Source organism: Hippopotamus amphibius, chromosome 15 (assembly GCF_030028045.1).
Source record: "Hippopotamus amphibius kiboko isolate mHipAmp2 chromosome 15, mHipAmp2.hap2, whole genome shotgun sequence".
Classification (NCBI taxonomy): Eukaryota; Metazoa; Chordata; class Mammalia; order Artiodactyla; family Hippopotamidae; genus Hippopotamus; species Hippopotamus amphibius.
This window is the reverse complement of record NC_080200.1, coordinates 7,708,623-7,839,449: the sequence shown is the minus strand read 5'-3', so window position 1 is coordinate 7,839,449 and position 130,827 is coordinate 7,708,623. Positions and strand designations below refer to the sequence as shown.

The 130,827-nt window shown below is 50.3% G+C and overlaps 1 protein-coding gene across 1 annotated transcript; it reads left to right on the top strand.

Moving 5' to 3' along the window:
* Window positions 1-25,269: 25,269 nt before the first annotated feature.
* Window positions 25,270-112,343, top strand: SMARCA4 (SWI/SNF related, matrix associated, actin dependent regulator of chromatin, subfamily a, member 4). The gene is given in 37 exon segments (XM_057708188.1): window positions 25,270-25,479; window positions 40,629-40,878; window positions 42,752-42,884; window positions 43,793-44,203; window positions 44,514-44,612; window positions 45,529-45,787; window positions 47,922-48,048; window positions 49,307-49,480; window positions 50,783-50,956; window positions 52,159-52,326; window positions 52,421-52,471; window positions 56,847-56,977; window positions 57,158-57,215; window positions 66,139-66,260; window positions 67,488-67,638; window positions 69,057-69,220; window positions 74,721-74,787; window positions 75,747-75,857; window positions 77,571-77,813; window positions 78,172-78,237; window positions 78,240-78,287; window positions 79,122-79,235; window positions 79,928-80,035; window positions 81,123-81,209; window positions 82,012-82,058; window positions 83,102-83,268; window positions 85,802-85,965; window positions 88,535-88,762; window positions 89,014-89,112; window positions 89,368-89,445; window positions 90,149-90,367; window positions 94,521-94,774; window positions 108,618-108,723; window positions 109,003-109,104; window positions 109,777-109,909; window positions 110,101-110,243; window positions 111,843-112,343. Coding segments are annotated over 36 exon segments (5,061 nt in total). The 5' UTR covers window positions 25,270-25,479; window positions 40,629-40,656; the 3' UTR covers window positions 111,876-112,343.
* The last annotated feature ends 18,484 nt before the right edge of the window (window positions 112,344-130,827 follow it).

Below are 130,827 nucleotides of genomic sequence, written 5' to 3'. Positions count from 1 at the left end.
TCTCCACGTATTCTCCAGTATTTACTATTTGTAAACTTTTTGATGATGGCCATTCTGACTGGTGTGACGTGATACCTCATTGTAGCTTTGCTTTGCATTTCTCTAATAATTAGTGATATTGAGCATCTTTTCACGTGCCTGTTGGCCATCTGGATGTCTTCTTCGAAGGAATGTCTATTTAGGTCTTCTGCCCATTTTTTGATTGGGTTGTTTTTTTGATATTAAGCTGTATGAGCTGTTTGTATATTTTGGAAATTGATTCCTTGTCAGTAGCATCATTTGCAAATATTTTCTCCCAGTCCGTAGATTGTCTTTTGCTTTTGTTTATGGTTTCCTTTGCTGTGCAAAAGCTTTTTTTTTTTTTTTCCTGTGTATTGTGCAAAAGCTTTTAAGTTTAATTAGGTCCCATTTGTTCAGTTTTGTTTTTATTTCCAGTACTCTAGGAGATGGATCCAATATTGCTGTGATTTATGTCAGAGCGTTCTGCCCATGTTTTCCCCAGGAGTTTTATAGTATTTGCTCTTACATTTAGGTCTTTAATCCATTTTGAGTTTATTTTTGTATACGGTGTTAGACGGAACACACTTGATAGTTTATGCTAACTCAGTGACTCAGGGTGGGCCCCTGGATCGTTTATGCTAACTCGATGACTCAGGGTGGGTGCTGTCCCCGCCAGAAAGAAGAAACCACTTAATTAGATGGATAGGGCTCAAGTCACGCGATATCAGCCTGAACTCCAGGGAGGGGAGGTGGAACGGGGCCTGGAGATTGAGCCATGAGGGCAAAGCTTCGATCATGTAAGGATTCAATCAATGATTCCTACCTAATGAAGCCCCAGTGAAAACTCTGAACACTGAAAACTGGGCGGTGCTTTCCAGATTGGCAGTAATCTCTGCGTATCATCGCAGATGGATGTGTCTGGAGGATAATGCGTCCCTGGGGACAACAGAAACTTCTCGATGTTACATCTCCAGTGTCTTGCCCCGGTCAATGCTGGGGAAATATTTGCTGCCAGATGCCTTGGGCTATTTTTTTCCATATGACCTACATGTTTTTTGCTCTTAGTTCCTCCATGACTGTCTTCTTTGGTGTCTGATGGATTTTTTTCCCTAGTGTGCCGTTTTGATTCCATCCTTACTTCCTTTCCCCAGGCATTTTGGTCTGTTGCTCACCCCTTCTGCCATCTCGTGCCCTGGATGTCTTTATAGCTTTTGACAGATGCCACCCGGGAAACTGCCCCAGCCCTGGCACTGCCCTGACAGGGGTGAAACAAAAGCAGGGCTCTGTGCTAGTCCCTGAGGGGAGGCAGGACTGAGGGCAGGTCAAAATGCACAACCACATTTTGGGGTTTTTTTGGCCATGCTAGGTGGCATATGGGATCTTAGTTCCTTGACTAGGGATCAAACCCATGCCCCCCACAGTGGAAGAGCAGGGCCTTAGCCACTGGACCGCCAGGGAAGTCCCACAACCATGTTTTTTGAGAGCAAGATCCATATTGCTCCCCACTCCCCACCTGGAGATAGCATCAGACCCACCGGTTAAGGGCTCTGCCCCTGGAGACCGCCTCCTAGTCCCTTTGATGCCAGTCGAAAGTTCAGGTTGTCACCTGTGCTTCTGACCGACTGGATAAATCAGAGGTACCCATGACCTGTCCTCGGATTCCATTAATTTGCTAGAGCGGCTCACAGAACTCAGAGAAACATTTTACTTCCTAGATTACCGGTTTACTACAAAGGCTATGAAAGGACCCTAATCAACAGCCAGAGGAAAAGATACACCGGGTGGGCTCCTGAAACACAGAGGCTTCTGTCCCCGTGGAGCTTAGGGCTCAGCACATGGATCCACCTGGTGCACCAACCTGGAACTCTCTGACCCCATCCTTTCGGGTTTTTATGGAGGTTTCATCACATAGGCATGATTGAATAAGTCGTCGGTCATCGGGGACTGATTCGACCTGCAGCCCCTCTCCCCTTCCTGGAGGTTGGGATGAGGGTTGGGAACTGAACATTCTAGCCTTCTAATCACAGGGCTGGTTCTCCCGACAACCACCTCCCATCCTCAGGTGCTTTCCCAAAGTCACCTCATTAACATCAACTCAGGTGTGTTGAAAAGCACTTGTTATGACTATCAAGACATGTTTAGGGACTTCCCTGATGGTGCAGTGGATAAAACTCCAAGCTCCCAATGCAGGGGGCCTGGGTTCGATCCCTGGTCAGGGAACTAGATCCCGCGTGCGTGCTGCAACGAAGAGTTTGAATGCTGCAACTCAGGAGCCTGCCTGCCGCACCTAAGACCTGGTGCAACCAAATAAATTAAAAGGAAAAAAAAAAAGACACCTCTATTGCTCTTATCACTTAGGAAATGCCAGGGGTTTTAGCAACTCTGTGCCAGGAACGGTGATGAAGGCCAAATATATAGTCCTCATTATAAATCACAATATCACAGGACACAATTTGAATGTAGAACCAGTTAGAAATTCCAGATGAATTGGATATGAAGGGGAGAGACAATGAGACAGTGAGGATGACTCAGATTTGTGGCCTGAGCACCTGGAGGGATGGAGTTCCTGCTGTGGATGGACAAACAAGGTTGTTATTATTGTTTTTTTTTTAATTTTAATTTAATAATTTAATTTAATTTAATTTTGTTTGCTTTTGGCCACATTGTGCAGTTTGTGGGATCTTAGTTCCCCAGCCAGGGATTGAACCCATGCCCCCTGCACTGGAAGCAGAGAGTCCTAACCATTGGACCTCCAGGGAATTCCCAATTACTGCTTTTTAAATGTAAAGTACTAACTGAAAAATAATTAAAGATCATTCAGGGACTTCCCTGCTGGCACAGTGGTTAAGAATCTGCCTGCCAAGGCAGGGGACATGGGTTCCATCTCTGCTCCAGGAAGATCCCACATGCCTCGGAGCAACTAAGCCTGTGCGCCACAACTATGGAGCCCATGTGCTGCAACTACTGAAGCCCATGCACCTAGAGCCTGTTGTCTGCAACAAGAGAAGCCACAGTAATGAGAAGCCCGCACATGACAATGAAGCGTAGCCCCCACTTGCTGCAACCAGAGAAAGCCCATGTACAGCAACTAAGACCCAACACAGCCACTAAATTAATTAATTAATTAAAAAAAATTATTAAGATAAAAAAAAGAATGTGCCTGCCGATGCAGGGGACACGGGTTCAATCCCTCGTCTCGGAAGATCCCACATGTCTCAGAGAAACCAAGCCCGTGTGCCACAACTACTGAAGCCTTCGGGCCTTGAGCCCATGCTCCACAACAAGAGAAGCTACTGCAATGAGAAGCCCGTGCACCACAACGAAGAGTAGCCCCAGCTTGCTGAAACTAGAGACAGCCCCTGTGGAGCCACAAAGACCCAACACAGCCAATAAATAAATAAATAAATAAATTTATTAAAAAATAAATAAATAAAAATAAATAAATATATGAAAAGCAAAAATCATTCACAGTTTGGCCATTCTTCACACTCAGTGAACACCTTTCAAATTCGAAATCAAAGGGTCCTATCAGTGGCTCAGGTGAGTTCATTTACTTGACTAGTGTTTGCTGAGCACGTACCACACACCAGGCACTTCTACAGACGCACGGGAGACGTCGATGGACAACACGAAGACCCCAGCTCTCAAGGAGCTCAAATGCGAGCGGAGGGGGCGGGAAGGGGGCACGAAGGGCAGAGGCGATGGCTGTTGGCATAGGCAATACACTATCGACACAGTAAATAAGGAAATTAGAGAGTGCGTTGGAAAGTGGTAAGTGCTGTGGAGAAGGGGGGCTGGGAGAGCTGAGTGCTGATGGAAGGGCTGCAATACCGAATAGGATGATCAGAGATATGGAAGGTCTGAAGGCGCTGAGGGAGGGACTTCCCTGCTGGTCCAGCGGTTAAGACCCTGTGCTTCCACTGCAGGTGGCATGGGTTCGGTCCCTGGTCGGGGAACTAACATCGTGCGTGTTGGGCAGAGCGGCCAAAAATAAAAATTGAAAAATAAATAAATAAAGGAGCTGAGGAAAGAGCGATGCGGATATCTGGGGAAAGAATGCTCCAGGCAGAAAGACTGCATGTGCAAAGGCCCTGTGGCAGGACTGTGCCTGGCAGGCTGGAGGAACAGCGGGGAGGCCGATGTGGCTGAAATGAGTGAGTGGCAGGGACTGGTGGAGGCGAGGGCAGGGGGCCTTGTGGGCCATGCTAGAGACTTCAGCTGAGGTCAGTGCAGCCACTGGCCCAGTCCCTCTAGCCTCATAAGATTCCATGGGCTCTCATTACAAGAAATGCTGTCTTTACCTTGCCCCAGAAATATAATCCATGGCTTCTTCCACTTTATTTTTTAGAAAATTTTAAATATGGAGAAAAAACATCTGAATCCAGGATCTAGGGGAGTCTGGTAGAGCACAGCAGGTAACTTTGTGATGTGTGATAACAGCACATCAAAGGGACCAGCAAATGACTGTTAAAAGGAAAACCAGCCTTGGAGCCTCTGAAGGGGCAGCTTTCCTTCCTCTGGCTCTCACCAGCAAGGTCTCCCGGTAAGTACGGCGTGTGTGCCCGCTGACTCAGGGCCTGGCTGACGCTTTCGTAATTCCATCCTGTTGTGTGAGCCTCAGCAATGATCTCAGAACCGCAGACAGTGAGCATCGCTTTGGAGGCCTGCACGTCCCCTCCACAAACACAGCGGTGGTGCCCTCCATCAGATGAAAACCATCTCCTGGGTTCCCCAGGGCGCCTGCATAAGCCGGCAGAGTTGAGTCTGAATTATCCCGGGCTGAGGCTTCTCACAGTGTCTCTCAGCCAGCACCCGAGGATCTGGGCTGTGCTCAGCAGAGGTTAGCTGGGAGGCTTTGATTTATCACCGCTTACGGAGTTCTTAAAATATCGAGGTAGGACTTCCCTGGTGGTGCAGTGGTTAAGAATCCGTCTGCCAATGCTGGGGACATGGGTTCCTGAGCCCTGGTTCGGGAAGAAGCCACATGACTCGGAGCAACTAAGCCCGTGTGCCAGAGCCTGTGAGCCACAACTACTGAAGTCCATGCACCTAGAGCCTGTGCTCCGCAACAAGAGAAGCCACTGCGATGAGAAGCCCGTGCACCGCAATGAAGAGTAGCCCCCACTCGCCACAACTCGAGAAAAGCCCCCAAGCAGCAACGAAGACCCAATGCAGCCACAAAAAAATAAACTAATTAATTACTTACTGAATTAAGGTAAAGGACTTCTCTTGCGGTCCGGTGGTTGGGACTCCAAGCTTCCACTGCAGCAGGCACAGGTTCGATCCCTGGGCATGGATCTAGGATTTTGCATGCTGCACGAAGAGGACAAAAAAAAGAAAACAAATTGAGGTAAAGTATGCATAACAGAAAATTGACCATCTGAGCCATTTCTCAGGGTACAGTCTGTGGCATTAAGCACATTCATACTGCTGTGTAGCCATCTCCACCATCCATCTCCAGAACTCTCTTTGTCTTGCAAAACTGAAACTCTGTCCCCATTAAACACTCACTCCCCACCCCTCGCCCTTAACCGCTGGCCGCCACCATCCTACTTCCTCACTGCATTTGACTATACTCTAGGGACCTCATATACCATGTGAAATCATATGGTATTTGTTCTTTTGCACTTACAATGTGGTCCATGGTGTAGCAGGTGTCAGAATGTTCTTCCTTTTGAAGGCTGAATAATATTCCATTGTATGGATGGACCACAGACATCCGAGGATGGACACTGGGGTTGTTTCCATTTCTTGGCTATTATGAATAATGCTGCTTTGAACATGGGTGTACTCTGTTTGAGTCCCAGCTTTCAAATCTTTTGGATCTACACCCAGAAGTGGGATTGCTGGATCACACGGCAGTTCTATTTCTAATTTTTTAAGGGACCTCCATACTCTTTTCCACAGCATCTGCACCATTGTACATTCCCACCAACAGTGCCCCAGGGTTCCAATATCTCCACAACCTTCCCAACACTTGTTATTGTTATTTTTTTAGTTTTTTTTAAACATACAATAAACTGCATATATTTAGAGTATACAGTTTGGCATTTTTTTCTTATTAGTAATGTATATATGGCAATCCCAATCTCCCAATTCATTACCCCCCCCCAACCCTCCCCGCTTTCCCCACTTGGTGCCCATATGTTTGTTCTCTACATCTGTGTCTATATTTCTGCCTTTGCAAACCGGTTGATTTGTACCATTTTTCTATATTCCGCATATATGTGTTAATATACGGTATTTGTTTTTCTCTTTCTGACTCGCTTCACTCTGTATGACAGTCTCTAGGTCCATCCATGTCTTTACAAATGTCCCAGTTTCATTGCTTCTTACAGCTGAGTAATATTCCATTGTATATATGTACCACATCTTTTTTATCCATTCATCTGTTGATGGACATTTAGGTTGCTTCCATGTCCTGGCTATTGTAAATAGTGCTGCAATGAACATTGGAGTGCATGTGTCTTTTTGAATTATGGTGTTCTCTGGGTATATGCCCAGCAGTGGGATTGCTGGGTCATATGGTAACTCTATTTTTAGTTTTTCAAGGACCCTCCATTCTCCATAGTGGCTGTATCAATTTACATTCCCACCGACAGTGCAAGAGTGTTCCCTTTTCTCCACACCTTCTCCAGCATTTACTGTTTGTAGATTTTCTAATGATGCCCCTTCTCACTGGTGTAAGGTGATCCCTCGTTGTCGTTTTGATTTGCATTTCTCCAATAATTAGTGATGCTGAGCATCTTTTCATGTGCCTCTTGGCCATCTGTATGTCTTCTTTGGAGAAATGCCTATTTAGGTCTTCTGCCCATTTTTGGATTGGGTTGTTTGTTTTTTCGATATTGAGCTGCATGAACTGTTTATATATTTTGGAGATTAATCCTTTGTCTGTTGATTCGTTTGCAAATATTTTCTCCCATTCTGAGGGTTGTCTTTTCGTCTTGCTTATAGTTTCCTTTGCTGTGCAGAAGCTTTGAAGTTTCATTAGGTCCCACTTATTTATTTTTGTTTTTATTTCCATTACTCTAGGGGGTGGATTAAAAAAGATCTTGCTGTGATTTATGTCGAAGAGTGTTCTTCCTATGTTTTCCTCTAGGAGTTTTATAGTGTCTGGCCTTACATGTAGGTCTTTAATCCATTTGGAGTCTGTTTTTGAGTATGGTGTTAGGGAGTGTTCTAATTTCATTCTTTTACATGTAGCTGTCCAGTTTTCCCAGCACCACTTATTGAAGAGGCTGCCTTTTCTCTATTGTATATCCCTGCCTCCTTTGTCATAGATTAGTTGACCATAGTTTTTCTCTGGGCTTTCTATCCTGTTCCATTGATCTATATTTCTCTTTTTGTGCCAGTACCATACTGTCTTGACCACTGTAGCCTTGTAGTACAGTTTGAAGTCGGGAAGCCTGATTCCACCAACTCTGTCTTTCCTTCTCAAGATTGCTTTGGCTATTTGGGGTCTTTTGCATTTCCATACAAATCATAAAATTTCTTGTTCTAGTTCTGTGAAAAAAATGCCATTGGTAATTTGATAGAGATTGCATTGAATCTGTAAATTGCTTTGGATAGTATAGTCATTTTCACAATGTTGATTCTTCCAATCCAAGAACATGGTATATCTTTTCATCTGTTTGTGTCATCTTTGATTTCTCTCATTAAACAATTATTATTATTTTTTGATAGTAGCCATCCCAATAGTGCGAGGTGGTAGTTAGTCTCGAGGTTGTTTTTTTTTTTAATATTTATTTATTTATTTATTTGGCTGTGCTGGGTCTTAGTTGTAGCACAAAGGATCTTCATTGCTGCATGTGGGCTCTTCGTTGTGGCATGCGGGATCTTTTTAGTTGCAGCATGTGGGGTCTTTAGTTGTAGCATGTGGGATCTAGTTGCCTGACCAGGAATCGAACCTGCACCCCCTGCATTGGAAGCGCAGAGTCTTAGCCACTGGACCATCAGGGAAGTCCCAGTCCTGAGTCTTAAGAGGCTGCTTCTGCCTTCATGGAAGTGTGTCTTGGGTTTATAAAATCATAAAAAGACGTGGTAAGCAGCCCTGGGGAGAAGTAAGAGCTAGATGAATCCAGACAGTGAAACTCTCCCCTGGGAGAAGCAGTGCCACTGGGGCCAACCCTGCTGCGCCTATCCCTGGGTCACCAGGTGACAAGAGCTCATGCACAGGTCATGTTGGAGGAACACCGGCTTGGCCAGAGGTGGGTTTCGCTTCTCCAGTTCAGGGTTGGACAACCTGTTCTGCCACAGCTTCGTGGATGCCACTCCCAGGCTTAATTTGCACTGCAGAATGAGGTCAGTGGAAGAAAGGGAGGAGAGGCGAAGAGGAGGAGAATGGACGGGGGCTGGGCGGGACGGCCACCTGGTTCTGTCACACCCACGCCCTGCTGCAGGCTCCCCTGGGCAGGTCTGTGTGTCTACACAAACCCCAGGGCTGGGGGACACTCATTTCTGCTGTGATCCTCTTATTAACAGGAGAACATAAAAGGATACTTAGAAGCTACCCTAAATCAGTGCTCCTCACTGGGGGATGATTTTGCCTCCAAGGGATATCTGGTCACGTCTGGAGACATTTCCTTGGTGGTCAGAACCCTGAGGAAGGATTTTTTTTAATAGGAAATATTTTTATTTCAAAAAGTATTAAAGGCATCCTAAAACCTTAAACAGGATTCTGGACACTGTAAACTTACAGAACAAACATGCCAATCTGCCTTCTCTCTGGGGCTGGAACTGGATGTTGGACTGGAGGACGGGTGTCCTTTATTACACAGGAGTCTCTGAAGTTATATGAATAGAGAATACTTTATAATAGTAGATCAACATTATATACTAGCCACTGAATTTCCATAAGTGAATTTGTCTCATAGACTAAGTTCTGCACATCCACCATGCAGACAGCCCCAACCCCTGGACTGGCCCAGTCTCTGTCCTCAAATCTCTCCCTAAATCAGGGTAAAGACATCTGTCAGTGGTGGAGCTCCAAGCCTAGAACCTGTGCCCAGGGGAGGCAAGGAGGGCAGGGAAGGAGGCAGATGTTTCTGAAGGGTCCTCCTGGACCCTGGAGGCTGGAGGGATCTGCTGGTGCTGAGGTTGCTGCCTCCCCTTCCCATCCTTGGTTTTATTTTATTTTATTTTTGCTCTATTCTATTCTATGCTATTCTATATTATCTATTCTTTTTTTGTTCCCATGCCACGCAGCATGGGCAATCTTAGTTCCCTGATAGGGGATCTAACCTGCGCCCCATGCATTGGAAGCGTGGAGCCTAAACCACTGGACCACCAGGGAAGTCCCCACCCTTGGTTTTTTTAAACCAAAGACGGGGTCCTGCTGGTGGAGACCTGGGTGGTTCTAGAGAGTGAACATGGAGGAGGGTGGACCCAGAGGTGAGGGATGCAAACCCCGCCCCATCTCCCCTTCACTAGCGCACACCAAGCCAACCATCATCCAAGAGGCCTCCAGACGGTGGGATAGTCAGCTGCATGGTGCTTGGTCACGGAGAAGTACCAAAAAGAAAAGAAAGACCAGGAGCCCAGGACACTGGGCCCCTGCCATGATGGAGCTTCTGCAGGGAAGGTCAGACAAAGGCCCTAGCCCCAAGGCAGCACCCGGAAGTGAGCCTGGGCTCTGGCCCTCAGTGCTGACCAATGATGGGTGGAAGTCAGGGTCACTGCTCAACACCCTACAGTTCTTACAGTGCAGAAGATGGCCCCACAGTGATGCTGCAGTTGAGAACCCTGGCCTGACATCATCTTCTTTTTTTAAAAAAACCAAATTTCCTCCCTTCGTTGGGTCTTCATTGCTGCACACGGACTTTTTTTACTTGCAGCAAGTGGGGGCTACTCTTCATTGTGGTGTGCAGGCTCCTCATTTTGGTGGCTTCTCTTGTTGCAGAGCATGGGCTCTAGGTCTGCGGGCTTCAGTAGTTGTGGCACATGGGCTCAACAGTTGTGGCTCCTGGGCTCTAGAGCACAGGCTCAATAGTTATGCCCCACAGGCTTAGTTGATCTTAGGCATGTGAGATTCTTCCTGGAGCAGAGATCGAACCTGTGTCCCCTGCATTGGCAGGCAGATTCTTAATCACTGCGCCACCTAGGACATCCCCTGAGATCACCTTCTAACAGACACTTCAAATCCCAACACACACCTCCTTATTTTCTTCCACAGAAGCAGGTGAAATGCTACATTGTAGATGTTTTCAGTTTGCACTCCCTGTGGCCAGCTCCACCCTGGCAAAGTTCAGAAAACAGAGCTTCTCTGCCAGCCCTGGGGATGGTGATTGAATCGGTCTTTATGTCCACACCAAAGGTGTCCAGCAAACTATGTCATGGTGCCCACGTGTTTCTAGTCTATTTTGGTGATGTGATGGTTATTTTTATGTGTCAACTCGGCAGGGCTGTGGTGCCCAGACATTTGGTCAAACGCTATTCTGGATGTTCCTGTGAGGGTGTTTTTGGATGAGATTCACATTTAAATCAGTAGGTTCTGAGCAAAGCAGATTGCCCTTCATAATGCAGGTGGGTCTTGTCTAATCAGCTGAAGGGCTGAAGAGAACAAAAGACTGGCTCCCCTGATCAAGAGGGAATTCTGCTGGCAGACAGCCTCAGGACTGGAACTGCAGCATCAGCTCTTTGTGAGCCCCCGGCCCCCTGGCCCAACCTGCAGACTCTGGACTTGCCAGTCTTCTTAACTGCCTGAGCCAATTCCTTAAAATCAATCTTGTGTGCGTCTGCTCACGCTGTCATACCAACACAGCATAAACTAGGTGCCTCAAAAACAAAACAATTTTCACAGTTCTGGATGCTGGGACATCCCAAGATCAAGATGCCAGCCAATTCAGTTTCTAGTGAAGGCACTCCTCCTGGCTTACAGACAGCCAACTGCTTGCTGTGTGCTCACACGGCAGAGATGGAGATGGAGGTGGAGATGGAGATGGAGATGGAGATGGAGATGGAGATGGAGATGGAGATGGAGACCGAGATGGAGAGGGAGTGTCTGTTCTTAGAAGGACACTAATCCTATCATATCAGAGCCCCACCCTATGACCTCTTTTAACCTTAATTACCTCCTTACAGGCCCATCACCAAATACAGTCACATTAGGGGTAAGAGCTTCAGCATATGAATTTGGGGAGCCATAATTCAGTCCACAGAAAATCTCTATTCATGTATACATCCTATTGGTTCTGTTTCTCTGGGGGACCCCTGACTACAGAGGTGAGACGAGATCTTCTAAATAAACCAACCCAGGCACTGTTTGTCACAGACCACTGAGGACAGGTGACCTAGGGTTCCCCTCCCCTCTACGGCTCTGAGTATCACCTGCAGGCAGCGACTCCCACCCTATCTCTATCTCTAGCTCTGCATCTTCCTTTGCTCCCATCATTGGCAGCAGCGGTTAAGGGCAAGGCCACCAGAGTCCAGCTGCCTGGCTGTGACTAGGCTAGCTCTGCCGGGACAGTGTCGACCTTGGGTAGGTTATCAACCCTCTCTGTACCTCGGTTCCAACTATAACATGGGGGCAATGGTAGGAGATGCAGCATAGAGTGCGGTGAGGGTCATGTACATTTATGGATATGGACATACAGTTTTTTAAAAAAATAAATATTTATTTATTGGCTGCGTTGGGTCTTCGTTGCTGTGCGCGGGCTTTCTCTAGTTGCAGTGAGCAGGGGCTGCTCTTTGTTGTAGTACATGGGCTTTTCATTGCAGTGGCTTCTCTAGGCGATGCAGAGCATGGGCTCTAGGCATGTAGGCTTTAGTAGCTGTGGCATCTGGACTCAACAGTTGTGGCTAGTGGGCTCTACAGCATAGGCTCAGTGGTTGTGGCGCAAGGGCTTAGTTGCGCTGCGGCATGTGGAATCCTCCCAGGCCAGGGATCCAACCCACGTCCCCTGCATTGGCAGGCAGATTCTTAACCACTGCGCCACTAGGGAAGTCCACGGACATACAGTTTTTAAATGAACAGACTTTTATTTTTTTAGAGCAGTTTTAGATTTACAAAAAATTGATCAAAGAGTATCTCCTCTCCCCACCAGCCCTCCTCCCCATAGTTTCCAGTTTCCCTAATTATTAACATCTTGCATTAATGTGAAACATTTGCTACCACTGAAATTGTTTGCAATTGAATCAATATGGATACATTACTAGTAACTAAAATCCATGGTTTACATTAGGGTTTACTCATGTTGTTGTACATTCTATTTTTTTTTAATAGGCTTTATTTTTTAGGGCAGTTTTAGGTTCACAGCAAAACTGAGTAGAAAGCAGAGATGTCCCATATAACCCTGCCCCCCCACCACGTGCATAGCCTCTTCCACTGTCAACATCCCCCACCGGAGTGATGTATTTGTGGCAATTGCTACACCTACATGGACACATCATCGCCACCCAGAGTCTACAGTTTACATAGGGATCACCCTGTGTTGCACATTCCATGGGTTTGGGCAAATATATAATGACATGTATCCATCACTACTGTATCACAGAACGGTTTCACTACCCTAAAAGTCCTTTGTGCTCTCCTCTTCCTCCCACCCTTCCCCCCAAACCCCAGGGATGGGGGCCTCCTTTTACTGTCTCCAGTTTTGCCTTTTCCGGAATGTCATATAATGAGAATCACACAGTCTGTAGCCATTACAGATTGGCTTCCTTCCCTCAGAGATATGCACTTAAGGTTCCTCCATGTCTTTTTGTGGTTTAATCTTACTTTTCTTTAGTGCTAATATTCCATTGTCTGGATTTACCACAGTTTGTTTATCCTTTTGTTTATTGAGGGACGTCTTGGTTGCTTCTGAGTTTTGGCAATTACAAATAAAGCAGCTAGAGACACTCACGTGCAGGTTTCTGCGGGGAGCTAAGTTTTTAACGCATTTGGGTAAATGCCCAGGAGCACGATTGCTGGGTGAAGAGTATGTTTAGCTTTGTAAGAAACTGCCAAATGGTCTTCCAAAGTGGTTGTACCAGTTTGCATTTCCGCTACATGTTCATGTACATATTCACGGCTTAGAATCGCTGCTGGAGCCCAGGAAGGGCTGTGCAAGGGTTAGCTACTGTGGCTAACATTGGTCCTTTAACCGGTGCTGTCTCCAGCACACACCCTTCGGCTTGCTGAGCTCATCCTTTCAACACCTTTAAAAAAGGATTCCCTCCTAAGCGTCCCTATTCCTCCCAAAAGAGGAAGGGTGTTTAACCAGTCTGGGGCGTGAGTAGAAGTTAAATCTAGGTCCTTGTGTAGGGAGCCAAGGGGGGAGGTAGAGAAGCTGAGGAATCGTGGGCAAAGCTGGGAGACTAGAAAAGGACAAAAGGGACCTGCGGTTAGGTGTGCACAGCTGCTGTTTCCAAGCAGGTAGAGGAAGATTTGCAGGGGGCAAGGGGCGGGGCGGGGGGTGGTGGTGTGGAGGGAGGCAGGAGGGGGAAGGGCCTTGTGGGCCACTTTACAAAGTCAAGGCCTCATTCTGAGCCATTCAAGGGTTTATTTAAAGTAAACAGGTAAAACATGCACTCAGCCCCAAAGGGTGTGGGTGTCTGCCTTCCTGGATCGCAGCTCCTCCCAGAGACCAGCCCAGAGCTGCGCATAGAGAGCGCCTGCCACCTCCCACCCCCCAAAACCCCCACCCCACCTGGACGTGTGACTCACAACAACCTTTTTTTTTTTTTTTGAATTTTTATTTTCTATTGGAGTATAGCTGATTTACAACGTTGTGTTAGTTTCAGGAGTACAGCAAAGTGATTCAGTTACACATGTACTTGTAACTATTCTTTTTCAGATTCTTTTCCCATATAGGTTATTACAGTGTGTGAAGTAGAGTTCCCTGTGCTATACAGTAGATCCTTGTTGATTATTTTATATATAGTAGTGTGTATAAGTCAGTCCCAACCTCCTAATTTATCCCTTCTCCTCACCTTTTCCCTTTGGTAACCTGATGTTTGTTTTCTAAATCTGTGAATCTGTTTCTGTTTTGTCAGTCAGTTCATTTGTATTACTGCTTTTCTTTTTTAAAGAGTTTTATTGAGATATAATTGACACACAATAAACTGCATATATTTAAAGTGTACAATTGGATTTTTTTCTTATTAGTCATCTGTTTTATACATACTAATGTATAAATGGCATTCCCAATCTCCCAATTCATCCCATCCCAACCCCCCCGCTTTCCCTCCTTGGTGTCCATATGTTTGTCCTCTACATCTGTGTCTCTATTTCTGCCTTGCAAACCGGTTGATCTGTACCATTTTTCTAGATTCTGCATATATGCATTAATATACGATATCTGCTTTTCTCTTTCAGACTTACTTCACTCTGTATGACAGTCTCTAGGTCCACCCATGCCTCTACAAATGACCCAATTTCGTTCCTTCTTATGGCCGAGTAATATTCCATTGTACATATGTACCACGTCTTCTTTATCCACTCCTCTGTTGATGGACATTTAGGTTGCTTCCATGTCTTGGCTATTGTAAATAGTGCTGCAACAAGCTTCTTAACCTCTGGGCTCAGTTGTCTCACTAGTGAAAAGGGCACCGGGATGACAACTGCTTGAATTTTGCTGGATTGGCACAAGGATTTCGTTGCCAGGTCCAGCATTACCTGGGGGTGTGCTAACAGTGCAGGTTCTCAGGCCCTGACCCAGGTCTGCTGCTCAGACCCTCTGCGGGTGGGGCACAGTGGCCTGCCTGTTGATAGGGCCTCCAGGAGATTCTGACAGACACACTAAAAAGGTGTTTTCTAGCACACATGTAAGTCTAGGGTTTTAAAAAATGGTCATCTTAATCTTGTGGCCACACTAGCTGTGAATTACTCACTGGAGGTACTCTCACCTTTCCTATCGGCAAGCAGGTGGGGTAAGTAGTTGAGTCTGTGGATCGGCCCCATCGAAATCAGCGCTCCCTCAGCTGTTCACAGACTTTCCAGATGGTGAGACTCACCTTGGGCACTTTTTTATCAAAACAATTTCCAGGGCTCCACCCGATAGGGTCTCAGAACCTGCAGAAAATTCTCTAGGCTTCTGTTTTGAACGAGCCCCCTCGGTGACTCACCACCTAGGCTAACATTCTTTGCCTGTTTCTCTAGAACATAACCTCCGTCAGGGCAGAAGAGCTGCACATGACGTGCACATAAATCACGTAACAGATTAAGTCATTTTTATTGAATTGTCTTGCTACCCAATGTGATTGAGGTTCCCAGCAGGAAAGTCAGATGACGTTAAACAAGCAGATGTGATATGGAGCTCGTGGCATTAAACTGGGGGTAGACAGATCTTCAGGCTGCAGAATATTGTGCCCTGTTCCTCCAGACCTTGACAGAGGGTGACGCGATTAGAGTTGAGACTGTTCCCCTGTCCCGACCGGGCTGGGAAGGAGGGGAAGCTGCATGTACTGAGTGCACTACCCAGATCTCCCTGCTGCTCCTGCTGATTCTTCGAGGGGAAGTAACCAGAAAGGCCACAAGGACTGTGCTTACACACACACACACACACACACACACACACACACACACACACACACACACACACACACACACACACACACACACACACACACACACACACACACGAGACCAAACAGCCCAAATGAATACAGCACGCCATGGAGCCATTTTTTGCTTTTCGTTTTTTCCCATATTTCAGGCAACAACAAAATAAAATTTTTGCTCATTTCACTGCATAACAATTTCTACCCAGTCCATTACACAAGAATTGTTTTTAAATTAATTTTTATTGGAGGACAGTTGATTTACAGTGCTGTGTTAAGGTTTCTGCTGTACAGCAAAGTGACTCAGTTATACATATACACGTACCACTCTTTTTTAAATTCTTTTCCCATATAGGTCATTACAGAGTCCTGAGTAGAGTTCCCTGTGCCATACAGTAGGTCCTTGTTATTATGTATACTAGTGTGTATGTCTCAATCCTAATGCCTTTGTATAACCACACACCTCCCTCTGGCAGCTACTAATCTGTCCTCCATCTCTGGAATGTTGCCATTTCAAAACCATTATATAAATGGAATCAGACAGTATGTAACCTTTCTGAGACTGGCTTTCTCTCTCTGTTTCTCTCTCAGCATAATTGCATAATTCCCTGGACATGCCCTCATCCAGGTCACCCTATGAATCAATAGCTCATTCTGTAGGAGTCGTCCACCGTACGGATGGACCACAGTCTGTGTAACCCAGTCGTCTGTGTGAAGGATGCCTGGGCTGATCCCAGTTTTTGGCTGTTACAGATAAAGCTGCTATAAATATTCACGCACAGGTTTTGTGTGAAAGTTCGTTTTCATCTCTCTGGGATTAATACCTAAGAGTACAGTTACTGGGTCATATGATAGCTGTCTGTTTAGCTTCTTCTGAGGCTGTTTTCCAGAGTGGCTGTACCATTTTACATCCCCACCTGCCCACATCCTCACCAGCATTTGATGTTGTCACTAATTCTTATTTTAGCCGTTCTGATAGGTGTGTAGTGATTTCTCATTGTGATCTTAATTTACATTTCCTTAATGGCTAATGATACTAAACATCTTTTCGTGCGCTATTTGCCATCTGGATATTCTCCTTGGTGAAATGTCTACATATATCAAGCCTAGCCCAAATCATATGTTTGGTTTTTATATGTGTATGAAAAACATATTGTGATTATTCTTGATGGAGACCCAAGGTGTAATAATTCAGGACTAGTGCCTTTAGAAGAGCTTAAAAAATTCAAACTAAAATAAAATATACTATAGTTAGAATAAACCACCTATAAAATTATGACAAACATGGGTAGTTAGGTTTCAACCTGTAGCTGCAGGAAGTGACCTGCTTTGCTGTAAGCATAGCGTGGTATGCTGATTACTTGCTGAGCTAAAACCTGGGCTTCCAGCTGAAAGAAATCTATTGCCCTGGGTTTATAATTTGATAGGATGGCTTCTTGTTCTCTGCACAGTGCATCTCATTGCTTGCTTTGGGGAAATCGTTTTCTTGTGATGCCCATTTTTCAGGGCAGTAGGTCGTGTTTGAGGAATAAATATATATTTGGTTAATAAAAGCAATTTCATGCCTAAGGAAGCTCTGAAGAGATTACTCAAGAAGTAGTCACTTTATTGTGGCAACTGAAGGGATGCATTTCACATTTTCACCTACTGGACGTGGGTGAGCATTTGATTTCAAGCCCTTGATGTTGAGTCAAAAGAGGGAAGGCCATTTTCTCTGCAATGGCTCATTTTATATGTCAATTTGGCTGGGCCATGGTGCCCAGCTGTGTGGTCAAACACCAGCTTAGGTGTTGCTGTGGAGATTTTTTTTAGATGTGATTAATGTTTAAATCAGACTGAGGATGCTGAGTGACCCTCCATCATGTGGATGGGCCTCATCCGATCAGATATAAGAGCAAAGAATGAGGATTCCCAAAGAACTCCTCAAGACTGTAGTACAGAAACCCTGCCTGAGCTTCCAGCCTGCTGCCCTGTGGAATTCAGACTCCACACTGCAACATCCTCTCTTCCCTGAATTTCCAGCTGCTGGCCTGCCCTACAGATTAAATTTCAGACTTGCCAGCCCTGACAGTCGCGTGAGCCAATTCCTTAAAATAAACATCTTTCTCTCTTTATCTACATAAATATAAATATATATATATGTGTGTGTGTGTGTTCTCTCTGTATATGTGTATATACTGTTTCTCCAGAGAAACAGAATCAATAGGATGTATATGTATACCCTACATCCTATTGAACCTGTATCTCTAGAGAACCCTGGTATCCTCTGAGCCTTGTGAGAAACTCCTACCTAATAAGGCAGCAGATACCAGAGGATGTAGATGTGAGATCACAGACTCCGAGACTGCTAAGACTGACTGGGAATTGTATCTTCACCATGTGGGAAGTGATGCGGCAAACATCTGGACTTTTACACACCTCTTTGCATTCCCACCCTTCCCTCCACAGGTGAAGGTGAGAGGGGCAGCTACCATTGTGCCAGGCTGCAGATGGGGAGGGTGACTGGGACCTGGACACAGGAGAGGAGGGGCAGAGCCTAAAGCTGTGATCCAGGCCAGGGCCTGTGTCATCCTCCCTACTGGCATCTGAGAAGCAGGGGGTGTAATACTGAGGCCTCAAGAAGCATCTCGTAAACCCGGATTCTGAGTGAGGAGAGGCAGCATGGAGTCACCCAGGAGCACTCCTTCACCCTGTCTTCCGTGCACCAGGCACTCGGTGCTGTGCTAGGTGGTGGGGATGCAGGGGTGGTGGAGACAGACACAAAGGTTACGTTCCAGCGCAGGGAATGAGCACGGTGCAGAAAAACCAACTGGAATGCAAGAAGGGGGCATCTGTAACATTACACGGACTGCCTGGGAGACAGAGCCATGTAGGGGTCCGGAGCATATGGGCAAAGCCCCTGAGGCAGGAATGAGCCAGGTGTGAAGAATAGGGAGTGAGGAGGCCAGTGGTGGGAGAGGAGCAAGCCAGGAGAAGGGCAGCAGGAGATGCAGTCAGGGAGGAACAAAGGCCTGCAGGGCCCTGAGATGACCAACTTTGGTCTTTTAAATTTGTTTACATTTTAAAAATAAACTTTATCAGGACTTCCCTGGTAGCGCAGTGATTAAGACTGCAAGCTTATGCAGGGGGCCCAGGTTCGATCCCTGGTCAGGCAACTAGATCCCACCTGCACGCCACAATGAAGGAGCCAGCAAGCCGCAGCTAAGGAGCTCACCTGCCTCAACTAAGACCAGGCACAACCAAATAAACAAGTAAATAAATATATTTTTTTAAGTTAAAAAAGTAAAAATTAAAAAAATTAAAAACATTATTCATGTTTTAAAAAACTAAACTTTATCTTTTAGAGCAGTTTTAGGTTCACAGCAATATTGAGCAAAAAGCAGACTCCCTGGCCCCACACATGGACAGCCTCCCCCATTATCAAAGCCTCCCCCCGCCCCACAGAGCAGTGCCTCTGTTACCACTGATGAACCTGCATGGACACATCACCAGCACCCAGGGTCCACAGCTGACAAGAGGGCTCACTCTGGATGGTGTACATTCTAGGAGTCTGGACAGATGCACAGAGACAAGCACCCAGCATCGTGGTGTCACACAGCGTAGACCCACTGCCCTAAAATCCTCTGGGCTCTGCTCAGCCACCCCTCCCTCCCCTCAAGTTCCTGGAAACCACTGATCCTTTTACTCTCCACACAGTTTTGCCTTTTCCAGAATGTCATATAGTTGAAATCACACAGAACATACATAAGCCTTTTCAGATGGGCTTTTTTTACCAAGCAATATGCTTTTAAGCGTCTTGTGTGTCTTTTCATGGCGTGATAGCTCATTTCTTTTGAGTGCTAATGTTCCATTTCTGTACGTTTCACAGTGTATTGATCCACTCATCTACTGAAGGACATCTTGGTTGCTTCCAAGTTTTGGCAATTAAGAATAAATCTGCTGGAAGGACTTCCCTGGAGGTCCACTGGTTAAGATTCCACGTTTCCACTGCAGGGGGCGTGGGTTTGATCCCTGGTTGGGGAACTAAGATCCCGCATGCCATGTGACGTGGCAAAAAAAAAAAAAAAAAAAAAGCTGCTAAAAACATCCAGATGCAGGTTTTTGTGTGGACCTGTTTTCAACTCCTTGGGGTAAGTAGCAAGGAGCATGATTGCTGGGTCGTGTTTAGTTTTGTAAGAAACGGCCAAACTATCTTCCACAGTGGCTGAACCATTTTGCATGCCCATCAGCTATGAATGGGAGTTCCTGTTGCTCCACATCCTCATCAGCATTTGTTTTCAGAGTTTTGGATTTCTCTCATTCTAATAGGTGTGTAGTGCTACCTCACTGATGTTTTAATCTGCAATTTTCTGATGGCATATGACGTGGAGCATCTCTTCACATGCTTATCTGCCATCTGTGTATCCTCTTTGGTGAGGTGTTGGTTCATGTCTTCGTTTTTGATAAATTTATTTACTTTTATTTATTGGCTGCATTGCATCTTTGTTGTGGTGCATGGGCTTCTCATTGTGGTGGCTTCTCTTGTTACAGAGCATGGGCTCCAGGCGTGAGGGTTTCAGTAGTTGTGGCACGCAGGCTCAACAGTTGTGGCTCTGGGGCTGTAGAGCACAGGCTCAGTAGTTGTGGCGCATGGGCTTAACTGCTCTGCAGCATGTGGGATCTTCCCGGACCAGGGATCAAATCCGTGTCCCCTGCATTGGCATGCAGATTCTTAACCACTGTACTACCAAGGAAGCCCAGGTCTTCATTTTTTAATTGGGTTGTTCATTTTCTTATTGTGGAGTTTTAAGAGTTCTTTGTATATTTGGATAACAATCTTTTATCAGATGACTTTTCAAATATTTCCTCCCAGTCTGCGGCTTATCTTTTTATTCTCTTGATGGTCTTTGCCTTTTATTCTTGGCAAGATGGAAGCCACTGGAGGGTTTTCAGCAAATGAGGGACACAACGGAACTGAAAATTTTGACTCCTATTAAATATCTAAATGGTGGTATCTGAGAAGCAGTTTTCTGGAGCTTCAAGGTAAGGCCCAGACAGGAGGTAAACATTTGGAAATCATCAGCATGTAGATTTTTAAAGAATGAATGTGAGGGACTTCCCTGGTAGTTCAGTGGGTAAGACCTTGCGCTCCCAGTGCAGGCGGCCCGTGTTCGATTTCTGGTTGCAGAACTAGATCCTGCATGTATGCCACAACTAAGAGTCTGCATGATGCAACTAAGAAGTCTGCCTGCCACAACTAAGAGTTCGCATGCCACAATTAAGAGTCTGCATGCCGCAGCTAAGGAGTCTGCATGCCTCAAGTAAGAAGCCTTCATGCTGCAACTAAGAAGCCTGCATGCCACAACTAAGAATCCCAGATGCTGCTACTAAGGAGTTCACATGCTGCAACTAATGAGTCCACATGCTGCAAACTAAGAAGTCTGCATGCTGCAACTAAAAAAAGGTCCCGTGTGCCACACCTAAGACCCAGTACAGCCTAAATAAATAAATAAATAAAAATTTTTAAAAATTAATGACATAAAATTAAACACTTAAAAATGAATGATTTAGTCATATTTAGTACATTCACAACAGTATGTAAGCATCGTCTCTATCTAGTTCCAAAAGATTTTCATCATTCCCAAATAAAACCCTGTCCCCATTAAGCAGTTACTCCCTTCCTACCCCCAGCCCCTGGCAATCTGCTTTCTATCTCTGTGGATTTGCCTATTTCAGACACTTGAAATAAACAGACTCATACAATATGTGGCCTTCTGTGTCTGACTTCATTTGCTTAGCATGTTTTCAAGGTTCATCCAGACTGTAGCACAAATTAGCACTTCCCTTCTTTTTATGGCTAAATATTCCATTGAATGTATACAGCACAGTTTGTTTATCCATTCATCTGTTCATGGGTATTTGGACTGTTTCAACCTTTTGGGTATTATGAACAGTGCAGCAACAATTAACATTTATTTACAAGTATTTGTTCAAGTGTCCACTTTCAATGCTTTTGGATAGATACCTAAGATGTATATGATTTTTTTTTTTTTTTTTTGCCTCACCATGCAGCTTGTGGGATCTTAGTTCTCTGACCAGGGAGCGAACCCAGGCCCCGGCAGTGGAAGCGCAGAGTCCTAACCACTGGACCACCAGGAAATTCCCTAAATGATTTTTTAAAGTCACAAGACTGGAAGCCAAGGGGGTGAATGTAGATAAGGGACCAAGGTCTGAGTCCTAGGGCAGGTCAGTATAAGATCACTGTGCAGAGGAGGAAGCCACAAAGGAGCTGATGATGGGGTGGGAAGAAACCCAGGAGTATGTGGTGCCCTGGAAACCGAGGAGATCGTTCTAAGGAGGGAACGTGTCAACTGTGGCCAATGGGCCCAGGAAGGTGAAGCTGAGAACTGACCCCTGCCTTCAGCAACAGGAGTCATGTCAGTGGAGTAGGAAAGGCCTGGAAAGGGCATGTTTAGTGGACGTTAGAGAAGACCTAAATAAAAAGAGAGATACACCATGTTCATGGATTGGAAGACGGCGATTCTCCCAAATTGGTCTATAGATTGATGCAATGCAATCTCACTGGTAGAAATTGACAAGCTGATTCTAAAATTTACATGGAAATGCAAAGGATCTAGAGTAACAAAAACAATCTTAAAAAAGAACATAATTGGAGAACTACTTATTTCAAGACTTACTATAAAGCTACAGTAAACAAAACAGTGTGCTTTTAGCTTAAGGGGAGGCATACTGATCAATGAAGAGAACAGAGAGTTCGGAAACAGACTCACACTTTCTGTCTCGAAAAGTCTACTGATTTTTTTCTTTTAAGAGTTATTATTTATTTACTTATTTTTGGCTGCGTTTGGTGTTCGTTGCTGTGCACGGGCTTTCTCTAGTTGTGGCAAGTGGGGGCTACTCTTTGTTGTGGTGCACGGGCTTCTCATTGCAGTGGCTTCTCTCGTTGCAGAGCACAGGCTCTAGGTGCGCAGGCTTCAGTAGTTGCAGCATGTGGGCTCAGTAGTTGTGGCTCACGGCTTCTAGAGCACAGGCTCAGTAGTTGTGGTGCACGGGCTTAGTTGCTCTATGGGACCTTCCCTGCGTTGGCAGGCAGATTCTTAACCGCTGCGCCACCAGGGAAGTCCCAGTTAACTGATTTTTGACAAAAGCAGCAAAGCAGCTCGATAGGGAAGCAAACAGTCTGGAACAACTGCATATATCTACTGAAAACAATGAACTTCAAACCACATACGGAAATTAACTCAAAATGTATCACAGACAGAAGTATAAATGCTAAAAGCATCAGTTTTGCTTAAACTGGGATCTTACTGTACAGCCATAAACCACTGGTCTATAGGATTATTCCCCAAAGACATCTTGCCCTTAAAAAAGGACTTTTTTTTTTTGGCTTCGTTGCATGTATTGTGGGATCTTAGTTCCCCCACCAGGGATTGAACTGCAGAGAAAATGCCAAGTTCTAACCACTGAACTGCCAGGGAATTCCCCCCAAACAGGACTTTTGATCCTTCCTTTTCAGTGTCCATGTCCCCAGTGTCCCAGCTGAAGAGAAAGCTGGAGTTCACACAGGGCCCTCCTTCTTCGCCTCTCAGGTCCGCTTCCATATTTATCCGTTCTACCTCCAATTTCATCTACCTCTAGATGTGAAGACACCCTCTCCACCCTGGGCCACTGCAATGGCCTGAAGGGGCTCCCCACTTCCTCTCCTTGCTCCTTGCCCCGCCAGCCCAGTCTCCACCCTGCAGCCACAGCAGCATGGGATTCTCCTGATTAGAGTCCTTCAACTGCCTCTCGCTGTGCTCCAGAAAAAGCTCGAGATACTTACCACTGCCCTGCTCCGCCTGTCGGCTGCTGACCTCCCTCTCGCAGCCACAGGAGATGTTCTCTGTTCCCATGCTCTTTTTCCTCTTCAGGGTCTTGGCACATCCTGTTTCCTCCATCTAGTGCCCTCCTCCTTCGGGTCTTTGCGTACAGAGAGGTCCAGCTGACTCCTCAATCCCAGGAAGGCCTCATGTTATGACCCTGGCCATTTCTTCCATTGCACTTAGATTCTCCCACCATGTATTAGTGCGATCAGCGTGGCAGAAAGTCAACTGAACTCAAAGACTGTCTGCTCCAAGGGTGGGAACCCTGCCTACTTGGTTGCATCACCGCAGGCCCATAACCAGCTCAGTGTTTAGCATGTTGAGGGCGCTTAAGACATCTTACTTGAATGAATGAGAGAGACCAAAGTACAGACCCCACTTGCCCATCTCCTGTCCACTACCCAACATCACAAGATAAGGTTCTGAGAACTCCCAGGTGGTCTGCTTTCACAGATTCCTCTATAACCAACCTGTGGAGGTGAGTGTTATTATTGTTTCCATTTTACAGGCGAAGAAAGGGAAGTGTGGATGAGTCCAGTAAACTTGCCTGGCATACCCCTGCTACTAACAATGGAGTCAGGTTTTCAATTCAGGGCTTTTTGGCTTCAGCCCAAGATCTCACCGGCTGCTGTAAGAGACTCACCTTGGGCTTGGAAAGGCCCAAAGAGCTGATGATACACACTCCATAGAATCTCTATTATTCTTTCAATTAAAAAAAAATTTTTTTTAAGTATCCAGTATGTGGCAGACAGTGGCACCACAGTAGATGATGGGTATTCACTAGGGATGAAAATTGACAACATCACGCCATTTAACCTGAGAGGAGGGAGACAGACAATAAAGGGGGGACCCAGAAATGTGAAAAAAAGGAAAAGGAGACAGTGATAAAAAGGAGGCAAGGCTAGCGGAGGTGATGAGTCAGCTGAGACCTGAAAAATGAGAAAGAGCAGGCCTGAGAGAAGCAGAGGTAGGGACAGTCTGAGGCTGAGGGGCTTGACCTTGGGGAGCATTTGTCCAGTTGTGGGGCTAAAGGGAACGTGTAGAGACTCAGAGATCCTTTCAAAACAGAGAGACGAAGCCGCCTACAGGCTCTGGGCCTTCACAATCCGATCAGGGCTCTCTCCCTCACCGCTTTTGTTTCTTGGCTCAAGTGTCTTCGCAGCGAGGCCTTCCCTAGCTGCCCCACCGAAAACTTCCACGACCCCTCATGTCTCCATTTCGACATGGTGTAATTTTACTTAGTTCTCTTGCCTCGCGCCTGCCTTTCCCACTAGACAGTGAGCGCCACAGCGGCCGAGATTTTTGTTCGGTTCCGCAGCACCTGAGCGTGGGACAGGCCAGTAGATCTCTTCTAAACTAATTAATAGCTCTAGGTAGGTTTTGCAGAAAAGGTAGCCACGGTCGGTGCCCTCCAGGTTCTGCCGAAAGGGCACCGCCATCCTCCGACCAGGGATGAAAGCGGTTCCTAGGTCCGCCCTTGACCCAGGGGCCGGCTCGGCTCACCCCCGGCCCAGCCTGCCCACCTCCTGCCTTCACGCACGACCTTAGGGCCTCACTACCGAGTCTCAGGGCCCCTCTGCCATCCCTTCCCCGCAGATCTCACCCCCACCCTATCCCAACCCCCAACCTCCCCACCAACACCTTCACCTCCACCACCGCCGCAGTGCCGCCCGCTCTGCGCATGCTCGGCGGCGTGGAGACGCGCGGCGTGCGGAGGACGAAGACCAGCCCCCCGCGCAGGCGCAGGCCCCGTCCCGCACAGAGTGGGGAGGCGCATCGGGCGCGCTAGCTCTCTCTGGCCCCACCCACCTCCCCCACACGCCTCCGGGCGGACGCGCACGCGCGCTAGGAGCGGAAGGGCGGGCGGGCGGGCACGCGCACGAGGCCAGGCCGGCGGCGGAAGCGGGAGAGGCTGTTCGTGGTGGGGGGGAGGGGAGGTGACGAGTGCGCGCGCAGCGGGGGCGCGGGCAGCGTGGGGGGGCGGCTGAAGCGGGCGGGCGCGCGCGCGAGGCTTACCCTCGCTCGGCGGCGGCGGCGGCTTCTTTGTTTCTTGAGGAGAGGCGAGACGCCCATTCTGCCCCCGGCCCCGCGCGGAGGGGTGGGGGCGGCGCCGGGAAGGCGACGGCGCCGGCGACTCACGGTAAGGAACGCGGGTCGTGGGGGAAGCACGGCGCGGGGCTTGAGAGGACGGTTTGAATGGAGCCGGGGCGCCGAGGGGGGAGGGGGCCGCCGGCACCCGGAGCGGGGCCGGGGTACGGCGGCGCCCGAGGGTCAAGAAGCCTGGCCGGCACCGCGCGCGCGGGGAAGGCCACAGTGCAGCGAGGCCGCGGCGGCTACAGTGTCCGCGGGCCGGTGGGGTGGGGGCCCGGGCCGCGTGGAGGCCGCGCGCCCCCCGCGCGCGCTCTCGCCGGGGTCGCCGGACAAAGCTCGGCGCGCCGTCGGCGGGCCAGGGGCCCGGCCCCCATCGAGGTGTCCGCCGGGGCTGCAACAATAGCCAAGCGTCCCGGCTTTTCTGGCTACGTTGTAACGGGTCCGACTCGAATGTTGGCTTTTGGCGAGGCTGCGATCGGAGCTCAGTAGGAACAACCCCAGGTGTGTCCAGCGTCGCCTGGACACGAACATTAGCAGCCCCCTTGGGTTAGCTGACCTAAGATTTTGTTTTTAAAAAAATCACGTCATTTTAGATTTTCGAGGAAAGGTAAATAAGTCGCCAAGTTCCTCGCAAGTAGTGACTTCAGAATGTTTGCCCTGAAGTGGGGGGTCGGCGGCAAGTGGGGGAAGGAGCGGGGAAACTGCTGTTAAAAGCATTGTTTTAGTTTTGCATCCTTTTCCCTTCTTCCCAATTGATTTTCCAGATTAAGGCTTTTATTTAAAACGTGGATCTTTCAGGAGAGGCTGTTTTGTGCCGGTCTTGAAGACACTAGTCCTGATTCCCCCCCCACACCCAGTGAATCCTTGGGGGAAGTAGGGAATAAGCGTGAGAGCCACTTCCTAGGAATTTGAAAGTTTTCACTTTTAATTGAGAGACGGAATTCGAGTTTGATTCCTGCCGTTGCTGGTCACTTAGCTGTGTGACGTGAGGCAAATAGCTTAATCTCTCTGAACCTTTTAGTGTTGTCATATGTGAAATGGAAATAATGCCACAAATGGAGTTGGTGAAAGCCTGTAAAACGGTTTCTGGCTGGAGGGAAGCACTATTGTTGTTGTTCAGTCCAATCCCTTCCTTTATGGTTCAATAAATATTTGTTGAGCCCCTACTGGGGCTGGAGTTTGGATGCCCTGAGGTGCCTCGCCAGTTTTGTAGGGGAACAGGTGGTACATGATAGGCCAACTCCCCTTGGCCTGTCATGTGTGAGGAACACAGTGGATGGATGCGCAGGGAAGTGAGTGGTGGGAGCCAGCAATCAGGGAGGCTGCATGAAAGAGGGGGCCTTCACCCAGGATCAGGGAGGATGTCCAGGTTGTATTTGACCACTGGGGACCGGTCACTGTTCCCCTGTGCTACACTCCTGCATCACCTTGATCCTTTCTTGTGTAGCAGTTACCTCAGTTTGTAATTACACATTTATTCTTCTCCAAGAGCCATCAGAGCCCTTGGCTCTGTCTGCCTAATCTCCTGCACATAGTAGGCCCTTAGTGAACATTTGTGGATGAATGAGGAGAGAACTCGAGAGGATTGAGTGACCATGTGTGTGAAGTGCTTGGCCCAGGACTGAGGGTGAGTTGTAGGCAATAAATGTTAGTGGCTGTTGCTGTTTTTGTTGCTTTTTTTTAAACTTTCTAAGCCATTGTTTCCCAAACCTCATTCCCCCCACAATGAGGGTGTGAGGTGGTGGTTCATGTGAGGTGGTGGTGTGGAGTGTTAGTTCTGGAATTAGACCTCCTGGATTCACAGCCAGCTCTAAATCCTAGTTTGACCTCAAGCAAGACACTTACCAGTAGGTCCCCCCACTTGTGAAACAGGTATGACAGCAGTGCCACCGCAAAGAATTGTTGTGCAGATGGAAAGGATAGTGTGGGAAGTGCAGAGCCTGGCGTGTAATGAGCCCTCAATTTACTGAAGTTAATATTGCTTGTATATGTATGTATTTGTAGATTAACTGATTAAGAAACTGAAAACATAAGTTAGAGTCATTCTGTATCCCAGAAACTGTAGGTCTGATGTGCTGGTTATATATATATTTTTCTAATTTTCTTTAAAATCAGTGCATACACAATTATGAAAATAATCAATGTTCCTCCACATGCCACTTAAAATCACTTTGTGTCCAACCCTTCAAGAGATGTTGATGTTGCTGGTTTTTGAGCCAGAGCGGGTGGTGGGGTGACCTCATCAGAGCTTCGGTGTAGGACAGTGCAGTGGTCTCCAAACTTTCTGTCAGTGAAAAGCACTCCAACATAAACACGTTTATTTCTATACCTTTGCTACTCCTTGTGGATCCTCAAAACATTGGGAGGTACCCCTAGAGCAGCTTCAGGTCCTAGCTGTTTAGCAGATGTGGGAGAGTGGGAGGGACTAGATGTGTTGGCGTGAATATCCTGTGAGAAAGTTCTGCCAGTGAAGACTGAGGTCCAGGGATGTTTCACCAGGAGCTCTCGCGTCAAATGTCTGACTCCTGGCCTGCCCTCTTTCCCTCTTGGTGCCTCAAAAAAATGGGGGCCTCAGTGCTTGGCACCTTGTAAGTCATCAGACATGACGGTCGATTTGACCTGGGCCGTCAGGGCTGCCATGGCACAGAGGGCATTCATATGCACCGTAGACAGAGCACCATGTGAATGGCGCCCCCTGGAGTTGTGTGGGAAGTAGCCCGTGCATTCCCCATTCATATAGCGAACAAGCGGGTATGGAGTACCTGCCACGAGCCAGGCACTACTGCGGGCTGGGAGTTCAGCCAGGAACAGGCAGAAGAGGACCCTGTTCTCATTCACTCTTGTCGGTCTCCTTTGCAAAGGGGGACAGTAATAGTATCCAACTTGTAGGATTGTTGCAAGGACTAAACAGCAACAAAATGACAGATAACAATGTTAAGTGCTTAGGGCAATACCTGACACACAAGACTAAACAATTTGTAGCCATTGTCATTTATTAAGATGTCTACAACATGCTAATGGGTTGAGATACAGAATAGTTTTTTGCCCCATTGTAATATTCTGTATGTTTTCAAAGTGGTAGCAAAGGAATCAGCTCCTTCATTTTGTCCTTAATTCGAAAATTGTGTGCTTTACAACTTCACCATACAGCATTGGAAAGAGGGAAGTGTGTTTGGTGGCATGGGTTTTGAAAAATATGAAGTGTTTGTTTTCCATTTCACATATCTCCTCATAACTTGTCACGTTGATTGGAACACTGAAGAGAGAAAGTTTTTGTTTTTTAAGTAGAATCAAAAGAATGTGCAAAACCTGCTATAAAGTGGAAGTCACAGCGGCAGGAATATTGGGGGGAGATGTCTGAGGGTGAATGTATCAGAATTGAGTTGAGGCCAGGTGAGCTACCGTTGCTGTCGCCTTCCACATGTCACCCCTAAGCAGTGTGAAGCTCAATGATATGATGGGTGATGGCCTGGAGTTTTCTGTTAGCTGCATGCAGATTTTTCAGGATATGGATTTGATGGGCATGAGAAATTCAGCCTGCACTCACCTTCCTGTGTGTGAAAGAGCCTTGAGGGAGGCACCAGGTGTAGCCCGGTTTCTTGAGAGATGGGATTTCACAGGGCAGAGGGAAGGGACCGTTTGCATCCACTTCCCTCCAGTTCCCTCAGGGCAGGGGCTTTCTTGAGAAAACGGGTAGCAGGCCCCTTTCTAGAAACCCAGGCTGGTTTCCAGAGCTTTGTTTTGGGATTCTGTTACTTTGCTAAAGAGCCATGTCTTCATTTTTGTGTGTGGACCCTGTAACTGGGAACAGTCTGAGTTTCGCTCAGTGTGACGTTTACCAGCCACGAGAGTGTGATGAAGAGGATGGACTTTGCCAGCAAGAACCTACTGTATAGCACAGAGCACTGTATTCAGTATTTTGTTATAACCTATAAGGGAAAAGAATCTGAAAAAATATGTACGCATATTACTGTGCTGTACACCTGAAACTAACATGACGTTGTAAATCAACTATACTTCAGTAAAACTTAAAAAAAAAAAAAAAAGAGGCTGGGCCTTAAAATGGCTCCTTGGGGTGGTTTAAGTTCTCCTTTCACTGGCAGGTCGCGCCCCAGTGGTTCCGGAAGCAGGTGGCCGCATGGCAGTTGCTGCCTCACCTGTTACAGTGAGAGACTTGAGGGGGCAGGGTTTGATGTGTACCACCCCCGAATTGCCCCGAGAATCCCAGTAAACTGGCACGGAGGGTGTCTCCTTGTCCTGATGGCAACGCTGAAGCACAGGGGGCCCCTCGATGTGCCCTGGGAGCTGCTTCTGGCCCTGATGGGAGCGCCGAGTGCACATCTGACCAACAGCCTGGACTGCTGGTGCGCTGAGCACCCTTACCCGCCTCCTCAGAACACCCCCTGGAGGCTCCTGCCTTTGGGGTGCTCTCTTTGCTGCACTTCGTGCTCTTCCAGACTCTCCTCCTCCTATATCTTCTTTTTTTTTGGCACACGGGCTTAGTTGCTCTGTGGCATGTGGGATCTTCCTGGAGCTGGGATCGAACCCGTGACCTCTGCATTGGCAGGCGGATTCTTAACCACTGCGCCACCTAGGAAGCCCCTTCTATATCTTCTGATCCTCAGCCTGAATCAGTTACCAGGCATTACAGTCGGGCAGACTTGAGGCAGGCAGGACTCTATTGCTACATGATTTGGGGCAAACAACTTAACCTCTCTGAGCATAACCCCCTGTTTCTCCCACAGTCCCCAGTTGGCACCTCTGGCTGCCAGTAGTGAACCAGGGGGATGCGAGGTGGGGCTGAAATCCAGCCTGGCTGGGCTTTGCTAAGCCTGGTTTCAGGGCTGATCGCCCCCAAGGAAGGGACACCTTTTATATTTCAAATGGTATGTGCTAGCTGAGGCCCTGCTGGTCACGTTGGTCATCTTTGTCTCCTCTCATTTTCTCAACATCCATTCTATCTGCCTGTACAGAAAAATCTTCTAAAACCATCATCAGACCGTGTCACTGCCTTGCCTAGTACATTCCAGTGGTTTCCTTTTGCACCTAGAGTTGACTCCTGCTTCCTCACCAGTGCCCTCAAGGCCTGTGATCTGCCCTCTCCACCCATCTCTGACCTCAGCTGCTGCCACACCCTTCTCGCTTGCTCTGCTCCTTCAGGGTCCCACTCCAGGGCCTTTGCACTTGCTGGTCCCTCTGCCTGTTGTAACCACTGGCTCCCATTTCACTTCAGGTCTCTGCTCAGATGTGTCCCCATCACTGAGACCTTCCCTGGCCACCATGATTGGAAGCGCATCTCTTAGCAGCTTGACTGTTAACCCTGCTACATTATTCATAGCACTTCCACCCACTGTGACATTGTGTTCTATTTGTGTGCTTGTTTCTTTCACTCAGTGTCCCCCCATCAGGCAGGGACTGTGTTCTCTGCTGCATGGTCAGTGCCTGGAACCCCATTCAGAGTTTGTTCTCCCTAAGTACTTGGGGGTGGCTGGAGGGCCTGTCACTTAGCAGTTGTAGGTGCCATGCCTCCCCGCCTCTTCTTGGCCACCCTTGCACTGTGTGTGTCCCTATCATGGGGGACTTCTCTCCCGCCCTCTCCACGCATCACGAATCACACTCAGTGTTGAGTACAGAGCAGGCCCCACAGCGGACCCAGTGGTGTATCATGACATCCATTCCATGGGGCCTGGTCAGCCTTAACAGAGAAGAGGAGAGTCTGCCCAGGCTTCCCAGGGGTGGGGGGGCAGGACAGAACTGTACAGCTGGTCATGGTTGCTTGATGCATGTTTCTGCTGGGTCATATTGGACTCTGGGTCATGGTAAAAAGAGTTTGAAAAACAGCTGTGTAGATAGGCTAGTGTTTGTTTTCTCGATGTGTAGACACTTTATCTCCCTGCTGGGTTAGAGCTTGAACTGCCCGAGGGCAGAGGACTGGCCTGGTTGTCTTCCTGTCTCTGGCCGTGTTATAGTTGGGGAGGTGCTCTTCAGTGGTTTTCAAATGAATGAAAACCTTAAAGGGGGGGGGATTCCGATGAATAAAAGAATAAAATGATGTATAATTCCCAGGGCTAAAAACAATACTTGGTAACAATTTGGCATGTCTACCTCTTTAGGTAGAACTGAGAAGACTTAATTTATCATCGCAACATAGTTTTTTAGTTTCCGAAATGTATTCCCTTTTAAATGTAGAACGAGGGTCTGCTGCTTAATTATATTGCAAGGAAAATGCCACAGAACAGCCAGCCTTGGGGAAGCGGGATCTCGGGAACCGCAGGTACCCTGACCTAGTGCATCCCACACCGTCAGGTCAGGTGTGGAGGGTTTTCTTAGTCGTGGAGTGTCAGGGGGCGGGATCTCATTTCTTGGTTTAAATGTGACAAATGGGGCTGGCTTTGCTGAAGCCATCCCACCTGGCCGCCTTGAACCGTCTGAGCGCTGGGTCATGACTTGACCACAGTGTAGCTGCTGCTGAAATCTGTCTTCAGACAAATTTCTCCACGCCCGGAAAACAAAATAGCAGCTATCCTGGGGCCAAACTTAAATATAAAGCTGGTTTTAAGGCAAGATGGAAAAAAAAAAAAAAAGCCAACCTGTAATCTCAGCAGGCAGATTTCAGAGGGTCCCAGTCACCTGTTAGCAGCCTGTCCTGCCTCAGTGGCCGGCCACCGCGGCCCTTTTTTATTTGAAAGAGAATCGCTAAGGGTGGTGCGAAAGAAGAAACTAGACCTTTGCTCCTCAAGCAGTCTGGTTCCGCATTTGAATGTCGACATGGTGATTTTGGTGAAGTTGAAAGTAGGTGGAAAATAACACAGTCCCCAAATCCTTTCATCTTCCTCCTTTATTGCCACAAAGGCACTTCTTGGGGCATCTTTTCTGGGTATTTACTTCCCAGGTATTTTTTCTGATCCAGGGTTTTGGGTTTTTTTTTCCCTTAAAAAGTGTTTTTAAAAAAAATCTGTTTACAGAAGTAATAGATGGTTAAAACCAACACACAAAGAAAAAACTCCAGAAATCTGTGATGTGGAAAGTGTAAGTTCCCCAACACACGCCTCCAGAGAGAGCTGCTGGCAGTTTGGTGCATGTTTTCTTTGGGCTGGCTTCTGTGCTCAAATTAACATGCAGAAATTGTTATTCTTATCAAAGTGGGGCTCAGGCCAAGCACCCCTAACTTTGATGATACCTCCTTCCCCTGCTTCATTTTGGACCATCCTCCCATGTTCATGTGTACGGTGCGACCTGATTCATTTTTATAAATTTATTTTATTTATTTACTTTATTGGCTGTGTTGGGTCTTTCTTGCTGTGCGCGGGCTTTCTTTTAGTTGTGGTGAATGGGGGCTACTCTTTGTTGTGGTGCGTGGGCTCCTCATTGCCGTGGCTTGTCTTGTTGCAGAGCATGGGCTCTAGGCACATGGGCTTCAATAGTTGCAGCACATGGGCTCAATAGTTGTGGCTCATGGGCTCTAAAGCGCAGGTGGCCCACAGGCTTAGTTGCTCCCCGGCATGTGGGATCTTCCTGGAGCAGGGCTCGAACCCGTGTCCCCTGCATTGGCAGGCGGATTCTTAACCACTGTGCCACGTAGGAAGCCCATGACCTCATTCATTTTTAACGGTGCTTTGACTTCTGGAGCATGGATTGCGGGCAGTTCTGGTTGTTCAGCAGTTGGGGGTTTCTCAGAGAAGTTGAGGCGAAATGGCTGAGTCCCTTCCAGACCCTTTGGCTCCAGGAACCTGGGAGTCTGTTTTCATCTCACAGCCTCCTGAACTGTCTCAGCGTTTTGGTCCTGGCCCTGGAGTACTTTTACTTTCTGTCACATTTATTCAGGCCGCCTGCCCAGAATCCCAGATTCCAGTCCCTCCTCATGGAGACCCCCAGTACACCTGCCCTTGGGCTACACACATCTCTGTTAGGCACTGCGGGTCGGTAGCACTAATGGCTGGTTTCACCAGCAGCATGGTAGCACTTGCTGCCCATATGTGCCTGGCCTGTGTTAGCTTGTTGGACACAGCCAGTGACCCCTGAGGGAGGGACTGGTCACAGCTCCAGCCTGCAAGAGGAAACGGGCTCAGGGAGTCCAGCATTGTGCCACTGGCAGGTGGCAGAGTCTATGCTCAGAGTCCGAGCTCTACTCTGGCCTTGGCCTTGTGACCCCAGCTCCTACACTGACCCACTGAGTGGCCTGTAAGCCTCAGGGACCCCTCTGTCTGGTAGTCCTTCTTCATAGGGTGGTGGTACCGGCTCAGTGAGGAAATAAATTCCTGTCCCTCCTTTCCCTCCCCTCTCTGACTGGATCTTCCCTCCTTCAATCTCTTTGTGACTAAGGTGTTCTCAGTAATTGAGATCACTAGGAGGTGGGAACAAGTCACAGTCCCCCTGGATTCTAAAATATTCCTTCCTTTCTCTGTCTCCATGACTGTGAGGTAGCGAAGGAAAACCTGTTTCCTCTTTTCACAACATTTCTGACACCAAGCGTGTGAGTTTTCCACACCAAGCGGTTCTCTTAAGTTTCTGTGGACACAAATGGGGTGTCCTACAGTTCAATTCAATTCTGACACTAACTACCCAGAGTTAGGGCAGACCTCACGGGTTCGGGGCTCAGTCCCACAAGACTGCCCCCACTTCAGATGCCAGTCAGAAGTAGTGGGTCCCCAGATCATCCATACTTCTGTCCAACTTGGTTACAAACGTGGATTCCCATGACCACCTCATCAGGTTTGATAATTTGCTGTAATAACTCACAAAACTCAAAGAGACAGTTACTTATGTTTATAAGTTTATAAAGGATGCAGATGAACAGTCAGAGAAGAGATGCTGAGGGTGAGGTCTGGAAAGGTCCGGGGTGCAGAAGTGTCTGTCCCCATGAAGTTGGGGTACACCACCCTCTTGGCACGTGAATGTGTTCACCAGCCCAGAAGTTCTGTGAACCCCATAGTTCAGGGGGTTTTTGGTGCTTCATCATGTAGCCATGATCGATTAACTGAATCTCCAGCTCCTCTCCCGTCCCTGGAGGATGGGGTGGGGTGGGGCAGAAGGCTCTAAGCTTCTAATCACGGTTTGGTCTTTCTGACGACCAGCTCCCATCCTGAAGCCATCCAGGAGCACTGCTAGAGTAGCCTCATTAGAACAAAAGACGCTCACTCCTGTGGCTGAGAAAATTCTAAGGGATTTTGGAGCTCTGTGTAAGATGCTCTTAGTCACTTAGGAAATTACACAGGTTTTAGGAACTCTGTCAGGAACTGAAGGCAGAGACCAAATATATTATTTCTCATTGTCACAGGTAGACAGAGATTTCTTAAACAGCACCCCAAAACCATTAACCATAAAAGAACAGACTTGATATGCTGGACATCATTAAAATTAGGAACTTCCTTTTCATCACTGGGAGACAGTAATTACAGCCATGTATCCCCAATAAAATGTTAGTGAAAACTTAGAGCCTGTATAGAAGTGGATCTCTCGGTGGCCAGTAAGCGCATGGAAAGGCGCAACACTGTTAGTCACAAGGGCAACAAATTAAAACCATAATGAGATACAAGTATCCACTCCCCAGAACAGTTACACGTTAAAGAGACTGACAGTGCTGAGTGTTGATTTAGAGGAACTGGAACACGCATCCAGCTGCTGCAGGGAGGGCGGTGTATGCCATTGTGCTAATTTGGAAAACTGGCAGTATCTGCCAAGCTAAAGTTACAGCTCCCTTATGACCAGCAGTTCCCCTCCTGGACACACAAGGAAAATGAGTGCCCACATCTACCAAGTGACATTGTTCACAGCAGCTTTGTGTGTGCTGGCCAAACCTGGGGGCACAGTGTCTGGGAGCAGGAGAACAATTGACAGCTATCCCAACAGCATGGGTGCCCGTCCCAGACCTGCTGATGCGATGAGCAGAAGTAAACTGCATGGCCCTCTTTTTCTTTTCTTTTTTTTTTCTTCTTTCCTTCCTTTCTTCCTTTCTTTCCCGTGCTGCACGGCGTGGAGGATCTTAGTTCCCCAACCAGAGATCAGACCCGCTCCCCCTGCAGTGGAGGCACAGAGTCCTAACCACTGGACCACCAGGGAAGTCCCTGACCCTCTTTTCAGATTGAGTTCAGTAACAGATGAAATAACCTATAATGAGAGAGTCAGAACAGGAGTTCTGCTGGGAGGGTGGTCCTGGCTGGGAAGGGGCCGAGGGCTCTTTCTGGAATGTTGGAAGTGCTGTGTCTGATCTAGGATTCATGCAGCTGTACATCTAGGATCAGGGCACTTTAGGTATGCCAGAACTCAAGATGCCCTCCTCAGTACTACACCGAGGACCTGAGAGCTGCTCCCTGCTTCCATTTTTCTGTTCTCCCCACTGCTGCGCTGTAGGTGTGCCCGCCTGTCCACGCCTGTGTCCACAGGCAGCACCAGCCCCAGGTGGGGCTTTTGATGGAACCCTGCCTGCTCTGCTGCTCCGGACAGCTTTGCATGGTGTCTGCACTTTTTAGATCTCCTTTAGTCATTGCCAAGTGTGTCTGAGCTTTGAAGTCCAGAAACCAGTTTGCTGATGGTGGCTCTAGCAGTTACCTCTTTCTTTGCAACCTGACCCTTCAGAGATGGCAGCTTCCAAAGCAAATGCCGTTTAAATAGGGTTTTGTGAAAGCCCATGCTTCTCAAAGGTGAATGTTGCCATGCTCGGGCACACAGGTCTTTTTCGATGCCCTCAGTGTCTTTGGTGAGCTGTTGCGTGTCGCTGATGATGTTAGCCCTGCTGTGAGAGGAGGCAGTTAATTCCTGGAGGGACCACACACTGTGATGGGAAGAAGAGTGAGGGCTAAAGCTAAATGTAAGCTAGCCTAAGAAGAGCTGTCATTCCAGAGGCACGTCCGCCTTTATTTTTACTTACTTATTTATTTTGGCCGCCTGCTCAGCATGTGGGATCTTAGTTCCCCGACCAGGATCAAATCCGCGCCTTCTTGGAAGCACAGAGTCTTAACCACTCAACCACCAGGGAAGCCCTTTTTTTTTTTTTTAACCACACCACTCGGCTTGTGGGATCTTAGTTACCCTACCAGGGATTGAATCCAGGCCCTCGGCAGTGGGAGCGCAGAGTCCTAACCACTGGACCAAGATTAGAACCCACGCCTGCCTTTAGATAGCAAGGTGGTATGGATTTTATGTTGCTGTCAGTTTCAGTTGGCTTGACTTGGAGTGGAGACCTCCAGGTGAAAAAGAAACCGTGAGCTACTGGATGCCACAGGTTCCTTAAGGAGGTTTGGGACTATTGTTCCTCTTCCCATCTCTCAAGAGAGGGCCTGCGGACACAGAGGGCTCAGAGGGGAGCCCTGATGAGTTGTTGTCCTTGACCCAGCCACGGCCATGTCTGTATCATTTGGCTTCCCACCTGGGAAGTGTGACTGCTGGTACATCCTCCTGCTGGTACAAACCGCTGGACCAGAGGTTTCTGATTCTAGAATCAGCCTTCTAGCAAAGGAGATACAGGGCACAGACCGCTGTCACATGGCAGAGCAAACAGCATCCTGTTGTGTGGCAGAACGTGTGAATATTCACACGGAGCCAGATCAGGTCAGAAATTTTTTTTTTAATTGGGTATAGTTGATTTACATATTATATTAGTTTCGCTTGTACAACATTGTGATTCAAACATTTTTATACATTATATTCCATTTAAAGTTATAAGATATTGGCTCTATTCCCTGTGCTGTACAATCTATCCTTGTAGTTCATTCATTTTATACTTAGTAGTTTGTGCCTCCTCATCCTCTACTCCCATCTTGCACCTCACCCCTCCTCTCTCCCCACTGGTAACCACTAGTTTGTTCTCTGTATCTGCGAGTCTCTTTCTGTTTTGTTGTATTCACTTGCTTTACTTTTAGATTCCATATATAAGTGATAACATAGAGTATTTGTGTTTCTCTGACTTACTCGACTAAGCATAATACCCTCCAGGTCCATCCATGTTGCAAATGGCAAAATTTCACTCTTTTTTATGGCTGAGTAATGTTACATTGTGTGTGTGTGTGTGTGTGTGTGTGTGTGTGTGTGTGCGCACGCGTGCGTATCACTTTTTTATCCATTCATCTGTTTTGTTTTGTTTTTTTAAATATTTATTTATTTTTGACTGCTTTGGGTCTTTGTTGCTGCGCTGGCTTTCTCTAGTTGCGGTGAGTGAGGGTTACTCTTCATTGTGGTGCTTGGGCTTCTCATTGTGGTGGCTTCTCTTATTGTGGAGCATGGGCTTTAGGCGCTCGGGCTTCAGTAGTTGTGGCTCGTGGGCTCTAGAGTGCAGGCTCAGTAGTTGTGGCACATGGGCTTAGTAGCTCTGCGGTATGTGGGATTTTCTTGGACCAGGGATTGAACTCACGTCCCCTGCACTGGCAGGCAGATTCTTAACCACTGGGCCACCAGGGACGTCCCATTCATCTGTTGATGGACACTTGGGTTGCAGCCATGTCTTGGCTACTGTAAGTAATACTGCTATGAACATTTGGGTGTATGTATCTTTTCTGCATATATTCTTGCCCCCTTTGTTGTAGATTAGTTGACCATAAATGCGTTTATTTCTGAGCTCTCTATTCTGTTCTATTCTGTTCCGTTGATCTACATGTCTGTTTCTGTGCCAGTACCATACTTTTGATTACATTGGCTTTGTAGTATAGTCTGAAGTCAGGGAGCATGATACCTGCAGCCCTGTTCTTTCTCAGGGTTGCTTTGGTAATTTGGGGTCTTTTGTGTTTCCATACAAATTTTATTTTATTTTATTTTTTAAATTTTTCCATACAAATTTTAGAATTATTTGTTCCAGTTCTGTAAAAAATGCCATGGGTATTTTGATAGCGATTGCATTGAATCTGTGGATTTCCTTGGGTAGTTTTGGTTATTTTAACAATATTAATTCTTCCAATCCATGAACACTATATCTTTCCATCTGTTTGTGTTTCTTCAGTTTCTTTCATCAGGGTCTCAGAATTTTCCGAGTATAGGTCTTTTTGAATCAGGTCAGATTTTGCTTCGAAATGAATTTGTCTCTAATTTATTTTTTTTAAAAGTTTGATTTTTTTTGCCTGAGCTTATTGGGTTTTGGATTTGTGGGGAAGGGATTGTGAGCACATGCCAGTTCTCCAGCACTCCTGTCAGGTGTATTTAAGGTCTAGCACTGAGGCTTCTTGAGCTTTGGAGGAAATTGGGGGTGCCAGGAGGATGGAGGAGTGTTTTCTCACATAGTCGGGTGTGTTCACAGGCAGGCGTGAGAGCCACTGTTCCCGACCCTGCCCAGATTTCTGATCCTCTAAGTTCCAGTTGTTTAGTGAAACTGGATTGAAGAAGTTTGGGTTGTTGATCAATTATTCAGGAAGATATACCCCCACCTTTCAGATGAGGGCCTTTTTTTTTTTTTTTAAATCAACAGAATTAAAAATGTTACTGTAATGATTGGGATACCAAATTGTACACTCTAAATATATGCAGTTTACTGTATGTTAACTGTATCTCAATAAAAGTTCTTTAAAAAAAAAGGAAAAAAAGTGTTTTAAAGAAATCAAAACCAATAAAACATTGATAACTTAAAAAATGTTACTGTACTTTTTCAAGATTTATCCTTAGAATCAGGAGAGCCCAGTAAAGCTTGGGGGCAAAGAGATTCATTCCCCAAACCAAAATGTCCCCAGAAACCACAGCAAATTTGTGAGATGCCAACAAGAGAGGGGCTTTTGATAGCTAATAAGGACCTACTGTACAGCACAAGGAACTCTACTCAATACTCCATTAATGGCCTATATGAGGAAGAATCTGAAAAAGAGTGGGTATATGTATATGTATAACTGATTTACCTTGCTATACAGCAGAAAGTAACACAACATTGTAAATCAGTTATACTCCAATTAAAAAAAAAACAGGTCTTTTAAATAACTTGGGATGCATCAAGACCAAGGAACTCAGTGGAACCGCTAGAATTTACTTCTTGAAGACTATTAAATGATGAAAGGGTCGTAGGTGTTATTCTTTGAAGAGAAAGCTTTCCTAGAACATGCTGAGTAATTCCGTAGAGCGAGCGTTTGTCTGTGTGTGGAGTAGCCTTGAAGGAGAAGCATTGGGGTGTGACGGGGTCCCAGCGGGAGGACCAGTCAGCTCTCTGTCCTGAGAGGGCTCCATGGTCACAGCTCTGGGGGTCTCTGAGGAACTGCAGCCCTCTCTCCCCACAGATACCCCCTCACCCCACCCTGCTGGGAGGGTAAGGAGGACAGGGTTGTTTCTTGCTCTCTGCAGGGCCAGCAGGCACTTAACCTCTGTGTCTGGTAGGATGGTGGGTGATTTTAAGTTTCTGTATTCTTTCTGTGTTTTCCAGATTTCAGCACTGAGAATGTATTACTCCATCATCAGGAAAGGGGTTGTTAAAAGAGAATTTTACTCACGGTCATGTAACCACATAACAGATTGAGGGCTCCCTGAAAATTGAACCCTTACTGTAGAAAGCACTTATAAAATTTATCAGCTCACAGGCCAACCATAGCAATCATAACTTACCAACATTATTGGATTTTTCTTACGTGATTTTTGGATCTTGTGGTGGTTCTGGGTCATAGTTCTGGGCATCAATTTTTAGTTTACAGCACTTGAATATCACTTTTGAAGTATTTGAGGTGTCAGAGTGCCCTTACTTCTGTAATACTTCTCTTTAAAGGAGCCTACTTAAAACTTAAATTCATATATTTTAAAGGAAACCTGGTCTCACTGCCTTAAGCGGAAACCAGCGTTACTTGCCATGAGTATTTGTTTGAGTTGAATTTATGAAAGTCCAGTCAGTTGCTATTGACGGCAGAGGCTTTGAGCCTTAGTCACGCTCTTCTTTTTTCTTAAATAGGAAGATGAGCAAGCTTTCAAGTGGTGTGAAGGGCGTGTCAGCACTGCCCTGAGAAGTGCCCTTGATTGTGATCAGAAAGATACCAGGGGAAGCTGGTGCCAAGTCTGTGTGCCCCCACATCCTGAGTGCCACCCCTTCCTTGGGGGACTTTGATCTGATTTTGGGTGCCTGATGTACCACCTCCTCGGAGAGGAATGGAGGAGAAAGGACTGGGTGGCTGGGGGTGCCCGTTAAAGGCGCCAACTCCCTGTCAAATGGGTGCTCTGACATGACTGTGTGTGATCATCCTTGACCTGGCCTGACCCGCCCAGCCAATGGTCGTGACCCCCACACTGACCGGGACTTTCTTCCAGCAGGAGACCACTGTCTGCAGCTCCCGTGAAGATGTCCACTCCAGACCCACCCCTGGGCGGAACTCCTCGGCCAGGCCCTTCCCCAGGCCCGGGCCCCTCCCCCGGAGCCATGTTGGGCCCCAGCCCGGGTCCCTCACCTGGCTCTGCCCACAGCATGATGGGGCCCAGCCCAGGGCCTCCCTCAGCAGGACACCCCATCCAGACCCAGGGGCCTGGAGGGTACCCTCAGGACAACATGCACCAGATGCACAAGGTAGGGAGCCCTGGGCCTGCTGTGAGCCGGCAGCCACCTCACCCTGAGTCTCTCACGCCCGTTGTTTTGTGAATGAATTAAAAATGTCCAAATCCTAAAAGATGGCTCGTGGCCCATAGTTTCCTCCACTCGGGCTGCTCGGTTCATCCAGGAAACACAGCACAGCAGCAGGTGCCCTCTGTCCCCGCTCCATCCTGTACTCGGATACTGCTGTCTTAACCATTAACCTGAGCCAATCAGGGATGCTTTTGCCAGGGAGATGAGAAAAACCTCTTTTAACAGAAATAGTTATCCTCTATCGTTGTGTTCCTGGGAGGTGGCGGAAGGAAGTGAGGAAATATCTTCTTTTGGATAGCATCTAAAAGAAAAGATGACATTTCCAAGCATCGGGGCCACAGGAGGCCATCATGGTAGAAGATGCAAGTGGTGTGGCTTGGGGATGAAGGATCTCTGCTAACCCCTCTGGCCTCCCTACCAGGGCTGTCCATGTGTTTGTACCCCATTTCACTTACTCTCTTCCCCCCAGTTCATCGGGTGTAGATGGGTATTGTGCCCATTTTGCAGATGAGGAAGTAGAGTCTCAGAGAGATGGTCACTCAGTGAGTTAGTGGCAGAGCCATCTCATCCCTCCAGCCCTCCCTGCACCTCAGGCCTGTGCCACCTCACTGACCTCCAGCACAGTGAGGTGACCCCCTCCCCTCCCTGCCCTCCCCATCTCCCATATATTTCTGTCAACTTTGGTACAGTATCTGTCTTGTCACTTCCCTCTTGGGAAGCTGTTGGTAACCCCCCCTTCCGATCTGGACCCACTTCTCCAGCACCGTCTCCTTTTTCCTCTGTCCATTTTGTTTCTTCCTCCTGGACAATTGCCACACATCTGTGAGATGCCTGCCATGTTTCTGGCCTGGGAGCTGAGGTTGGGTGGTTTGTCGTGTCCCCCCCGCCCCGGCCTGCACAGAGCTCCTGCTCTGGGGGAGGTGAGCCCAGGGAAGCAGGAGCAGAGGGCGGGCCCCACCCAAGTCCGCTCCGCATCCTGAGGGCCCCAGCTGCTCCCGCTTGCGACGCTGGCCCTCGTGCTCCCAGCCCGGCACCCTCTCGTCCTCCTCTCACGTCGCATGTTGGGCTGTAGCTGACTTTGCTGGGCCACCTTTTTGACCCGAGAGCTGGATGCTTGCATAACTGGGCCTACACAGGGCCTGGAAGGGTCTCGGAAAAGTCCCCCTTCCCAGCCATTCCATAGGGGGAGTGCTTAGTGCCGAGCATCAGGAGGGAAAATGTGTGTTCCCATCCCACTAGGATCTGACCCTGCCTCCTCGGAGGGACAGTCTCCCTGCCAGCTAGCAGGCGGGAGGCTGATCTCAGATCCGTGAGGACATTTGACGTATTATACCATGCTTCCTGGGCAGGAGTTACTGCCTGTCTCTCTGATTTACATTCTCCCAGGCAAGAGGGTCCCTCATCTGAAGACTTGTCACCAGGTGTTCTTGTGACGATGAACAGGGAGCCTGGTATCCCGGCTAAAACTGCTCCTGACCAGGAGCTGTATGTATCTTTTCCTTGTGAGATTTTGGACATCTGAAGCTGTCCCTTCACCCTCTCTCCGGTGTCCTAGTCCAGCTGTCCCCTTGCCTCTAGACCACCAGTCTGCAGGTCCCGTGAGTGGTATGATTTCATGGACCTGCCTTGACACCTAAGTAGATGTCAGGACCACGTCTTGGGCCTGAGCCACTTGGTCACGTTGGCGGTTCAGTAAATGCCGTGGTGAATTTGGATGGACGTTTTCAGTGACATGGAATTTCTCTCACCTGGCGCTTTTCTGTGCCGCCTCTTCCCGTCCCCCTTGCTGATCCTGCTGTGTTGTCCACTCTCATAGCCAATGGAGTCCATGCACGAGAAGGGCATGTCGGACGACCCCCGCTACAACCAGATGAAGGGGATGGGGATGCGGTCGGGGGGCCACGCAGGGATGGGGCCCCCGCCAAGCCCCATGGACCAGCACTCCCAAGGTATGGTTTCCTTTCTCTTCTTTCCTTGTGTTTGTTGCCCTCGGGAAGTCCTGCGGTCATTTTGCTAATTGGGTCACCCATAGATGGGTTCAGAGGACCCAGGACAATTGAGCCCTGTGGGAGACCCTGCCACGGAGGGCTGTGTAGCTTGGGCTTGGCTGGTGCCCTGTTCCGGGGGTCTTGTCTTGGAGCAGCCCTAGGAGAGCAGATATTAGTGGAACGGAACCGTGTTCAGTGCTGGGTGTTAGACAGGCCCCGGGCAGGGCGGGGTCCTCGGGAGAGCAGCTCTGGTGCCACCCAGTGCAAAGTCCTGGGAGTTCCCTGGTGGTCCAGTGGTGTGGACTCAGCACTTCCACTGCTGGGCCCTGGGTTTGTTCCCTGGTCGGGGAACTAAGATCCTGAAAGCCTTGTGGAACAGCTGGGGGAGAAAAAAAGAAAAGAAATGCGGATTCCTGGGTCCCGCTTCAGACCTACTAAGTCAGAGTCTCAGGAGGGGGCCGGGGCTTGGCTTTAACAAGCCCTCCGGGTGGCTTTGCTAAATGGGGAGGTTTGAGAAGCGATGGGGTACGTGGCTTGGGAAGTGATGGGGCCACAAGTAATGCAGGTGAGGGGAGTGGGCCTGGCCAAGCTGAGGGGCCGGGGGGTGGGCCCAGAGAAAGCCCAGATCTCCGTGACAGTCAGCTTTAATCATTGGCAAGTTACTGAGAGGTGGGCCGAACCACACCAGTTGTGCAGGGCTGCCGACCAGGCTGCGAGTGTCTGTCCTCTGGTGCCTCTTGTTTGAATCATGAGAACAAAATCTCAGGGTAGGGGCCGGTGTAATCAGGGCGGAAAGGTTCCCGTTTCTGCCTTAAAAATTACTGGACATGTGCTGCCGAGCAACCGCTCAAGTCCACGTTTCGCCGCAGGTTACCCCTCGCCCCTGGGCGGCTCCGAGCACGCCTCCAGTCCGGTTCCAGCCAGCGGCCCGTCCTCAGGCCCACAGATGTCATCCGGGCCAGGAGGGGCCCCGCTGGATGGTGCTGACCCCCAGGCTTTGGGACAGCAGAACCGGGGCCCAACCCCCTTTAACCAGAACCAGCTGCACCAGCTCAGAGCTCAGATCATGGCCTACAAGATGCTGGCCCGGGGGCAGCCCCTCCCCGACCACCTGCAGATGGCAGTGCAGGGAAAGCGGCCGATGCCCGGGATGCAGCAGCAGATGCCAACACTACCTCCACCCTCTGTGTCCGCAACAGGACCCGGCCCCGGCCCCGGCCCTGGCCCCGGCCCCGGCCCCGGTCCTGGACCAGCACCTCCAAATTACAGCAGGCCTCACGGTAAAGCCCAGCGCCCATGGTCCTTGGGGTGGGCAGGGGTCTCTGAGCAGACTGACAGGAGCATGGGCGTCAGTGTTGGGCAGATCTGGGCTCTGCTGCCCATCGGCTTCCCTGACAGCAGGGCTGCTGTCGTGATAAATGCTGTTTCTCCAGCTCCCCCCCCCCCCCACTCTCCTGGTGCCCACGATGAGGGGCTTGTTGTTGGGCATGTCCCCTGGAGCCAGGGCTGCCAGGGCTGGGTGGAGGGGGCAGGTGCAGGTAGAAGCACAGGACGCGTTTTATCCTCTTGTTTCTTTGTCCCTGCGTGTAGGTATGGGAGGGCCCAACATGCCCCCTCCAGGACCCTCAGGCGTGCCCCCCGGGATGCCCGGCCAGCCCCCCGGAGGGCCTCCCAAGCCCTGGCCTGAAGGTAAGTTCCCTCTGTCCTGGTGACACATCTGTGCCCGGACTCCCATGTCATACGTGCACCGTGCAGACCCTGAGATGAGCCCGGGCCGAGGACACGTCCTCGCTGCCTCTGCTGTCTTCTTCAGGTCTCACCTGGCCCTGCTCGGCTCCCAATGGCTTGGGTTTGGTTCCATTCCTGTGTACCTACCCACCCTTGTCTTGTGGCTCACGGTGACCCTGGGTCTCTGAATTGGTATCAGGAAGAGAAGGGTGCTAGTGAGCGAGTCCACCACGTGGCTCAAATGAGAGGCCGCGGAGAGGCCCGACTGTAGCCCCCAGCACCATCCTTCAGGATGCAGCGTCCCAAGCCTGCAGGTCTTGGCTGACTCTCTTCCCGCCTGAGAATGCTTCCCAGCGCCGTGGGAGGCAGGCAGGATGGCAGGGCGGCTTGGGATTCTGTCTCCCGTGTGTTCTGTGTAAAATGTAGTCTGATTATTTGAGGGCCACATCTGTGAGGTCAAAGGAGTGGATGATATGGACTCATTCCCCTTCTTCAGGGCCTGAGGTTCAGTGATGGGCATTGAAGGGCTGATCGCTTAAATAGGATTCTTTTGGAGCTGGGCTGGATGGAAGGCAGGCAACCGTTGCTCCCATGAGGCCACAGCACGGCAAGGCCACACCCAGGCTTGACACTTGGACCGGTGGGGGCTTCGGGGATGGGGCGTGTAGGCTGAGATCTGGAGGAGGAAGAGGGAGCGAGACCCCTGAGTGAGGAGCGGTGAGGCAGTGGAGGGGGGCGGGGCACGGGGAGCCGCTCAGGCCTTGTCAGCCTCGGGGACGAGTCTGTCCCCAGGGCAGTGAGCACCCAGCAGGCTTCTCATCTCCACCTGGAACGGACCTGGAACCTAACTCTGCGTCCTCCTTCTTGACTCCCCCAGGACCCATGGCGAATGCTGCTGCCCCCACGAGCACACCTCAGAAGCTGATCCCCCCACAGCCGACCGGTCGCCCCTCGCCCGCGCCCCCCGCCGTCCCGCCCGCTGCCTCCCCTGTGATGCCGCCCCAGACACAGTCGCCGGGGCAGCCGGCCCAGCCCGCCCCCATGGTGCCGCTCCACCAGAAGCAGAGCCGCATCACCCCCATCCAGAAGCCACGGGGGCTGGACCCCGTGGAGATCCTGCAGGAGCGGGAGTACAGGTAAGGATGCCGCTGCCTGCAGCCATCGGAGGGTGCTGCGCCCCACCCCCTGGTCACAATTCTTAAGGCCTACGGGGTGTGCAGCCAGAGATCACCCTCCTGCCTCTGTCCCCAGCCTCCCAGTTCCCTGAGTTGGTGTGTATCCTTCCAGAGACATCGAGTGTGTACACAGGCAGACGGGTGCCGATGGCTGCATGGTCCCCAGATGGTACCTGATGTGCACAGTGTTCCCTCCCACGGCAGCATATCTTAGAGATCACCCCCTATTTGTACAAAATGAACTCCTTTTTTCTGGATGCATTCTGCTGGTGGCTATACTGTAACTTATTTAGCCAGTCTCTTACCTGAAGGCATGTTAGGTAGTTTCTAATTTTTCGTTAAGACGATGCTGTAGTAGATACACTTGCATACCTCTCATTTCACACGTATGTACTTATGGCAGGATAAGTTTGTAAATGTGGGGTAGTTTGCGTACAGGGGATTTATGTGCATGTGGAAATTTCGTAGATTTTGTAAAAGCGCCCTCCACGGAGATTGTACAGACGTGTTGGAATGAACGTGCTGTTGCTCCTCTCCAGCATAGTGTGTTCTCCAACTTTTGGCTCATCCACACTCAAAAGGCCACCTGGCAAGTTTGGTGGTGGATCTTTCTCAAACATCACTAGCTGTTGGTGGCTTTGCCAAAGGCCTCCTGGGCGCTGTGTGAGATGCCATGCACCCAGTACAGCTGTATCACCCTGTCCCACACTTGGGGACGCCTGAGATTCACTCCCTGAGCACTGAGCACTCGCCCCGTTTCTCCATTGCATTTATAACCTGTTCAGGGCTGGCCTCTCCCGGTAAATGTCCGCTCCATCAGGGGAGGGGGCTGTGCCTCGTTCACGTTAAATCCCCACGTGCATCAGTAAAATCTGGGCTAATGAGTGTCTCCGGAGCGCATCTCCAGCTGTGATGTGCCCTGGAGCTCCAGCCCCTCTACCCAGGCGCCTCTCCACCTGCTCCTTCTGAACAGCTTAAAGGTGGCCTTACGCCCCCCACTTTTCCCTTCTGTCTCTGGTGCCATGCAGCAGCTGAATGGACTGTGGCCCCTGCGGTCCCTTGACCCTTGCTTGTGCTCCCTCATCCTCGGTGTCCCCTTGGTGAAACCTCTCAGCTCCCTTCCCCCCAGCACTGTTCACCCTGCCATCTGGTGTACATGTCCTCCCTGCCTTCCTGCTCTCTTCCTGGCCTGTGCAGTCTGTTTCCCACATGACAATGTCAAATCTCTTTTTACGGTTAGCTTACATTAGATCTGTTCCCTGGGTTAAAACCGGCTTCTGGTTATCCATTGAGTAACCCTTTTCTCTTTACCTCCTGCAGAGTTCTCTGTCCTCACCTACCTGACTCTCCTGGTTTCTCTTTCTCTTCAGCAAGTTAGACTTGTTCCTGCCCCAGGGCCTTTGCACATGCTATGCTTGACTGCTTGTGGTTATTTAAGCTTTATTGCCAAGGTCCCCACCATATAGAGGCCCTGCCCCCACCTTTCCAGCCCCCTCCTCAAAGTCCTTCTTTGGAATAGATACTTTTTTAACTCCTTTGTGGCCTGTTGTCTTGATAATGCTGTGAGCTTGAGCGCAACAAACAGCCCTGTTTGTCTTGTTTAGTGCTGAATCCCTGCACCTGGAATGGTCCCTGGCACACAGTGGGTTCTCAATAAGTGTGTGAGAGACCGAGTGAGGAGATTATCCCATTTGAACTTCAGACCAAGCCTGTAGTGTTGCTCTGAGGATTCTCCCCACTTCATAGCTGAGTACACTGAGGCTCACGGGCTAAGCAGATTCCCAGGGCTGGAACACAGACCCTGGCCTGCCTGACTCCAGAGGCCGGCTCCTGCTGCTGAAATGCCAGAAGCCAGCCGCGCTGTCAGTTTTCCTGTTTGTTGTGGCTCCCGAGACCCCTGTGGCTGCCCTCCTGTGTGTAGTCTGTGTTATGTGGCATCCTCTTCTCAGCTGTCTCCTGTCTCATGACTAGTATCAGCCTCCCTCAAGGGGTGGATTCTTCCGAGGCTCCAGCTTCAAAGAAAGGGAACAGGGGGGTTCCTTGTAAACAGGTGAACTCCTCATCACCCCTCCTTTTTTCTGTCTTCGTGCCCTAGGCTGCAGGCTCGCATCGCACACCGAATTCAGGAACTTGAAAACCTCCCCGGGTCCCTGGCTGGGGATTTGCGAACCAAAGCGACCATCGAGCTCAAGGCCCTCAGGCTGCTGAACTTCCAGAGGCAGGTGGGCGCAGACGAGGGCCATTGCTTTCAGAAGGGACCCTTTCTGCCAGCCTTGATGCTTAGATTCAGAGAGCTGCTCACCAGGCAGTTATTAAATGTACCCTGACTGTTAAAGCCCCTGTGCTGGGACTTCCCTGTTGGTCCAGTGGTTAAGACTTCGCCTTACAATGCAGGGGGAGTGTGGGTTCGATCTCTGGTCAGGAAGCTAAGATCCCACATGCCTCACAGCCATAAAACCAAAACATTAAAACAGAAGCAATGTTGTAACAAATTCAATAAAGACTTTAAAAATGGTCCACATCAAAAAAATCTTAAAAGGTCGCAGTGTCAACCCACACTTGCTAGTGCACGGTACTCCTTCCTCTCCACGTCCTGCCCAGTGGAGGGACACTGGGATGACTAAGTGTGGTCCTTCCCTAAGGTGGCAGTGACCAGCTTGAAGCAGGGACTTTGATGGGTCTCTTTCCTCCTTCCTTCCTTCCTTCCTTTTTTTTTTAAATTTTCTTTTATTTGGTCGAGCTGCACAGCATGAGGGATCTTACTTAGTTCCCTGATCAGGGATCGAACCCATGCCCCCTGCATTGGAAGCGCAGGGTCCTAACCCCTGGACTGCCAGGGAAGTCCCTAGATGGGTCTATTTCTAAGGGTCCTTTAGTTTTTTTTTTTTTAATATTTATTTTTATTATTTATTTATTAATTTATTTTATTTTTGGCTGTGCTGGGTCTTTGTTGCTGTACACAGGCTTTCTCTAGTTGTGGCGAGCGGGAGCTACTCTTTATTGCGGTGTTTGGGCTTCTCTTGTTGCGAAGCATGGGCTCTAGGCACGTGGGCTTCTGTAGTTGTGGCAAGTGGGCTCAGTAGTTGTGGCTCACAAGCTCAGTTGCTCTGTGGCATGTGGGATCTTCCTGGCCCAGGGCTCAAACCCATGTTCCCTGCATTGGCAGGTGGATTATTAACCACTGTGCCACCAGTCCTCTTGGAAGCCCAAGAGTCCTTCACTTTTGAACGACCAGTAAGAAATTTTGTTTGTGGTTGAGGGAGGGCAAAGCTGGAGACCTGCAGGCCTGAGCAGAGGGCTCTCTGCTGGGTGTCCAGAAGCAGCCGTCTCCTACCCTGGGCGTGCTCCACCCACGGGCACGCACCACGGGCCCTCCTGGGAGCAGCAGCCTGCTGCCTGGCCTGTGACGTGGAGGCACGCATGTCACATGGATGTCACCGAGTCGTGCCCGTCACCACTTTCTCCTCTTCCTTCCCGAAGCTGCGACAGGAGGTGGTGGTGTGCATGAGGAGGGACACGGCCCTCGAGACGGCCCTCAACGCCAAGGCCTACAAGCGCAGCAAGCGGCAGTCCCTGCGCGAGGCCCGCATCACTGAGAAGCTGGAGAAGCAGCAGAAGATCGAGCAGGAGCGTAAGCGCCGGCAGAAGCACCAGGTGCGCCCCGGCCGCGCTTGCCCCGAGCCTGGGTCAGCAGCGCCGCGCAGTCGCGTCCCGGTTTTCCTCTCAACACGCTGTCTGCGTCTCTTTGTCTCTTTTCTGTCCATTATAAAAGAGTATCCTAGGCACTAAGAATACTCCAGTGGAATCAAACACACATATAACACGTAGGGAGTTAACAGGGTGCAAAGAGACATGCCTCGGGGATAGAGTGATGGAGGAGCCCTTTACACGGGACGGTCAGTCGGGGAGGGTCTCCCTGAGGAGGTGAGGTCTGAGCAGAGCCCCGAAGGAGGAGCTACACAGATGTGTGGACGAGGCTCTTTGCAGACAGAGGGGAAGGTGCAAAGGCCTCGGGGCTGGAATGTGCCCCAGTGTGGTCAGAGTGGGGTGGGAGGGGAAGGGTGGGAGGAGGTGAGAATAGGGAGGTGATGGGCAGAGCATGCAGGGCCTGCGGGCCGAGGGGATAACTTGAACTCATGCTCTGAGTGAGGTGGGAGCCACGGAGGGTCCTGAGCAGAGGAGGGAGTGATCTGACTGAGGTTGTTACAAGATCCGTCAAGGAGACCAGAATCTCTGCTCAAGCAGGATTTGGGATGATTCTGTTTGTTTCCTCATTTATGTTTTCTAAAGTTTTTCTGTAAATAGTGTCTGTTACTGGGGTCGTTTAAAATAACAGAGACTCAACATTCGGCGTTAACCACTGTTAACATTTTGGTATATGTCATTCCAACATTTTTTGTCTGTATATGTACAGTGATCAGAAGTTAAACAGCTGCCTTTAAAACTATATACACCGACACTGAGCTGTCTGAAGCATGATTTTAACGTCTGCGTTGTTTTCCGTCCCTGCGTGCCCAGCATCCAGTGATTTATGAAACCAATTCCCTGTTTGGGAACATGCAGCGTATTCTCAACTTTCTGGTGTTAAAGTGACACTGGGATGGATAGGCATTTTTGCACTTGAATTTGGAGGCCAATCTCTGCTATTTTCCTTAAAACAAATCCCTAGCAGTGCTCTGGTTGGAGGGCGGGCGCATTTTGCAGCAGTTGGCAGACGCTGCCAGGTTGTCCCAGTCAGGGCGACTGCCCCATCTGCTGTGCACAAGGCGGGGCCCTTCCCACCACACAGTCCACACAGAGGATGCTGGGCCTTGTAGGCAGGCGGTGTTGCCATAGCGTTTTGATTGCATCCCCTTGGTTTTGACCAAGCCCTTTTTGAAGTTCCGTCTCAGTTGGGACAGCACCGCAGCGACTCCTGTCCTGTGGTCAGCCTGCTCTTCTGTGTGCGTCCTGCAGGAATACCTCAACAGCATTCTTCAGCACGCCAAGGATTTCAAAGAATATCACAGATCCGTCACGGGCAAAATCCAGAAACTCACGAAGGCAGTGGCCACGTACCATGCCAACACTGAGCGGGAACAGAAGAAGGAGAACGAAAGAATCGAGAAGGAGCGCATGCGGAGGCTCATGGTACGTCTGGCCATGGTGACCCAGGTCCCTTTGTGCGGGCACTGGGTGTCTCGGGCGCAGGGAGTGACCGCCCAGGGTTACGCCCAGGCATTTTGCTGCTCAGAGTTAGAGGCAGGACAGAGAAGGAAAGGGCTTGGGTTTGGGAGTCCGCAAGACCTGGCCCCAGATCTTTGCCTGGTCACTCCGACCATCGGTGACCACGTGACCTCAGCCCGTCAGCTGGCTGCTCTGTGCTCTCCGGAAAGTAAAGGTGGCACCCCCTCCTGGTGGGAGAGCCACTGATGTGAGCCCGGGCTCCCACCCCACCCATCGCATCTGACCGTGTATTATTCACGGAGGGTCCTCGGATCGGGCCGATACTGACAGGCACTGCTGTGTGAACGGGGACACGGTAGTAAGAAGGACACAGTCCCTGCCCTGGTGGGGCTCGTGCTGGCCCTAGAGAGATAGATGCCCAAGCAAGACAGACGAGATAGTTTTGGGTGGTGAAAGCACACTGAGGCGAATGAAGCAGGACAAGAGAGGAGGGACTCACCAGGTGTCACGGGCAGGGTGGGTGTGACCGACGAATGTGGAGATCCAGGGGAAGCACCTCCCACCAAACAGGAGCTGAGGGCAAAGGCCCAAGGGGGGAAAAAGCTGTGTCTGAGGCCCAGTCGGTGGCACCTAGAACAGCGTGGTGCGGGGCAGAGTGAGGTCGGAGTCCCAGGGGCAGTTACGTGGAGGCTTGCAGGCCATGGGGAGGGCTCTGGATTTAATTCTGACCATGACGGGGAGCCTCGGGCAGCTGCAAGCTGGGGTGGAGAGTGGGGGCAACATGATCCGATGTATTCAGAAAGCGACGCTGGGTGATCTGAGGGAGGGAGGTGGCTTGGATGAGGTGGAGAGAAGGGTCGGGATTGGGTGTATTTGTGGACAGCGGGGTTGGGACTTTTAAATGGCTCTTGGCAGGACCACGTCTGTCAGCAGGTCCCTGAGGGGCCTGGAGCTGGGTGGGAACTGAGGAAATTCTGCTGGGGAGTTAGTAGTTATATGAAGAGTGTGAATACAGCGCAGCGCCAGGTGTGAGCTCAGTGCTCCCTAAACGTAGGTCCGGCTGCTGGGGCAGAGCAGCTGCGCAGGCTGCTTGAGTCTGGTTTGCCCGCCCTGGGTGCTGGGGGACACATGTCATGAGCACGCGCTGTAACCACATGCTTCCGCAGGCCGAGGACGAGGAGGGGTACCGCAAGCTCATCGACCAGAAGAAGGACAAGCGCCTGGCCTACCTCCTGCAGCAGACGGACGAGTACGTGGCTAACCTCACGGAGCTGGTGCGGCAGCACAAGGCCGCCCAGGTCGCCAAGGAGAAGAAGAAGAAGAAGAAAAAGAAGGTGTGCCCCTCCCTCGGTGGAACTGGAGTGGTGTGTATTCGCACAGGCCTTGGCCTCCCGGTCAAGGGGTGACCGTGTCTCTCTTTCCTTCCAGAAGGCAGAAAATGCTGAAGGACAGACACCTGCAATCGGACCTGATGGCGAGGTGAGGAACCAGGGGGTTTTTCTGTGGAAATACCAGCCCAGCCCTGGAGGTTAGGTCTATTTCATCCTTAAAATTTTTTTTTCCTTTGAAATTTTAGAAGTATATCACAATGCTAAGAATCCACATGGGTCCCCTGCCACACCCCACCCTTCCTTGCTCCCACTCCCCAAAGAGAATGTTGTTTACTATTGGATGTGTTTCCTTCCAGAGCTTTTTCTATGCGTGTGATGTTATTTATTTCTGTTTTCATTTTAAAGTTTCAGGCTCACAGCAGAGGTGTAAGAACAGTGCAGAGAGTTCCTGCATACCCTGCACCCAGATTCCCACTCTTCACATATCATCGTTTTTTCCTAAACTGTTTGAGGGTTGGGTGCAGACATGATGGCACTTTATCCCTCTGTATATTTCAGTGTGTACATCCTAAAAGCAAGATTGTTCTTTTCCATAACCGTACAACGATCAAAACCAGGAAATGAACATTGATGCAATACTGTGATCTAATCCACAGCCTTTGTTAAGGTTTCACAGTTGACCCTCCAGTGTCCTTCGCAGCAACAGAAAACCCTGAAGTGACGCAGGGTCCTTCTCTGTGCGTCACATCAGGAGTGTGTGGCGTAGATTTCTTCCCTCACTGGTGATATTGACCTTGATACTTTGGTGGCCTCTGAGGCATCTCCAGCTGCAACGATTAAATACCTTGTGGGGAGATACTCAGACTGTGTGAAGATAATGTAATTCCTCGAACTTCCATCGGCTGTTTCAGCAGCCATTGTCTTTGCCTGTATCAGTTTTTGCCATAATGGTTACAAAATGGTGATGTTTTTCTCCCCATCATTTCTTCTGCATTTATTAGTTGGCTTTCCCCAAGAAGGAAAAGCCTTCCCTTCTTTTTTATTTGGCTTGTGGGCCATAGTTTGCCAGCCCCTCTTACGGACTCATGGGTTCTTACTTAGTTTAATGGATTTACTTAGTTTAATCCTGCACTATCATTTTTATTTTGATGCTCAAATTATTCCAGTTTGGGCCAGTAGGAGCCCCTTCATGTTGGCTCCTGCATCCTTTTGACGTGTCCTCATTGTTGTTTGAGGGTTTTCTGACTTCCTCACACATGAAAATGGCCCAGACTCATCTTCTGCTTTCGCTTCCCGAGTCCTGGACTCAGCCATTCTCCAAGGAGCCCTGATTCCTTTAATCAGAGAAGAATATTTAGAAACCATGATCTAGGTGTGCTTGTTGCTGCTGAGGTGTCATTGATCTGGGCCTTCTCAGTGGACAGATCTAGGAAACAGATGTATGTATACACACACATCCTCTTTGGTAGTTATGTATATTAACTAGCTGTATATGTTAAAAACGTTGAGGTCACACTGATATCTCCAATTCTGATCTAATACCACAGCGTTCTTTTTCTCCGTCTCCCTGTCCATGTTATAATAGCCCCAAACCTGACTCCCATCTGCCACGATATAGTCCCTTATTTCCTCAATCCTAGAACACAAAGGAAGTACATTCAGAGTGGCTAACGTGTCCCCCTCTGCAAAAGAGGCCTCCTCGCTGGAAGTCAGTGTTGGTTTGAAGTTGAAAGTATATGCTCCAGATACTGCGTTCAGAAGATTAGTTCTCCCCTTGTGCCCCCGTTAGTGAGGTTCCCCCCAACCCTTGTTGGGTTTATTTATTTACTCCTGACTTATTTATTTAGTATGTGAAATACTAGCCTGGTTCCAAAAGTCAGAACTGTGCAAAGAGGCCCACTCAGAGGGGTTGCTGTCCCCACACACAACATTCCTCTCTGCCTGCTGAAGGCAGCCATTCTCACCTACCACACTCATGTGAAAGAAGGATGCTTAAAGGTGAGATATGTAAATAAAAGGTGTGTCCTTTACCGCCTCCCCCAACCCCTCCTCAGTCCTCCTTCCAGAGGGAAACCTTGAATAACAGTTGGTGTGTTTGTTCTGGGACCTTTCCTGTATCTGTGCCTCTGGGTGGTTTTCTTTTCCCTGCCTGGTATTATATTGTAGTCTTTTCAAGTTAGCTCATGCACACTTACCTTATTCTTTCTAATGTCACCATATTAGAGAGGTGGCTGTTGTTGCTTCTTTGAATCATAAATGTAATACTTCTCTTAGGGAAAAAAAAATGATGAGAACATGAAATGTGTGTGTAAAGATGATATGAAGAGTAGAAGCCTTCACGGTGCCTGGTCTCTGACAAGCATGCGTGTTGATCCCTGGTTGATGTCTCTCTCTATACCTTTCCAGAAACCTTTGTGCTTATATTCTCTTGGTTTTGTTTTGGGACCATTTGGATCAGTCGACACATAGCAAGACTTTTCCTACTTAGCAGGGTATCTTAGACCACTTTCCACATCAAGCCATTTGTTCCCCTTTCATTTTATGGTATTGACATACTAGATCTTTTTCATTGTTTAGATCTATAGCTAAGTTGCTTCCCATCTGTAGCTGTTAGATCCGCACTGAGCAGCTCTGATGGACCACCATATAGCCCCTCCCCTGTTGGTGGCTGTTTCCATTGTTTCCTTTCTTTCTATTGCACACATTGCTGTGATGAGCCTCCTTGTACGTCACCTATTGATGCAGTCTTAGCTGGGCTGTCATAACAAAACACCAAAGCCTACGTGGCTTTTTTTTTTTGCCACACCATGGCATGTGGGATCTTAGTTCCCCAACCAGAGAGTGAACCCACACCCCCTGCAGTGGAAGCGTGACGTCTTAATCACTGGACCTCCAGGGAAGTCCCTTTTGTTTTTGTGTTTTTGTTTTGGTCGTCTGCGTGGCTTAAACAACAGAAATATACGTTCTTATAGTTCTGGAGGCTGGAAATCCAAGATCAAGGAGCAGCAAGGTTGGTTCCTGGTGAGGACTCTCTTCCTTGCTTGTAGACTGCTGCCTTCTGGCTTTGTCCTCACATGGTGGGAGAGAGAGCAAGCTCTGGTGTTTCTTCTTATAGGGGCACTAATCCCATCCTGAGGGCCCCACCCGTATGACCTAATTTATTAACCCTGATTACCCACCAAGGGCGCCATCTCCAAATACAATCACATTGGAGAGCTGGGGCTTAAGCCTGTGAATTTCAGAGGGGACATAGTTCAGTCTGTAGCAGATGGCAGCTTTTTCCTGTGGGCCTGATTCCCAGAAATGAATGCCTGCAGTGATTAACTTAAATATTGTTCTTATGTCACATGATTTTATTTGAAATGTTAAGTTGAATTTTTTAAGGGAAATATGGGCTGGCGTTTTACTACAGTGCGAAGCCTTCACAGGGCCATTTGGAGTGTTTAAGTCATATCACAGGAGAGCGTGGCTCAGGGAATTCTGTTGGGGAATCACTGCAGCTGCTCATCCTGTTTGGTAACGGGAAGCATCCCTTGACAGTGGCTGCTGAGGGTCCTGGTTCTTGCCCAGTGGTTCCCGGCCTTGGCTAGACATTGCAGTCAGTTGGGGAGCTTTTGCAAAACAGAGAGGCCAAGCCTCACCCCAGAGCAGTTCAGTCAGGGTTCCAGGGGTTGGGAGGTCCCGCCATCAGCACCCTAACCCCTCCCAGGAAGGACGCAGGGGTGAAAGTCACTGATTGAGGCAGCCTGCAGAGCTTGTTCAAGGGGCAGGGGCCATTGTCCCCTCCATGGTGGGCTGCTTTGAGGGTGAGATTTTAACCTGCAGAGACTAGTCCCTACTGTGGGTCAGTGTTGCTGGAGGGGGGGCTTGGGAGGTGTAAGTTCCTAGTAGATGCGAACAAAGGTTTCCATCCTCACCCTCATCCTGAAGGTTTCCGCCAGGAAATTTGAAGGAGCTGACGAAGGGGTAAACTTCATCCAAAGTTGATATCTCAGGAAATCGAGGAATTCCATATTTGTTACAAGGAAGTTTTATTTTTCAAATATTCTAGTTAGCTGTTTGACAGAAAAGAATGAGGACCGTTGATACAGTCTACAGATACAGTATAAATCTAGGGCCAGAAGAATGGAAATAGTGTGGTCACTTGGGTAAAAAAGGAAGGAATACGTGAGTCCTTATTTCTTATGTGTGGGATTGATCTGGGAGAACACAGGAGAAACTGATACCAGTGGGCTAAGTCCATGCTCTATACTCCTGAATCTTGAACTGTGTGATATCACCTATTTGAAAATTAAAATGCGGATATCACTTATTTCCAAGAAACAGCTGTCATCAACAGGTTATATGTTTTTTTACTGAATTGTTAACACACTTAACCCATCTCCATAACCACTGGTCACGTTGGTGTGCCATTTCCTGGGTGTGGAGTTGGGAGGGCGCTTCCCCAGTTGGCTATGGTTAGCAGACGTGCCTAAGGTATAGACACTACGGGACCTCGGGTCACATCTGTGACTCTTTTTCAGCCTCTGGATGAGACCAGCCAAATGAGTGACCTGCCGGTAAAAGTGATCCACGTGGAGAGTGGGAAGATCCTTACGGGCACAGACGCACCCAAAGCAGGGCAGCTGGAGGCCTGGCTGGAGATGAACCCGGGGTGAGTGGGGCCTCGTGTCCCAGAGGCAGCCAGGAGCCTGAGTCGAGGGTGGGCCTCATTCCAGGGGAGTCGGTGGTGATTCTGCTTGCATTTGGAAACAGGCCAATTTACTAAGGAAAGTCAATCATGCTGGTTTGGGGGAGATTTATATTAAAACACTGATTTTTTTTTTTCTTTTAGGTATGAAGTAGCTCCAAGATCTGATAGTGAAGAGAGTGGTTCCGAAGAAGAGGAGGAGGTAAGAGGTCATTTCCTGGCTGTTGAGGCCCTCAGTGCTCTGTGGCGTGACCTCTGCCCACAGTTGGCACTGAGATCCTCTCCCGCTCCAGCCAGGCGTCAGGTTGGGGAGGAGATGGGTGGGGGCAGCCGAGACTGAAAGCTGGTACTTTAGAGCTTCACCGTCCAATATGGTAGCCTCTAGCCACACGTGACTGTTTCCACTGTAACTTAAATAAAATGTAAACGTCCTCACTCATGTCCTCAGTCATACTGGCCACATTTCAGGTGCCCAACAACTCTCCCCTCCAAAATATATCAGTATGAAGAAGTGAGCATGTTGGCCCCTTGTAATCTATTCTTTGGCAACGTTGCAAATAGTCACATTTATTGTGTATGTTCTCTAAATCATTTAATTATGCCATGTTAAGGTGAGTTTTAGATTTTCGCTGAAAGCTCTGATGAGAGCCTTGTTCCTCTGTCTGTCTTGGGCAGCCCCCTCAGGAAGGGTGACTCAGAGGGAGCCTGGGCAGGCAGTGTCCAAAGGCAGGGCTCGTTCTGCAGTTAGCATCAGAAGGGTGCTGTCCTGCACTCCTCCTTCACCTGGGGTCAGAGTGGCTTACAAGCCTTTTAAAAAGCTTTTGCCACCTCCATAAGATTTTTTTTTTAATTGAGGTATAGTTGTTTTACAGTGTTGCGTTTCTACTGTACACAAAGTGGAGTTCCCTGTGCTATACAGCAGGTTATTATTAGCTTATTAGCTATGTATTCTATACTTATCAGTGTATATGTGTCAATCCCAATCTCCCCATTTATCCCCCGCACCCCCCACCACCTCCATAAGATTTTTAAAAGGAAATTTTAACGGGCGCATCTTTGCTTATTAAGGTTGAACATTTTTCAGATGTTACTATTTAGATTTCTTCTGTGAATGGTTTGCTTCGTTTGCCCATTTCTAATCAGTTGTGAATGTTTTTTAACTGAATTTTTAAGTGTTCTTTATGTATTTACCCCAGCCTGAAATCAGCTTGATGTTCACCTGTATCTTTCTTGTGTCTGGCTTCTTTTATGTGGCATGTTTTTGAGTTTCATCCATGTTGCCTGTACATCAAAAGCTATTTTTACATCGCTAATTATTAGGGAGTTACAGATCAAAAACTACAATGAGGTACCACCTCACACCAGTCAGAATGGCCATCATTAAAAGTCTACAAATAACAAATGCTGGAGAGGGTGTGGAGAAATGAGAACCCTCCTGTGCTGTTGGTGGGAATGTAAAATGGTACAGCCACTATGGAGAACAGTATGGAGGTTCCTTAAAAAAACTAAAAATAGAACTACGATAGGATCAAGCAATCCCAGTTCTGGGCATTTATCTGGACAAAATTATGATTTGAAAAGATACATGCACCCCTGTGTTCATAGCAGCACTATTTACAATAGCCAAGACATGGAAGCAACCTAAATGTCCATTGAGAGATGAATGGATAAAGAAGGTGTGGTGTACACACACACACACACACACACACACACACACACACGGGAATATTATTCAGCCATAAAAAGGAATGAAATAATACTATTTGCAGCAACATGGATGGACCTAGAGATTCTCATACTAAGTGCAATAAGTCAGAAAGAGAAAGACAAATACCATACGATATCACTTATACATGGAATCTAAAATATGACACAAATGAACTTATCTACAAAATAAAAACAGACTCATAGACGTAGAAAACAGACTTGTGGTTTCCAAGGAGCGGGGAGGGGGTGGTGGTGCAGGGGAGAGTTGAGTTGGGAATTTGGGACAAGCAGATACAAATTGTTATATATAGAATGGATAAACAGTAAGGTCCTACACATAGGAAACTGTATTTACTATCCTGTAATAAACCATAATGGAAAAGAAAAAAAACAAAACATTTTGTGCTTTGAGGGTGTAGATTTAACCCTTACATGCATATTTCCAAACCTATCACACTCATCAAAATTTATGATTAGATATGTACATTTTACTCTAAGTAATTTCTATCTCAATTAAAAAATATTTTTAAAATAAATAATAAAAGTTAAGATCTTTTAAAAAGAAGTTTGTTTTATTCCTGAGTCATGTTCCATTGTATAGATATACCAGACTTTCTTTATCCATTCACCAGTTGGTGGGCATTTGCGTTTTTTTCCACTTTCTGCTATTATGAATAACATTGCTGTGAACATTCACATATGTGTCCTTGTGTGGACATATGTTTTCATTCCTCTTGGGTAGGTAGGAGTGGCATTGCTGGGTCATATGGTAAGTTTGTTTAACTTTTTAAGGAATTGACAAACTGTTGTCTGAAGTAGTTGTACCTTTTCACAGATTCCAGTTTCTCCATATCCTTATCAACACTTGGTGTTATCTGTTCTTTACATTATAGCCATTCTAGTGGGTGTGTATTGGTGTCTCACTGTGGTTTTACTTTGCATTTTCCTAGTAAGTAGTGATGTTGAGCATCTTTTCAAATGTTTACGCACCATTCAGATATCTTCTTTGGTGAAAATCTATTGAAATCTTTTGCCCATTTTTAATTGGGTTATTTGTCATCTCATCATTGAGTTGAAAGAATTCTTTACATATTCTTGATGTGTCCCTGATCAGATATATAACCTGCAAATATCTTCTCCCAGTCTGTTTGCCTTTTTTTTCCCTCAGCAATGTCTTTTGAAATGCAAAAATGTTTCATTTTGATGAAATCCATTTATTGATTTTTTTATGAATTGTGCCTTTGGTGGTGTATCTAAGAGCTGTTTGAAGTCACAAAGGTATTTCTCTTATGTTTTCTTCTAGAAGTTTTATATTTAAGCTGTCACATTTAGTTGATTTTGTGTATAGTTTGAGGTACAGGTCTGTGTTTGTGTGTGTGTGTGTGTGTGTGTGTGTGTGTGTGTGTGTGTGTGCGCGCGCGCACGCGCCTGTGGATAGCCACCTTACCCAGCACCAGTTGATGAACAGACTATTCTTTCTCCCATGAGTAGTCTTGGCAACTCTGTGGGAAATCAGTTGACCATAAAATTAAGGATTTGTTTCTGATGCTCGGTGTTTTTCTGTTGATTCGTATGTCTGTCTTTGTGCCAGTACTACACTATCTTGTATTACAAGTTTTGAAACCAGGTAGTGTTAGTCCTCCAGCTTGTTTGCTCTGTTGGCTATTCTACATACCTTGCATTCCCATATATACACTTTAGGATCAGCTCATCAGTTACTACAAAAAGGCTTGCTGGGATTTTTATTGAGATTGTGTTGAATCTATAGATCAGTTTGGGGAGAATCACGTCCTAACAATATTTAGTCTTCCAGTCCATGAACATGAGATGTGTCTCTATTTATTTTAATCATCTTTAATTTCTCTTAGCAATGTTTTATAGTTTTCAGAGTACAGTTTTTGCTTTTTTTGTTGTTAAATTTGTTATTAAATATTTTATTCCTTTTATGCTACTATGAATAGGATTTTGTTTTGCCTTTTTTTTTTTTTTTGGCTGTATTGGGTCTTTGTTGCTGCACAAGGGCTTTCTCTTAGTTGTGGCGAGCGGCAGGGGCTACTCCTCATTGTGGTGTGCAGGCTTCTCATTGCGGTGGCTTCTCTTGTTGTGGAGCACAGGCTCTAGGCACACGGGCTTCAGTAGTTGCAGCACAAGGGCTCAGTAGTTGTTGCTTGTGGGCTCTAGAGCGCAGGTTCAGTAGTTGTGGCACAGGCTTAGTTGGTCCACAGCATGTGGGATCTTCCCAGACTAGGGCTTGAACCAGTGTCCCCTGCATTGGCAGGCGGATTCTTAACCACTGCGCCCACCAGGGAAGTCCCAGAATTGTTTTCTTAATTTTATTTTTTTGACATTTTGTTACCATTACATGAAGATACAGTTTTATATGTATATTTTTAAAATGTTGATCTTGTGTTCCTTGAACTTGTTAAACTCATATTGGTAATTCCAGTAGGGTTTTTTTGTTTGATTCCTTAGGATTTTCACATACAGGGTGATGTCATTCATAATTAACCATAATTCTATCAATATTTCTTCCTTTCCCCTCTGTGTGCCTTTAATTTCTTTTTCCTGCCTTATTGCACTGACTAGATCCTCCGGTACAGTGTTGAATAGAAGTATCTAGAGCAGTATCCTTAGCTTGTTTTTGATCTTAAGGGTAATGCAGTTAATCTGTCACTATTGCTTGGAGTTAGCTGTAGATTTTTCATGGATACGCTTTATCAGGTTGAGTAAATCCTCTTCTATTCCTAGTTTATTGAGAGTTTTTAGCATGTGAGCTAGGTTTTACCTCATACTTTTTCTATGAAACTGATCATTTGATTTTCATCCTTCATCTATTAATATGCTTTGTTACATAAATTAATTTTGGGATATTAAAGCAACCTTGCACTCCTAAGATAGGTCCAACTTTGTCATGGTGTATTATTATTATTATTTTTTTAAATCTGTGTTGCTACTACTTTGTGGAGCACTTTTGGGTATAGTCATGAGAGATACTAGTCTGTATGTAGTTTTCTTTTCTTGTGATGTCTTTGACTTTGCTATTAGGTTAATACTGGCCTCACAGAATGAATTAGAAAATGTACCCTCCTCCTCTTTCTTCTGTAAGAGTTTTGTGAAGGATTGGTATTGATCTTAAAATATTTGATAGAATTCATCAGTGAAGCCTTCCGATTCTGGTTTTTCCTCTGTGAGATTTTTCACTAGTAATCCAATTAGCTGCCACGGGTTTTATTCAGAGTTTTCTGTTTCTCTAGTCAGTTTTAGTGATGTTTCTTTCCAGGAATTTGTCCATTTCATCTTAGTTATTTGTTGGCATAAATTACTTATAGTAGTTCTTTATTATCATATCTATGGGACTGGCAGTGATATTTTTTTCGTTGCTAATTTTGGTAATTTTAGTAATTTGTCGTTCATTTTTTGCTAGCCAATCTAAGCTTAGGGTTTTTTATTGTTTTGTTTTTGTTTTTGTTTTTGTTTTTGTTTTGGCCACACCACACGGTTTATGGAATTTTAGTTCCCTGACCAGGGATTGAACCTAGGCCCTTGGCAGTAAGAGCATAGAGTCCTAACCACTGAATCTCCAGGGAATTCCCCAAGCTTAGGTTATTGATTTGAGACTTTTTTTTTTCCTGATTTGGGGGTTAAAGCTATAAATTTCACTCTAAGCAATGCTTAAAGCTGCAGCCCATAAATTTTGATACGTTGTTTTTGTTTTTATTCCATTCAAAATGTAGTCTGATTTCCCTTGTGATTTCTTTTTTGATAGTTGGGTCATTTAAAAATGTGTTAAATTTGAAACATTTGAGGATTTCCTAGATTTTCTTCCTATTTTTTAGTCGCTGATTTAATTCATGAGAATATGCTTTATACGATTTTAATTTTTTCTTTAATTTATTGAGAATTATTTTATGGTTTAGCTTCCTGGCAGATGTTGCATGTTCACTTGAAAAGAGTTCTGTAGCCTTAGGATGGAGTGTTCTGTGTATGGTAGTTAAGTTGAGATGGTGGATAGAGTTGTTCAAGTCATGTATATCTGTGCTGAGTTTTGTCTTGTTTTTCTACCAGTTGTTGAGAATAAAGCAGTAAAATCTCCAGCTATTTTTGTTGAATTGTCTATTTCTTCTTGAAATTGTGAAAATTTTGCTTTGTGTATTTTGATGCTTTGCTGATGGGTATACTTAGTTGTTCTATCTTCCTGATGTATTTAATATTTTATCATTACTAAGTATTCTGTCCTTGTCTCTAGTAATATTTCTTGTTTTATCCATGATCAGTGTAGTCACTCCAGCTTTCATATGGTTACTGTTTGCCAGTCATGTGGTTTTCCATTCTTTTACATTAAACCTGTCTGTTGATTTGAATATAAACAGCAGGGAGCTAGGTGTTATTTTTATCTAGTGTGACAATATCTGCCTTTTGATTGAGTTTTTGACCATTCATATTTAATGTAATTATTGACATGATTGGGTTTACATTTGCCATTTTGCTCTTTCTTTTTTTAAATCTGCTATCATTTTTCCTCCTTTACTGCATTCTTTTGTGTTAACCATTTTTTATTGTACCATTTAATTTATTCTGTAGGTTTTAATTTTTACTACATTTTTAAGGTTATTTTCTTTGTAGTTGCTCCAGGGATTACAATATGCATCTTAATTTATCATCACATGCTTCAGGTTAATACTGACTACCTTCTGGTAAAATATGGAAATTTTGCTCCAGCTTAGCTTCATTTGTTCTTCTCTTGTGCTGTTATTGTCACATATGTTACATCTATATGTGTTATAAACCCAACAATACAGTCTTCTAATTAATACCTGGTATAATCTTATGACTTAGTATAAAGAAGTTAGAAGAGAAGAAATAATGGAAAGTATATTTATGGAGTCTTTTATATTGATACATGCATTTATCATTTCTCTTGTTTTTTTGTTTCTCCTTGTGGATTCAATTTACTATCGCCTATTATTTCCTTTCAGCTTGAAAGACTTTTCTTTTAAACCATTTTTTAAAATCGAAGTATAGTTACTTTACAACGTCGTGTTAGTTTCAGGTATACAGCAGGGTGATTCAGTTATACGTGTGTGTCTGTGTGTGTGTATTTTTCAGACGCTTTTCCATGATAAGTTATTGCAAGATATTGAATATATTGAAAGATTTCTTTTACCATTTATGATAAGGCCTGTCTGCTAGCAATACATTCTCTCTCAGCCTGTGTTTATCTGGGGATGTATTTCTTTAGCTTTCATTTTCAAAGGTTGTGTAGCTGGACTAGAGTTCTTTGTTGACAACCTTTTCCTTTGAATACGTCATTCCATTACTTTCTGGTCTCTTGTTTCAGATGAGAGTTTAGCTACTAATTATATTGATGCGCCTTTGTACTTGATGATTCATTTTCTCTTTGTTGCTTTCAAGGTTTTCTGTTTGTCTTTGGCTTTTCGCAGTTTGATTGTAAACCTGCTCTTTGTATTTATTCTCTTCAGTGTTTGTTCAGCTTCTTGGCTTGGTAGTTTCATGTTTTTCATCATGTTTGGGAAGTTTATCATTTTTGTCTTCTGTTGAGACTCTGTATTTATTGATTCATTCTCTTTAAAGATGGTTTCCTTTATTTCTTTGATGGTTTCCTTTATTTCTTTGAACACATTTACAGTAGCTTTGAACACATATATAGTAATACCTGCTCTTGAGATCGTAAGCTAAGTCCAACATCTGGGAACAGAGACAGGCTCAGCTGACTGCCTTTTCCCCTGAGTTCGTATCACATTCTCCTGCTTTTTTGCTTGTCTTGTAATGAACATTTAGTGGAAGGCTATCTTAGCCACTCTGGATTCTGACTTCCACCCCGGGGGTTCTTTTTGGTGTTTTCGTTTGTTTAGTAAATTATCTAGGCCGAATCTGTGGAATGTTTTCCCAGGGTGTGTGCTACCTTTGGTATCTCTGCTCAGTTTATTGTTTTTGGTTTTTTTCTCATTTTTATTTTTAATCCTGGCTCTTTAGGAATGGGTTGTGTTTCTTCATAACTTATGGGTTTTCCAGTGATTGGGCAGAGTTTGTACTCAAACACCTTGAGCCAGGAAGGCTTCTTTCACCTGCCAGTGGATCAGTGTATGTAGAAGAACATGTTCCAAGTTTGGGCCATTTTCAAGCCCACCCTGGCTTTTACTTGCTGCTGGGCCCTTTCTTGTTTCCTCTGCACATGTGCACAGCCCTCAGCCAGTAATGTGCTTTCCCTACCCTTGGATGAGGTCCTCCTCCACTGACAGTGCTGCCGGCCTGGGCATTGCCCACAGCCACAAAATGACTGAGTCCCCATCAGCCTCAGCTACCAGGCCTTGTGGCCTGCCCACCCTGGCAGAACTTTCATGTCAGAGCTGGGAGCTGGGGGTGGGAGAGATCAAACCACCCTCAAGTAAGAACTCTACAAACTCCCACTCTTCTTACCCAAAGCTCAGCAGTTTTTTAAGCATTAATGCTTCTCAAAGAGCACTCCTAGTGCTGTGAAATGGTTGCCTGTGCTACTTTTGTCCAGCTTTAAAGTCACTTTTTGAGGGGAAAATTTGCTGACCCCTTTCACTGGAATTAGCCAGGCTTCCCATTCCTGTTTTAACTCCTGACATGATAATATCAATTAGGATAAATCTTACCAGTTATGATTTTTTTTGGCCAAAATGTGCTATCATCACCTATTCATTATTCCACATGATCTATAAGATTATCTTACATGCTCCTAGGAAAATCCCACTGGGTTTTGATTAGAATAATATAACAGGTTAATTAACAGATACTTTTTCTTTTAGTTTTATAGCAGTTCCATTATACACACGCATTTTGTGTGATTTATACAGGAATACAAGGATGGCTTAATATTTAAGAAATGTATTTGTGTGTATTTTATGATGTCATACAAAATCCCCTTTATTATCTGTTCAGTGAGTGTTGAAAAATCCTTTTAATGAAACACGGCACTCATATTTAATTTATAAGTTTATAGAAACCCTCTCAGTAAATGATGACGCCTGTTATCACCAGTCTTATTTGACATATTTTAGACATTTGGGCCACGTCAGTAATGCTGACAGTAAATCAAGAGCAGTACATATTGAAGGTTGCCTGTAAATGTTTAATACCTAGGAAATCCAAGAGAAGTGAAGAGCTGTTTTAGTAGTATACATTGTGTACGAGTGGCGGGGCTGGGTGTAAACAGAATCTACTAGCAGTAACAGAAGTACAGGATACCCTGAGGTATCCTTAAGAAGAGGTATCTGGACTCTGCTAAGAAAACTAAAAATCATACTGAGTAGTTAATAGAAGGTGCAAATAAAAGGCATGACATGTTTTGGGATAAGTAAGCAGAGGGCGTGTGGGATATAAAAACATTGCTCTGGGGTGCCCTGAGGGGACACGGGCTTGTCTCTTGGTAGGAGGAGGAAGAGGAGCAGCCGCAGCCAGCGCAGCCTCCTGCCCTGCCCGTGGAGGAGAAGAAGAAGATTCCAGATCCAGACAGCGATGATGTTTCCGAGGTGGACGCCCGGCACATTATTGAGTAAGGCGTCCCTCCACCCGCTCCCCCTCTGCCAGCTTCCTGCAAAGTGGCAGCAGAAGCTGTTAGAATCCCAGCTTCTCCCAGGGCAGCACCATCCAGCCGGCAGCCGTTGTGGGACCACAAACACCAAATTGCTTTGCTTCAGATGTCACTGATTTTTTATAGGGGTTTAATGATGTTCCATCCATTCACATAGTTCATCTTGTGTTTAAGATATAGTTGAGTTTACAGCAAAAGCCCACCTCAGTCTTGTGCTCCAGCCCCAGCCCTCCCCGTCTCCTCCCTGGAAGAAATTGTTTCCAGCATCATGTGTCTTCCACAGAAATTCTGTGCATCCGTAAGCATGATGTGTGTGTTTTTCTTTTCATTTGTACAGGTGTGTCTGGGGCACCCTGTTCTGCCCCTGCTCCATTGTCTGTGCACACAGGGTGTCTCTCTCCTCCACATCTGGCCGCATGGCCTCCCTGTCATGGTCTCACGTTGTGGCCTGTGTCTGCTGGTCATTTAGGCTATTTCGCATCCTTTGCTTTTGTAAGCACGGTTAACGATTAACGTAGCGATTTCATTGTGGCTTACAGTACAGAGTTAATGGAGACTCTTAAATAGAGAACTGAGAGTGTTATATAAGCCCTCGGTATGAAGGGAACCACTAGAAGAAATATACAGTCCTTTGAATTCATCAGAAATATATAGGAAAAAATCTTCTAAGCTAAGAAAACCCAGCTCACTGTGCAAGATCTGTAAGTCAATACAACAACAGAAATGTAGCATAAAAACAATGATAGAAGTTGGATCACTTATATCTGTCACACTGAAAAAATGTAAAGTCACTTTTTGAAAGAATTCCAGATTCGATCACAAAACAGCCAGAGTATAAATGATCCTGGTTTGTGCAAGGCTGTTGCACATGTACACATTGAGTGTACATTTTCCCTTTAGGCTCTTGAACTGTCAGTAGAGAGGGTGGGCCATGTGACCAGCCTCTGGCTGAAAGGAACACTCCTTCTGTGGTGTGATGGTGATGCGGTTCCCGTGGCACCCAGAAGTCTGGTCTTGGGCCCCGCCGGATTAGCGTTTGCTGCCTTGCCTCTCCTCAGAGTGTGCGGCTGCACTTCGGCCTGTCTTCCGGCTCAGGCCATAAAGCTGCTCTGCAGAGGCTTGTGTCAGAAGCGCGTCGTCACAGGTAGGAACGTGCGTCTTCACATGGCCCTTCCATCTTGCTCCCAGGAACGCCAAGCAAGACGTTGATGACGAGTACGGCGTGTCGCAGGCCCTCGCTCGTGGCCTGCAGTCCTATTACGCCGTGGCCCATGCTGTCACCGAGAGGGTGGACAAGCAGTCAGCGCTCATGGTCAACGGTGTCCTCAAGCAGTACCAGGTGGGTCGCAGGGGCCGCGTCCACACAGCGGTCTCAGCCGAGGGGTTCCCCAGTCGCGGGCGGCTGCTGAAGGCGGGCAGACCTGAGTTCACAGTTCACGCCTGGGCTTTGGGCAGTTCGCTCTCCCCTCTGAGCCTCGGTTTCCCCATCTGTAAAGCAGCAGCGTGGTCTGACCAGGAGGAAGTGAGATGGTGCAATAACTCTGTCTACTGGGTGCTTGATACATGCCAGGCAGAATAGAAGCACCTTATAGGCTGTGAGCGTCTGAATTCACCCACAGCTCTGAAGTAGGTGCTGTGATCCTCCGAATTTCATGGGGGGGTTGGGAGGGTTGACTGAGGAACAGGTGTGGCGATTCCTCAAAATCACACAGTCCGAGAATGGCCAAGCCAGAGCAGGACCCGGCTCTGGGCCCGTGGGATGCTCGGTACGTATCTGCCGGAGCACTGCGCAGTGTGAGGCAGTGAGGCGGGAGAGCTTAGCTGTCGGGAACCAGCAGCCCTAGACTCAGTTTTTCCTTCTGGGAAATGAGGCAGCAGCTCTTCTTGCAGGTCTTCCAGGGTGAGGTGTTGACTACACTACAGCTCTTTGTCAGGGCCTGGCTGGGAACAGCCAAGGAATGGAGCTGCTCGTAGTAAAAATTTCTTTTTCTGTGGCCCCACATCCCAAGCTCATCTGTAAGCTTCCCAAGAGGCAGCTGGCTTATCTCCAACCAAAGAACATGTCTCCCTGATACTTGGTTTGGTTGTAACCCGTGAACCCCAACTTTCCTTAAAAGAACTCTCAGAACCTCAGTGCTGATATCAAGTCCCAAAGGCGAATCCCGTGACTAGTGGAATGTTCCAGACGCCAGTGTAATCACAGAAATCAGAACATGGCCAAGACTTACTTGCTTAATCCTTTTATGAAAATTTCCAAGTTTTCTTTGAAAACAGACTTCTTGCTAATTGCCTGTGTTCCAGAAAGCTTTGCAGGCTTTGGAAACCTTTCAGTTAATCTTGAACTGCTGTTGAGGCACTTGTTGGTCAAGTGGTGGACTCATCCCCAAGTTCCCCTGAAGCCCCAGTGCTGTCCTTGAATCCAGGGTCACACAGTTGAGGGCAGGTTGGTCCCTGTGTGCTGTGTGGCTTGGTGTCTGGCAGTGACACACGGACAGTCAGAAACTTAGCTGTTTATGTGTGCGCCCAGGAAGAACATTGCATATTCATCTCTCATTTGCACAGCAGCCCTGTGATTTCAGAGGAAGGGTTGCTGACGGTGAGGCTGACTGAGAAAGGAGTCGGCTGACTCGGAGCAAACTGCCAAGTGAAGATGGCCGCGGGTGGTCACTGGCTGGGGTGGAACTTGTGAGTCTCCGGAGCGCGGGGAACCCTCCCGAACCCGACCTGGGCTTCAGACCTGGCCTCTTCTCCTTGCAGATCAAAGGCTTGGAGTGGCTGGTGTCCCTGTACAACAACAACCTGAACGGCATCCTGGCCGACGAGATGGGCCTGGGGAAGACCATCCAGACCATCGCTCTCATCACGTACCTCATGGAGCACAAGCGGATCAACGGGCCCTTCCTCATCATAGTACCTCTCTCGTGAGTGTGCCCGCCCCGGGTCACCAGCAGCCCAGCCTGCGCTCAGACGCCTGTGTGTTAGTTTGCCTGGGCCGCCCTCACGAAGGACCACAGCCTGGGTGGCTTAAACAACAGGCACTATTTCCCTGGAGGCTACATGTCTGAGAACAAGGTGTCAGCAGGGCTGGTTTCTCCCAGGGCCTCTGTCCTGGCCTCGTAGACGGCCGTCTCCTCTCTGTGTCTTCACATCCAGCTCTCTCTATGTGTGTCTATGCCCTAATTTCCTCTTCTTTATAAGGCCGTCATACCTTTTATGGATTAGGGCTTACCCTAATGACCGTATTTTTACTTCACTACCTCTTTAAAGACCCTATTTCCAAATACAGGCATGTTCTGGGGTGCTGGGTGTGAAGATGTCAACATGCGAATTTTGGGGGGACCCAGCGTAGATGATAGCAGCCTGCCTGTGGTGTTAAGGTTAGAAGAAGTCCAGGTGATGGAGTGCCCATCCATGATTCCTATTGGGGCAGCTCTCACAGGATGTCCTCGGTGTCCTTTTCAGGCCACAACCAGCAAATTCCACACAAGGTTGTCACAGGAGTCAGGTAACTGCCCACTAGAAATGTGGAGTGGGGCCATTTGTGCAGACACTGTCTCCACTTAATATCAGGGCACTGAGCCCTGTTGGCCACATCCCAGCCTGGTGCAGGCACCGCAGGCACTCAGGTGTGGTGGCATCTGGGTACCCACACGGCGTCCCCAGGAGGCTCTCTCACTCACCACCTCTTGGTGACCCTGGCCTCTTCCTCCCAGCAGGCACCCTTCCAGGGGCCAGGATTCCTCAGGCCGTCTGGGCATCCCTCTTCCCAGTTCCATGTGTGTCACACAATGGTTCTCCTGTCCCCGGGTTTTTCCAGAAGTCCCAGGACTGGCCCTCATTGACCCGGTTCCGGGCACATGTTAGGGCAGCAGTCCAGTCACGGACCCAGGGGGTGGTCTGCTCGGTGTGTGCACTTGGCCTGGCCCTGAAGGGGAACCACCCCTTACCTTTGGCCCAGCCCTCAGTGGGGACCATATCTGCTTCAAGTCAGCTGTCGAGGGGGAGGATGGAAAACCGAGTACTCATCCCTACCGCCTGGCCTATGGGAACATGTCCTCCTGCCTGTAAGGCAGCCAGGCCTCCGGAGGCCATGCACCCACGGCTGGGGGCCCCAGAACCCTCCCAGAACTTATTTGGAGAAGTTGATTTCCTCTTTCTGCCTTCTGTTCCTCATGGTGGTGTCAGTGTGGCTGCCTTGGTGGGAAGAGATCTTCACAGAAAAGGATTTGTTTCCACAGTGCAGCAGAAGGTCCCAGGCTTGGCAGCCCTCTCCTAGTTAGACCCAGCTGCTTCTCCGCTTCCCGCTGCCCTTGCCTGTGCACTGTCTCCTGGCCCTCCACTCGTTCAGGTCCCCTCCCTTCTGTTTAGCACCCCCCCAGGCGTGACTTCGTCTCCACCAGGATAGCTCTGTCCAGCGTGCTGTGGTTTGTCTGGGTTTTCTTGTTTTGGTTTCTTTTTCTTTCTTTTTTTTTTTTTTTATTGGCTGCGCTGTGTGGCTTGTGGGATCTTAGTTCCCTGACCAGGGATTGAACCCGGAGCCTCAGCAGTTGAGAGCATGGAGTCCCAACCACTGGACTGCCAGGGAATTCCTGTGGGTTTGTCATTTTTTAATTTTCACTTTGAAACAATTTCAGACTTACAAACAGCTGCAGAAGTAATATAAAGACTTCCTGTATACCTTTCACCTGGCCTCCTGCATCTCACATAACCTTAGGAGAGTTTCAATACCAGGATAAATCATTGTTAGCTATTAGCAAATCTACAGACTATTCAGATGTTGTCGATTTCCCCACTGAAGCCCTTTTTCTGGTCCAGGATCCCATTTTGCCTTTTGTCGGGGTGTGTCTGCGACAGTTCCCCAGTCCATCTTTGTCCTTCATGATCTTGACACTTGACTCCTGGTCAGGCATTTGGTAGACTGTCCCTAGACTGAGTTTGTGTGATGTGTCTTCTTTCTGGAATTCTGGTGAGAAACTCCAGGGGAGGATGCTGTGCCCTTCTTGGGGCCCCACATCAGGAGGCACAAGCCCAGGGGCTCCCTGACAGGAGAGCATCCCCTTGGTCTCTCCTTACGTGGTTTCCCCACGTAAACCTGGGAGTAATTTGTAAACCTTTGTAGTTTAAAAGTATCTGGTGGGAAGGCACTTAGACGCTGTATGAAAATCCCATTTCTCATCGTACTTTCCGCGTCCGTCAGAGGAGTCTCACCTGAAGCGATGTCCACTCTGGGAGGTGCCCGGTAGTGGTTTTCTCTTTCCATCGTCCCTTCCACAGGTCTTGGAATTCCACTGCAAGGAAGAGGTGTCTCCTCGCCCCCATTTAACTGCTTAATGGTGTAATTCTTCAGCAGAATTGGCTCGCGGACACTATTATTATTTATTTTGCTTAAATCGTCCCAGATTTGGCCTAGGGAGATGCTTCTAGATTGGTCCCTGTGTCCTTTCAGCACGTCCCCGTCATTGCGCTGTGGTTGTAGTATCAGGTTTACAGAAAAGTTGAAAAGGTTGTGCACAGAGCTCCTGTGTACCCTCCCCGAGCTACCCCTGTGGTTGATCACATCTTGTGTGACCGTGTTACATTTGTCACAAGCGAGGAATCAGCACTGGCATGTTACTAGTAACTAAACACATTACTATTAAGTAAACTTTCTGTGTTTTTCACTAGTTTTGCCCTAATTTCCGTTTTTAATTCCAGGGTTCCGTGTGACATTTAGCCTTCACGTGTCCTCAGCCTTTTCTGGTCTGTGACCGTTCCTCAGACTTTGCGTATCTTTGGTGACCTTGATGGTTTTGAGAAGTGGTTGGGTGTTTTGTAGGATGTGCCTCAGCCTGGGTCTGTCTGGTGATTTTTCTTGTCCTTAGACGGGTGGTGAGCTTTGGGACGAAGACCAGAGGTGAAGCACGCGGCTCATCATCTCATAACTGGGGCACTTACTGTCAGCATGACTTTTCACTCTTGAAGTTGACCTTGATCGCCTGGCTGAGGTCGTGTGTGTCAGGTGTCTCCACTGTGAAGTTACCCTTTCTCCCCCCGATCCCATACTGTATTCTGGAAAAAAGTCGCTAAGTTCAGCCCACACAGAAGAGGTGAGCAATTAAGAGCCACCTCCTTGAAGGTGAAATCACTACATAGATCATTTGGAGTTTTTCTATGTGGGAGATTTTTCTCTTCTCCCTCATTTGTGAATGTGTTCAGTCATTTATATCAGTGTGGACTCCAGGATATTTATTTTATACTTTGGGCTAAACTCCAACACTGGTTTATTTTGCTGCTTAAACCGTTCCAGCCTTGTCCATCGGGAGCTCTCCCAGTTGGCTACTCTGTCCCTTTGACATACGCCCTGTTGTTGTAGGGTTTTTTTGAGCACCTCTTTGCTTTTTTGGCACCCAAAGATGCTCCAAGCTCAGCTGGTACATTTCCCGCCCAGGCGTACAACCAGCCATTTCTCCAGGAAGCCCTGGTTTCTCTTATTAGACAATGGTCTTAGAAACCAAGACGCAGGTGCTAGGTGTGCTCCTTGTTTCTGGGGCATCATTGCTTCTAGGCCCTCTCAGTGTGCAGCACTAGGCAGTATTGATGTTTGTACGTGTACCGACTCCAGTGCACACACGCTGACATGACCTGCGTGTGGTCATCCGTGTCTCTGTTCAGCTTAATGTGACCATACTGCTGTCTCTGACTCAGCCGGGACCACGGGGCGCATTCTCGCCGTTCCCCTTGGTCAGGTGTTCGTTCCCAGCGTGCACGCACGCTGCTTCCAGAGCACTTAGCCTCTGAGGAACAGCCTTACTAACTAGTGACCCAGTTCCTTTTGTCCTTAGACGCACAGTTTCCGGCCAAAACGTCTTTTCCAAGGTTAATGAAGTTGGCCACTTTCCCCCAGTCCCTTCAGGGAGGTTATGTCGTGTGTTGATCTTCACCCCTTTTACACCCGTGTGCTACCCAGACAGGGGCCCAGTCTGTTGCGTGTCATCTCCTCCAGGCTGGAAGAGCCCCCTGTGCCCCAGGGGACGTTTCCACACTGCGAGCGCCCCGCTGTCCGTCCACCTGCTGGGACGTGCTGCTCCCCGCCATGAGTTTGCCTGTCCTGCCTCCCTCTTGACCCTGACTCTGGCCTGTCTCCTCGCTCCCACTCTCAACTCTCCCTCAGCTCTTCTCCCCCACTCTGCCGTGGATGCCCCCACCCCGACCCCAGGCTTTGGCCCTTGGCTTCTCTCTCTCGGTGCCCTGACTGTCCCCTGTTGTTCCCTGCAATCACAACCAGACCTCAGTGACTGAAGGAGGGCGATCTTGCTTGATCCTCAGCACAGGGGAGCCCACAGCCAGGTGTTCTGGGGCCGGCCTGGTGGCTTCAGGCTGCTGGGACCCAGGATCCTGTGATTTTCTGCTCAGTCATCCTTAGCGTGCGACTCCTGTCCCATCCCCAGGGTTTTACCCTCATGGTTGCAAGATGGCTGTGCTGCCTCCATCATCTCCTCTGGGTTCCCAGCATGACGGGCGGGGCCAGGGGCAACAGGAGCATATATGGCAGCTGAGTCTCCCCTCTTCTCCACCCTCCTTCAAGACCTTTCCCCGACTTCCAGCGCAACGACTTGAGCTTCCAGCTCATTGGCTCAGACTGTGACCACCTGGTTGGCCCTGGCTGCTGGGGGTTTAAGGTAGCACTTCCCTCTGTGGAATGTCTTGGAGGGAGGAGCCGGGTGAGCCACGAGCAGTCTCTGCCACTTGGCCTTTGAACCCTGTCTTTACAAAGCCTCCGGTCTAGACAGTCTGAGTGAGTTCCCTACCCCACCGAAAACTCTGTGTCCCAGTATTTCCCCGAGAGTCCACCCCCTACCACCCCTGAACTTGGCTTTATTGTCACCATCACCCTCTCTTGGGGTTCTGTCTCGCAGTCTGGGGTGACTTGTCCCCCCTCACTGCCCGTCTCTGTGTGCCCCCTCTTCCTGGCCTCGAGTCCTCACCCCTGTGCTCCCCCTCCTGCAGTCCCCTGCCCAGGTCTGGCGGCGTGACCCCTCCCCTCCGTCCCCTCAACGCCCTGAACCTGAAACGTGGCGCCGTGAGTCTGCGTTTCTCCTGGCAGCAGGTCCGCAGCGTGTGGTGTGTTCTCACAGGGGCCTGTGGCCTCACAGTGGTGACGGCACCAATCTCGAGGGTCCAGCTCCCAGGCCTGGTTCTCTCCAGCCACCCCGCTCCAGCCCAGGCCGACCTGGCGGTGGCTGTCTCTGTCCCCACCATAGCCTTTGTGTGTCCCTGTGTCTCCCGCCTGGGGCTCCATTTCCTCCTTCCCTCGGACGGTCGGTTACCCTGCCAGCTCCGAGGGTCACGGCCACGTCAGCTTCACTTCCTCGTGAACGTCGGTGTGGACAGTGAGCTGCTAGTGACAGAAGTGGACCCTGACTGTCTCTTTGTTTCCGTCAGAACGCTGTCCAACTGGGCATACGAATTTGACAAGTGGGCCCCCTCCGTGGTGAAGGTGTCCTACAAGGTACGTCACAGCCTGAGGAGGTGGGTGTGGGCAGGGTAGGAGAGTAGGAGATACACGTGAGTGAAGAGGGACGTCAGCTTGCACTCATGATGGGATGCACGTGTGCACGTCTTCTATGTCATACCCGTGGGATCCTGCTGTTAACACAGGGTTTAGATCACTATTTCAAGGAGCGATGCTTTTTTTCTTAAGTGAAGTTATGGACTCAGTTTGTGGAATGTGGTAACATTAACACATTCACCTGAAGATTTGGCTCTTCTCCCCGAGCTTTGGTTCACGTGGACTGGCTTAGTGAGTGTCCACCCTGGGCTGCTGTGTGATGGGGGACACCGGCACACGTGGGCCCCGTGCAGGCCTGCTCGGAGTCCCACCCCTAGATCAGTTCACCTGTGAAGTGGGGACTAAATGTGCCTCTCGTCCTTGTGGGGAAAGAGGCAGAGAGGGCCTCGTGCAGCCACTCAGTGGCAGAGTGCGGTTTTGCCCTTGGCCGCTGGGTTCCCGGGTCCAGGCCCCTCTGTGCTGTGGGACTCTCGGCTCTGGGACGGGGAGGAGCAGGTCCCGGCAGAGGGGACAGCGTGTGTGGGGAGAACTTGGTGCTTAGGGGAAGGAGTTCGTCTCAGTCTTTCTGGAACACGAGCTTGGAACGGGAGGGACAGGGCAGATTTGCTAACCTGGGCGAGGCTGGAGCTGCCCTTAGGGAGCGAGCACGGTGGCCTGTGCCTGGGTTGGAGGTCTGGAGGCCTGGGATGAGGACCCGGGAAGAAGAGGGCGTGGGAAGAGGAGCTGGTCGACCCCCAGGAGTGGGGCAGATGGAGATGCAGGCAGCAAGCCTCCCGGGGGCCTGGCCCCTCACCACCCGCAGTTGGCCCTCTCCCCAGGGGGCAGGCTCCGGGGAGGGGCTGGCAGCAGAGGGCTGTGACCCCGGGGGCTGAGGTGTGCCTGCCTTCTCTCCCTCACAGGGCTCCCCAGCAGCCAGACGTGCTTTCGTCCCCCAGCTCCGGAGTGGCAAGTTCAACGTCTTGCTGACGACGTACGAGTACATCATTAAAGACAAGCACATCCTTGCAAAGGTAGCATGTTTGCCTGGGCCGTCTTGTGCTGTCAGGGAGCCTGTGATCCGGCCTAGGATTGTCACACGTGTCACACGTCCCATCTTCTCAAAGCCCCCGCAAGTCATTTCTCAGTGAACCTCCTACATATGTGTGAAAGGACAGCTGCTCTGTGTGTGAACAGCCCTGGTCGAGGTGACCGTGGGTTTGCCTCTCTGACCGTCTGTCCCCAGGCTGGCCCTGGGTCACATCCAAAGACTGGTGCTGACTACACAGCACGTGGCCGGCTCCTCTTGGGGCTTCTGCCCAAAGAGCCTGGCCACACACGGTGCCTTCCGACTCGACTGTCTTGCCTGCCGTGTCCCTGACAGGCGTGCTGAGGCCCCTCCTGGTCTCTACCTGTCTCTAGAGGCCTCGGACCTCCCTCCCTGCTGGCCGAGTCTCCCCACCATAGCCCACAGGAAAGCAGCCCACGAGCAGGTGGGGTTTGGCATCCAGGTCCCACTCCGAGGCCCTGTGAGTTCTGGCAGCCTCGGGGCGCTGAGTTGGCGCATTCCGTGGGGGCCATGCAGGCGGGGCAGCCTCTTACCTGACACAGCTGTGAAGGCAGCTCTAGTTGGGCCGTCAGTAAATTACCAAGAATATACCATGACCCAGATGTAAGACAGGCGCCATCGCTTGCCCACAAAAAGCTCTTCTTCTGGCTTGGGAAGGGGTTGAGCCAGAAGGTGCTGCACCTGGCCTCACTGACCATGCCGGGGGTTACGTCAAGGGCTAGACTTTTTGACCCAGTAGATGGGGGAGATGTTTGCTTGTTACCACATCCGTGGGCCTTAGTCATACTGATGACATTTGGTGCTCGATCTGCATCTCTGAGCTGCAGTCAAGGAACCTGGAGCCCAGGGAGCCGGTGTCCAGTGTGCAGCCTCACCCTTCTGACCCAGTACAGAGCCAGGCCCAACCCAGGCATGAGAACGGGGCTCTGAAGATCCTGTGTGTGTCTGACAGTGGGTTAATTAACGTAAACCCGCTGCCATGGGGGTTCCTTGCAGAAAGTGGCTGCTGGGCTCCTCCCCAGTCAGTTCTGCCCTCTTCGTCCAGGACACCAGTGTCTCACTCAGGCTGCACGGGGAGGTAGAAGCCAAAGCCAGAGTGGCTCTGAAGCTTATCACAGTCACACGTAAACAGGTTTACACCTGTGGCTCCCACCTGCAGACTCACGCTCACGGTTAGAATCAGTCTGTGGCCTGTGTCCATCGGCCGTGTGGCCACTGTTAGGATCTGCGGCAGAGCCGGGGCCCCACCCGTGCTGTTCCTGCCTTAGAGCTGCTGCCTGCAGATTGGAAACACACCCGTTACCAAACCGCGTCCCCCATAGACCCCACCCCAAGGGCCTCTGATCAGCAGGGGGATTTGTTATTTGGGTTTTTTTCTGTGCCATGTGCTAGCATATGTAATTTTCTTGGAAAAACCAAAGTACTTTTCTGCACCTGGCTTTGTTCGCCCGACAGCAGATCATGGCCACATCTCCCTGTCCACGTGGTCCGTCCTCACCCCATGCTTTGCAGAGGCTGCGTGGTGTGCCGGTCGCTCATGAGGGGACGTCACGCTCACATCCTCCACCTCAGTGGGCTGTTCCGCCCAGAGCCTTTTTGCCTCATGGCCGGGAGATTCTCAGCCAGGCGGGCAGCCCCACTGCCTGTCCTCCCCTGACCGCCCATGCTCGGCCTGCAGATCCGCTGGAAGTACATGATTGTGGACGAAGGCCACCGCATGAAGAACCACCACTGCAAGCTGACGCAGGTCCTCAACACGCACTACGTGGCCCCCCGCCGCCTGCTGCTGACGGGCACGCCGCTGCAGAACAAGCTGCCCGAGCTCTGGGCGCTCCTCAACTTCCTGCTGCCCACCATCTTCAAGAGCTGCAGCACCTTCGAGCAGTGGTTCAACGCGCCCTTTGCCATGACCGGGGAAAAGGTGGGTGTGCAGCCAGCCGCGTGGCGGTGGGGGTGCAGGGTGGGGAGCTGCGGTCCTCGGCCACGAGCAGCTCTGAGGACCATCCGAGTCGACGGTCCCAGGCCCGGCTGGCTTCCCGGGGTCAGCCAGCCTGGCCAAGTGCAAGGCAGCACTGGCACCAAAGGCCCCCAGAGGAGAAGTGCAGAGAAATCGCGGGGGATGCTCAGAGCTTCCCTAACCCGGCGCCCCAGGCACAGGGAGGGGACAGCGAGGAATGTGGCCCTGGGGTGTGAAGGCACAGCCCGAGGGCAGTGGGTGGCTCAGATGGTTTCACTGGAGGGAGTGACATGGTCAGATTCTATACCTTTTGTTTTTAAAGAACGATGTGGGCTGTGGCCGGTGTCTCTGGATGTCTGTAAGGTTGTCAGTCTGCCTGTGGGCCAGCTGCGTTTTCTGCTGAAGGAAGTTAGCGGCTTGAGCCTGGTGACTGAGGAGGTGGGCACGATCGCAGGGGTGAACCCTGAATGTCACCACCCACAGCAGCCATGCCTCACCTCACCTGTTCCCAGGTAGGAGGCTTCCTTAGGTCCAGGACAGCCGGGGCTGCCACGCTCTTGGCACCGGCGGAGGCAGAAGCCCTCCTGAAGGAGAAACTGGGGCACTTCCAAGGGTCTCATAATAAAGGAGCCCCCAGTTTTCAGACTCCCAGGACCCCCACCCCAAGAGCTGGGGAGCAAATACTCTGGTTTCCCTTATTTTCAAGCGGCGTGAAGGCGCTGCCCAAAGGGACTCAAGAAAACTTGTTCAGGTGTCATCTTATTTTTCACTGAAAAAAAATTTTTTTAATTCAACTTTTTATCAGAGTAGCAGGCCCCCTGGGAGAGCAGCGTTTCTTTCTGTTCATCACACCCAGACTGAAATGAGAGTTGATTTGGGCTACCAGTGACAGAGTCCTCTGTGAGCTTCCCCAGTTTACACCATACGTTCTGTCAATGTGTGGTCCCCTCAGTGCTGTCCAGCTCTCCTTTGGACGTGTTGACAGATTACAGACACGAGTTTGTGTTACTCTGGGAAGTGATGCAGCGTGCTGCCATGTTTCTCAGTCCCCTGGGGGCTTCGCTCCCATGTCGCAGGACTTCTGTGGAAGGTCCCAGATCCCTGTGGTTTTCCAAAGGAAGAGGTTACCGTGCTAAGCTCCCATAAAGCTTAGGGCATCTGGAAAGGAGGCGCTGAGTGCGGGCGATGCCAGGTGGCCCTGCCCACCCGTCCCCACATCCCTGCCCCCTCCTCTGGAGGTAACACTTGGTTGCTGTGTTTTGGGGGTGCCAGGTGGACCTGAACGAGGAGGAAACCATTCTCATCATCCGTCGTCTCCACAAAGTGCTACGGCCCTTCTTGCTCCGCCGGCTTAAGAAGGAAGTCGAGGCTCAGTTGCCTGAAAAGGTACCGTGGTTGTCTTGCGTGGAAGAAGCCCCAGTGCAGCATCGTGCGGGGGTCTCCCCTGGGGTGGGCCCAGTCAGGTGTCTGTCCTGAGTCCCCAGCCTGACCCTGTCTTGCCTCAGCTTTTGGGGTCGATCCTGTCTGGGGATGGCCACTCACCCTCACTGGGTCTCTGAAGCGGAAGGCAGGTGTGCTAGGTTAGAGCATGAAGTCCGCTGTCAGTGGGCCAGGTACCTGGGCGGGTCCTGCCAGATCACGTGGTGGGTGGGGAGACTTGGAGGCCGTGGGCTCGGGTCGGGCTCACTCCCCACCACGGGATGGCTGTGGGTTCTTGCTCAGGGCCCAGTCCCACGGCGGGCCCCAGGGCCCCTCCCTCTCCCTTGGTGGGGCTTGGGGCCCCTGGCCAGTCGCCCTGCAGGCACACTTGCGCTTTGTTTCTGGGGAAGGGCTGTGGGGAAGGTAGCCAGGTTGCCCCTTCCAGCCCAGGTAGCCCCGCATGTCTCTGCCCTGGCTCGTGCCATATCCCATGTCCCCGCATCCCCCTAGGTGTGGCCGCTGCTCACCGTCACCGGATCAGAGCACACATCCCAGGGCCCAGGATGCCTCTGACAGGCTGGGAGATCAGAGACGGGCCCAGGCTGGGGGTTGGGCTCTGGGAGCCTCGGCTCCGGCTGACGGCGGCATGTGCCCTGCAGGTGGAGTACGTCATCAAGTGCGACATGTCTGCGCTGCAGCGCGTGCTCTACCGGCACATGCAGGCCAAGGGGGTGCTGCTGACCGACGGCTCTGAGAAGGACAAGAAGGTTGGTCCAGGTCCCCCCTTCCCCACCTGGGTGTCCGCGCGGGCGGGTTGTGGGGAGCTGGGTGTGTGGGGCTTGAGCACACTGTGACAGGCAGGCTTTGGCCTCCTTGGAGGTGGTGGCTGTGGCCGAGGCCCCGTCTGGTCGTGATCCCGGGAACGCTGGGTGGCCCTGGTTTAAGTCGCAGCTGGTGTGGATGGGTCCAGGCCATGAGGCTGAGGGAGCAGGGGCTGCTGGCCCGTTTTCAGGGAGGCCCCCGAGCCTCCCAGTCAGCAGTCTGGGGTCCCCTGCGCGTGAAGTGCCGGCTCCTGTAGGCGCATCAGTCGGCAGTGGGGGCCCAGCACGGACCCCCACAGGTAGAATGTTCTAGTGCGTCCCACCTTCCCAGCTGGGAAAGGGCCGCCTCGACAGCCATGGCCACCAAGCCCATTTACCTTGTCATTATGTGGAGTTGGGGTGACGTTAGCTTACGGTGGAGAGGAGTGGGAGCTGCGTGGGCTGCCGCCTCTGGGCCGCGCCCCCACGCCCCTCTCCAGAGCTGACGTTGTCCTCCCAGCTCCCTCAGTTCTGCCCCTGCTGCCTCAAGCTTGGCCCTGCCGCCCCATTTTCTCCTCCACATGTTTCGTTTGGGCCCTTTTTTACCTGACCTGTTGCACTGGCCTGTTCCCTGGTTTACTTCTCGGCCCATGGCACCCACCCCCGCACCCTTCCTTCACCCCGTAGTAGCCAGAGCTCCTCCTAAGCCGTCACGGCCCGTCTGGCTGCAGCTCCCCTGAGACTCCCCGCAATGCCCACGAAGCTGGCCTCACCCAGCGTTCGTCATCTGCCCTCAGTTCTTTGCCAGTCACAGTGCCCTTCTGTCTTGCTAGCCCCTCCTCGCCCTCCACCCGCCAGGGGGTCTCTGCTTCCCCCAGCACTGGCTTCATGCTGGCTTTAGGCCTCTGAGCCCCGACAGGAGCCAGCTGCCTGCGCTCCGTCTCCTCTGCCACAGGCCACGCCTCCCCCCACATCCTTCTTCCACGCCTGCCCACCCCACCCCACCCCACCCCGGGACAGGACCGATTTGGGAGCCTCTCCTCTGCCTCCTCAGGGCAAAGGTGGCACCAAGACCCTGATGAACACCATCATGCAGCTGAGGAAGATCTGCAACCACCCGTACATGTTCCAGCACATCGAGGTGAGGCCCGGGCCTGGGGCGGCAGGCCCCGCGGCACCTGGCGCGCGTGGGCCTCAGCCCCGCACGCGGGGGCTGTCTCTCACAGGGGCCTGTCTGCACTGCTCTGAGCCCCTAGGCAGAGCCAGGTTGCTTCTCTCTGGAAACTTTAAAGAACAAGCGTGTGTAATGTTTAGACTGGGTGATGCTTTTATGTGTTTGTGTTTTTACGGATTTTCTGTCTACAAGTGCTTGTCGTAAAGAATCCAAACTATAGGAAACTATGCGAGAGAAGTGAAAGTCCCACCTCAGATCACCACCGAAGCCTTCAGAGGCTGTTCTTTGGAGTCATTTCCCACCCCGGGGGGGTCGTGCTGCCTCTGCTTGTTGGCTACTAGCCTTCCCCACTCGGTGACACGTGGGGCCGTCCTGGGTCCGAGCCTGGAGAGCAGTGTCCCTCTTCATGACGACTCTGGCCATAACCTTTCTGGGCCCTGGTACCCTTGAGAGTCTGGATTCTTGCTTCTGAAAAGCACACATATGTCTGTACATTTCTGGCAGAAACCCCTGAGGCCCCTGGGGCTGTGTTTCAGCTCTCCAAGTGTGGTCTCAGGCATGCGCTATCCTTGCGCGCTCCTTTTGGTGGTTAAGAGTGTTCTGTCATGACGGAAGGGATGTCGGTAGGTTAGAAAAGCTGTGTTCAGCATCTGTGTGTGGCCTCGGAGCCGCCGCGGGCGATCGCTGAGCACCGGTGGGAGGGCTCGGAGGCGTAGGGCCCGGCCGCCTGTTCCTGCCCCCCACTGACCCGCCTCTCGTTCCATTGCAGGAGTCCTTTTCCGAGCATTTGGGGTTTACCGGTGGCATCGTCCAAGGGTGAGGATCTTCCTAGCTTAGTGGGGTGGGCAGACCGTCTGTATGCTGGTATTTCTCTCTTTGGTTGGCTCTGTTTCTGTTGTCATGTTTGTCTCATTTCAAAGGCAGTATACTCCTAGCAGAAAACTTAGAAAATATAGGTGAACCTAAAGAAGGGAATAAAAATTCTCCGCTTTGAGAGTTGACCAAGCCTGGCTTCCAAGCCAAGCCCCACTCTTCCACCTCTGGGCTCTGTGACTCGTGACAGCTTTCCTAACCGCTCAGAGCCGACACTCTGCCCGCCGGCAGAGAGATGCTCTTTATGCAGTGCGCCACCCACCTTGCTGTGGGGGTGTCTTCTCCAGCGCTGTTTATAAAGTGCAGCCCAGCCATTGTTCAGCCCTGGTGCTGGACTCAGGCGCTGCCTCAAGATTTCACCGTTAAGTCATTCTTAGCGCTAAAGCCACCATGGTTTCTCTGGGAGAAGAAACCATTTCCTAGAGCAGAGGAACCAAATGAAGGAACAAACGTTTCTTTCGCTATGTAGTTTTTTATACCAAGTTGCATAATGGGAGTCCCGCAGACCTGGGTGTGAGTCCTGGCCCTGGCAGGTCAGCAGCCATGTCACACTGTCCCGCAGCCTCAGTTTCCACCTCTGTAAACCGGGAGTGAATGACAGAAGCCGCGGAGGCCCTTAGCCCTGCGTGTGGGGCAGTGTGGGCATTCTCCACGGTGAGCCTCTGCTCCTGGAAGGTTCTTTAACAGGAGGCGTGGCTTCCCGGGGCAGCCCCTGTCCGTGCCCGTTGTCCCGATATCTTCACTCATAGTACCTCCTCTCCCTCTTACAAATATCCAAGTTGGTCAGTAATTTCATAGTCACCCTTGACCAAGGGTAACCTGAGTTTATTTCAGTTGGGTTGAAATGGTTTTGCTGAAACTTGGCAGGGGTGGGAGGGCAGGTAGTCTGCCAAGGAAGCCACTTGTGTGCCCCTGAGCCTGGTGGCCAGCCTGTGGGGCGCTGTGGTTCACGTCGTGTGTGTCCTTCCTGCCCCCTCCGCCCCCAGGCTGGACCTGTACCGAGCCTCGGGGAAATTCGAGCTGCTCGATAGAATTCTTCCCAAACTCCGGGCCACCAACCATAAAGTGCTGCTGTTCTGTCAGATGACCTCCCTCATGACGATCATGGAAGACTATTTTGCATATCGCGGCTTTAAATACCTCAGGCTCGATGGTGAGTATGACTGGGAGAGAGATGTTTGTTAAAGGGCCTTGTTCCCCACTGCTGCTGAAGCTTCTGGCCAGTGTGCCCTCCTTCACAAGGCAGGGCGAGGCCCACGCTAGGTCTCGTGGTGGGAGTGGTCATAGTGGCACACCAGTGGCACAAGCTTGTGGGATTGGGAGGGAGGGCCTTGGCTGAATCTCCTGAATGTGAAGCTTGCAGTCTTTGTACCATAACATTGTGTGCCATGGTTAAGGGGGACCCCGCAGTTCTATTTTGGTGGGAAGTGACGGAAACCCATATCCTGTGGGCATAAGGAAGGAGGCCTTGATAGACTCCCATAGCTGAACTGCAAACGTGATCTTGCTTCAGGCACAGCTGGATCCAGGTGCCCAGATCCAGGGCTTTCCTGGAGCTCTTGGCTCCTTTGTGCTCTATTTTGGCTTCATTCTTAGCCATCCCCTCCAGGGTTTCCTTCCGCCCACTCAGTGTCCCGAAAAAAGCAGCTTGTCTCCCCCCCACCCCCCTGAAGTCTGGGGGCGAGCTTTCATTAGGCTGCTGTGAGTGACGTGCCTGTCTCTCCAGTGCCCGGGTGGCTCTGGAGCTGGAATCAGGCCCATCCGTGCCCGCGCCGTGAGCACTGAGAGAAGCAGGAGAGGGAGGGAGGGAGGGAAGCAGCTGCTGCAGGGGTAATAGCGGCGAGTTCCCTGGGAACAGCACTCGACTGTGACCACATGCACTCCTAAGAAGCCCTGTTTCTGCCTTGTTGCTGGCACACGGGAGCTCCGGGGAGGAGGGGGCTGAGTGAGGTGCTGACAGGTGCAGGACCCATGCCTTGACACGTGGCAACGGACCGGGAAGGCCCTAGAGGGAGCCCCCCACCCTCTGTCAGGTGGAGTGAATGGGCCTCTCGAGAAAAACGGACTTGGGAGCCTCCAGGGTAAACACAGTTAAGAAGCGTGGAATAAACCACGCTTCTCCGAGCCTTTATCTAAGCTCGTTGCCAGGTGCGTCCATGGCCAGACACCCCAAACCTCGTTGCCCCCATTGTGTCTTTCACAGTGCATCTTGTGGAGCTGTGGTTTTGTTCAGGCTGTGGACCCGTGGTTGCTGAGCGGATCTGTCCGTTGGGCTCTGCCCTCCCCACTCCCACCCAGAACCTTTGCTGCGTCCCCATCTTGCCTTTCCATCAGCCTCTTCTTGGAATTCTGTCCAGGGCGGCCTTTACAGACACAGCCTGGGTCAGGTCCTCGCCCGCCCTCCCTCCTTCAGGTGCTTCGCGTGGCTTGGAAGGCCTGCGTGGCCGGGCTCACGTCGCCCCTGCCTCTGTGCGCTGGCTTCCCCTGTGGCCTCTCCATCCTTCAGGGGCTGAGCCTTCATGACCTCTGCTCCTTGTCTCTGTCACTGTCCCAGCTCCTAGAGGACGGGCTGACCGTGAAGAGCATGTTCCCACCCACCCCAGCGCCTGCCCGTTTGCCCCCTGTGTGTGTTTCCCTCCATGATGGGAGTCCTCTATATAAGGATGAGGGCTTTTTGCTCTGCCGTGGCTGTGTCTAGCACCTCACGTGGTCACTGCCACACGGGCAGGATCTCTAATAAAGAACAGCAGAGGGTGGGGCTCGGTGATTCGTGGAGTGGGACCTTCCGCTGTCACAGTGCCGAGAGGGAGAGCGCAGGCCGGACGCCCGGGAGTGGGCCCTCAGCCCGAGCCTGCCCCAGCCCTGCTCAAGGCCTCAGCCCCTCCTCGGAACTGGGGCAGCCCAGGCGCCCGTTGGCGTCGGGCCTCCATGCTGTTCGTTGTGACCTGTAGGCGAGTGGCTGGAAGCATCACCAAAAATGACAGCTGATGTTGCCAGAGGCACCTTTGCTCTAAGGTGTAGCCTAAGCAGCTTCGATGCCCCTCTGGGGATCACGTCCTGGGCCGTCACATTAGCGTCCCTGTGGCTCCGTGAAGGTGGTGCCGTCCTGCCCGGAGGGAGGCAGGTCCCCGTTGTCAGGCCCCCGTGTGCTCGCCTGTGGATGATTCCCTTTGTGAATGGAGAAAACCCACCGCAGTAGGATGGAGATGGGCGCCAGCCCTCTGGCCAGTGGCTTGTTACCATGGCAGCCCTGTCTGCCCACCCTGAGGCCCCTCACGGGTTTGCGGGGCACGGAGTTAACAGTGTCACCGCAGTGTCTCCTGCCACCTCCTGGACAGCTGAGCAGGGCAGGTGGTGACGACTCACAGGGCAGCCCGGTTGCTGGGTGTCTGCCGGGAGCCAGGCGCTGTGCTCCAGCAGCCACCACTCTAGTTCCCACTGCAGCCCCGATTTACACAGAGGAGACACTGTCGGCCCGGTGGGGCTTGTTTTCTTCTCCAGGGTGGGAGGACTGGCCGTCAGTAGTGTTACCACAACCTGAATTGTTCGCCAGTCACAGCTCGTGGCCACGTGTTGAGTGAGCGTGACCGTGGCTTGCGTGGCCCGACGGATGCAGGTTTTCCTCTGTGTCACCTCGGCACCAGCCCCCGTCACCTTGCTAACCCCGCTCTCCCCGCCCCCGGCAGGGACCACGAAAGCGGAGGACCGGGGCATGCTGCTGAAAACCTTCAACGAGCCCGGCTCCGAGTACTTCATCTTCCTGCTCAGCACCCGAGCTGGGGGGCTGGGGCTGAACCTGCAGTCGGCCGACACTGTGATCATATTTGACAGCGACTGGAACCCCCACCAGGTAACGGCATGTGAGCCCCCTGTGGGGAGGGGCTCGAAGCCTCGGGGAGACCGTGCCCGCCGGCCTCCTGACGTGCTCCTGGAGCCCCAGAGGGCCCTGGAGAGAAGCCCAGAGAGCAGTTATTTTCCTCTGTTTCTCAAAACAAAACTAGTTTTTTGCTCTGATTATGATAAAATACATGTTCTGTTATTTTTTTGTTGTTGTTAATTCTGGGAATTCTCTGACAGTCCAGTGCTTAGGACTCTGTGCTTTTACTGCCGAGGGCCTGGCTTCAATCCCTGGTTGGGGAACTAAGATCCCACAAGCCATGTGGCACCCCCCCCACCCCCCCTCAAAAAAAAAGAAAGAAAATCCTCGCTTCACGTACATGCGCAAAGGAAGTGGAAAATGCCCCAGTCCTATCAGCTGGCGGTGATGGTCCCTGTTTCAGTCGCGCGGGTGCTTCCCGGCCGTGTTCTGGCTCAGCTCGCACGCTGGCACTTCTTCCAGCCACACTGGGGCGTCCTTTGTGTGCTCCCTGCGCTGCTGCCCTTGTATCTTATCCGCACGCTCCGCATGGGGCTCCGTGCCCGTAGATAACAGGGATGTGGTAGTTTATAGATACGATATGTAATAAATTTATTTACTTTATTTATTTATTTATTGACTGCAGTGGGTCTTTGTTGCTGCTCACGGGCTTTCTCTAGCTGTGGAGAGTGGGGGCTCCTCTTTGTTGCAGTGTGTGGGTGTCTCATTGCAGTATTTTGTCTTGTTGCAGAGCACAGGCTCTAGGTACACGGGCTTCAGTCGTTGCAGCACGTGGGTCAGTAGTTGTGGCGCACGGGCTTAGTTGCTCTGAGGCATGTGGGATCTGCCTGGAGCAGGGATCAAACCCGTGTCCCCTGCATTGACCAGCAGATTCTTTACCCCTGCACCACCAGGGAAGTCCCGATATAGCAGTTTTTTAAAGTGTTTTAACTCTTTTCTGCATCTTATTATAAAAGTAGTAATTTTTTCAAATGCAAATACCAATAAGTGAAAGTGACAAACTAAAGAGTCCATTTTTCCCCTTCCCCACCAACCCTGCTCTTCTGTGAGCACACGCCAGCATCTACCTTTGTACACACGTATGCTCTGGCTTTGACGTGAACATGGCATGTTCCAGCACGTGCCTCTTCCTGTGTGTTCATGTCTCTGTGCAGGCACATGGGTTCTCCCCTCAGTCGCTTCCTCAGTGGCCAGCTGTCCTGGCATCTGGCGGCCCCAGGGCTTTTAACTCCAACCCCGTTAGCAGACATACGGGTTTTCGGTTTCTCTGTATGACCTCTGTCCCCTCAGGGAACCCTCACATCCCTTTCTTGGAGCACTGGCCAGGCCAAGCCTGAGAGCTGGGATTGCTCGGCCCATGGGCCTGTCCCGGTCACGTTCTGGTTGGTTTTGCCAAAGTGGCCTCCAGCAGGCTGCCCCAGCTTTCACTCCTGTTGATGGCGGGAGCGAGCCCTTCCCCGCAGCCCAGCAGCTCTGGTTATCAGTGTGTAAACCACAGCCCGTCTGACAGACGAGTGCCCAGGGTGGTGGCTGCTGTCAGCCTGGGGAGTCGTTCCCATCCAGACCTCGGCGACTGGCCGGTTTCCTGAGAGGTGGTTGGGGTGTGCTTCCCCCATCGCCAGGCAGTCAGTGGAGGGACACCCCGGTGGACCCCTGTCCTCCTCCACACGGCGGGGCATCAGAGGTCATGAAGCACATTGCAAAGCCGGGAATCACACCGGCCGAACTGGAGGGCGGGGCGGGGGGGTGCACACCATGGCCGCAAGGCTCACTTGTTCCCGCCAGGTGTGGCCTCTGCCACCCCCGTGGGGTGCAGATCTCGAGGTCAGCCCCTGACAGCTGCATGCCCCAGACACAGGTTTTGTAGCAGCCCTCCTGGTTCTGTGCTGGCTGGGATGATATAGCACTGGCGCCACGTCTACCACTTTATCAGCGCTTGCTCTGGACCAGGCCCGGGGCTGAGCACCCAGTGCCTGTTGGCTCTTCTCATGCACCCAATAGCCACAAGAGGGGCTGGTGTCAACAGAGTGGATCCTTAGGCTCTGAGAGGTGTGGGGCCTGGGCCCGGGGTGCTTGGCAAGGAAGTAGCAGGGCCTCCGCTCAGACCAGGCTGCGACATGGTGCTGTGCAGCTTTGGCGTCATTCTGTAAACAGTGCCCTCGCCATGATATGGCCACGCCAAGGCGGGCCCCGCCTGGGGTGGCCAAGGGGGCCTGTGCAGCTGTGAGAGGAGCTGCTTGGGTGTAACCCCCTGGGGTGGCCCTCTCAACCTGTGCTGTTTTCCCAAGTATCCATCAGATCCCAGTTAAAGTAGAAAGTGACACTTTTGCAGGAACTCGGGGTGAAGTTTTCCTGGCACGCAGGCTCCGGGTCTGGTTCCTGAGCTTTCGGCCTGTGGCACTGCTGGCCGTGGCAGGCGGAATGGCCAGGCGTGTGCTCGAGAATTGGAAGGCCCACGCCTTTCCCGGTGGCATCCAGTGGTCAGCTTTCCCTTAACGGTCTAGAGAGCTTGTCTGGGACTGACCGGCATCTCTCTCCCCAGGACCTGCAAGCGCAGGACCGTGCCCACCGCATCGGGCAGCAGAACGAGGTGCGCGTGCTCCGCCTGTGCACGGTCAACAGCGTGGAGGAGAAGATCCTGGCCGCTGCCAAGTACAAGCTCAACGTCGACCAGAAGGTGATCCAGGCGGGCATGTTCGACCAGAAGTCCTCCAGCCACGAGCGGCGTGCCTTCCTCCAGGCCATCCTCGAGCACGAGGAGCAGGACGAGGTGAGGGCAGCGCCGGCCCCGACCCCCTCCCCGGCGTGAGTGGTGGACGCATGAGCGGCTTTCATTTTTGTTTTTTTACCTTTTTTGCACTCTTATTTTTTTTGCATCCCTTTGGAGTAAAGGGAGTGTGGGCTGAAAGGAAAGAGGATGAGTACTTGCTTTTTCTTTGAAGTGGTTTTTTTTTTCGAAACTGCTGGTGAAAGACGCCGGATTGACAGCCCTGGAGACTGAAGTCCTCTATTTATCCACAGAGCAGACACTGCAGCACGGGCAGCGGCAGTGCCAGCTTCGCCCACACTGCCCCTCCGCCAGCGGGCGTCAACCCCGACTTGGAGGAGCCACCTCTAAAGGTGAGAGGGGTAGTTCAGTCTCCATGCCCATTCAATCCTCGGCTTCTCGGCTGAGACGGCCAGCAAGGGCCCTGATCCCACGGAGCGTGCGTGTGCGTGTGCGTGTGCCTCTCGCTGCCGTGTGGGTCCGCATCCACCGCAGCCGGCCTGGGACCGCCAGCTCATTTCCCACGGACCGCCGCCGCTCGCCTCCGAGCCCGGCCACCGCCCACCCCGGCCTCCCCGCACTCGGGCTAAATGTGTGACATCTTATAGGAAGAAGACGAAGTGCCTGATGACGAGACGGTGAACCAGATGATTGCCCGGCACGAGGAGGAGTTCGACCTGTTCATGGTGAGCACCGAGGGCACTTGGGCCCTGCGCACCTTTAGGGGCTGGGTTTCCCTCTTGCGTGACCTGCGGGCGGTGGGGCTCACACACCCCCCACACCCCCTTCCCTGCTGACACCGAACAGAGCAGAAGGTCTCAGTGACGGTGGCGTCCCTGGCGGGCAGTGCAGCCGGGGGCAGCCCTCAGGGTGGCCCCTCGATGGCTTCTGACTGTCGTTGTTCCGTGGCCTCCTAAGGATGTCCTGGGGGTGGGGGACACACGCGCATACCCAGCCCTGCTCCGGTGTGTGGTCCTCCGTCTAGCCGACGTCTGTTGTCCTTGAGGCTCCCTTCCAGAGGGGGTCACACTGTCCAAGGCCTCGGTCTCGGGTGGCCCTCGCCCCCTGTGGGCATGGAATCGGGGCGCCCTCGGCCCCAGCGGGCCTGTGCCTCCCACCAAGGCTATACGTGGAGCCACCTCCCCGTTTCAGCCCCCGTTCCGCCACCTTCCCGTCCTTTCCAGTTCTCTCTGCCCCAAAGCAGAGCCCCAGCCAGGGTCTGACACGGCCGCCCAGCTTGGCCACCACACACTTGAGCTGCTGTTGAACTACAGCTGCAGCGAGGGGCCCGGGGCAGGGAAGCAGCCCCCGGTCAGGGTGCCCCGCGTGTGCCTGCTGGCCGCCCCCGTGCTGACTCTTCTTCTGTCCCCGCCACCGTGCACCCCGCAGCGCATGGACCTGGACCGCAGGCGCGAGGAGGCCCGCAACCCCAAGCGGAAGCCGCGCCTGATGGAGGAGGACGAGCTCCCCTCATGGATCATCAAGGATGACGCCGAGGTGGAGCGGCTGACCTGTGAGGAGGAGGAGGAGAAGATGTTCGGCCGCGGCTCCCGCCACCGCAAGGAGGTGGACTACAGCGACTCACTGACCGAGAAGCAGTGGCTCAAGGTACATGCCGGAGAGGGCCGCGGGCAGGGCTCGGGCAGCGAGGGGCTCGGCTGCCGGGATTGGGGCCTTCGTCCGAAACCTAGGCAGTGCCCTCCGGCCGTTCTTGGTCACCTGTCACTAATGACAGCGACCCTTCACGTGTGGGGTCAGGTTCACTCAGCTCCTCCTGAGGGAACTGGGAAAAGAGCACACGTGCAGTTCCCGAGCCACTAGAAACCCGTTGCTGGGTGGAGCTGGCCCTTCCAGCGTCAGGCTAAAGGCAGTGATTGCCGACCTCGGCGTGGGGCTGCCGGAGGACCCAGGGGTAGATTAGGGATCGTCACGTCACCCTGGGAGATGGGTGGGAGTGCTGCCAGGTGTCAGGTGGCCCTGCTTTTGGACGCATCACCCCGGGAGCTGCGGGGAGGCAGGAGGGAGCAACACCCCGCCCAAGGCTCCCGACGCCAGCTGCTCGTGGAGGTGACGTGAGCGCCCGTTGTCAGCAGGTGGCACCTGGGCCTCAGAGCTGCCAACAGCTGAGTCGGGGCTGCAGGCGGCTGCTGGCACTAAGGTTCCAGTAACAAATCAGACCCAACCCCTGCTCCGGGGCGCTGAGTGTCGATGTGATGAGTAAGAGTCCAACCCTCAAATTGTCCCTGAAACAACACTTCCCAAAAGGCAGGTGGTGGCTTTCGGTTACGCCCTGCTGAGTACCACACCCCGGAATGAACAGCTGGCCCCCCAGGCCCCTTATCACACACTGTGGGGTTCCTCTTGGTTAACTGTGGCCTGGGTGCTTCCTCAGCCATGTGGCCAGGTGGCCCTGGTCCCCTCCTGGTTGCTCGGAACACCCCAGACGTGCAAGCTCATGCGCTGAGCTGTGCACCAGAGGGAGCTGCTGAAACGTGCCAGGGAACCGCCGGACCTCGGGTGGAGCAGGTGGGGCGTCTCACTTCCTGCCATCAGCTCAGAGCTCAGGGCTCTGGGCCCCAGAAGAGAACCCCTGACGAAGGAATGTCGGCCCAACCACAGGCCTGTACAGCTCCCGGGGGGCCTCTCCCAGCCCTGCGTGGTTGAGGCAGTGGGTGCCCTTTAAAAAATAGCTGCCCGTGAGCAAATAATAGTGTGTGCACATTTGTTTCTCCCTCCCCACTTTTTTTGAGAAATGACGTATGTACCGCAGAATTCGCCCGTTTAAGATGTACAGTTCAGTAATTTTTAGCATGTTTACGAAGTTGTGAAACTGTCACCGTATGTGCAGTTTAGGACATTCTTCCCTAAAGGAAACTGTTTCCTCTTTAGCATCTTCCCGTCCCTTTGTTCCCCCAGCCCTTGGCATGCGCTAAACAGCTTTCTGTCTCAGTAATTGTGCCTACTCAGGACATTTTGTAGAAGTAAAACCATACAATATGTGGTCCTTTGACATCTGGCTTCCTTCACTTAGAAAACGTGGTTGAGGTTCATCCGTGTTCTAGCACATATCAGGACTTTGTTTTTCTCATGGCTGAAGAATATCCCGTTATGTGAATATAGAGCGTTTGTTTATCCCGCCATCAGTTGATGGACAGTGGGGTTGTTTCCACTTTTCTGCTGTTATGAGTAATGCAGCTCTGAATATTTGCATACAGGTTTTTGTGAGGACACGTGTTTGATTTCTCTTGGGTGTACACCTAGGAGTAGATGAAATGGTAATTCTCAGTTTAACCTTTTAAAGGGCAAAACCTGTTTTCCAAAGTAGCTGTACCATTTTACATTCCCACCAGCAGCACTGGAGGGTTCCAGTTCCTCCAGGTCCTTACTGATGCTTTTTATTTGCCTTTTTGATTCTAGCCATGGGGGGTGTGCGGTGGTATGTCATTGTGGTTTTAAAATTGCATTTCCCTGGGGACTAATGGTGTTGAGCACCTTTTCGTGTGCTTGTTGGCCATTTGTAGATCTTATTTAAAGTCTCTTATCAGATATATGATTTGCAAATGTCTTCTATTCTGTGAGATGGTTTTTGTTTTTGTTTTTCACTTTCTTGATGATGTCCTTTGAAGCAGAAAATTTTAAAATTTTGATAAAGTCAAGTTTGTTTTTCTTTTTTTGCCTGTGCCTTGGTATCATATCTGAGAATCCATTGCCAAATTGGAGGTCACAGAGATTTCCGCCTGTGTTTTCTTCCAAGAGCTTTAGAGTCTTAGCTCTTATGTTTAGGTCTATGATCCTTTTTGAGTGAATTTTTGCATATGGCATGAGGTCAGGGTCCAACTTCATTCTTTTGCATGTGGCTATCTGGTTGTCCCAGCACTATTGTTGAGAAGACTATTCTTTCCCATTTGAGTACCTGCCATGTTTTTTACATGTCATACTCTAAAATTTACATTGATAAAAGAGATATTTCCCCAAGATAGGCACTCCTCTGTCTTAGCAGTGGACGTGTAACTGGCACCACTCTCTGGCAGCCATTCTGGTGCCATATGTACCCAAACCCTGTAGAATGTGCCTGGCTCTTGCCCTGCTGGTGGCTGAGCTGCGTGTCTAGGGCACCAGACCAGAGACCCCGGTATGAGATTCCTGTGGCTGCTCTAACAGTTACCACAAACTTGGTGGCTTAACACAACAGGAATTTATTCTCTCACAGTTCTGGAGCTAGGAGTCTGAGATCTAGGTGTCAGCAGGGCCGTGTTCCCTCTGAAGGCTCTAGGGTGGGATCCTTCCCTGCTCTTCCAGCTTGTGGGGGCCCCGGCCTTCCTTGGCTTGTGGCCACATCCCTCCAGTCTCTGCCTCCGCCTTCACATGCATGTCCCCGGTGTCTCATTTTGTGGCCTTTTCTGTCTCCTTGGATTTGGGCCCACCCTAATGTAGGATGATCTCGTCTTGATCCTTAAGTTATCACATCTGCAAAGACCCTATTAGCCCATAAGATGGCGTCCCGAGCTTCCAGGTAGATGTGAATGAGAGGGGACGCTATTCAGCCCACTGTGTGCCTCCCCTGTGCCAACCTCCTTTCAGTCCCTCCTGCCTGCCCTACACCCTCCATGCTGTTCCTTTGGCCTGGATGCCTCCTTCCGCCACCCTGACCCTTCAGATCTGTGTAAATGCCACCTCTGGGAAGTTCTCCCAACCCCGACCAGGTCGTCTCTCCACCATCCTCAGAGCACCGCTCACCCTCCTCCTTGGCACTCGGCGCACTCGTCCCCGTGTTGGTGAGACATGTACTGTTGTCTCCCCTCCGGGAGGGGCTGTGCTCAGTGCCATGTGCTCAGTGCCTGGCCCCGTACCTGCTCACAGCTGCAGCCAGTGACTGAGATGAACAACCTGGACATCCTTTTGCGTCTGTGCCCCACTCCTGCTTCTGATTCCAAGCTCCCCTAGAAACCTGGCTTCCCGTCGCTTTGTGTTCAGGGCTAAAAACATTCAAGTTAGTTATTATTGCTGAGAATTAAAAATTGGAACTATTTTAAAAGTTAATGTTCACACTTATGTCCTTCAGCTCAGCAGTTTCACTTCCAGGAATCTATCTAAAAGCCCACCCACCCACCCCCCAAAATTGGAAAGAACCTAAATGCCCAGTGACAGAGGAAGGTTAAATTAAGTCAAGGCCCATTGTATGAGGAAATCCTAAAATAGGCATTAAAAATTATGTTGCAGAAAAACGAGAGGAGATACATGCAGGACATAGTAAGCAGAAAGAGTCTCAGTGTGGTATGTGGCTCGAGCCCAGTGCTGCCTCAGTTGTGCACGTGTGCGCGGGGGGGAGGGGCAGGTGAATGGTGGTGGTGGCTGCACAGTGGGAGTGTTCCTGGTGCACACTTGACAGTATTTGAAGCGATCAGTTTTATGTTATGTATACCTTAGCACAATTTTTTTTAAACATGGGACATGGTCTAGAGCAGAAGTGTTGACGGGGTCACCTCTAGGTGGAGGGTTCACAGGAGCCCACTCTAAGGTCTCCACACAGTGAAGCTGTGACTCTTAAATTCGTAACATACGCTGTTTATCTGTGAAGGATGGGCTTGGGTGGGCTGGTGCCAGGGAGGCAGAGCTGGCCCTTGCGGCCCCCGTGGCCTCGGAGCCTGTCCGGAGCCCCAGCGTGTGTCCCGCCCTAGCCAAGCTCCTTGGGTTTGCGCGCGGCCTCTGCTTGTCGACCTCGGTGCTGGCTGTCCTATTTTTACCACTATTGACCCTGAAGGCCATCGAGGAGGGCACGCTGGAGGAGATCGAAGAGGAGGTCCGGCAGAAGAAATCGTCGCGGAAGCGCAAGCGGGACAGCGACGCCGGCCCCTCCACCCCGACCACCAGCACCCGCAGCCGCGACAAGGACGACGAGAGCAAGAAGCAGAAGAAGCGCGGCCGGCCGCCCGCCGAAAAGCTCTCCCCCAACCCCCCCAACCTCACCAAGAAGATGAAGAAGATCGTGGACGCCGTGATCAAGTACAAGGACAGGTAGACAGGGGGCAGGGTGGGCCGGGGCGGGCCGGGGGCTCTGGGAGGGTCTGGCAAGCTCCCTGCCTGGGCAGTCACTCCACAACCTCTGGTCTAGTCTCTGCCTCAGCACCTCTGCCCTCGTGGGATGTAACATGAGCGTCCTGGAAAAGGGGAGACAGGCAGCGTCAGCCTTGATGAGAGGGCGGGGAGGTGATATTCAAGAGGAGGCCTGGGGAGGGCAGGTCTGGGGATGAGTGCTTCAGAAGGGGGCCGACGGGTACGAGGCCAGTGGCCGGGTGAGTGTGGGAGGAGGGGGTCTGCGCTGTGATGGAGGCCAGTCACGTGGCTGGTGGACCGTGGTGAGGAGGCGCCTGTGGCCAGTGCTCTTGCTTCTGTAGACATCCCCCCGCCCCCACCCATGCTGTGGTCCCCCTGGGCCATCACACGTCAGCCGCTTGTTGAGAAGAATAGGCCAGGCTTCCGCCTAGGCACTGGGGTCCCTGCCCTCACAGACACGCCAGACATAAGACAGTGCGTGCTTTCCGCTTTGTGGATTCATTTGTGGACCATGAGTACTACTTAAGTAAGGAGAAGAAAATAATGGCTCTCCCACGGCCCTCCCGGGAGATGTGTGCACGTCCTGCCAGCGCAGGGCGGGTGATGTGGAGCTGCCCAGGGCAGCCAGGGGCGTCCTTCCACCCAGTGTCTTGTTCCACTTTCTGCTATGTCCAGGTCGGTGAGGCTGTCCCTGTAGCGAGAGTGTTTTCCAAGTTGAATTTATAGTAATGCTTTGCAGTCAGTCACAGACAAAGTAGGAGAGACTTTTAATCTGTCGGAGGGAATAGCATCAAGGTGTGAGCCCAGGGTGCATCATTGGAGAAACTGTTACCAGGAGTGTAATTTTGGGGCTTGGTGGCAATTATAGTACCCCAAAAAAGATACAAATTGCCCTTTAAAGAGAATCCTTTATTATTAGAAGAGAAACAAATGGTGACGCAGAAAAGAGGCATATTTAAGTTCAACTGCGAGGCCAAAAATGGGATTTGTGTCAGTATTGAGAACAAAATATTGAACTCATTTGCAAACTTCACCTTTGAGGCAAATTCCACAAAGAAAAAAGTAGTCCAACAATTATTTAAAATGTGGAATGTGCAAAAATCCGATGGCAATGATAGACCCTGATGTTTTCTTCTTAATGGTGTTCTTGCAAGGGAATCTTAACCTTGTCAAAATGAAGAAGACCGTTGAAGGTCAATGGGGAAGGATGGACTTTTCAAAAGTCATGCTGATGGCTGGGATATCCACACGGAGAAGATGAACGTTGACCCCTCCTCATGCCATCCACGTATGTTAATTTCAAATGGATTATAGACATAAATGTGATGTAAACGAACTGTATTTCAATAAAAATTTTTTAAAAACCCATCAATGTGAAAAGTACAACATGGGAGAAATCTTCACGGCCTTGAGGGAGGCATAGACTTCTTCCGTAGGACAGAAATGCCACTGGCCATAAAAGACTCATAAGTTAGACTTCACTAAAATTAAGAACATTTGTTCATCAAAGGACATCCTCGTGAAGACAGGGAGAATTGCCACAGACTGGAAATAGAAAATCCAGTTTTAAGATGGGCAAAAGGTGTGAACAGACACCTCCCAGAGGAAGATTCCCCGATGACCAATCAACGTGTGCAAAGGTGCTGGGGATCCCTGCCTCGACGTCATAGCAACAAGGAAATGCACAACAAAGTGAGAGGAGGTGCCTCCTCACACACACCAGAGCGGCGCCACCAAGGGCCAGGAGCGCCAGGCCCTCGAGCAGCGGCCCTGGGCGGTGTCTTCTGAAGCTGGACGCACAGATAAAGCTTCTGACCCAGCCCCTCTGGTCCTAGTCCTGAGCGCATGCGTCCACCAGAAGACGTGTTACAGGTGTGTCCATAGAAGCTTTAATCATGACTGCCCTAAAGGAAACAGCCCTGTGTCCACCCACAGGAGACCACGTCCACCGCAGCCTAATTGTAGAGCAGAATTCTAACAGCTGTGGAAACAAGCTGCCACTCCCTGGAAGAATCTTATAGACACAGTGCTGAGTGAGAGAAGCCAGACACTGATGAGTACCTGTTGTATGCTTCCACTTAGAGGAAGTTGAAAAGCTGATCCGCGGTGATGGGCATGGACCAGCAGACCTGAAGTCGGGGCAGTTGACAGGGAAGGGGCACCAGGGAGCCTCCTGGGACATTGGGATATGAGTCTGCACGTGAAAACCTTCACCGGGGTGTACACCTAAGGTGTGTGCACTTTCCTGTGGTAGGTTACACCTCGGTTTAAAAAAATACACCCTTGGAATCAGCATCCTGCACTCACTGATAAGGCCTTGGATGTTTTCAAACTAAAAAAATATATATATGTCAAGTGTTAGTCCACTTTCTTTGTCATCCTGTAACTTAGAGGAGGAGCGTCACCGTGTTTGGCTGTAGGTCACTGACAGGAGAAAATGGCTCCCCGGCTGCTGCAAACAGCTGTTCTTTCAAGCCCATGTAAGATTGGGTGACAAATCGGGCAATAAATTAAAACTAGCTCACGGGGTTCAGGAACATTTTGTCAAGACTGGTCTATGGCAGGACGCCGAGATCCCGGTAGTAGGGATTCTGAGATCCAGCCTGGTGAGAACCCTGACACTGCCGTCACGGAGCTGAGCTCCCAGCTCTGTCAGACCCCCGTGGGGGTGCCTCCGCGGAAGGTTTGAAGCGTGGCTCACGTTCAGCCTCACGTCCCCCTGGAGCAGAGGGCAGCACTGGACTGGGAGTTCTGTTCCCCCCGGGGGAACTGCAGAGGAGTTGCGAGTGGGAGGGCAAATACGACCATTTCAGGAAGCCTCCCACGCGCTGGCTTTGAGAAACGTTTGGTTCTCAACTGGAGCAGGGCCTTCCACTCGCTGGTTTGCTGCTGACCACACAGAAAGAGATCGAGGCACATAAACTCGGGAAAATAGTCGCATCACCTGGGTTGAGTGTTCCTTCATGGCAAATGCTTCCCAAGATGATGTTCGGGTGCAGACTTGACCTACTCCATGGACACGTTTGATGTTCGTAGCAAGTGGAATTTGAAACCACGGGGCAAACCACCGTACGGTTCACAGAGCTGTAGACCACCCTCTCTTCTGACAGCAGCTGCGGAGGGCAGGGTCCCCAGGACCACCCTCAGGCTCGGTAATTCGCTAGAAGGACTCTCAGAACTCTCTGAAAGCTTCTCTGGAAGCTGGCGTACTCGCAGTTATGGCTCATTACAGCCAGAGGGTACAGATGAGACTCCGCCGAGGGGAGTGGCGCGGGGAGCAGCGTCCTCCCCGTGGAGCTGCCGGCGGCACTGGCTTTCCTGGCAGCATCACGAGAAGATGTGCACAGAGCACTGCCCGCCTGGGAAGCCTTGGTGTCCAGGGTTTTTATTGCAGCTCGGTCACATAGACACCACTGACTGCCCAGGCGGCTGCACGGGCTCCAGCCCCTTTGTGGTTGAGCCGATATACGTGACCTAGTGCCCCTGCCCTGAATCGCACTTAGACTCTGTGCCAAAGGCCCCCGGCTAAACCAAGGCCCCCCCTCAGGCAGGACGTTCAAGGGCCGAGATGGCCTCCCAGGAGCCAAGGGCAAAGGCCAGACCTTTCTTTGGGCCTGGTTAAATTCTCTATGATTTAACCTGCCCCTGTCATACACCTGGAAGGTTCTGAGGGACTGGGCACCACGCCACACCAAGAGGAATGGGAGTGGAACAAAACCAGAGGTCACCTGACACGCACTTTCTTGTCTCACACCTCCGATTGCTGCTTTCCAGAAGAGAGAATGAAACTTTGGATTTAATGATCCTGTTTGCTTTCCAGAACCCTAGGATTAGCTAACCTGTGTACTTGAGTTAAATGTGGATCCTGAGGAGAGAACTTACTGTCACAGCTTGGTTCTTCCTGGACGCCAGAGAATGATTACAAGACGTTGCCAGCGTTTGGGTTCGGAGTGGGGAGCCTGCCCTGCTGGGCAGGGGGCATGGCGCCGCTGTTCCTGCCCCCGGTGACCATGGTGGGAGCGGAGTTGCCCCTCTATGCAGTGACTGCAGAGAGAAGCGGCCCGGTCATGCCCCTGCTGCGGAGTCTGAGCAGGGCCGCCCCGCCACTGGTTGGCATTCCTGCAGATGTTGCTACTGAGTGTTGATTTCAAGATCACCCCCCCCCCCCAATTGTGTTAAAATACCAGTGCAGTCATGTTTGATAGCACCTTTGCGTTTACATCCTGATCCATGTGCAGGTAACATCCTGACTTAGAAGCTTTTGTGTCTTTCATGTGGGTTCAGACGCAGGGCTGCCACGCCCACCCCTCCCGAGGCCCCGGTACGCCCTGGTGAAAATGCACGTCCTGCTGTGGGGCCACGGCAGCAAAACGCTGGAGGAGTATGCAGTTCTACGCGCCCCACGGCTGGCACAGGCAGCCTCTGGGAGGAGTGCCACATAAGCAGAGCCTGGGGAGAAGCAGAGGCCCGCCAGCGAAGAGGAGGGAAGGAGCGTCACAGGCACAGGGACCACGCGGGCAGGGGCCCGGAGGCCACGCTGCACGCAGGGCCTCACGGGCTGCCTTCTCCTTGGTGGTTGGAAGTCTCAAAACTGCACAGAGGAACCCTCGGGTCAGCAGCCAGAAGTGAAACCAGAATAAGAATTAAGCTAAAAGTAGGGATTTTCACTTATATTCTAAAGATACAAATAAGTTAGGCTCCGGGGTCAGGTCGGGACCTTGTTGTGGGGCTGCGTGTGCTGCCAGTTTGTGTCTTTTCCCCTGGTCCTTGTGAGGCAGTCAGCAGCTGGTGGCCAAGACATTCGGGCACCATCTGCAAATGCCAGTCAGCGGTCATGTGCTCCAGGGCACGTCTCCTGGCGCCTTTGGGATGGCTTCAGAGAAATGCATCTGGTGGGAGGCGCTGCCTCGGGGAACAGGCTCCAGAGGACCCCACAGAGCCCCCTCTGTGCCCCCCGGCTGAGGTGTAGAGCTTGACCGTTAACAGCTACAGGGCAGAGGTGTTGCTGCTATTAAGACTGTGCGTTGGACAGCAGGGGCGCATTGGCACTGAGCTTCCTGAATTTGATCATCAAGCCGAGGTCATGGAAGAGAATGTCTTTGCGTTTAGGAGGTACTCCCAGGTGGTTCAGAAAGTTGGTGATGTGTACAGGCTGCCACATCTAAGCCTCCCATGGCTGAGCCCCGCTATGTGGGCTCTCTGGGTCCCCTTCTCCTGTCCTCCTATCAGGAGGCAGCAGCCCTGTTAGGACCATGGGGCTCGAGTGTCACAGAGATCTGAGATCAACACCAGGTCCACTGTGGGTGACGAAGGACCCCACCACATCCACGGTGGCCGTGTCACCCGGGCCCGGTGGCCACTGTCCAGACCCTGTCAGCACTTGCCCTCTGCCCTTGCAGGAGCCCTGCAGCACCTTGATTAGATTCAAAAAGCAGGTGGCTCTTCAGTTGAAAGGTTGTGCCTTGATTTGCAAGAAAAACTGGGGCAGTGTAACAAGCCCCAGGGCAGGCTGTCAGGCGGAAGCATTCTCTAGGAGAGGGCACCTCAGTTGGCTCCAGGCCCTTCAGAACAGGCCTCTGCAGAGAAGGGAGAAGGTGGAGGGTGGGCGGGCCTGGGAGCCTTTTCCCGAGGGGGCAGGGAGTCCTTACACTTCTCCTGCTTCGGCCTCTGGGAGGGTGCACTGGCCCTTCGTCGGGAGCCTGAGCTTGGAACGGGCGCTGCAGGGCAGGAGGCAGCCCTGCGCCTGTGGGGCCCGGTGTGGGGTCAGCGCTGCCTGCTTGGCCCCCGGTCCAGAGCCTGGCATGTGAGCGCTGAGGTGAGGTGTCTTGAGAACAGCGCCCACCGCCACCATCATCAGCCTCCGGGCCCACCTGAGCATGGGCGCAGACCAGGCTGTTAGCCCAGTGGGGCCCAGAGCCACAAGAGGATTAGCCTGGGTGGCCTCGTCGAGCCGTGCGGAGGTTCTGAGCCTGCCCCAGAATTGCTGGAAGACCCCCACCTGCCCAGTGTGTCAGGCCGCGTCCATCCGCTAGCTTCCCTCCATGCTGGTAATCGCCGTGGTAGAGACAGAGCATGCCCAAAGCAACAGCAACAGACCGGGTTCTAGTTTTAAGGGTCTTAAAACTAGAATTACATAAAAGCTTCAAACAGGACAGGTAGATAGCGTGACTCCGGAAACAAGTAGATTTGGGCGACCAGGTGGCAGCTGGCCCCTCTGCTCCACCCCCCCGCAAGTCCCCTGTGAGACCCCGTGAAGCCCTCAGTGCGTTTCAGCAAGCACGTGCTGCTTCTGTGCTGGGGAGCAGCAGAGGAACGTTCGTGAAAATATCAATAGAAGAGGAAACAGGTAAGACAGGAGGTGTAAAGTGGAAAATTCCCAACAACCGGGGGAAAACAAGGAGGAGAGGGGGAAAGGAGGAATTAAAAAGTCCAAAAGTCAAGGTCAGATAAATGAGAAATCACCAAAACATAGGTAAAATGTAAAATGAAGCCAGGAAAACAGCTAGATAAAAGAATCAAAAGGCATATTGAGCGGTGTCAAACTTCTGAGGTGAAACTAGAAAAAAAAAATGTAAAGTTAAAAGTTAGGAGGAAAGAGAGAGTGGCTTGGAGGCCTCCGGGGAGGTGTGGAGGTGGGTCTGTGGGTCCCGGGTGGTGGCGGCACGGTTTCCTGGCCCGCTGACCCCCAGACACACCCCAGCCCCTTCATCTGGGCCGTCCAGGGACCAGCACCCGTAGCTCCCAAGGTGGCCATTCTTCGGACCCTGCCACTTGAGAAGGGAGTTGAGTGAGGCTTCTCTGCCTCTCAGAGCGGCGTGTGTAACACTGGGGCCCCAGATAGGGAGCACTTCTCAAGACCACGATCACTCAGCCCTGCAGAAAGTGGCTTTGGGCCTTCCTGTGCTCACCTGACCAGCTCTGCCCCTCCCTGCCCACAGCTCTTGGGCTTGCTGTGCCTCTCATTTTCATCTTCTCCCTGGTCCTGGGAAATGTCCTCTGCAGTGTCGTGAATGCGTCGCGCTCCTCATCACCCACAGCTAACATCCCTGGGCACCTGCCACGGCAGAGCACAGCGCTGGCCCTCCCAGTGTTCACGGTCAGCTTGGGGAAGCCGGCATGTACACTTGGAGTGGATGCCACCCCTGGGAACCAGCCTGGAGTATGATCCAGCTTCTGCTGCTTGCCATGTGACCCTCTTCTCCAGAATGAGGGTTTCAAACTAAGTGGTTTCACATCCAACTTATCAGGGGGTGGTGGTCAGGTTTTCTTTAAAATGAGGTTTGGGTTTCATCATCGAACTGTATTAAGAAACATGAGCCCCCAGCTGTGTCATTGGCTCCCGTAAAACAATCGGTTCATTAGAAACTTCTGCTCAGTAGCTACTTAACCAGCATCGTGACCTACAGCCGGTCCAGCCCTCAGCATGCGGACCCTGCAGTAAAGCCTCCCTGCCCCCGTGTTGGAAGATGTGCTGAGAGTGCACGGCAGGAGGCCTACAGACTTCTTGCTGGCAGGTTCCTTGGTGAATATCGTTGCCTCTCACTGGTGCATGAGTCAGGAGTTTTTCTGTACCACCCAGCCATAAATCTGACACTGAGATTGATCTTTGAGGAGTGGACGTCCGGCAGGTGGAGGCTCTTAGTAAATATTTGTATGTGGATCTGCCCCAGGCTTCTCACTTTTCTAATTCTCGAGACATATCCCTTTAATGTGTTTCATTGTGTCATTTTCATATTTCCTGTATGGTGTACCTTCGTGTGGCTGAGGTTCGGTTTCACATAAATGTTCTGCTGCTAAGTCAGTTTTTAAAATCCTGAGCTGCTCATATCCAGGACCCTTGCTGGCTCTGTTCACTGACTGAGAGTCAAAAGAGAAAGCAGCCCCAGGGTGAGAAGATGCTGTGGAGAGCTGTCATGGGAAGAGGGTCTGAACTGCAGTCTAGGAAGGAGAGGGGCTGAGGGACAGGGGAGGAGGCAAATAGGATCCATCTCAAGTATCACCTTCAGTTGATTGCTTCTGCCTGCCCAAGGCTATCAGAGCTCAAGAGATAGTGCTGTGATCCATTTGTGATGTCTGTCATGGTCAAAGGATGGGGAATGGAAGGGCACCAAGCAGTATTTTATCATCCTCAATACAGACATTTTTTGTTATTTTTAGGATTCATACCAGCGATCAAGAAGCCACATCTGCAAATGAGCAGAAATATAGACGTGTCCCACCACTTGTATGTTGATAGTCTGTGAATTAAGATTTTTTTTTTCAAGAAAAGTTTCAGAGAATCAAAAGAATACTATTTCATGATGTGAAATTATATGAAAATCAAATTTTCTTATAAATGAGGAACACGGCCAAACTCCGTTTGCCTGCATGTGCTCTGTGACCACTTTGGTGCAACAATGGCAAAAGTTGAGTGGTTGTGACAGAGGTAGTATGGCCCACAAAGCCTGTAACATTTACATTGGCTGTTCATAGACAACGTTTGCTGACCCTTGATTTAGAACAGTATATGGGGGGATTTCCCTGGTAGTCCAGTGGTTAGGACTCCATGCTGTCACTGCTGAGGGCTGAGGTTCAGTCCCTGGTTAGGGAACTAAGATTCCCTTGAGTCATGCAGTGCAGCCAAAAAAACAAACAGAAGGACAACAACAACAAAAAGATACTAGAAGAATATATGGGAAAAGATGGGAGAGACCCCTGACTTAACCTCAGGGACCTGTGCTCGAGTCCTGCCTGCCGCCAGTTTGTGTCTGGGCCAGCTCTCATAACCTCTCTGGTTTCTCCATCTATTTGAACGGGTATCAGTGAGTGACCTCCTAGACACTGAGAGTCTGTGGTTCTGTCCTATTCGGGCCTTTTGGTCTGGGTTTTTTTGTTTGGTTTTTGTTTGTTTTTTTTGTCTCTTCTGATTCTTTGTTTCTCCTTCACATGTTATAATTTTGTTTCAAGCACAGGTCAGAGAATGTGTCCATTTAGACTTTTGGGTTCTATGTATCAGGGACCCAGGTCTGAGTCCCACAAGCAGAAGAGGGGTTCTTTTGGCTTGGAGGCCATGGAGGAGTTAGCCAAGTCTAGCTTTCAGGACCCAGCGCCACCTGCCACCCCTCCCCTTACCCCAGTGGTGAAACACAGCTCTGGGCGCTGTCCTCAAGGCCTCACACCCCAAGAAGAAAGTGACCTCTACCTCCCCAGCTCCTGGTAGAACGGCCCAGGGAAGGGCTCTTAATGGCTGGCTGTGTCCCAGGCCCATGCCTGGACCAGTCACTGAGACCAGGTGGCTGAGAAGCTGTGCTTGGTCCTGCCATAGTCTTTGGGGAAGAGGTTGGGACTCAGTGACAGGCAGCCCCACCAGAACCCTGAGCTGGTGTGGGGGCAGGCATATGTCCATAGGGAGGAGACCATCTGGGCAGGTCAGATAATAAGGGTCCCAACCAGGGCTCTTCTGGCTCCAAGGAGAAGGGCTTGTAAAACTAGACAAGGCCACGTGGTCAGACTCATTGCCACAAACTTTGTTCAGTTAGAAATGACCCCTGGGCTAGATATGGGAGGAATTGGGGCTCCAGGCAAGGCCCTGGTCACTCTGAGCCCCTCCGTGTCTCATGTCCCAATGTGACAGGGACGGGGCAGTGAACAAGGTAGAAGAAAATCTCCACTGTGAGAACTGACATCGAGAGGCAGGAAGATGACATCCCTGTCATATAGCAGCAGCTACCACTGCTAGTGTCAACAGGCCAGGCTGGAGGCATTAGGCCATGGTGGGCGCTTCCTTTCTTTGTGTCTGAACTGGGGTCACGGGGCCAATCCTGACAGTCTCAGGATCCTCCCAGGCTCCTTCACGCCTGCCTCCACGGGCTGCCAGGCGGCCGGACACAGGGCAGGGCCAGAGATGGAATTCCAAACAACTCTGCCTGCACAAACTTCTTTAGAGCAAGTCTCACAAGGCAGGAGGCTGACTTGAGCAAACAGCAGCACGCTCTCCGGGCCGTGGGATTCCCAGTCGTTGCTGCCAGAGGCCTTTCCGCAACGGGGTATAAACGACCACGGGGTGTGGGGCCACGAGGCGCCCTTGCTCAGAGACGACCTTGGTGAGACCCGAGTTTGAACCCTGCTCTGTGACCCTGAGACTTTCACCCTGAGCCATTTTTTCATTCAAAAAAGTGTTTATCGAGCACCTACTGTGTACCAGGCTTTCTTCCTAGTGCAAAAGATAGAGCCCAGATAAACCAGGCGAGGTCTCTGGCTTGTATTCTGGCTTGTGAAGCCAGATAAGACATGTTGGGGAGGGTGCGGGTTGCTATGGACAAAAGCTAACTTGGGTAACCAGCCTCAGGCCTAATAATGTGAAGAGGTTAAAACAGCGAAGCTTCTGGAAGGAAATGCAATACTGCTGTGACCTCAGGGTAGGCAAAGATTTCTTCAGCAAGACAAGTATGGACATAAAAGGAAATGTTGGTAAATTGGACTTTGATTAAAACTAAGACCCATTCATCAAAGGATCCCATCAAGAGAGCGTGAAGACGTGCCGTGCAGTGGAGAAGGTGTTTGCGATAAACGTGTCCAGTCCGGGACTCTCCAGGGGGAAAAATGACTTGAACAGGTGCTGCCTGAGGGGGGTCATCAGATGACCAGGATACCTGTGAAGACGTGCCCGACTTCACTGCTCATCAAAGAAACGTGAATTAAAACCACAGGAGGTTAAACACACACACACACACACACACACACACACACGAGGCCTTAAACACACACACACACACACACACACACACACACACACGAGGGCTTCCTTGGTGGTCCAGTGGTGAAGACTCCGAGCTTCCACTGCAGGGGACACAGGTTGGATCCGTGGTCAGCAAAGATCCCTCATCCCGCGCGGTGCAGCCAAAAAACAACAACAGAAAAACCCACAGGAGATGCCGGTCCCCCCCCAGGTTGTAGGACGGCTCATCCACAGCCGCAGGAGTGAACGTGGGCTCGGTCACTACCAAAGCCGGGCACACCACGCGCGCCAACAGGGATGTGTCTCGCAGACAGTGGTGAGCAGGGAGGCCAAGGCCTGGGAGCTCACCCGGTGGGACCCTGTAACCTCAAGGTCAAGACCAAGCTCAGCCAGGTGCTGGAGGTCGGGGAGGCTCACAGGAGCAAGCACTGAAGGTTTGTGCCTCTATGTTTCATCTCAGTCATCCTTGTTATTACAAGGTGTCAGGGTAGGTGACCTTTACGCGGAGCTGAGGGTGGGAGCCAGGGTTCCCTGGGGGGAGCAGCCACTTCGGTGATTCTGAGGTGACTGAGCAGGTGGAGGGGGGCGCTGATGTCAGAGGTCATGGGTAGCCCGTTCTAGAGGGCCAGGCGGCCCCCAGAGCGCTGTGGGTTTTATCCTCAGCGAGGAGGGGGGCTGGTGAGCGAGCCCGAGAGGCTCTCGGCCCAAGGCAGCTGCACCAGCCCCTGGTGTGTGGGGGTTGAGAGGGTGGCTCTCCAGGGGACTTCTAAGGATTAAAAAAGATTTCTCAGCACTTTAGCAACCGAAGTCTTACGGCAGCGGCTTTCCAAGAGGTCGTCACTGTCAGGATAGTTTTAAAAGTCCCTCGTGGCCCGGGCGCTCTGCCCCTCTCACACACAACCAGTGTCAGGCCGTCTACACTCAGCACCTTGCACCAGAGAATGATTGTCGGGCCGGGTGGGCCTTTATTCCTCAAGGACGTGATTCCCCCAGAGGTTTGTGAGAAGGGTTTAAGGCCAGGTCACCTGTGTGGATGCCACAGGTAAGCACGTGGCCCTGGCACCGCTTGCACGCCTGTTAGCGGACTGCAGAATGAGTGTAGTGGGTCTAAAACTGGAATTTCCGAAAAGTGCAACAGTAGGAAACCTCAGTGTCCATTGCACTTGGCAAGGGAGGCTGCTGCGCCAGGCATTTGTGTTATTTCACGCTCGTGGGTGTGTGTCCTGGTCAGAAGTGAAGGATGACACTGCTGTCGAGACAAGAAAGGAGGGGCCTTTGCTCAGAAGGTTCTGTGGGGAGGAGCAGGGCCTGTGCGGGTTGAGGAGTCAGGGGTGCGGATCTGGGCTCTGCCTGAGCGTCAGGACCGGAGCGAGGAGGGTCAGCTTCTCTCTCATCGCCCAGAGTCCCCTTATCCGAAGTAGAGGCCCCGACGTGTTCCACTACCTGTTCTCATTTTTTGGGAGTTTATGTGAACAAATCGCAGGTTTTCTGTGGCCAGACCACCCACCAGCTTATTCACAAGAGATAGGAAGCCTGTGCCTCGGGCGGGGCTCTTGGGTGGGGAATGATGGCCTAGAACTGGCCTGCCTGCCTTATCTGTGACTGGCTGGCCTTACTGAGGCAGGAAGTGGCTGAGAACACAGCCTGGAAGGAAAGGCGGGGCTGGCGTCCCCGCTTTCATGCTGGGAGGGAAGGCGAAGGCCAGCGAGGGTGGTGTCCAGGCCGGGCTGGCTCAGCTCCTCACTGGTTTCTTCATCACAGCTGGAATAACAGCTGGGTGAGAATGTGTGTGTTGAGTGTCTGGCCTAGAGATGCCAATTTTCTGAGGCCGGTGAGGTGCGAGGCCCAGATTCCAGCCCCTGCGTCTCAGGAGGCCCCGAATGTGGCGGGGGGGCCAGGGGCCTCGTGAGCACAGAAACCCCACGTGGCAGCAGCCTCGGGGAGGCGGTCCTGGCTGAGCTGTTCCTTAGTGCTGTTGTGAGATGGGGCGTCCAGGGACAAAACCCGAAAAGCAGTCGCATTGTCACTGCTGTCTTCCTGGGTAGTAAACAGAAAACAAGGACAGAATGCATTCAGGATGTGCAGACAGGTGGCGCAGGCGGCTTTCCTGTCCTTTGAAAATTGTCCTGAAAAGACAAGGAAAGAAGCGGTGCTGACGGGAAGGCCAAAGCTGCCAGGAGCCGACGGGGCTGAGTCCACCGGTCTTAGAAGTATGTTTGTGGGGCCTGAGTTGCGAAGCAGCCGGGAGGAGCCCTGGCAGTGAGCGGGACCAGAATGAACCCAGGGCCAGAGCACGTGGGGCCTGGGTGAAGAGGGGACCCGCAGGGCAAGGATCATGACCGGGTCCCCAGCTCCCTGGACAGCTGCGCCGGGCCTCTGCCGCCATCTCTCCAGGAGACAGAATCCCCGTTCTGGAGACTGAAAGGAAGCTGAGGGTGGGTGTCTGTTTGCCCCCTCCTCGTCCAGGCGCTGGGAGGATGTGGCCTCGGAGCGCCTGTCCCCGGCACAGCCTGCGGCCCAGCGCTCGGGTGCCTCATCTCATGGCAGGTCTTTCCTCTGCTCCCTTGTGCAAAACAGGCACTTTCTCAGTGGAAAAGACTGGAAAAACAGCTTTGTCGTCCATTAGCATCTCACCGGGGCCCCTTTCCTTGGGTTTCTGCCAGATTCTCTGAAGTTCACTGCTCATAAGTGCTGCCTGTGAGAGGCACACAGCGTGCTGGGAAAACTGGCCTCTGAAAACAGTGGCGCTCAGTGCTCCCAGCACGAGCATTGATTTCTGCCTCGTGTGTAAATAATCAGGGTTCTTCTTCCTCTCTCAAGTGCCAAGGCACGTGATGTTTCCTCCGGGGCTGGGGCAGGGGGGTAGGAAGTCGGGTGAGTTTGGAGCCTCAATTCAAGTGCATCAGGGGCCTCTCTGCGTGCCTGCTCCTCAGGAATGTTCCAGAACTCACAAGACAGCACAGTTTCTCACCGTCTCTGTCCTGAAGCAGCGGAGGAAGGGCCTGGTGGGGGGTGCCAGGCAGGGGGTGGGGGCCCCCCGGCAGGCAGGGCCTGCGAGTGACGCCGCCGTGTCCCTCCTTACAGCAGCAGTGGACGTCAGCTCAGCGAGGTGTTCATCCAGCTGCCGTCCCGCAAGGAGCTGCCCGAGTACTATGAGCTCATCCGCAAGCCTGTGGACTTCAAGAAGATAAAGGTACCCCCGGGTGGCGTGGGCGGGGGGGCAGGGGTCTTCTCTCCTCAGGGCTGTGCCACGTCAGTGTTCCAGGGATTCCCATCCCGGTACTGGGGCCCCCAGCCAGGGGCCCAGGCATTGGCTGTTGGGGTCCTGAGGATGTGGCGGGCGGCCCCATCACCCACGGCTGGGCTTCCGAGACTGCATAGAGCCTGGGGATTCGGCCGTGACCTCATTAGACAGAGGGGCCCAGGGCACGCGCAAGGGGGCCCAAGGTAAGGCCGCTGCTCCCGCCCGCAGGAGCGCATCCGCAACCACAAGTACCGCAGCCTCAACGACCTGGAGAAGGACGTGATGCTACTGTGCCAGAACGCGCAGACCTTCAACCTGGAGGGCTCCCTGGTGAGCAGCCCCACCCCCACCCAGCACTGTGCCCCCCTCCCCGCCCCTGCCCCCCTCCCATGAATTCACCAGCTTTAAGAAAAATTCCCTACAGCTTGGACTATTTCAGTCATTACAGAAGCAATATGGGTATGTTACTGAAAAAAAGGCAGAAAATAAAGACAAACCAGAAAGAGGAAATAGACTCAGTGCCATCCCTCCACAATGGCCCTGGGAACGGTCTGTGTACATCTCAGAATCTATTTTGAATTCACTCGTTGACTCTCTTGAAAGGAGCCTTGTGTTGTGTCCCATCCTGTGAGGAAATTCACGCACGCACACAGAGCCTCCGCAGCCCGGGTGGGGAACGCTCCCAGTTGGGGACGAGTGCCTCCTGCGTTGAGGGGAAATGCTGGCTTCAGCGAGGGGTGTGCCCGCCGGACGTTACTGCAGACCCTCTTGGAGCCTTTAACATGGTTCTCACGGCAGTTCCTCAGAGGGAGGGAGGGACGTGGGATTATTTCTGAATGAACAACCCTGACCACTTGTCCGGGACCGTTTCATCAGCCTGGTGCTCTCTCAGGCACCAGCTGGGAAAGGATTGTTGAGCTGTCACTCTGCCAGCAGTGGGGCCGGGCAGGCGGGGAGCCTCCCAGCAGGCCCCCCACCCGAGCCCCACCTGTCTCCACCCAGATCTACGAAGACTCCATCGTCCTGCAGTCGGTCTTCACCAGCGTGCGGCAGAAAATCGAGAAGGAGGACGACAGTGAAGGGGAGGAGAGTGAGGAGGAGGAGGAGGCTGAGGAGGAAGGCTCGGAGTCAGAGTGTGAGTCCCAAGCGGGTGGGTGGGGGCGGGGCTGCAGCCAGCCTGTGGGGGGAGGGGTCACGCTCCCCCAAGAGGACCCGAGGCCCCATCTGTCCACTATCCACAGCCCACAGGGCTCCCAGACACCCCTGGCTCTGAGGTGCCGTGCTCTCCCGAGCTCACATCTTCTTTCCTCCCGGTCTCCACCCCAGCTCGCTCGGTCAAAGTGAAGATCAAGCTCGGCCGGAAGGAGAAGGCCCAGGACCGGCTGAAGGGGGGCCGGCGGCGGCCGAGCCGTGGGTCCAGGGCCAAGCCGGTGGTGAGCGACGACGACAGTGAGGAGGAGCAGGAGGAGGTAAAGCCCCCGGGGCCCTGGGGCAGGGGGGTCACGGGACGTCCACCCTGTGCCAGGTGCTGGGCCCTGTGCCGAGGCCCCACGGCGGGGGTGGGGTGCTCCAACACCCCCACTCCACAGATGGGGACACTGAGGCTCAGCATTCCAGTGCAAGTCCGCGCGACCCTAGAAGCAGTGCTCTCAGAGCCGATGGGCATCTGGGGTCCGGGCAGGGCGTCCCAGCCTGTTCCCGCCACGGCAGCCTGCAGAGCCGCCTGCCCAGGAGGCCAGGGCTGCCGCGCTCGGGCCGGCAGTGTGGGGGTGGGAGGAGTGAGACTGGACGCGCCACCAGCCCGTCCCCATGCCTGCAGCACAGGGCCCTCCGCCACCAAGGCTGCTGTGCTGTCCTCAGCGCTTGTGGTGCGCTCCGTGCACCCCAGGCCTCTGCTTGTGACTGTTCCCGCGTGTCTAGGAGGGTTTTCAAACAACGGCGGTGGGTTACAAAAAGCAAACAAAAACAAAGGTCCCGTGATCCACAGTCATAAAAACATTGTGGAGCAGACGCCGTGGACAGGGCTGCGAGGGGTTGCCTCAGTGATGGTCCCTCTGGCATGGGCTGCGGTCCCCGCACACCAGGGAGGAGCCACGGGACATCGAGCCTGGACAGTTTCGTGGGCGTGGGGACAGGAGCAGACCCACTTGCTGGGTTTAAATAAGCTTTGCCCTCTGACTCCAGCCCGGACACCTGGCCCTTCCCTGCTGTAGGCCCTGGGCAGTGCCCTTCACTTCTGAGCCTGTCTCCATGTCCACAGAGCAGGGAGGTCAGGTGGATTACACGGGGCCTGGCTCCCGGCACAGCTTGACAAGCACCATTTCATCGTCGTTAGTTTTCTTGTATAGCTATTTGCAGTAGCAGCAAAACCAGGTGCCTCAGAGTAAATCTGACCATAGACATCCCTGGTCCTATTTGGACAGTAATGACGTTCCGAACACGGGGAGCGGTGGCCTGTTTCTGGAGAGGAAGGTCTGGGCTGTAAAGCTCCCCATCTGGGTCCGGCAGGGTATTCTGTGGCCCTTGCCAAGCTGTTTAAACTGTGTATACAGGAGAGCAGAGATTTTCTGTGGTGAGGAGTAGCCAGGGTGGCGCAGGTCAGGGGAATTCCCTGGCGGTCCAGTGGTTGGGACGTAGGACTTTCACTGCTGTGGGCCTGGGTTTGATCCCTGGTCGGGGCCCTAACATCCCACAAGCCACACAGTGCAGCCACAAAAAAACAGAAAAATAAAGCCACAGGTCAGGGGCACAGAGACAGGCAGACGGCAGTGGGACAGAGCAGGGAAGGCCCAGCAAGCCTCCCAGGTCCCCAGGAAGAGTCGATGTTGGCGCAGAGGCCAGTCCTTGGGAGAACAGTGAGGTTGGGGTGTGGCCGTGGCAACACAGGCCGAGGGCAAAGGCCAGTCCGCACCCAGCCTCACGGAGCCAGTGCTGTGCGCTCACTGCGGGGAGAGTGGTTCTGCCGCCTGCACTGGTGACTGAGCGCGTTGAAAGCCCAGGTCGGCCCCAAGAGGGGTGCTCCCCAGGGCAGTACTGACTCACGCTTTCTCCTCCTGTGCCCCTTCCAGGACCGCTCAGGCAGTGGCAGCGAGGAAGACTGAGTCCTGACATTCCAGAGTCTCGACCCCGAGCCCCTCGTTCCAGAGCCGAGACTGTGTAGCCCTTAGCAGTAACGGGTAGCAGCAGATGTAGTTTCAGACTTGGGATAAAACTGTATAAACGAAAATCTTCCATATTTATACAGCAGAGAAGATGTAGGACTGTTTGTGTCTGGCCCTGTCCTGGCATCGGTAGCGTTTGTAACAGCATTAACTGTTTAAAATGAGAAACAAAAGAATTATCAATTGGGGAACACACGACACCTGTTTTTCTTTTCCTTCCCTGGCAGTACTGTTTCGGCCACAGTTGGGAATCACTGTAGTTTAAGCCGTGGATGCATGTGTGTAGCCGTCCACTCCTCGTACTGTATTTTATTGGACAGGTCAGACTCGCTGGGGCCGGGGGTCCGCAGGCCCGGCGGGGGTATGTCAGTGTCACTGGATGTCAAACAGTAATAAATTAAACCTACAACAAAAGTCTTGCCTTCTGGTGGGCTCATTCCTGGCTCCTGGGGTGGTGATGCACGTCTGCTGCCTCCCCGAGCGATACGAGGCCCTGGGGGCCTGTGTGGGGCCTCACCATGTCCAGGGCCCTGTCCCCCCATCACCAGATCCCAGGGAAGCCCATTTCACAGGAGGACACCGAGGCCCAAGCAAAGGCAGACACCTTGCCTGGGCCTCACGCCATCTGACTGCAAGCTTGGGCCCTCTCTGGCTCTTTTACCACTGCCATTCGCCATCATTTGTTCAAGCCCACCCTGTCATGCAGGGAGCAAGCAGCTCAGTCCTTTCCCCTCTGCAGCCAAGATGGAGTCAGGGGGACAGTCATAAACAGGCAGGTCAGATGCCACACAGCAGACAGAACCATGACACAGGAAGCCCAGGGCATTGTGGGAGCCCAGGTGATCAGGGGGAGCTTCCAGGCCCAGAACTTACTTCGGGTTCTAGTCTGTAGTTTTTGTCTCTTCGTTAAGATCTTGTATGCATGAGTCAGTCATCATATTTGCCTTTAATTCTTCAAACAGGGTTCCCTTTAGTTCTTTGAGCATATTTATAGTGACAGCTCTAAAGTCCAACATCTGGACCCCTGCAGAGAACGTTTCTATTGACTGCTTTTTTCTTCAGGGTAGGTCACACTTTCCTGTTTCTTTGCATGGCTTGCCTTTTTTTTTTTTTTTTTTTTTCCAAAAATGGACTTTTTTTCTTTCTTGGCCTCGCTGCCTGGCCTGCAGGACCCCAGCTCCCTGACCGGCGATTGCACCTACACCCTTGGCAGTAAAAGTACAGAGTCCTAACCACTGGACTGCCAGGGAATTCCCTCAAAAATGGACATTTTTAAATAATAGATTTTAGCAACTCTTGAATTCCAGTTTCCACCCCACCCCACCCCTCGCCACACACACACATAGGGAGTTGTCCTGGTGGCGTTTTTGTCTTGTTTTAGTCATTGCTGAGCTGACTCGGTGTGAAGCTGTTGATGTCTCTGCTCAGGTTTTGAAAGTTACTGTTTTTCATTCTTTATTTTTAAGCTGACTGCCTCAGGGGAGTCACCCCTGGGTCAGCCTAGCTTTGGGGTCAGCCCGTGATGGCTTGGAGGTTGTGCTCAAACCCCTGAGTCGGTGAGGCCCTGTGCCAGGGGCCCGCGCTCAGGTTGCTTGGGTTTGTGGGTGGACGGGGCTCCCTCCAGCTCTCATGCAGCCTGGTGCGTGCACGGAGCTCCCCAGACCCTCAGGATACATCCGGCCAACTGTTTCATTCTCCCGACCTCCTGAGTGGTTGCTAGTTTACCCATCTGCTGCAATCCACATCTCAACCTCAGCTAGTTAGGAGACCCTGGCTTTCCCCATTCATTCCACCCTGAGGTGCCTACTGTTTCCAGTTTGCCCAGTGGCCTGAGGTGTTACTCAGCTCCAAGTCAAGTCCGCCCCCTCCAGCAGTGATATTCACGGCTTGGCCTGGCCAATAGGAGCTGGGAAGCCAAGGAAACCATAATCTCCCACTATTTCCTTGCCATTTGGTAATTATTCTTGAGTAAATCCTTTTTAATTTGTCTCATGCCTTCAATTAACATCCGGAATCCTGAAATGGTCCTTTTTGACAACTCTGTCTAGTTTTATGCCTGCTTTTATGGAGTGGATTTGCCAAGATGCTCATGTCATTTGGAAAGTCCACATTTTTGTGTGTGACTGGCTTTGATTTCATTTTAATAAATTTGAATTTATTTTAATTTATAAAATAAAAAGCAGCCCGCCTTGATTTCATGTTATTTGGACTGAAGCCAATTTAAAAATGTGTCCCTTGAGAAGGAAAAAAGTATCTATGAAAGTTGCATAGGAGAAAAATATGTGTCTGATATAGTTTGTTGGTGAATAGATGGCAACAGAATCCAAAATAATAACTCATCTTCCATGAGTTCATTCCTCTCATGTCAAGGTCTGGAGTTGGTGCCTCACGGTGTTGGAGAACAGCTCCTTCTGCCTTGTTGCTTTAGTATTTGCCACCCCTTGTGTCCAGTATCACCTCATGGCCCAATATGGCTGCTGGCACTCCATCTATCCATTCCGCATTCCACCCATCAACAAGGAGGCAAGGGGAAGGAGAAAGGCCCACCCATCCCTTAGAGACCCTCTTTGGAAACTGACACTTTACTTTCTCTCATGTGCTCATTGGCTACAACATAGTCAAATGGCCACACCTAGCTGCACAGGAAACTACGAAATGCAACTTGTCTTCTGGTTGCAGCAGGTGGGTAAACCAGCTAAAGTTGTGGGCACACCACTTGCTCACTCCCTACTTTGAGGTGGTCAGCCTCAGTCTTCAGATGAGAAAACTGAGGCACGGAGAAAGGAAGGATTTGCCCAAGGCTGCACAGCCAGTCCTAGAACCAGTGGTTGTCAAACCCCACTCACCTTCCTCCCACATCGGGTGGTCATGGGTTTGAATCCTGGCCCTGCCATGTCCAGGCTGTGTGACTTTGGGTAGCTCTCTGCATCTCTCTGAGCCCACTAGAAGATAAGAAACCACAAGATGCTCATGGAAGTTTTCTTTCTTTCTTTGGGCATTTCTGCATTTTATACGGTGACAATGAAAAGAAAATTTTTAAGAGAAAAAAATGAAGGGAATCAACAAGAGGAGCTAGTTGGGCTGAACATCCACACATTCAAAGCCAAGTGTGGTGGTAACCCAGGGACACGTGGTTGTGCTGGGGGTGAGAGGTCAGCTCCCTGGTCTGGCTTTCCCACGTTGACCTTGGCCTGAGGTCCTGGAACCAGCCTGGCCTTCATGTGTACACTGGCCATGAACCAGGGACCGCCACCAGCCTGAACTCCTGTTGCTTCTGGTGACAGCAGCTAACTGCCTCCCCCCACCCTGCACCGGGCTTTGCTCTCAGCACCCATCTATCTGGATAGTCCTTTCCCCTCTGTCTCTGCCTTGCTGGCCAATGCCTTCCTCCCCCATTTATCCCAACAACCCTGAGGGGTGGGGGGTTTCATTCCCATTTCACAGATGATACAAGTGGGGCTCAGAAAGGTTAAGGCACTTGCCCAAGGCCGCACAGATTTGGACACAAGAGTGAGTCCTCAGGGGCTGGGAGTTGCTCTGGGTCTGGCAGGGTGAAATGGCCCCTGGAAAGGGTGGTGGGTTGAGTAATGGGACACAGGTCTTTGTGTCCTCAAGGAGGCAGGGAAAGCCCCAGCAAGACCTGGGTGAGCAGGTCCTTTCGGCTGGAATGCCAGAATGTCGGGGCATGACGGGAGTCCCCGGGGTACCCTGACACAGCCAGGACTGGGGGGGAGACAGTCAGGAAGAGTATGGAGCATCACATGTGGCAGACGGCCACAACGATATCTCCCACCCCACATGTATGTCCAGAACCTCGCAACTCCCCCATCAAGACGTGGAATGTAATTCTCCTTCCCTGGACTTTGGCGTGGAGTGCAGTAGACATGACATTGTGACTGCTAAGAGGGGGTCATACAAAGCACCACAGCTTGTTGGGTCACCTCCTCTGGAAGCCATCAGCTGTCGTGGAAGAGCCCAAATGCCTAGAAGCCACCATGTTGTGAGGAAGCCCAAACAAGCCCATGTCAAGAGACCACCAAGACCACGTGAGGACAAAAAGATGGCTGGCCGGGGACTTCTCTGGTGGCGCAGTGGTTAAACATCCAATGCCAATGCAGGGGACATGGGTTCGATTCCTGGTCTGGGAAGATCCCACATGCCACGGAGCAACTAAGCCCATGTGCCACAACTACTGAGCCTGTGTTCTAGAGCCCACAAGCCACAACTACTGAGCCCATGTGCCACAGCTACTGAAGCCCGCACACTTAGAGCCTGGGGTCCAAGGAAGCCACCACAATGAGAAGCCCCGCCCACCACAACTAGAGAAAGCCTGCAAGTAACAACGAAGACCCAGTGCAGCCAAAAAAAAAGAGAGATAGCTGGCCAAGCCCCCAGCTGTGTGCATCCGCCCAGCTGAACCCTTCCCACCTTCCTGACACAAAGAAACCATGAGAGAATAAACTAAGTTTTAAACCACTAAGCTGTGGGGTGATGTCTTACACAGTGATAGCAACTGCAACATCCTAAAACAATTTTTCAAATGACATGAGTCTAATTAAGCTAACATGGAAAGATCTTTGGAGCAACAAGGCTAGAAAAGCAAGCTGTACAATGAAATGTCCAGCAAGATGCCCTTTTTGGCACACACAAAGGATCTCAGATATTTGGACCATGTCACTGACACATAAACGTTTAGAGAAAGGTCTATCAGGATATACCCCAAGCACACTATATCCTGAACAGCTGTTAACCCCTGGAGTCAGGGGACAAGAGGATGGAGTTGGGATCTTCTCCAAGCTGGTGAGGTTCTGGACACATGTCTCTTTTAAGAACCATTTCTTCATTCCTCACCAATGTTTAATTCAACAGGATAGTTGATTTCTAGTTTATGTTATGATTTCAAAGATGTCTGTCTGCTTCAATGAGGCCATTTGTATCTTCCAGAGCAATGATATTGACAAGGTGCCCAAAGCCCAACTCATCACTTTCCTCCCACACCTGATTCTGCTGCTGTGTCCCCACCTCTTAGGTGGCTCCAGTGGCCCCAAGAAACCTCAGTCAGCCCTCATCCCTTTCCCTCATCCTCCTCCATCCAGCCTGTCCCCCAGCTCAGCCCATTCTCCTTTCTAAGTATTTTAAATCCGCCCACCTCTTCTCCATCCTTGGCCCCTACCTGGTCCACCATTGTTGCCATCACCGGTCTGGACCAGTGTGGTCTGCTCCTCCCCGCAGCTCCCCACCTTACTCCCCACCAGGCTTTTCTTCCACATGGCCAGAGACTTCTAAACTCTTCCAAATCCTGAGTGCACATGAGGCCCTGATCATCTGAGCCTGGCAACTCTCCAGCCACGTCTTCCTAAACCTCAGCCACACCGAAATTTCACACCACACACTTACAATGTTTGCTCATGCATGTCCCTCTTCCCATAATGCCTCACCTGGCAAATCTCCTTCCCCTGAGCCTCATCTCAAATGTCACTTTCCTGCCCCTTCTCGCTTTTCATTGACAATCTCTGGGAGGAAGCATGTAGGCCCCCGCCTAAAAGAATCCTAAAAATGTTTGTTTCCAAAGCATATTCTCATGACACCCACAAAAGCTTGTTGATAAGTAACCAACAGGAGAGGGATGTGGTAAAGATGGATTGGTGGAAACTGAAAAAGGAATGCTAGCTTGTTTGCTTTCTGTTTGCTGTTTTTCTTTAGAAGCCCTACAGAGGAACCACGAAGAAGAAATATGAGTGTGTGCGTGAAAAAAAGGGGTTTAATTCTGTCAACCACCAAGTAAATACAAATTAAAACACTGATGAAATACATTATTATTATTATTATTATTATTATTATTATTATTATTATTATTACTATTATTTGGCTTAGCACATTAGTAAAGATTCGTTAAATGATAACACAGTGTTGGCAAGGCGGTGGAAAGGTGAGTCCTCATATCCGTGACTGTACCTGGGTATGGCTTTGTAAAAAGTAATTTGACGGGACTTCCCTGGTGGTCCAGTGGTTAAGACTCCATGCTTCCAATGCAGGGAGCATGGGTTCCATCCCTGGTAGGGGAAGTAAGATCCTGCATGCCACGTGGTGTGGCCAACAAATAAATAAAAAGCAATTTGACAAGATGATTTAATATGTGTAGACCCTTTTCTCAGGAGTTTCTTTTAGGGAAATCATTAGAGATACAAAGATCTGTGAACAGGTATCACTTCTGTGGTTTTGATGGGAATGAAAGGGCTCAACAATGAGGCAGGCATTGGTGACGCCTGCTAAGGTTCATCCAGAAGATATTGAACAGTCATTAAACATCATATGCGGCAGGAGAAAGGGTTTATCTATGAAAAAAAGGTGGGGAGACAGGCTGCAGAATGGTATTGGTCCATAAAATCTGAGTTGTCTATGTATAGTTGTATTGAATTAATGTCAATTTCCTGGTTTGATAAAGGAGTTATGTAAGATGTTACCACCATTGAGGGATGCCAGGGAGAATATCCAGGGGACCTCTCTGGATTATTTCAAGATAAGAGGGATAATTATTTCAAAATAAGAGGGAAAAAATGGTATCAGCCAGGATAGCCTGCTTATATGCTGCTGTAACAAACATCCCCATCATCTAAGAGGTTTAAATCAATAAAGGGTGATTTTTTTTTCTTCACATGTGACCAGTTTGTGTAATAGTAGTTGCTCAGGGACCCAGGAGTTTGGAGGCTGTGTCTTGACATGTGCATCCATGTTAGCCAAGACAGTATCATGGCACTTAGCATCTCCCTGAAGGCGACACTTCTGCCTAATGTCTTTGGCCTAGTCAAGTCATATGGCCACAACTAACTTCACCTGGGGACAGAAAAAGAGCAATCCTTTTTGCACCTAGAAAAACAAGCCCAGTAACTATTACACTGTGCACAGAAAATAATCCCATTTTGTGAATATTTACATGTATTTTACATGTATTTAAATATTTACATATATTTAAATATATACAACACATGTATATGTATTATATATAGAGAGAGAAGCCTAGAAGCCTAGAAGAACGAAATCATATAAACAGTAATGATCTTGGATTTCCCTGGTGGCACAGAAGTTAAGAATCCACCTACCAATGCAAGGGACACAGGTTCAAGCCCTGGTCTCGGAAGATCCCACATCCTGCACCACAACTACTGAGCCTGCACTGTAGAGCCCGAAAGCCACAACTACTGAGCCCGTGTGCCACAACTACTGAAGCCTACATGCCTAGAGCCTGTGCTCTGCAACAAGAGAAGCCACCTCAATGAGAAGCCGGTGCACCGCAAGGAAGAGTAGCCCCCAGTCGCTCCAACTAGAGAAAGTCCACGTGCAGCAACAAAAACCCAACACAGCCAATAAATTAATTAATTAATTAATTTTTAAAAAAAATACAGTAATGATCTTGAGTTGATTGTAGATGTCTGTTGCTTTCTTTTCAGTGATTTCTAAGTTTTCCACTTTCTAAGGTTTTTACATTTAAGCACATGCTATAATCACAGACGATGATGAAAACAGATGGAATTTAGATCAACCTCAGAGGAATGGTCTAGGTTGGAGATGATGAGGCCGAGAATTTGCAGAGGTGACATCAGTGTTTTTTCTAGCCCCAAAATGAGTTATTTCAGTTCACTTTTAGTCTAATAGACATTTTATCAAGGAGGATTGTTGTTTCCAAATGGCTCAAACCAGCTTGGGTGGTGTCAGAATCAAAGACAATGGGTATCAGATCCACAGCCCAGCTCTGGAGTCACATTCCTGGGTGTGAGGCTGTGATTGGCTGAGTCCAGGTCACATGCTCATGTTCTTGTTCAAGGGATGCTGGGAAAATGAGTATCTGGCCTTTGGAATTTCTAAAGTTGGAGGTGGGAGGCAGATCCCCAAATGCAGGAAAGGGGTTCAGATGCTGAACAGACAAAATAAAGAGGGGTACCATAGCTTGAGAAAGGGAAGGGAAGACTAGCTTTGCCACCAACTTCCTGTGTGATCTTGAGCAATATAATATGTATTCAATATATATAAGTGACTCAACATAACTGAATGACTTAGCTGTACAGCAGAAATTAACACAACATTATAAATCAACTATATTTCGATTTTTAAAAAAGGCAGGGGGGACTTCCCTGGTGGTCCAGTCGTTAAGAATCTGCCTACCAATGCAGGAGAGGCGGGTTCAATCCCTGGTCAGGGAACTAAGATCGCACATGCTGCAGGACAACAAGCCCATGTGCCACAACTACTGAGCTCTCGTACCTTAACTAGAGAGCCCACGTGCCACAAACTATAGAGTGCACCCACCTTGAAGCTTGTGCAGCACAACTAAAGAAGAGAAAACCCGCATGCCATAACTAGAGAGAAGCCCACATGCCCCAACAAAGAGCCTGCGCACCACAACGAAAGATCCCATATGCCTCAATGAAGATTCCGCATGCTGCAACTAAGACCAGACACAGCCAAAAATAAATAAATAAATAAATCTTTTCTTGAAAGGGGGGGATACATTGGCACATAGCGCTGAAAAACTCAGAGGGCACCTTCAGGCATGGTTGTATCTAGGTGCTTAGAGCTAGCCATGAGATCAGGACTCCATGTCTTACTTGTGTTCTTGCCTCTCCAGGAGCTTCCCTCTCAGCAGGCCCTCCCCTAAAGGTGGCAACCAGGATGACTTCCCCATTGCTCCATCCTCCCCAACTCAGCTACCCCAACAGGAAGATCCTATTTCCCAATCATTGCCTGACTTGAGTCACGTGCCCATTCTTGAGTCAATCTCTAAGGTTGGGGGTGATTTATTATTCTAATCGGTCAGGCGCGGGGCACACGGCCAAACCCTTGCTATTGCTGGGTTATTCCTTGCCCAAAATGCGTGGACTGAGAATTAGGGAAGGATGGTCCCTCCCTCACCTCTGTTACCAGAAGTGGGTTGTGTGGCTGCTGGGCAGACAAAATCCCCAACAAGCCCACAAATGTTAGATGCAGAGAGTAGAAGGAAAGGCATTCCTGGCAGAAGGAACAGCATAAGCAGCAAAGGCAGAGCACACAGCACTTAGAGTTAGGCTGAGAGATGGGACTGAGAGCACTTGAATGCCATGGGGGGGAGGGAGGGGGCCTGGTCTCCCAGGGGACCAGCTGGCATCCCCACGACAGTTATAAAAATAGTAATATTAGCAGCTGATGCCATTACCTCGTGTGACCCAGGTGCTAGTCCTAATAAACAAGGGTGAGTCTCATGTCTATTTGATGAAGGGGGCTATCAAGGCACAGAGGGGTAAAGTAACTTGCCCAAAGTCACACAGGAAGTGGCAGAACTGGGGTTTGTGTTCAGACTGCGTGGTTCTCTACCCACAAAATCAAGGCCAGGGTAAAACACTCATTCAGAAGGTCCTGGGGGTACAGGTGGCACTTTTACCTGGAGCTGTTTACATCAGTTAGGATCACACCCAGCTGCATATTGGAATAGAACAACTAATTTAAATAACTAGGGGCTTCTTATTTGCAAGTAATGTGGCAGGCAGTCCAGGTCAGTTAACCCCAATCAGTTCCTAGCTTTCTTCTCCCCCTTTCTCAGTGCGTGGCTTTCACCTTCATGCAGGTGAGAAGGCGGCTTCACTCCCAGGCGCCATCCAAACAGGAGGAGAGGAAGACCCAAGGGTCAAAGGGCCAGTGGTCAAAAATTTCTCCTTGAGAGAATTGTATTTTTACTGGGGCAGAAATTTCCACCTGCTTCATTGGTCTCAGCAGCGAGGGAGGCTGGGAAAGTATTTTTATTGTTATTTTTTTTTAATATTTATTTATTTGGTTGCGCTAGGTCTTAGTCGCAACAGGCGGGCTCCTTAGTTGGGGTTCTCAGCCTTCTTGGTTGTGGCAAGTGAACTCTTAGTTGCGGCATGTGGCATCTAGTTCCCTGACCAGGGATTGAACCCAGGCCCCCTGCATTGGGAGCTCAGAGTCTTAACCACTGCACCAGCAGGGAAGTCCCTGTGAAAGTATTTTTAACCGGGCGCATTATAGTCTGAACAGGATTGGGATTCTATAAATAAAAGAAAAAGAATGTAAATCAGTGCAGCTGCTGTGGAAAAGAGGATGGCGGTCCCTCAAACAATTAAAAATAGAATCACTATATGATCCAGCAATTACATTTCCGGGTATATACACCCAAAAGAATTGAAAGTAGAGACTCAAAGAGATTTGCACACCCATGTTCATAGCGGCATTATTCACTATAGCCAAAAACAAGCAAACAAAACCGTGGAAGCAACTCTAGTGTTAATAGATGAACAAAATGTGGTCCATCCAAACAATGGAATATTATTCAGCCTTAAAAAGAAGGGAATTCGGGGGCTTCCCTGGTGGCACAGTGGTTAAGAATCTGCCTGCCAATGCAGGGGACATGGGTTCGAGCCCTGCTCTGGGAAGATTCCACATGCCACGGAGCAACTAAGCCTGTGCACCACAACTACTGAGCCTGTGCTCTAGAGCCCGTGAGTCACAACTATTGAGCCCATGTGCCGCAACTATTGAAGCCCATGCCTAGGGCCTGTGCTCCACAACAAGAGAAGCCACTACAATGGGAGCCTGCGCACCGCAATGAAAAATAGCCCCTGCTCGCAGCAACTAGAGAAAGCCCGTGTGCAGCAACGAAGACACAACACAGCCAATAAATAAATAAAATAAATAAATAAATTTATTAAAAAAAAAAAAAAGAATCCGCCTGCCAATGTAGGGGACACAGGCTCAATCCCTGCTCCGGAAAGATCCCACATGTCTTGGAGCTACTAAGCCCCTGTGCCACGACTAATGAGCCTGTACTCTAGAGCCCTCGAGCCACAACTACTGAGCCCATGTGCTGCAACTACTGAAGCCTGCATGCCTAGAGCGTGTGCTCTGCAACAAAGAAGCCCGAGCACCGCAACAAAGAGTAGCTCCTGCTCTCCACAACTAGAGAAAGCCCATGCAGCAACGAAGACCCAACGCAGCCAATAAATAAATAAAATAATTAATTATTTAAAAAAAGAAGGGAATTTGAACACATGCTACAATATGGATGAACCCTGAGGACGTTATGCTCAGTGAAATAAGTTAGTCACAAAAAGATGAATACTGTACGACTCCACTTACATTCGGTCCCTAGAGGAGTCAATTTCATAGAGACAGGAAGCAGGATGATGGGTGCCAGGGGCAGGGGGAGGAGGGATGGGGAGTCGGTAGTTAATGGGGACAGAGTTTCAGCTTTGCAAGATGAAAAGGTCCCGGAGATGGATGGTGGTGCTGCTTGCACAACAATGTGAATGTACATAATGCCACTGAACTGCACGTTTCAAATGGTTAAGATGGTACATTTTATGTTATGTGTATTTTACCATAATTATCAATTAATTGTTTTAAAATTAAAAAGGAAAGACACAAAAGGAGAGTGCTCTAGTTGCAGGCAGCTAGCAGTGTCCAGTGCACCTGCAGTCAGGTGTGACGTCTCCCCCTGACCCAAGACCAAGAACTGCCATCAATTCAACCAAGGAGGACAGAGTCCAGATCAGGGTAGGGCAGCAGGGTCGTTGCCCATAAGATGCCCAGTGGGAAGAACAGGCACAGAAGGTCTGTGGGCCCCTGTTGGGATTTCTGACACGCTTTTTCTTCTTGGATTTCCATAAATTCCTGGCAGCTGGAGAGAGTAGTCTGAAAGAGATATCTAGGAGGCTGCATTACCCTTGACATTGACTCTGAGGCCAAGGCTCGCCAAGGCTGACGTAAGAGGCTGAGGGAGCCAAGGTTACACATGTGGCTTGAAGGAACCCTTGCCAGAGGGTTCTTTTCCCTTTCTTTTTCCCTTCGTTCCTCTCTTTTTCTCTTTCTTCCTCCTTTCTTTCTTTTCTTTCTTTCTTTCTTTTCCTTTTCTTTTTCTTTCTTTTTCTTTCTCTTTTTCTTCTCTTTCTTTTTCTCTCCTTCCTTCTTTCTTTCTTTCTTTCTTTCTTTCTTTCTTTCTTTCTTTCTTTCTTTCTTTCTTTCTTTCTTTCTTTTTCTTTCTTTCTTTCTTTCACTTTCCCTCTTTCTTTCTTTTTCTTTCATTCATCCGTTCATTCATTCTTTCTTTCTTTCTTTTTCATTTTTGGCTACCCTGCATGGCTTGCAGGATCTTAGTTCCCCGACCAGGGATTGAACCCCAGTCCCTCGGCAGTGAAAGAGCTGGAACCTAACCACTGGACCACCAGGGAATTCCCAGTTTCTTTCATTTTCTTTTCTTTCTTTTTAAATTTTTTAATAATGGCAAAACGCACATCACAAAATTTGCCATCTTAACCATTTTAAGTGTACAATTCAGTGGCATTATGTACGTTCACATTGTTGTGCAACCGGCACCACCATCCATCTCCAAAACATTTTCATCTTTCCAGACTGAAATTGTGTCCTCATTAAAAAGCTACTGGGACTGCGGCTTCCCTAGTGGCACAGCGGTTAAGAATCCACCTGCCAATGCAGGGGGCATGGGTTCAATCCCTGATCTAGAAAGATCCCACATGCCTCAGAGCAGTTAAGCCCCTGCACCACAACTACTGAGCCTGTGCTCTAGAGCCCATGAGCCACAACTACTGAAGCCCAAGCACCTATAGCCTGCGCTCTGCAACAAGAGAAGACACTGCAATGAGAAGCCCACGCACCACAAGGAAGAGTAGTCCCCGCTCCCCCCAACTAGAGGAAGCTCATGCGCAGCAATGAAGACCCAATGCAGCCAATAAATAAATAAATTTATTAAAAACAAACAAACAAAACTACTGGGACTTCCCTAGTGGTCCAGTGGTAAAGAATTCATCCTGCGGTGCAGGGGGTGTGGGTTCAATCCCTGGTCGGGGAATTAAGATCCCACATGCCATGAGGCAACTAAGCCCATGTGCCACAACTACAGAGCCCACGCTCCCTGCAGCCCACACACCACAACTAGAGAGAAGCCCACACACTGCAGCGAAGAATCCCCGCACCCCAACGAACACTCCCGTTTGCCACAGCAAAGATCCCAACGCAGCCAAAAATAAAAATTCATAAATAAATAAATAAATAACTACTCTCATCTCCCCTCCCCCAGCCCCTGGAACCCACCATGCTACTTTCTTGTCTCTAGGAATTTGACTCCTTCTAGGGACCTCCTGTAAGTACAATCATACCGCATCGGTGACTGATTTATTTCACTTTTTTCTTAATCACATAAGTAACACAGGCACACCTCGTTTTATTATGCTTCACCTTATTGTGCTTTGCAGATATTGCAGTTTTTACAAATCGAGGGTCTGTGGCAACCCTGCATCAAGCAAGTCTATCGTGGCCATTTTCCAACAGCCTGTCCCCACAAACGCCTAGCCGGCCAGCCTCCCACACCACGCCCACCCCCACCAGAATGGCACATTTGTTACCACCGGTAAACCTACATCGACACGATCATCATCACCCAGAATGCATAGTTGACATTAGGGATTGTTACCAAGTCCAAGCTTGTTCTGCTCACCGCACGACAGGCCAATGCATCGGAGACGAGATGTTGAGGAAAGGTATACAACTTTATTCAGAAAGCCAGCAAACTGAGAAGATGGCAGACTAATGTCTCCTAAAAAACCATCTTATTGGGGTCTGGATGCTAGTTTGTTTTATAGAACCAGAGAGGGAGGGGCTGTGGGGAAGTAAAATTAGAAGGCCGTCCGGCTTACGAAAGATCTCTGGGAATAACCAGCCTCAGTGAGGGGATATGTTAATTTCAGCCATTCACACAGGTGGGCAGGGCAGATTGTCCCACGGTGGGCTGAACGGAGGCACTTTAGTTCAACATTCAGGCAGAGGGGCAGTGTCCCCAGAGGCAGGCCATCATGTATGATTACAATAACAAAAGCAACAAAAACCAAAGGTTAAAGTCAAAGAAACAGATCTAACATGGAGTCCGATTTAGCTCCACACGATGACAGAATTACTCTGTGCTGCACAGTCTGCGGGTTTGGACAAATGTATAATGACATGTATCCACTATCGCTGTATCATACAGAATAGTTCCACCGCCCTAAAAGTCCCCTGGACTCTGCCTACTCATCCGTCCCCACCAACCCCCGGCAACCACTCATCTCTTTACTGTCTCCATTGTTTTGACTTTTCCAGACTGTCATATAGTTGCAAATACACAGTATGTGGCCTTTTCAGACTGGCTTCTTTCACTTAATAATAAGCATTTAAAGTTCCTGCATGTCTTCTCATGGCTTGATTATTCATTTCTTTTTTGTGCTGACTAATAATTCCATTGCCTGGAGGTACCACTGTTTATTCACCTGCGGAAGGACATCTTGCTGACTTCCACACTTTGGCAATTATGAATTTGTGTGCAGGTTTTTGTACGGGCATAAGTTTTCAACTCATCTGAGTATAAAGAAGAGTGATTGCTGGGTCGCTGGGTCATACGGTAAGAGTATGTTTAGTTTTGTAAAAACGAAAACAAAACCAAAAACTGCCAAACTGTCTTCCAAATGGCTGTACCATTTTGTATTTCCACCAGCAATGCATGAGGTTCCAATTTCCTTATATCCACCAACATTTATTTTCTGGGTTTTCTGGTTTGGTTGTTTTTTTAAAATAATGGCCATTCTAATGAGTGTGAAGTGGTATCTCATGGTCATTTTGATTTCCCTAATAATTAGTGATGTTGAACATCTTTTCAGGCCCTCATTGGCCATTGTTATATCTTCTTTGGAGAAAGGTGTATTTAAGTTCTTTGCTCATTTTTTAAAAATATTTATTTATATATTTGGCTATGCCAGGTCTTAGTTATGGCACACGGGATCTTCGTTGCCATATGTGGAATCTAGTTCCCTGACCAGGGATGGAACCCGGGTCCCCTGCATTGGGATCACAGAGTCTTAACCACTGGACCACCAGGAAAGTCCCTATCCTGCAACTTTGTTGAATTCATTTATTAGTTCTAACAGTTTTGTATGTGTGTGTGTGTGTAGATGCTTTAGGATTTTCTACATATAAAACTTCTACTTCTCTGCTTCTTCCTTTCTAATTTTGATGCCTTTTATTTCTTTTTCTTGCCTAATTACACTAGCTAGAACTTCCAATACTATGTTGAATAGAAGGGTTAAAAGCAAGCATCATTTTTTTTGTTCCTGATCTTAGTAAAAACTCTTTTTACATTTTCCTAATCAGGGAAATGTTTCACCAATTTAAACTAAATGAAAATATACTTTTTCTCTAGTAGCCTTCCACATCTCATAGCAGAAGCAGCCTCTGCACTCTCCGTCGGGCACTGCATGGGCTCGTCTTTATTCACACATCCTGCCCTGTTCTCTCTCCCGGAGTCCTTGAGGTTGATGTGGTGTCTTGGTCAATTCTGAATCTCCCCAACTACAGACTCCGGGCTCTCTCCATGTTCTCAATACAGGTTTGCCTTGGAGTCTGATGTTGTGCTTGAAAGGAAGGACTGGCAGCCCAAGACAAATTTGAGTTCTGAATTATTAAAATGCCAACAATAGCGGAATTCAGAACCAGGGCATCTCTAAAGTTATTGCAGCCACGCCAACAATATCTCTTGGAATTCCCTGACGGTCCAGTGGTTAAGACTCCGTGCTTCCACTGCAGGGGGTAGGGGGTAGGGTGCTCAGGTTCCATCCCCAGTTGGGGAAGTAAGATCCCACATGCCATGCCGTGTGGCAAAAAAAAGAAAGAAAGAAAGAAAGAAACCACACCTTATTTTCACTTATTTATTTAATCTTACTACTGCTGGGCGCTGGAGATATAAACCATTATCTCTGCCCTTATGTGGCTTACAGACATTTTCATGGAGATAACTGATGGCTACCCAGTCAAGGCAAGTCTCTTAATTGCACCTACCAGAAGGCACCGAGGCACCTGTGGTTGCTCACCCTCTCTCTCTCTCTGCTGGACTGCTAGGTCAAAGGCCAGATGGCAGCTACAAATGCTCACCATTGGCTAAAAGACCAGACTCCTTTGTGCAGAGACCTATCCTGGTTTTTGATCCTCCTGGTGAATTAGAGAGGTGTAAACCAGGACAAATTAATTAGAATGAGGAAAACACCTGCTCCAGGTTTGGATGATTTTGCAAGTCTAGGAACTTTCAAATGAAGCGGATTCCATGCAAGGATTCTTTTTACGTGCCTATGAGAAAATTATAAATGATATACTTATAAATGGACTGGAATGTTTATAAATGGAATATTTCCTGCTATATCAGTAAACAAAGGATGTCAGAGACATCAGTGATTGCAGCCCTCCAACGTGAGCCAGTGAGCCCTGAGGACACTCAGGTCTGAAAAGACCTGCCATCTAGCAGCCACCAGACTGCGGCCACTCCCTACCGCTAGCCCTAACCGGGCTGTGAAAACACAGGATACTGGCCCCATTAGCTGAGCTGCATCTCAAAGGAATGATTTCAGTGAGCCCAGACTCTTGCATCTTCCCATACAAAGAAAAGTGCTCAATTCCTTAACTTGAGATATCTGGTTTTCTTCAATTAATCTTTTGATGTTCAGACTACCTGTCCTTCCTTACAAAACTTCTATATAACCTGGCTCCCCACCTCACCTCCTCAGAGCAGTTTCTCTGAGCGATCTGAAACGCTGCCTCCTGGGCTGCAGTCCTCACTTTGCCCCAAATAAAACAACTTGCAGCTCCCACACTGCGCATTTTTTTTAAGTCAACAAAAGTTTTCCCTAAAGAAAGGGGGCGGGGGCGATGCAAAGAGAGCCAAACAAAACAAAACAAAACAAAACAGGGAACCCATACATTGTGTCTATTATGTACCAAGCAAGCATGGCTCCAATCACATACATATATATATTTATAAAAATCATTTAGGGCTTCCTTGGTGGCGCAGCGGCTAAGAATCCTCCTGCCAATGCAGGGGACATGGCTTCAATCCCTGGTCCGGGAAGATCCCACATGCCAAGGAGCAACTAAGCCCCTGCGCCACAACTACTGAGCCTGCGCTCTAGAGCCTGTGCACCGCAACAAAGAGTAGCCCCCACTCACCGCAACTAGAGAAGAGCCTGTGCACAGCAACGAAGACCCAACACAGCCAATAAATAAATTAATTAATTTAAAAATCATTTATATGTAAAATAATCATATATAGAGAAAAGGATCATTTATATACATAATAATCATTTATATATAAATTTACTTAATCCTCACAACACTATGAGTAAGTTACAGATAAGCAGGTAGAGGCTCCAAGAAATAAAATAAAAAATTTAAAGAGCGTGACTCCATTCTCAGGGAAATATGTACCTGTGTGGTAGGGACAGAAAGGACCTTGAGATTTCTGCAGGCAGGTCAAAGGGAGACCGGGAGAGAGACGTCCTGGAATTCTTGCCCAAGTCTTGGCACCCCAGGAATGTTCTTTTCAGAGCTTTTGTGGCCCTTTTCCAGGCCTGCCCTTACATCTCTGTAGAACTAGCTCTAGAGACATGTTAAGTGAAGTCCCATCCGGAAGAGAGTCCCTTCCTGGTAATCCTTGCCAGGCCTGTTGGGGAGAATGGGCCTCCTACTCCCAGGTGGATCAGAGAAAGCTGGGCTCACAGCAGAAACTGAGCCTGTAGAGGTCTTGCAGGTTTTCTAAAGGGAAATCAAACCTAGTGGTCCTGACTTTAAATTATTAAAAAAAAAAAAAAAAAAAGAGCATATAGTGTAAGGAATTGAAACTTGGAATTGGATGGTGACACACCCAGAACTTGCCCATCCTTGTAAATTTCTCTAGGTGATTCTTAATGATCTCATTTTCACCCTGATACTGAACCTGCCAAGTAAGGAAAGTGGCATTACTTTCTCCCCCATATTTATTTTATCTCCCATTTTTAAATGGGCAAGGCTAAGTGACTCAGGACTTCCCTGGTGGTCCAATGAGTAAGACTCTGAGTTTGCAATGCAGGGGGCCTGGGTTCAATCCCTGGTCAGGGAACTAGATCCCGCATGCCACAACTAAGAGCCCACATGCTACAACGAAGATCCAGTGTGCCACAACTAAGACCCTTTGCAGCCAAAATTAATTAATCAATTAATTAAAAAAAAAAAAGCTAAGTGACTCACCCAAGGTCTGTCTAATTCAGAAGCTGGGGCTCTTTACTGCCAAACACCGTCTATAGGTTTCTTCCCCTGGATTAATCACCGTTTTTCTTTCTGAGGGTTCAATTGTCTCCTCTCTACCTCTTTGCTCCCTTCTCTCTTGGGTTTCCCTGTAAGCCTGATGAGAGGTTAGTATGCCCTGCCAAGCTCAGTTTGTAAAACCTCAGAGAATTCTGCTCCTTCCTGAGGGAACCCTCCAAAACTACCAGATCCTTTATGGGAAGCTTTTTGGTAAGGGTCCTCTGGTAAGTTTGTGAATCTCCAAAGAGACACCTTGATTCTTACAAGCTGTTCTCCAGCAGTCCTCCGAGGTTTAGGCAATCAGGTTCAGCTCTGAAAGCTCTGTTTGTTTTGATTTTGCTCTGGGGAGAGGAAGTGCCTTTCTGTTTATTCAACTCCTTCTCCTAAAAGGATAAATCAATATTTATGTCCAGACCCTAGGTATTGGGTCAATTGATTTTAGAGATGCTTTGGCTCATAATTCATCCAAGGGCTGGATCCCACAACACAAAATCAGTTTTTAGCTGTACTTATTTCAGTGCCTCATTGATGACTGTTTATGGGGTGATTTGGAAGAATCTTTTAAAACTATATATGACAAAACAGTTAAAATCTATAAACAATTCCTAGAAAGGAAAAGGCAAGTGGAGAAGGCAGATTGGGGTGCAGGGGGAGCGGGGCGGGGGGTGTGGGGGTGTTAGTTTCCAACATCTCTAGTTTTTCCTTTTGAGTCAGAGGGGAGATGTCATTGGCCAGTTAGAGGATTTGGAAGGACAGATGG